At 40.2% G+C, this 144,179-nt stretch overlaps 2 long non-coding RNA genes across 3 annotated transcripts; both read right to left on the bottom strand.

Moving 5' to 3' along the window:
* Window positions 1–9,952: 9,952 nt before the first annotated feature.
* On the bottom strand, window positions 9,953–14,876 carry LOC143661152 (uncharacterized). The gene is made up of 4 exons (XR_013164417.1): window positions 14,808–14,876; window positions 11,947–12,056; window positions 11,658–11,746; window positions 9,953–10,462 (listed from the first exon to the last, which is right to left on the bottom strand). It is a non-coding gene; the product is annotated as an uncharacterized LOC143661152 (long non-coding RNA).
* Window positions 14,877–88,082: 73,206 nt separating this feature from the next.
* On the bottom strand, window positions 88,083–135,136 carry LOC143661141 (uncharacterized). Of its 2 annotated transcripts, XR_013164415.1 has the most exons (4): window positions 135,080–135,136; window positions 107,804–107,924; window positions 88,372–88,483; window positions 88,083–88,154 (listed from the first exon to the last, which is right to left on the bottom strand). It is a non-coding gene; the product is annotated as an uncharacterized LOC143661141 (long non-coding RNA). The 2 variants fall into 2 exon arrangements; XR_013164416.1 differs by lacking the exons at window positions 88,083–88,154; window positions 88,372–88,483 and adding an exon at window positions 104,337–104,424.
* Window positions 135,137–144,179: the final 9,043 nt, after the last annotated feature.

Below are 144,179 nucleotides of genomic sequence, written 5' to 3'. Positions count from 1 at the left end.
GAGTCATTTTTTTAGACTGTTTTCATTGTTAATCCCATAAATTTTGGCTCCTTATCATCTTTGAGGGACTTCAGAATTTTTAAATCCTTCTCAATATACTTTTACTTCCATGTTGTCTTAAACATTAGGTGAAACTCATCATTTCCACCTCCTGTTTACTCTGTATCACTGTTGTGATGTCCTGACAATGAAGCTATACATATATACAGAGGTAGATGTTGGATTTTAATGACAAACTCTTACATGGCACTTATTATATGTCATTGACTGTGTTAATCCACATATGTACATTAACTCATTTAATCCTCATTACCACGGATCAGATACAGGTGCTACAATTATCCTTATTTTTTTTTCAGACAAGGTCACTGAAGCATAAGAAGGTGCTCATGGTTAGGAAGGGTAGAAGCTGGGCTTTTAACTGAGGTCAAAATATTGCTAAAGCCCATGCACTTAACCACTATTCCAGGAATCGAACACCATCCGGTCCTAGAGTCTACTTTCTTGACAAGTTCTTCGAGGTTAGCTGATTTTTAGATTTTTGATGCCTTTATTATGAAGGTCACATAAAGCATGTACAGTTTCTGGACCACGTCAGGGAGGAGGATTTCTGCAGAAGACATGAGTGACTCAGAAGTTGGGATACCTTTTTCCCAAGTGGAGTTCACAGCCTAGGGAATGTCCTTGTTTTCTGAATTTGCATGGAGCCATTGACCTTTCGGGACAATTCCAATCATCATCTATAATTGCAGCATCCATAATATATGGAATCAAAGTGAAAGATGGGCTGCAGAGTGTACAGCCCAGATCTTGATTTCTAAGACCATTTTCAAATAAAAGGAACTAGGACTCCTTGTAGAAATGGCTGATTCTAGGAATAGGGCAGGAAATATATAAGATGTGCTACATGGGAACTCTCTGTACTACCTTGTGATAATTCTGTAGATCTAAAACTTTTTAAAGTAAGGAGGTAATTTTTTAAAATCCACAATTATGGGACAATGTCATGAGAAAAAAAGAGGCAACTGAAAGAGCTCCCAGTGGCCAAAGCTAGAACAGTTTAAGGCCCAAAATAAAGTGGTACTGGATTATAACCCAAAGTATAAAATAAATATTAATATTGTCCTCAATATTAATTCTATAATTAAATACTTAGTCTACATTAATATAAATAAATAAGTGATTGATTAAATAGAAGGGGGAGAAGAGACAAATCCTCCTAGCAGAAGAATTACAAATAATTTGTGTAGATGAAGAATGTTGAGTGCCACTCCCCACTCCAAGTGTGGACTGTGCATAGTGACTTTCTCCTATAGAAAGGGAGAAAGAAAAGAGTAACTTTACACCCACCTCATCAAGGTGATCACGGTCAATGTCCACAATAAAGTCATATTAACAATGTGTAACCTTGATAAGATGTGATGAGCATGGCATTCTACTTCTGTGTTCTTCCTCTCCAAAATGTATCGCCCTAATCTAATCATGGGAAACTCAGCAGGGAAATGTCACTTGAGGAGTATTCTACAAAATATTAACCAGCAATTCTCAAAACTGTATAAGGCACCAAAAGCAAGGAAAGTATGAAAGACCATCACAGCAAAAAACAGTCTAAGGAGACATGACAGCTAAATGTAATGTGGCAACCTGGATGGGATCCTGGAAAAGAAAAAAGACAATAGATAAAGACCAAGGAAATCCGAGTCAAGTAGGGACTTTAGGTAATCATAATGTGTCAATATTGGTTTATTAATTATGATAAATACACCATACTAATGTAACATATTAGTGATAGGAGAAACTTTTAAAGTCAAAAATTTATTTTAAAAAATACCACAGTGTAGGAGATGTACCACCCAGGCAAAGTTGTCAAAAGATGCAGGCTGTGATCACCTCTACTCCAGCTAGTAGCTCCTTGGATTCTGATGTAGCCAGCCTTTTTACACTCCTCTATTCTCCTCCCAGTGTGCCAGGGCCAGCCTATACCTTGCCCTCAAAGCTCCTGGGACCCTTGGCTAATACTCTATGTTGTAAAAATTACTTTGCTCTCAGTATTAATGATGTAATTAAATACTTCAATGCAGTAAAATTCATATTTACCATGAATGCCTCCCACATCATTCTGTATTTGTGACTCCGATATCATAACTGCTTCACTTCCACCCAGGTAAATTCTTGTACACTTTCACTTGTCCATAAATATTATGTGTACCACATATTTCACTGGTTTGTATACATGAGTATCTCTCATCATTTCCAAGCATTTGAGCTAGAAGGTTATCTATTCCAAAGGACACATGAGTTTCCTTATCTACATTAGTCCCAGTCCTCCAAGAAGTAGATGACAAGATGAAAATAAACATGAAAGGATTTTATTAGAAAAATACTAATGAAAGAAAATGGTCAGAAACCAAAAAATTCTGGGGGGGGGGGGGGGGCTATCAGACCATGATTCTGACCTTGAGTAAAGGAGAGTGGGAAAGAAGGTTGGATGAAGGCATTCTATATCTTTCTTAGATATACAGTCTAAGAAAGGCTAGCAAGGTCAATGGGGAGTCCTTACACCAAGGTCAGTCATCAGAAGACTCTCGTATCTCCCAGGAATGGGTCTGCCTTAGTGTCCCTTTGGTTGGGAGCAGCCTGTAGGAAGCACTCCCTCTGCACGATCATGGCCAAGGATTTCAGAGGACAGCAGCTGGGCTCTGCAGTCAATCAGGCATTCTAGAGTTAGAGATTTGGAAGGCTAATTCTCCCGACTGCCACATCATCTAAGAAAATGGGAAACACTGTGCAACATGGCATCATCTATAGTTTCCTCCTTGATGTTTGTATTAGGAGAGAATTTGAGATGCAAACAGTGTGGAATATATGTCGGTTTCTGGTGAAATTTAAAGTAACTGCGTGCTATATTTCCAGCAAAAACATTCAAATTCTGAAGAGTGCCTTGATCCTCAGGTGGAATCAATAAAGTGATAATGGTGGGGAGCTATGGGATGACGAAGTTACTTGTAGCTTTGTCATCCTTGGATAAGTCTCTAACTTTGTAGAAACGAACATAGGCAGAGCCAGTTTATTCTTTTGGTAGTCCACTGGTTTGCACCATGAAACCTATGTGTAGTCTAAATAAAACCATGTAGAATGATGAAATATTCCAGGCACCATGGATTTTCATTTATATAAGATTATAATATTTGCACATGTGAGAACAGTCAGCATGTCATTACTCTGCTTAAAATCAGGGTGATTTCATTCACTAGCACCTGCAAGACTTTACTCACTAGCATGGGCAAACATCACCAAATTAAGCTAAGGGAATCAACACAAAACTAATCAGAAACCCAAACCATGCTCAGAAATGCATTTCATAAACCAGTCATGGTTAAGTGTTTACTAATATCTATCAAGCTTTCTACTGTCACTTTGGTTTGAAGTGCCAGAACCACATATATCAAATAACATATTTGACCCTTTTGGAATGAGTGTCCACATAGCTATTATTTTCCTTTATGAGAACCACTCCTATAATGGCAGTGTTCTAATTCAGGCATGTTCACTAAATGGTGCTACCCCACACCCAAGACACAGAATCCACAGAAAACAGTTTGACAGTTTCCATTCATTATCCTTTCTCAGTCCTATTACCATTCAGGGAAAATTGCTTTATCTAGATCCTGCCCAACTCAGTGGCATGATGCACAAAGGGTCTCCACATGTTACAAAGCAGGTTGCAAAAACCTGTAAACATATGCCTATGTTTACAATTTATTCTTTCAAATATAGAAGTAGTATAGATTCAAGAGCATCCCTAGGTAATTGTCTTATGCATCATAATGGAAGGGAGGGGTAGCAAAGTGAATTATCAACAATCTTAATGCTATATGTGGAGGAATAGATAAAACAGCACAACATTGGTCACGTCTTGTCTTTCATGGAGAGTCCACAATGTAATGGGGTTTGTCCCCACCCCTGACCCAACAAGCAAAGATCCTGCACTTTGGGGTCACATGACTCTTGATCACTTGTTCACTAGAAAAAGCCCTCCTCCTTGGATAGCTCTTTTTTCTCGTCTCACCAAATCATAATAGGGCAGCCCTGTTTTGTCTTCCTCTTCTCAGCCCTCCAAGCAACATGGATCATCAGTCATGTCACAGCAATCATTTCCATTCTAGGTATGTGTGCGTGTAAAGGAGGTGGGTGGATGATAGGTAGGATTCCTTGGGAAGCACATTTCATATGCCCACGCTGGGCCTACTCCTGTGGATTCTGCTCAAAGAATCTGAGTCTTGCTCAGCCTTGAGTTGCCTTGCTAAATGCTGCCTCCTTTGTTTCTAAATATGGTTAGTTTCCATCCGCCCAGGAAGGGCAAGGTAGGGAGGAGGGGATTCTTCCTGCCACTTGTAAATTAACATATTCTTCTTTTTTGAGAAGTTAATAGGGAAGTGACATGGCCACGAGTATCTTGCTTAATCCCCGGCATTCTCTTCAGAGCGGGCCTTACCTATGAATGGGAGCCATCAAAAATGTCATGGAGAGAAAAGTTTAAGAGCTCAGGCTCCAGGCTCCCACATTGAAATGAAAATAATTTTGCATTACATACAGAGTAGAACTGATCTCTACTTTGAAAGTCCCCATTATTGATATGGCGATAGCTCATTCTTCTCTCTGCACCCCAAATTCTTGTATCTACTCTTCATCATTGGCTCTTTCTTCTCCCTCCACAGAGAGCCCATGTACTATTCAAACTGTCCTTGTTACTGAATCTAATTTCTGCAATGCGTCCACCATCGCTGTAGCCAATGACCTTGCTGTTGATCTTTCTTGCATCAGTTCTCTCTGTTTTGCTTTGTCCCATCACACTTTCTGCATTTCCTGGACTTCACAGATACCATCCACCAATCAGAGTGCCCTTGATTTCTGCATGGCTAACTGATCCCCCACAGTGCAATTCAATCTCTTGTCTCTTTGGTTTTGTTTCTGCTGGGTCTGGGTGTTGTGGTATTGATTTTATTTGCCCCCCCAAAACATTTTCCTTCAAGCTGTTTCTAAGTCTGGAACAATTCTAAAGGCTTTAGGGTTACATTATTATCTCACCTTTCAGATCTGCCATCCTCTGTGAAAATTCAAATATCCTAACTTTTTGAGTTCACATATTTAAGGTACCTCTTATAATGCTACATGAGGCAGGAGCCATTAAGGATTTGTTGACCATTGTCATAATAACAAAGATAAGCAAATTATAGTAGCCCAGGCAAAGAGCAGGGCACAGAAGAAATAAAATATAGGATGAGTAAGACTTTTTAGGGGGGGGTGGGTAGTTTGTCAGCACTCAAAAATATATATTATTAGTTAAATAAACAAACAAATATAGGGTGTGGGAAGTACTTTTGGCCAAGAATTGTAATGTCTTTATCAGAAGAGTCTGCAGGGTACCAAACTGTCATGAAGCTCCTTTTCTATATTGCTTTCACATATACAACTCCAGAGATACATAATTACAAGTACTCTTGGACAAAGAACAAATCAAGTTTCAGTCCCATGGGCTAATTATCCACATCTTGAAGGCTAGCAAGATTGTCAAAATAGGCTGAGATGAGATTTTAGACTTATCCCGTGTTTATTTAGCCATCCATCTTTGTGTCTTCCAGCTTCCATTTCTCTTACCATCATGAACTTGAGTAATGATCCTTGAGGGTGTGATTTTAAGATGGTGTGATTCTATGAAACATTTTACCCGGGATGCTCACATGTTGCAAAGATCACAAGTTGCCCACAAAGTAGGAGAATGATCTGACCTGTGTTTGACCGCTACACTCTGCCCGCTAACTGGCCCTAAATAGAAGTGCTGTAGAATAGTAAATGGACCAAAAAAAAAATTAGAAAAAAAGGGAGAAGAAACAATCCAGACATCTATCAATAGCTAAATTAGGCCCACCTATAACATTTGTAGGCCTTGGGGAAAGAGTAGGAATAAAATTCCCACAGCCTGACCCTCTTTTTTCTTTCTATCCCCCACCCGTTCTGCCCTGCACCATGAATGCCTGTTGCACGTGCAGGTGGACACCCCAAGCTGCACTGTCCACCAAGCTCTGTCCACCTTCCACCGCCTCCCCCTCCAGCCCAGTTCTCTCCTTCACCATCCGTCACGCATGGGGCTGTGTATACCAGCAGGACGGTCTACCCTAAGGAAGAGGGACCTGGCAGAGAAGACCTAGCCGAGGCCTTCAAATGCTGGAGCCATTGGGCAGGAAACTTCAGAGTCCCAGGTACCAGGTGTGTGGTCTCAAAAGAGGGGCTAGGGCAATAGTAGACATTTCCTCTTGGTCCTGGGATGAGCAGTGCAGCTAGAGAAGACTGGGGAGAAGGGCCACCAAAAGACAGGACCCAGGGCAAGGACTTTACTTGGGCTGAGTTGGCTGTCCTCCTACTTCTAACAGAAGAGCGGAAATGTAATTGTTCAAGCCTTATCCTGGCCATGCCTTGTATTAAGAAATACAATGAAGATAGCAAATATATCATTAATCCTAAAAACCCCAAAGGTAAATTATGTAGGAATTTTTTTACCCTGAAGATGAAAAGCGGTGGGATTGAGTAATCAGAGTAACTGATTGTTTTAGAATATCTTTTAATGGCTACATATATTGTTACATTTATTGTAGCTCTATCTGAGTGTAGAATCATCTTATCTATTTAAAATTAAAATTAAATCACAAAGCCAAACTATAAAAATCTCACTATGGAGTAACAGGGGAACAGCCCATGCCTCTGTATTGAGTCCGCAAACTTAAGTTTCTTGTGGCTTTAGTTCTAATTCGGGTGGGGGAGAAGCAAGATTATCTCTAAATCCCGTTTTAATGCTATGATTCTTAGAGTTGAATTCAACTAACGTTCGAGAAGCATTTGCTATTCCTTCCATGCCAGGCCGTTCTACATACCTTATGTCAGTTTACCTTGTCTGTGAAATATTTGCTAACGCCACTTCAAGAGATGGACATGAAGTGTGGGAAAAGTAAAATGCCTTGGTGTAGATCTCATAGCTCTGACTAGTCAGAGGTGATTTTTGAATGCAAATCTATTTAAGTCCAGAGGCCTTCCCACTGCAGCATAGGAGCCTCCTGAGGTCACCCTTGAAATCACAGTCTAAAGCACAGCAAATTCTTGGGGGAAAAGGGTTTTGCTCAACAATGTATTACCAATGTCTAGGACAGGGCCTGGAACACTGACAGCATTCAAAAAATATTATTAGTTGAATGAACAAGCAAATGTAGGATTTCAGGTACCTACTCCAGCACCAAAAAAGAGAAATAATAAATTATTTTTACTTAAATGTTTTTTGTCAAAGTTTACTATTTTTTTTTTTTTTACAACATTCTGGGCTACCGTCAGCACCAATCCTGTCTTTCTGGAATGACTTCCCCTCCCACCCTGAGGCTCCATCTCCTAAGTTAATATTTTTAAAGAACATTTTCCCCAACATGCCTCCATCAATATCCATTTGATAGGGTTTTTGGCAATCCTTTTCTGATGTACAGTGTCAGGCGTTAATGCATCTATCTGATAGAGAGAACACTGTTAGTCTAAAAAATTTATCGCCTCTCTGCTATGCCATAGATCCAAATTTTATCAAAACCATTGCTACTCTTCCATTTTCTTTTAAACCCAGTTCAATTTCTTCAGAGGCTTATAGCCTTGGAAGACCCCTTTCAGGATAATCTTGGCCAGTATTTTTTCAAATTGTCATGTGCTAATCCTGGTACATGAGGTGACTTTTTGGTAGCATATAGGTAAAGAGGTGTTGTTTTTTTCCTAATATTTATTAATGTTAAGTCACCTTTCCCAAAATGACATTCAGTCTGAGAACTGGTCCATCAGCAAGCACACTCAACTCAGCCCAACAGATGCTTTGGGGACCATCGAGTCCCAAGGAGGCGGCCATTCCAACAAAGCCATAGTAACTGGAAAACCATGAAGTGAAGGACTGTGGTCCACCATCCTCCTCTTCCATGGTGGGGGCCCTGGGTGTGGGCAGGAGGAGGGTCAGGGGGTCGGGGGTGCATTCTGCAGCCTTTCAGAACAGGGCAAGGTAGCAGCTGCCCTGCCTTGGTCCACCAGTGCAAGGTTAGTGGGTGATTTGCAGGGAATTCCAACCTGGACGACAAGCTGGTGTGGATGTGCAATCTCTTAGCTTGGGTGGCCAGTTGTGAAAGGGGAGATTGATTTCCCTGCCCCCACCAGGACCCCACATTATCATTTCACTCTGGACTCCACAAATCATGTAGTAGACTTTGTTTAACCTGATTACCAACAGACAGCTCTGGGGCTCAGTAGAGTCATGTGAGGCCTAAGGAAGGCTGTCAAAGCTGAAGGTCCATATGTCTCCAAGAGTGGAAGCTCTTTCTGCCTCTAAGAGCCTTTCTTTCCACTGCCAAATATTATAATATATGTATATATCATATATTTGCTGTATTGTGTGGGGTAAGTTACTTAACTTTTCTGGGCCTCAGTATGTGGTTCTGTTGTATAGGAAAAATAATATTACTGTCAAAACATTCAGTGAAATAATTTAAAGTATTTGGCACAGTGCCTACAGTACCATAAATTTTAGCGGCTATTATTATTAGGATTATCATTATTTGCTACGGTCTCTGAAAGCAATTTCAAGAGTATTTTGATTAATACTTTGAAGGACACACATTTTAAAAACTCATTTGGAGTTTCAGTCTTCTGGATTCTTACGGGGGGGAGAATTCACTGGAATTTTTCAGGAGGGAAAAATAGGTAAAGAGTTGTTTTTTCCCTAATATTTATGTTTTTTCTTTAATGAATAATAATAAAAAGTATTAAAAAGGTTGTTTGATTTAAACAAATAAATGGAAGAAAATTTTAAGGAAACTTTAACGAGTTTATAATATAGATGGTTCTTGGATATGGCAAAATCATGAAGGTGATGACTGAAGTTTGGAAAACACTTAACTAATCCAATAGCATCATTTTATGGCTATGGGGTAGGGAGGTGAAATGACTCTCCTAAGGCCCTAGGGTTAATTAGCAAAAGAATGAGGACTAGATTCTCAGTTTTCAGGTTCCAGGTAATTTGTTCATGTCAATAATGCCCCATTTTTAGATTCAGAGCATCATTAACCTACTCTTATGTGATTCATATTCTGAATAAATTTTTATCCATCTCTGACAAATACATCAGATTCTAACTTCCCTAATTGAAGTTTCAAAAACAGAAAAGCCCTCTGGCTCCCTCAGAGTAGAAAGTGCTCTCAGGTATAATTACAATTTGTGTTTATAATGCGCCTTTCATTAGGAGACCTGAATGAACTCTGGAAAGTTGATCTGATGACTAGTATTATTCCTGTGTTGTACATTGGGAAACAATGACCCAGACAGGTTAAGTGAGTTGTCCAGGGTCAGCCAGAATGTCAATCACTGAGAAACAGACTCTAATCCCAACCTCGCTCTGTGGGCTTCGCATTTTATATTCTACCCCTAATCACTTTGCAGAGTTTGAATTTCAGGGCTCTCCTTTAAATGGGATTCTAAATCTAAGAGCTCTGCTCTGAATCTTTTCAAAGTGTATATGGTAGGTAACCAATCTCGAGGCTTCGTATTTAACAGCCTTGATTGGTTTTATTAATTGAACTTATAACTGGGTTTAAAACCTGTCCTCTTTGTTTTTTTCAAATTATTTTTGTAATACTAGAGTTCTTTGTCCTGTCTATTCCCATGGCAGATGGGAAAATAGCTACCACTACTGCCAAGTAGGACAGGACACACGCTGGGATGTTTACATTCTACTTGCTCAGAATTCCTAACCCAACATTTGCCTTGCTACTGGCCAAAAGAAACCAATAAATAAATTCACTGTTCGAGTAATTTATTTCCTACTTTCGCACAGTGGGACATATCGAATGTGTGGCCTTCAGTTGACCACAGGAGGTTGGTTCCTATTGATCTGATGTCCTTCAGACGCCCTCTAGCGGTGGAAGGCCCGCATGGGCTCCTCTTTCCCTCATTTGAAACACCAAAGGCTCTGAATAAATGGAAGAGCTCCCCTTCGAAAACTTCCTTCTACAGGATCCCACGTGAGAACTGAAGAACTTAGCAATCTCCTTTGTTCCTCTGGCCCCTTGATCCATCTCCTCGATAGCAAATATAGGGCACAATGTTCATCACTCTGTAGCCTTCGGAATAACTCCCTGTTTTGAGCACTCACTGTATGCCACACACTGTGTATAATTTACATAATCTCCAAACAATCCTTTGAGGTAGGTATTTTTGGTTGCTCCATTTCAGATGAAGAAGTTGAGGAATGGAAAAGCCATCCCAGTAACCCAGAGTTAAACAGCTGCCAAATGGTTGCCCAGTACTGTTGAAACCAAAGGCCGGGCCTACTCCGTTGCGCTTCCAGGGAACTGAACATACAGTCATAAGAGCTTGGTAACTTGGAGAGGAGCCTCTAAAGGAAATTGTGGGGAGTAAAAAGACACTCATTTCATACAGAATTACATGGCAAAAATACTAAGAGCTAACGTGTATTGAGTTCTCGCCAAGCACCAGGCACTGCTCTAAATACTTGTATGTGCTAAGCCCTTTAGTTTTCACAATGACGCTGAGGAGCTCCTATTATACCCATTTTACAAATGATGAAACCAAGGCAGATCAGTCCTATAGACTGACCAAGAGTCACACTTCTGGGAGGAAGCAGAGCCAGGACATAAATCTACACAGTCTGATACCAGAATCTGACTAAAATGCCTGGATTGTGTTTCTTGACCTCTTTTTCCAAGCATCTGATATGATTATTCCATGGGGATTACTTTTGTCTCCTCTTCTAAAATATAAGCTTAAAATATAAACTTGTTGAGGATGGACATGATGTCTTATTGTCCTTTATACCTTTCACAACTTCAGGCACAGTGCTGGTCATACCTATAGCTTCTGGAAGATACTTAGCTTGGGAGGTGGAACCTGGGTTGCTTTTAAAATAAATTAGTGTGTGCTGGGACCTCAGCCAAATGTACTGGCAAAGGAGCCCTGCTCACTCCACAATACACCAGTGAAACTTTCATTAGGCTTGAAAGATAAGTGCAAACCGAAAAGTGCAAGAAAGTCCAAAAACACTGCCTTTAAGTGTGGTTAAATTAGACACATGAAAAATTCTGTAACTGGGGAAGGGTTTTCTCCCCCAGTGAAATGCTTGAAAAAGAAGTTTCACTTCTCTGCTCCAAGGTTTGCATCTTGAGGGCAGGGATCAGCTCCCTTATTTAATACCATCTCTTACACATAGCTGGGAATCCTAGATCTAGCACTCTCACTAACTCTTGCAGGGGGCCTGAAACTCATTTGAATCGAGTGCCAAAAGAGGTGAGATGCGGCAGATATATCCCTTGCATCTTTGCTGTGAAAATTCTAAATAATCTAGGGAGAAACTCTGCCAGTCCCATTTTGGAGCGTCTTAGAAATCACACCATCCGAGTCTTCCATTGGGCCGCCTCGGGTCTTGGAAAACAGCCAGCTTCTCTCTGGGCTAGAGTATGTACGCAGCTTCAACCCTGGGTGCCCGTGGAAGAAGAAAATGCCCTGCTCAGAGCTATATGTGGATGTGTAAATTACAGCAGATGATGCACTTAGCAATTATGTTCTTTGCATACATAAGCAGGAACAACAGCTCCCAAACTGCCAATATCCTTCTCCATTCTCACAGAATGACTATGTGTCACACGGTCACGCAGCAGGGGGCCTGGAAATGAGATGAAGGAATGGCACAGTATGAAGTTTCAATTTTGGAGAAGCACCCCTCCTGTGGTAGTGAACAAACAAACAAGAAAAGCCTCAGAAGGCACAATAGCCTGCCTGTGCCCCCCACCCTCCTAAGAGCAGAGAACGTATGAAGAGGAAACTGGAGGAAGAGTTGGGGCAGTAGCACAGCAGCTACCATACCTGGTGCATCCATATGAGCATCTGCAGGAGCCAGGAAATGCTGCTGTCTAGTTTACAACTGGGTGGGAGGCTTTAATGAAACAGCTGAAGCTACATTGTGAATTCATAAGCTAGAGTAGGGAAGACAGGTATTGTAAATGAGGAAAGTGGGTCTGAGAAGGACTCTGGAGAACTCCAGAGCACATATGCCCCATCCTAAGGGTAGCTCTCATCCATTTCAGGCAATTGTTGCTGAGCAGGAAGAGCAAATACTTTTAACCCCTCTAGAAAAGCTGAAAATCCTTGTGTGGATAGAGGTGTGTATGTATGTTTATAAGTGGGTGTGACCTCTCCCAATTTGTAAATGTCGGCAACAGATTCAGATTATTTTAAAACATTGTCCAGATTTGTTTCAGTCATCTGTGCTGTGTAACAAACAACCCCCAAACTAGTAGCTTAAAACAAGCCATTTTGTTCTGCTCATGACTTTGCGGGTTGGGAATTTAGAAGGGTTCAGCTGTGTGATTCACCCCGATTCTCATGGCATCAACTGGGGCTGTGAATCCACCTCCAAACTGGATACTCCCCATGTACCTGACATCTCTAGTTCTATGCTCCTTGCCCTACCTCTCTTTCTCCCTCACCCTCCCTCTCCTTCCCTTTCCCTCTCTCTCCCTCTCCCTCCCACTCTCCGTCTCTCTATCCTTCTTTCTCTCCCTCCCTGTTTCTCTCTCTCCCTCCTCCCTCCTCTGCTATTTCATCCTCCAGGCCATCTCCATACGGTTTGACCTTCCCACAGCATGGTGGTCCCAAGAAGTCATACATTTTACATGGCAGCTGGCTTCCAAGAAGCAAAAAGTAAACACATAGAGACAGTTAAGGACCATGTTTAGAACGGATACAGCATCACTTTCACCCTATTTTATTGGTCAAAGCAGTCACAGTGCCACCAAGATTTATGGAGGCAAAGAAACCAAGTCTATCTCTTGATGGGCATAAGGGTGTGGGGGATGGGAAATTTGATCACATGCATCTTTGGAAAATACAGTCTGTTTCAATGTCCAACAAAGCACATCTGTGAAGTACTGAATATGGCCTGAAACCTGCCAGTTTGACCTTTTAGAGATAAAGGGTATTTGCCATGCTGGTATGATACAGTGGTAAAGACTATGGATTCTGGAGCCATACTGCCTGGGTTTGAAATCTTGGTTCTACCACTTAACTATACTAGATCTCAGTTTCTTCTTCTGAGGTAATTATAGCATTGTACTTATCTTAAGGAGATTCTGTTAGTCTAGATGAGTTAATACTTCCAGGGTGCGTAGAACAGTGCATCACACAAAGTACTCAATAAGTAATAATATTTCTGTGATTCATTCATGCAGTCAATATTTCTGGCATGGCTATCAGATATAAATAGCACAATCCTATGCACTGAAGAGTTGCTAAGATACATGTCTTTTCTGTTTTTAAAGAGCTTAGCTTTGAAAACTATTGCTTTTTTATCTCTTTGCTTTGTATATATGTTATACTGTATGATAAAAAAAAGTTAAAGAAGAAAAAAGAGCTTAGAGAGTCAACACATAGAAAACACTGACTAGCACCAGGAAGGTATAAATGATCAAATACCATGTGGATGATACCAACATTATGTAGATTGGTGAAATTTGGAAGGGAGAGACAGATCCTGTATGTGATGGCCCTGGGGGAGACCTATCACTTGGGCACAGTAAGGCTGTTGGGATTGAATTGTCCCCCACAAAGGACATGTTCAGGACCCAACGCTTCTTCCTGTGAAGATGACCCCATTTGTAAATAGAACGTTAGAAGATGTTATTATTAGTTAAGGTAAGCCCAAACTGAATGACAGTGGACATTAATCCAATGTGGTGAAAGTCCTTATAAACAAAGGAAGTTGAACACAGAAGAGAAAGCACAGGGAGGAGCCAAAGGCCAGAAGTCTTCAGTATCTGAAAGAGAAAGAAGGCAACACCACGTGACGGGAAAGCCAAAGAACCCAAGGATTGTCAGCAAGAATGCAACCACCCCAGGTGGAAGCAAGCCTTGCAGGCTCTGAAACCACCAGCCAATAGATTCCTGTTATTGAGCTAACCCATTATGTGTCATTTGTCATAGCAGCTTAAAACTAAGACATGGGTCTTCAGCAGAAGACTTCTGATGCCTCCCCCCACCGTTTGGTTGACCACACCTGGTTGTGTGACCCTCTGCCTCTAAAATGGGCATCACTTGATAACACCAGACAGACTTGATGTCATCAGGCTCAGTTCTGGGATAACTCTGAGAGCCTTCTCACACTGAGAAGCTACTGAGTCCATAGTCTGCATAGACACTGCTCTCTGGTCCACAGGTACATCTCTAGGCCTAATCACACACACTGCCTATTCTGACAAGTCTCATCCACTTATGAACACTGTTAGAAACAAGTGCTTGGGCAAGACATGTGGACCTTAAGTAGGTCCTAAACACTGTGGAAGATTTCCTCTGAAAGAGAGAATGAGAACACAGTTCCAGGTTTGAGGGGGGCACGTAAGTGGGTGCATGTAAACAAGGTAGGACACATTCAGAGACCAGAGGGAGGTGTGTTTGTGTTTGGCTGACTGACAGGAAGACTTTGAAACAGAGGAAGAGGTAAGGTTAGAATGGTCTACCAGACACCTGGAGGGGGAAAAATCTAATCTTCCTTCTTTTATAATATATCTTACAATAATTCTCTGCCTCCACCCGTCACTCAAATATACCTCAACAACAACTATTACAGAGAGATATTTTACATATAAACAAGGCTTGATAACAAGAACCAGTGCTAAAGATTGAGCAACTCAAGGCAAGTGATCCCATTCCAGAATAATGACTCTATGCACCATTCACCCGTGCCCTGGGTGACAGGGAAGGGGCTTCCAGCTAGATAGGAAGGGTGTCTTCTGTCCTCCTATGGAATGTTGTCATGTCTGTGTGGCAACAGAATGTTAAGATAAGACTGCCCTTGCCTCGGTTGTCACTAAGACATGGTATGATATAGAGCAGACAGGCAGTGAGAGTGGGCTGAACACCCCTATGCTGCCTTTTCTCTGGTTCCCCATCTTCTCATTCATAGAAGCATCCAGCAAGTGTCAGTCTCTCTAGGGACGTCTTGCCCCTTAATATGTCTAAATGCGAAATGAGAACAGCATGGCAGCGTTCCTATGGGATGGACTTGGAACCACCTTGCCTGAGTTCAAACTCTGGGTCCACCTCTTACCAGGTATTGGACCCCAAGCAGTTACTTACCCTCTCCATGCCTCCATTTCCACATCTGTAAAATGGAGAGCATGATTAAATCGATATATGGAAATCACTAAGTACAGCCTGTAAACATATGAGAAGCACTATATAAGTATTAGTATGCACCATTACTGGCTGCGAGAATGTGTAAATTGCATATGGGATAGTGTAAATGTTGAAAGCCCCCAAATCTAAGAACTTTGTAGAGAGAGGAGCATTTTACCATGCAGAAAACCACGGCTAAGAACACATGGTAATCAGCTTCTTGACTTCCACAAAGAAATCTACTTTGGGGTGCCTCAGAGACGGGTGGTAATTGCCTTGCTCTCCATGGAAGAAATGAATCTAGAATTTGGCAGGAAACTGCCAAGATAAGAACCCTAACTTCAAGAGCTTTATGCTTGCAGGTGTAAATCAGTGAACAGCAAGTTGCAGGAGTAAACAAGTCCTGTTTTTACCTCCCTCTGCCTCTGAGCCCACTCCCGCCCCTGTCAGGAAAAAAAGTAACATCATCAGGGCTCATAGCAAATAAGCTCATGGAATGCAGCTGTGAAAGCTTTCAACACCTGAGAGTTGTCTTCCTATTGTTGCCTCTTCATCCTGGATTAGATATAGCACATATCTAGAAACATAAAATGCTTGTGTATCTCTGTATAAACTATACATGCATACAGAAGTACATTACCACATATGCACACACATAAACTATGGTAGGTGTGTTTCTTAACACCTTCTGTATTTATCCATACTGCATCTCTTGCCCTATCAAATGGTGCTTTTTTGAAAAACCATAATTAATTCTGCAGGGAACTTGACGTATTTTAGAATTCCTAATAACCCAGATTTTAAATCAAGCCCCTGGGAAGAAGATATTGAGATAACATACATCATGTTCCAAACAAAACAAAGAAATAGAAATTCACAAATGAAACGTTAGTTGTCCCATCCCTGGAAAGGTGGGGTATTTTAGAAACTGATAGTGAAGGAGCAAAGGAAAGCCGAGCTAGACTGAGGAGCACAGTGGTGGTGGCACTACAGGGCTTCGAGAAAGGGGCATGGTTTTACCCTCATATCAGTTGTTTGGCCCTTAGCATCCCATTTCTTTTCAACACCACTGCAGACCCGAGAAAAAGATCTTGGCTTAAGTCACATGTGAAAATGAATTTGTAGGTCTCAACCCGACTCTTGTGGCTGAGTGTAGCACTGCATAATTTGACACGATTCAGCATGATTGACAGTGGAAAACAGACTGCAAGATCTCACAGGTCAGAGCAGAAAGGGGGCCCGGCAGAAGGGCCTTGGAGCAACGCTGGGTAGCAGTGTGCATTCATCAGGGCCCTCCCCAAGGAAGAAATAGAGCAAAAGTCCACTAGGCTCATCTGGGGGGCCTTGGACTGTCCACAGAAGCAATGGAAGGAAAAGCACACTCCAGCAGGTCAAAGTGCGGTCTTTAATGCCTGACCAAATTTGAGCAGGATTGAATCCTGCAGGAAAGGAAGAGCCCACAGAGAAATGAATCTTTGCCTGAGTCTGCTAGCAGGCAAGAAATCATCAGGATACTGTCAGCCCCAAAGACCTTGTTTCCCAGGCTCCATTCACCACCAGCTCGTCTTCATCCTGATTCCAGCCAGCTGCTTTGCCCCAGCCATATTTTGTCCATACCTGTCCTTCACCTCCAAAGCTTAATGATTTTTAAGGTAGATTGAATTTATTGGCAGGTATCTCTTGACTTGGAGCTTTCCAAAGTCATTATTATTTGAGAGATACCACCTGCCCAATCAGCGGACACCATTGGGTACCTAGTCTCTGAATTTGGTCATGGGTCTGCCATTCTCTCCCTGACTATGTGCTCTGGGAAGTGAACTTACTCCCTCCTCAGGAATAAAAGTGGACTAGTCTGAGCCACATTGCTATTACCATCCCCCTGACCAGTTACTTGTTTAGGAGAGCCCCTGTGACCCAAGTGTGAGCAGTGGAAAATGAAGAAAGGTCTAGGGATGACTGGAGAGGGGTTTCTGGACACATAGGAAGAGTGTATCCTGTTCTGTTGGATGTTGTCAAGTCTATGTGGCAGGATATGAAGATCAGGCTGTCCCTGCCTCAGTTGTGAGTACATACAAAGCAGATACAAAAGGAAAAAAACAATCAATAGAAAGCAGATACACTGTGTAAATGAACTGAACACCCCTTGTGCGCATTTCCAGAGGACATTGAGTAAAACAGCCCCACAACTCTTGGACCCTCTCAGCCTTTTCAGATATATTAAAAGGGGTAAGTGTGTAGAGGGAAGAGAAGGATCTGGAGGCAATATGTCATTAGAGACAGCTGTCCCCGTCCAGTGCCCACCATCCCCCACCCTCACTTAGCTGTTAACTAAGAGTGAGTAGATCTGTGCACCTAATGGAACTTTCCTCTAGAAACAGGGAAAGATTGTACACACATTATAAAATTCAAAGGGGCCGTGGGGAACGAAAATCAGTCACATTTTGACCGCTTATGTGTTGGGCTAGTTCAACATAGTGACCTCTGAAAGCACAGCAACCAACCTGCAAAAGGGACAATCGACCTAAGGACAAGCCAACATGCCCATCATCCCCCACCCTCACCCCCAGGGAAACATGGAGGGGTATTTTGCCTCAAGTCAGGAAAGACTGGGCTTCCTCCATGCTACCTGTACTTGGAGAACTTGGAGAGCCCAGTTTGCCTCTTTCCTAGAGGACATGAGCAGGACTAATAGCTCCGGTGGAGGAGCCAGGAGAGAGCCAGCCCGTTCAGATGCAGTTGTACTCCCAGGGTTGGTTAGAGTGAAAGATACTTGATTCCTAAGTACTAGGCTTGCCATGCAAAGGAGCTCACAATGCGTGGTCATCTGAGGGTCACCTTGAGCGACAGAGGGACCCCTATAACCTAGCGGCAAACCTTAGTTTCTTGAGGGACGAGGAAGGAGTCATAAGCGACCATGCAGAAAAGACATGCACCCACCCACATTAAGGAACCTGCAGGAGAATGGCCTCCATGGATGGGAATGTCCTGTGAGCCCATGAAAGTGCCCCAGGTGAGTCAGTTTTAAAACACAATAATAAATAGTTAGGAACAATGGATAGATGCATAAACAAACAGAAAAATGCATAAATAGTTGAAAGACCTTTCCTATTCTTCTGTGATTCCTCTGTAATCTATTCCCCTGGCTGGCAAGTAAGAAGCATGCTAAGACGCCCTTTCCCAGCAGTGTATTAAGAGGTCACAGTGGGAGCAACCCAGCCCAAAAGCAGGCAATGAGGGGATGCATTGTCTTAAGAGAATTTTAGAACAATATTAATACTGACTAAAAGTTAGTCTGCTTTTCATTATCTCCAGGCACCCAATAATTCTAACAAATGTCAGTTATAAAAAACTCCTCCCCAGGGGCTACTGCCACCATGCCCCACCTCCCTTGGCACTGCACTGCCTTTTCTCAACTACAGGCTCCCACACTGTAGCAGGCACGAGGTGGGGGAGAGTAGAAAATCTGATGTCATATCAAGTCTCAAGTTTTAAATAATGTCATCCCTCAACATCCTTATTATCAAATTGAAATTGTGTTTTCAGTTTAATGAGATTGTAGACTTAGCTGTTAACTAAGAGTGAGTAGATCTGTGCACCTAATGGAGCTTTCCTCTAGAAACAGGGAAAGATTGTACACACATTATAAAATTCAAAGGGGCCGTGGGGAACGAAAATCAGTCACATTTTGACCGCTTATGTGTTGGGCTAGTTCAACATAGTGACCTCTGAAAGCACAGCAACCAACCTGCAAAAGGGACAATCGACCTAAGGACAAGCCAACATGCTAAAAATGGCAAAGGAGAAAGAAGGAAGAGTGTGAATGCTTGATAGCATTGCTGGGCTACTGATATGCCAAATCTGAAGTCTCCATATTATGGGACTCATGTTAAGTGAGACGATAAATTTCCCCCCTTGTTTAGGCCATTTGGAATTGTTTTTTCTAATACTGGAAGAAGTAGGACATAGGACAGAGACATAGGACAGAATAAGTTGCCATCAAGAAGTTTAGAATTCCATTAAGGGTGGACTGACGTGTTCTCTGGGGTACGTTTCACATTTAGCTCAAATACTAATATCACTCAATCATTTATTGTGCAGACAAGAAAAACATTTTTGGATCTGTTAACCCTACAAAACAGAAGCTCTTTGGAGAAAGACCAGAAATGCCTCTTTTCTTTTATAAGCATATTATTATTTTACCCAGCTGTCTCAGTTTGGGGGATAAAAACAAAACTTACAGCTCAGTTTGGACTTCAGGGCCCCTTCATGTCAATTCGCAGGCAAGGCAGATGCAGAAAATATCTTGTCCTTTACTTTCTTCTCCTTGTCCCTCTCCCAATGTCTGAGATTAGCTCTTTTTACTGTCAATTAAGTTGTCAATCATCCAACACAAACTTTTATGGAGAATCTAGTATCTTATGGAGAATCCTGGTACTGTACTAATATGGGGTTGGATAGTGACATGAAATGGTTTATCAGGTCCTCCTATGAGGAAAAAAGTGAGCTTCAAAATGTCAAAGTGAGATTCAGAACAAATTCAGGCCAACTTGAAAGTTCATGTTCAAATTACAAGACTTGGTCTCTTTTTCAGTGAACTCAAAGCCAAAAAACCTATTCAATGTGGAAAAAAATGGAGAAAAGAAAGAAGAATTTTTAAATGATAAATGATGCTTAGATATGCTAGAAGATAAAGAAAAAGATTACTTAATAAGGAACATGTAAGCTTTTTTCTCACATTTTCTTAGAGAAAAACTTGAATTCTACTCCTGGGTAAGTGCCCTGAATTTCAGCTCCTGTGATTTAATTCATTATTAGAGTTTAATTTTAGTAAAATAATAATGTGAGTGTCTTTGACACCCTTATAGGGCCCATTTTAAGGGTCATTTACAGTAAATCCTACAAATAGATTGTTTCCTCAGACTTCTGATATTTGTCCTCCCAGGAATATTTTCATTTCAATTGGAGTACGTAATCCTTCTCATGGAAGAATTTGCAGGCAGTGGATAAGATGAGCTATATTCAACAGGGGCTTTTCCTGGTGTCTCCCAATACGACTATGGGCTTATCAACTTAGTCCCAAGACTCTTCAGCCCAGGAAAGCAGATGTGTCAAAGAATATAGTGAACCATTTGGTGTTTTCCCAGAGAGAGTGCGTAAATGTTATGGGAATGAGGTATCTGTTCATACTTATTTTACACCTGCTTTTAGGCAGATTGTCAAAATATGGATTGTCAGGGATTTTTAGCTGTCTTATTCTTCTTGCCTTAGAGTATTTGCCCTAAGAAAAATATGTCCTAAACTTGAGGTTCTTATCATTTCATTGGGTAGCAGATGTATATAAATGAAGATATGGTAGGAAGATAGAAGAAGCCATTTGCTGTGATCTAATCCAGCCTCTTGTTATTCTATTTCTGTGTTCCCATCATACATATATATATATATATATATATATATATAATATGCATATGGATATATATATTCAACAGTGGTCTGTGCTTAGAACAATTATGATCCATTCTGTTCAAAAGACAAATCTGTATCGACCTGCATGGCCCTTCAAAGAAAGATTCGCGGAGTTTAGAAAAATCATCGATTTTTCCAAACTCCAAATAAGTTCCAGATATTTTCCACAAATACCCCAAATCTGTGGTTGAACTCTTTCAGTGACTAAAATTGCCTTTTAAAAAAATTGCTCTAATAATGAGAACGAATAAAATGTTTTGCTTTTTTTCCCTACTTTGGCAACTGAGCCCACTATGCCCTTACCGTGATAGGCCTTCAGATATTTAAAGATAAATGTCACATCTTCTTCTAAGTTTTTTCTTCCCTGAGAGAAACATATTTTATTGAGAAAACTGCTTTCTCCTTCTGCCGTGTTTCTGTCCTGCCCCACAGGAAAAGAATTTCCACCCTCCACAAGCAGTGGGACACAATGTTTCACCCGTCCCCTGCTTTTCTTCCCAACACCTCAGGAGTGCCTTTGCTAATTGGTAAGATTGTTGAAAGTTCTGAACTTATGATCCTGAGACTCTGGTTGACTATCCTGGTTAACCTGTGGAGAGGTGGCTGCATTCACCTCTGCTCCTCCTTCCATGTGTTGGGAAGACCTGGGGCAAAGTCCAGTGTTGTCTTCTAGAGGCCTGCTTGGAAGACCATCTCTCATCCTTGCTCTGTGTTCAACAGGTACAAGGCAGTCCTCAGATGCTCCTTGAAGTGAGTTAGGTCAATGTCTCTTTTGGAAGTTCAGTCTTTTCAAGCAGCAGCTCCCCAAATCTAGACGCAGTAGATCCAAGCCATGTCCATGAAACCAGTTTTGCCAAGTATCAAGATGATAGTTTGAGCTCTTCTGTTTGAATTTCTCATTTGCCTCCAAACTTAAATGGAAAAAAAGGTATAATTACAACCCTCAGATAAAAAGCCCCAGCGTATTACTTTATACTCATGTGCCATAGTGTCTAGTCTTTGGATCACTCTCCAGTTTGTCAAAATGTGGTTCCTGGAACCAAACAATATAATCAATTGTGTACTAATGGCATAGAAAGCTCCCTGTGTTCTAGACATTAAAGCTTGGATACAAAATACCGGCGCTCTAGACACTTTAAGCGCACAAAGGCTGTCTTCTTTATAAGGATGTCATATTTTATTTGACTAGAGTCTCACACAGAAAACTGGAAAAATTGCTCCTCTGAAAACCCAGTGAGTTACCACCATCTTCCTCCCTACTCTGTCACTTTCTCTCAACTTACTTTTTGTTGTTGCTGTTGTTAATGTTGGATTAAATCTCTTTTGGTACACTTAGTTTTATTCATTCATTTTTCCTGTTGGTTGGTATTATTTGATGAATATTATGATATTATTTATACATTCTCTTTTTTAATTATTTATTTTTTATTGATATATATTATATATTCACATACCATGTAATCGTCCAAAGTGTACAAGCAGTGGTTTACAATATCATCATGTAGCTGTGCACTTATTGTCAATTGTGATGACAATCGACTTTTTTTCCTTTTATGTGAAAAATAACATATATACAAAAAAGCAGTAAATTTCAAAGCACATCACAACAATTAGTTGTAGAATAGATTTCAGAGTTTGGTATGGGTTATAGTTCTACAATTTTAGGTTTTTACTTCCAGCTGCTCTAAGATATTGGAGACTAAAAGAAATATCAGTATATTGATTCAGTAATCATACTCATTTGTTAAACCCTACATTCTCTGTATAACTCCACCAACACCTTTGATCTTTCTCCCACTCTTTAAGGGTATTTGGGCTATGGCCATTCTAACATTTCATGTTTGAAGAGGCTGTCAATAATATAGGGGGATGGAAATAGCTGATGTTCTGGAAAGGCTGGCCCCTCTGTATTTCAGGTCTTAACTGGTCCAGGGACCCATCTGAAGGTTGTAGGTTTCAGGAAAGATACCCTAGTGCATGGAACCTTAACAGAATCTTTTTTTAAAAAAACTTTTTTTATTGTGGAATATAACATATATACAATAGATTTCCAAGTACATTATAACAAGTAGTTATAGAACAGATTTTATAGTTTGCTGTGGGTTACAGTTCCATGATTTTTTGTTTTTTTCTTCTAGCTTCTCCAAGACACTGGAGAAATATCAGTACAATGATTCAGCAGTCGTACTCGTTTGTTAAATCCTATCTTCTCTGTTATACTCCTCCTTCTTTTTAAATAACATATATACATAAAAGCAATACATTTCAAAGTAAATCACAACAATTAGTTGTAGAACAGATTTCATACTTTGGTGTAGGTTACAATTCCGCAATTTTAGGTTTTTATTTCTAGCTGCTCTAAGGTACTGGAGACTAAAAGAAATAAAAGTATAATTATTTAGCACTCAAACTATTTGTTAATCCCAACCTTCTCTGTATAAATCCACCATCACCTTTGATCTTTCTCCCACTCTTTAGGGGTATTTGGGCTATGACTGTTCTAACTTTTTCATGTTGGAAGGGGCTGTCGATAATATGGAATAGGGGGATGGAACTAGTTGATGTTCTGGAAATGAAGTCTCCTCTTCATTTCAGGACTTATCTGGTCCAGGAACCCATCTGGAGGTTGTAGGTTTTGGAGACTTACCCTAGTGCTTGGAAACTTTGTAGAATCTTATATAATACCTTTGGTATTTGTGCTGGTTTGAAAGGATGTGTGTCCCCTAGAAAAGCCATGTTTTAATCCTAGTCCCATTTTGTAAAGGCAGCCATTTCTTCTAATCCCTATTCAGCATTGTATATTTGAAACTGTAATTAGATCATCTCCCTGGAGATGTGATGTAATCCAGAGTGGTTGTTAAACTGGATTAGATGATGACATGTCTCCACCCATTTGGGTGGGTCTTGATTAGTTTCTGAAGTCCTATAAAGGAGGAAACATTTTGGAGATAGGCGCTTCAGAGAGAGCAGAGAATGCTGCAGCACCATGAAGCAGAGAGTCCATGAGCCAGCAAACTTTTGAGATGAAGAAGGAAAATGCCTCCCGGGGTGCTTCATGAAACTGGAAGCCAGAAGAAGAAGCTAGCAGATGATGCCATGTCCGCCATGTGCCTTTCCAGATGAGAGAGGAACCCTGACGATGTTCACCATGTGCCTTTCCAGATGAAAGAGGAACTGTGACTGTGTCCACCATGTGCCTTCTTACTTGAGAGAGAGACTCTGAACTTCATTGGCCTTGTTGAATCAAGGTATCTTTCCCTGGATGCCTTTGGTTGGACACTTCTATAGACTTGTTTTAATTGGGACATTTTGTCAGCCTTGGAACTGTAAACTAGCAACTTATTAAATTCTCCTTTTTAAAAGTCATTCTATTTCTGGTATATTGCATTCTGGCAGCTAGCAAACTAGAACAGTATTCTTTAGAATTGGCAGGAATAGTTTTGGTTGGGGTTTGGCAAGTTGTGACAGGATGTCTAACTGAGGAATACAAAAGAGTGACCTCCAGTGTAGCCTCTCACCTCTATTTGAACTCTCTCAGCTAGTGATACCTTAATTTTCACTCTTTTGGTCAGAATGACATTGTTGATTCCACAGTATTAGGGCCAGACTCATCCCTAGGGGTCATGTCCCATGTCGCTAGGGAGATTTTCATCCCTTGATGTTAGGTCCCACGTAGGGGGTAGACAATGGTTTCACTTGCAGTGTTGGGCTTAGAGAAAGTCCACATCTGAGCAACAAAAGAGTTCCCCCAGAATTAACTCTTATACATAACTATATATAGGTTAAGCTTCTCCACTACTTACATAAGCTTCAAAGAGTAAACCTCAAGATCAAGGGCTTGGCCTATTGATTTGGGTGTCCGTAATATTGACACAGTATCAGGGATATCCCTGGTGGTAAAGTTTAATAGTTCCATATTTTTTCTCCCATCTCTCAAAATACTTTGCCAATATTTTCTGATTATCTGCTTAATGTATTCTAGGATATAACTGGGCATTACATTAAGCTATACAGGATTAAAGGCCCTCATTCTTATTCTGGGATCCCTGTGTTTGGATTGTTTAAATGACCTATCCAGACAGGTTGAGCTGGAATATGTGCTACAGAAAATTTAGGTTCTAGACAAAATAAACCTTTCTTCCTTTGGTCTCAAAGAGTAAATGAGGTTCTAAAATATAGACAATGTCTTCCTTACCCCTGTATTCTGAATTACCTTAATCCCCACCTGATTGGCTTCATTCTTATCCCTAAATACCAGGTTATGCATATATAAAACAACTTCTCAAAATCCAGAAATCCCAATTACCACTCCAGACTAAATGTGACTGCTATAACAGCTTACAATCTGGGCCCCCGTTTTCTTGTACGTATTTTGTAAATGGATCTATACAATATTTGCCCTTTTGTTTCAGGCTTATTTTGATTCACCAGATGTCTCACAGGTTCATTCACAATGTTGGATGCCTCACAACTTCGTTCCTTTTTGTAGCAGCACAATATTTGATTATATGTATACACCATGTTCGCCAATCTACTTCTCAGTCAGTGCATCCTTCAGCTACCTCCATTCATTGGGATTCATGTATGATGTCCAAAGACAATAGTCCATCATCACTGTCAATTTTAGATACTTTCATTGCTCCAAAAGAAAGATAACCAGTAAACACACCTTCACCAAATAGAAAAATCTGAACTCCCCTTAGCTCTCGTCCTTCCCCCCATTATTTACCCCTGGTGTTGCTGTGGCACCATTGATGTTATCCTATTAAACATAGCCCATAGCATGCAACAGCTGTTTTCCTCTATGCCCTGAACTTATACATTCTTTGTACAAGAGTCATATTTTGCAGTAGTTCCTGCAAGAACTAATTTATATTTGTAGTGCTAATCAGTGGGACACATGGGTCTATACAACACCTTTCAGTCATGTTCACCTTCAATATGGTAATATTACTCACAGACCCCCTAGTGAGCCACCTTCACTTCTATCTATTAACTTACATTTAAGTTCAACCTCATTAACTAACTGTTCACCCATCTCTAGCTTCCGTGTATCTCAAGGTCCCCTATATTCTGTATTATAAGCCTCTTATTTTACCTTTACCATGGTCATAAAAGTGGAATCATATAGTATCTATCCTTTTGTGTCTGTCTTATTTCACTCAACATTGTGTCCTCAGGGCTTATCCATCTTGTCATGTGCTTCAGGACATCATGTCATCTTACTGCTTCATAATATCCATCGAATGTATATACCACAATTTGTTAATCCACTCATCTGTTGATGGGCACTTGGATTGTTTCCATCTTTTGGCAATTGTGAATAATGCTGCTGTGAACATTGGTGTGCAAATATCTGTTCATGTCACTGCTTTCAGTTCTTCTGAATATATACCAAATAGTGATATTGTTGGGTCATAGGGAAACTTGATGTTTAGTTTCCTAAGGAACCACCAAACCATCTTCCAAAGTGACTGTACCATTACACATTCCCACCAGCAGTGCACAAGTCCCAATTTATCTACATCCTCTCCAGTAGTTGTAGTTTTCTGTTTGTTTAATAGCAGCTGTGCTGGTTTGAAAGGAAGTATGCCCCCTAGAAAAGCCATGTTTTAGTCAAAATCCCATTTCATGAAGGTAGAATAATCCCTATTCAATATTGTATGTTTGAAACTGTAATCAGATTATCTCCCTGGATGATGTGATTTAGTCAAGAGTGGTTGTTAAACTGGATTAGGTGACGACATGTTTCTCATTGTAGTCTTAATCTACATTGCCCTTATAGATAGAATGAGCATCTCTTCATGGACTTTTGCGACATCTGTATTTGCTTTTCAGAAAAATGCTTAGTCATATCTTTAAGCCTGTTTTATAACTGAATTGTTTGTACTTTTGGTGTTGAGTTGTATGATTTGTTTATACAGGATATCAATCCTTCATCCGATGTGTGACTTCCAAATATTTCCCCCCATTGCCTACTCTGTCCCTTCCAATAGGCCCCTCTTTTGCTCCTGAAACCCCAGCATCCAGGGGCTTTAGGCTCCATGCTGTAGACACGTGTGCAGGAGGGCAATGAATGAGATCGTCCACTGATAAACACCACACAAGGGAAGGAGCAGGTAATGACCCTCTTGTCTGTTTCTTGAGACAAGCCCTAGAGTTCCTTTTCGATTCCAGGTGGCTGGATTAAGGAGTCTCATTTTGTCTTCAAACTACAGGGAACAGAAGCTTTGAGGACGTGTTCCACCCTGTGGGTTATCAATCTCAGTTCTGGTTGCTGGGCTCACTGTGCCATGAGGCAAGGATAGACTTTGTATTCTCAGGAAGCTGGTCTCTTCAGTTACTCACCTGATGAAAATATATTTTGTGGAATCTTCCAGCTTCAGAATGGTTTCCTTTAATGAAACACCAAAAAGTGGGGTGAGGGTCAAAGGAAAGTAAAGGCTCCTTTTGATAAGGAAAAATATCATGATTTCTAAATCTGACAAGCTCTAGGTGGAGAATCCTCAGGTAGAGAGGGTGACTTGTATGATTTAGAGTCTCCTCCACCCATCCTCCCTTCTCCTGGAGAGTCTTTCATATTGAGCCTTCCTGGTACTATAACAGCCAGCTCCAGGACTGCATGTACCCCCTTTTCAAAATTGGGGTTTGACTTCCCCCAAAAAGCAGAGCATGAGACAAGAACTTGTGGCAGGGAGTTTAGTGGGGAGATGGTACCAAAAAGTGTATGAAAGGGATTAGGAAGGAGAGATATGGTAGGGAAAGTTGATGAATGGGTGTGTTGATAAGTAATTTACTGCTATAGGCTTGATCCTACTGGAAACCTCTAGCAAACAGAAACACAGCTCAGAATCCACCCTAAAGGAGGAAGAGGTTGGGACATCTACCCGCTGGCTTCCACACCTCATTGGTCCAGGGTTACCCCTGGAGAAATATAATCCCTTCCTTACCCAGGTTGAGTCTAGTGGGTGGAGCAAACTCCCTTGATGTCAGAGAAAGGTCTCAGCAGAGCAGAAGTGAGAAGCAGGTAACGGGAAGCTCTCAGCATGTCAGAAACTGTCTCCCACAGTAGCCTAGCAGATATAGGGTGGGGCATCCACATTGTCTGCTGTAAAACTCCAGGACCCAAGTGTAGGAGAGAAGATAAAAAAATCCTTGCCCTCTGCTTTCCTTTAGCCCAAGTAAAAGAGGCCACCACTGAAAAACCTAATCTTCCAATAATTCAAAATATTAATTCTGAATTATAAGGGAACAAAATAAACACAAGGAAACATAGTCGGCCAGATTCCCACATTCAAGCTTCTGATCCCCAATAACTGCACTGGCTAAAAGGGTCAGTACATTTTTACAGGCACCTTGCCAAACTGCCTACTTCCTTTTCAGTACCAGTGTCTCTCTCCCCGTGGTGAACACAGCCTACCGCCTGCCAGATATGGGTCTACCAGACACTCCTCTTCTTTTGTCGTCAAGGTCAAAAGGACCATATCAACTCTTCAGCCCACCTGAGGCTCCTTCTTGGCTTATTTTCCAGTCTAAAAATAACTTGTACATATTTTGCCTGCAACGGTTGCTAACAGTGTAGTTGCTAACACCCTGGTCTCCAGAGCCAGACTAGCTAAGTTTGAATCGTGGCTCTTTACATGTAGGGTGACCTCAGGCAAGTTGCTTAATTAGCTTGTACCTCAGTCTTTTTATCTGTGAAACCAAGATAATAAAAGAATCCAATTCATAGGATTATGAGGATTTAATGAGGCAAGATAAAGTGCTTAAGAAAGAGACTGACACACAGTGAGCACTATATATATAAATATCTAATATTATTATTAGACTACAGTTTACATACAGGGAACTCTCCTCTTTCAGCTATGTATAATGAAGTGGGCTTCCTTTTCTGAGCCATTCTACCTTTGCCTTAATTACTCAGTGGCCACAACCTGCAATAAGAGTCAGTATATAACACAGTAATTGGAAGGTCTTTCTAAAGACAATATCAATTCCTAGGCTGGAGTGAGTTGCTAAGGTCCCATCTCCTTTAAAGTGTGTGCATTCTGCCAAGCCCTGCAGAAACTTTTAATATAAATATTAAGGATATTTCCTAATGCCCTTAAATCATGAGATAGATGATTGGCAAATTAGCACTATAGTTAGTCTCAACTAACTATAGTTATGAGACAGAAATTCTCATCTTTGAACATAGATGTCTCCTCTTTAATTCCAGGTAGGCCAAACTAAGCCTTTCCTTGAACCAACGTAGATACTTTCCTTGAAGCTTCTCAAAGAGAATGCTAAGAGAGAACATTTTGATGAGTCCACATCCTTATTTTCCATTTTGTCCACTTTTTTGGGCAGGTTTGTAAGCATCTGTGTTTAAAGGATAAGTGCAGCCAATTCTGTCAGTTTAGCTACTTGCTCTAGGAGAATCTGGGGGGAATAGTTTCTGGGTGGCTGGGGAACTTACCTAAAACTGTGTCCCTTGGTATGGATAACTGAATATTTAATTTATCCATAGCCAAGAAGCCTGGTTGTCTTCCTTCCTCTCTAGGCTTCTATTTCTGGAAGGTGACCACATAGGCAGGAGATTGCAAGTTGTTGCTTCAGGTTCACAGTGACAACTCAAAGCTTGGGTCATTCTATATAAATGCCACCAATACCAAGGGGACTGTAAGTAAGATAGGATACCGTAAATTTGCATTGGCCTAAGTCTTGCCTCCTCTCTCCTACCTCCCCTTAATTACAAAACACAAATCACTCCACCTTCTCTGGTACAGAACAAATTGACCTCTACTCCCCCCTGGTGGAGCATTAGGGTAAGCTGCGTGAGCCAGTCCTGAAATCACGTGGGCCCTAAAGACTTCTTAAATGAAGGGTCATGGCTCACAAGTCTTGCATGCTCTTATTCAATATATTGATAATTTAGAGCTGAAAGATAATATGCCCCCAAATGATGCTAGGTTTTTTTTTTTTTTTTTTGTCCTGTGTTCCCAGTTGTTCTCCTGTTACTCAAACGTAGCATTCTTTATTGTAATTGCCTGGCTACGTGTCTAACTCCCCAAATAGACTGTAAACAGATGAAACACAATATTGTTGAGTGATTTTCTTGAGGCCACATCATCAGGAGAGAATCCAATCATAGAAATCAGGTTTCTCTATTCATGGTTCATTGTTTCGTGTCCCCAAATCGTTCTTTCTCAGAAGGAGCATTTAGATAGCAGCACAGATTCTGCTCTCTGCCTGGCCACTCACCTTACCAAGACCTGAGTGTGCCTTTTCCAGACAATGATGGCAATTTCTTCAGACGATTGCTAAGGTCCTGTCTATCTCTGTGCCTAGGATTCTACTTGAAAGGATTGTCATGGATTTAGTATTTGGAGAAAGAGACATTGTTCATCCACTCATTCAACAAATGCTTATTCATTCAACAACTATTTCTTCAGTAACTATGGTGTGTCAGACCAGCTACTAAGTACACTGGTGAACAAAAAAACATGCTGACCCTCCCCACCAAGAACTTCTATCTTGATCGTGGTGGGATCACTGGTCAACCTCTCTCATGGATGATCCTGGATAAACAGTCACAGACCTATCATCAGTACACATTTTTTTTTTTTTTGCAGAATTCTCTCATGGATTTGTGTGTGTGTGTGTGTGTGTGTGTGTGTGTGTGTTGGGGTGGAGAAAATACTGGTGGAAATTGCAATGCTCAAAATTAGCATATCTCAAATTTCTGAAACAAACAACAGCCACAAAACAGATTGGGTACGTCCAGCACAGGTGTCCCCTTCCTGTTAATGTGCAGTTTCCCCAGATCAAGCAATTGTTGCTTTTTCCTGCCAAGATGCCAACAGGAGTGCCCAATTAGTGCCAATTTGTTTTTTTGTAACACGGACACCTGTCACCAAAGAGCTTGATAAAAATAACCAACTCAGTCACTGCAGATTCAAACTGGGCTCAGACTAATCACGGAGAAGTAAATAGGAAGCCTTCAAATCCCACTGCAAATCCTCCAAGGGACCCAGGCCCTCTGCCCACGGACAAATTCATGGTATATTTCTGACTGATGGCAGGACACCAACTGGCAATTGATTTTTTTCCCCCTTTAAATGCAAGTTATCAGCCTTTCCTTCCAGTCAGCTGTAGGCTTCCCTCTGGCAGTTCAAGACTCATAGTGATAATGGATTATCTTTTCTTTTAATAGCAAGCCACCTTCCACTGAGATGGAACAAAAGTTGTAGGAGAATGAGAATAATTTTACCAAGAAGTCTTTTAACTCTCTTTAGGAAGCATCTCTAGTTCAAGCATTTATAAAAAAAAATAACCTTAAAAAACTAACCAGGTCTCTGCTGTGTGGTTGAGCCAGCCACTAGGTTTGTGCTGGTTATATCTGAATTAACCCTGCTTGACACTCACATTCAAACTCTGTTCTACTTTGTGCCAGCAGTTCTGCTCCCTGGGTGTGCAATCGTATGGGGCAGAAGCTTTCGAAGAAGCTATTGGACCCAGATTAAGAAACCACAATGTACAATAAGCAAATGAGCAGGCAAGACATTTTTACAAAATCACCCAAGCAGGAAAATCAACACGTCCTGCTCTTCAATAGTGGGCCCATCTAGCCCACTGCTTTACCAGGAGCAGAAATGCCTTGAATCTAAATCTGCCACAGGAGGGGATTTTTTCCCTCCTCCTGATGTTGTGAGCTGAATCGTAGATTTCATCACCTCCATTGTAAGGCAACTCTCATTATGGGAAACCAAACACAGAGTCTGGCTCCTAACTGGAGTATTAATAATGAAAATGGATTAGGAGCATCCTGTTTGCTAAGCAATTATCCCAAGGCAGGGATTGAGTCCAGATTTTTTGCCTCACTGCCTGAATGGCAGAACATGAATAGATAGACAGGTATTTGCATGCAGTGTCTCTGACCTGGAGAAAATGTCAGGAGCTTGAAAGACTACAGGGAGAGCTGCAGATGCATATTGTTTTTGAACATGGCTGGGGTTTGCTATCTATTTTGGGGGGGAGGGGGAAGAAAAGAAAGGGGGAAAGAGTTTGGATTTGCTGTCACTGTTTAAAGGTTTCCTCTTGAGTCAAGGCGAGACCGTTTTACTTTACACACCTTGATTTTTCATTCATGGGAAGCAACTCAGGCTCCTACCTTCCCAAGGAGATGAGAGAGCACTATATAGTTGACAGCGAATGGTGCTTTCCCTGGGTGTTTCACAAACCTAGATCTGATCTGGTTAACCTAGGCACTTTTTTTTTAATGAGGGTAGGCATTCCTCTGATGCCTCAGATCTGAATTTTCTTCATTTGCCATGCTGCTGCAAGCTTTCACCTGCCTCCCTTTCTCCCTGGCCCTGTGCTATTTCAGAACTATACTTCCAGGCTGAAACACTGAGATCCTTCGGAATCAATACATGCCAATGGCTGTGTTACCTCCTGTCTCCCTCCCCTCACCTACCTGGTTTACTTGCACCTTAAGTTGTCGGACTAGAAGATGGTTGTGAAAGTTTGTATGGATAAGGCTCATTCTTTTCCTAAAACAGTTGCCCTAGAGACAGAGGGAGATAATAGGGGCAGCTCAGGCCTAACTTAACACTCTTTGTGATGAATTAAAATTGCCTGGGAAATGGATAAATAACCATGGTGCATCCATACAGTGGAGGACTACTCAGCACGAGCTGTTGACACATGCAGTACCATGCATGAATCTCAGAGTCATGATTCTAAATAAAGGAAATTAGACTGAGAAGACTCCCTAATGCATGATTCCAGACTGAAAAAGGTGAAATGATAAGGACCAAAAAGATAGTAGCAGTTTCTAGGTCTGGGGTAGGGGAAGAGTTTGACTTAGTCAATTGCCCACCCCAGTTTGCTTGGGACTGTCCCAGTTTTAGCATTGAATGTCTCACATCCCTGGAAACCCCTCAATACCAGGAAAACTAGGATAGTTGGTCTCCTGAAGACTTGACTATAAAAGGATACGAGGGAATTTTTGGAGTGGTGGAACTGCATTTTTCAAAACTCAGAACTATATACTTAACAGGGTAAATTTTACTGTATGTAAATGACTACTTAATGAAAGACTGGAAAGAATTGTCATATGTCCCTAGACCAGACAATGTGCTGTCTGCTTATGCCTCGATACTATTTTTCCCTGGCACCTAGCACCAAGTCTGATGGCATAATTGCCTTAAAAAAAGGAAGAAAGAAAATCCTCTTCCTCTTTTTACTCAGATGCTTCTCATTATTTCACCAATAGATTCTCTAAACAATCCAAATAGTCTTTATACATGGCATTTTCTCCCTAGAAATGCTCAGGAGTGAGATTCGTTTCTTTTGGGTTGTGAGCTAACAGCCATGTTCTCAGATGAGACAGATATATTCATGAGTATTTTTCTAACTATACTGAGTATAATAAATAACTGGAGTGCTTGTTAAAGAAAATACCAAGCCCAGATCTACTAAACCTGAATTTCTAAGGGAATGGCCTTGGAATCTGTGTATTTAACAAGTGTCTCGGATGATTCTTATGATCAAATATGGGAAGCAGAAAGAAAAAACAACCTGGTACTAGAAAGACCTCAGTATCAGCTTTCAGGCCTGGGTTTGCCATGCTTCCCAAGTTTTCAATGTGATCCCTACACCAGAAGTTTTCTCTTGATGAATGATTCATTCATTGATTCCATCTGAGAAATATTTATTGGACTCCTACTCTGTGCTTGCAGTACAGCGGTGAAAACAGTACACACAGATAGGCAAGATCATTTTGAACATGATAACAGGGTGCGGAGATAGGACCTGGGGCAGGCACTACTGCAGACTGAATGCTTGGGAGGGATGTAGTCTTTGCTGGTTTCCGACTCTGACCTCATTCAAAAAAAGCCACAAACTTAGAAAGTTCCAGTCCCAGCGTTGCCATGAGCAACTGCCACAGACTGGCCTCAGTGTCCTCATCTGTGAAGTAAGGTGGTAGAATTAGATGCTTCTCTAAGGTCCCTTCTAGTCCTGGCATTCTTGGTTTCTGGAGTTCATTATTGTAATGAAATAAAACTAATCTGATATATATTTAATGATACACATAATTGTTATAGTGCTGCATGACAATTAGCTATCAGTGGTAAGCAATTCACATAAATAGCTGTAATTAATATTTCTTATACACAGCCAACCCAAGTTCTAGATTTTTCTCTTTTCTCACTTTGTTATTCTGTAATTAACATCAGGATCCATACTACACATCATTCCATTGTGACCCTATGTCCTCCTCTCCCTCACAGGCCCATAGGGATATTAGCGTTTTAAAAGATCTGGGTCTGGTATATTATCTCCCAAGGCTAACCAATCCTGAAAGTGCTGTGGCACTCCATCCCCTAAACCACCAAGGGGGCCTTTCAGATACTGAAAGAACTGCAAACAAGTTTAGACCATTGAATTTTCTGGAAGGGACGAGAAAACCAACATGAGAGACATGAGGATGGACTCTGTATCTTCAGCTTCTGAGACTTGGGCAGCAGAAGGGAAAGAAAACTCTGAGGAAGAGCTACCTCTACAAATATTCAAAAATAAAAGCACAGTCTTTCCTCCAGGTCTAGCAATTCCCAGGGCTTCCTTCCCAAACCTCCTCAACCACTAAGGTCAGACCTCCAAATAATGACCACTGCTTAATACACCCTGTTCTAGTTTGCTAGCTACTGGAATGCAATATACCAGAAACGAGTGGCTTTTTAAAAGGGCAATTTAATAAGTTGCTAGTTTACAGTCTAAGGTTGAGAAAATGTACCAATTAAAACAAGTCTATAGAAATGTCCAATCTAAGACATCCAGGGAAAGATACCTTGGCTCAAGAAAGCCGATGAAGTTCAGGGCTTCTCTCTCAAGTGAGAAGGCACATGGCGAACACAGTCAGGGCTTCTCTCTCGGCTGGAAGGGCACATGGCGAACACGATGTCATCTGCTAGCTTTCTCTCCTGGCTTCTGGTTTCATGAAGCTCCCCGGGAGGCGTTTTCCTTCTTCATTTCCAAAGGTCACTGGCTGGTGGACTCTCTGCTTCATGGTGCTGCAGCATTCTCTGCTCTCTCTGAATCTCTTCCATTCTCCAGAATGTTTCCTCTTTTATAGGATTCCAGAAACTTATCAAGATCCACCCAAATGGGTGGAGACATGTCATCACTTAATGCAGCTTAACAACCACTCTTGACTAAATCACATCATCCAGGGAGATGATCTGATTACAGTTTCAAACATACAGTATTGAATAGGAAATGGGATTTTGATTAAAACATGGCTTTTCTACAGGGCATACATCCTTTCAAACCAGTACACACCCTGACGAAAATCTCCCTTTCCACCACCAAGAATGAAAGTCTTAAAAAATGTAAATGTCCAAGAAAGTGAGGATTTGGACTGAGAAAGGATTCTTCGTGATGTATCAAAGCCCCTCACCATTGTGATAGGAGAGGACAGGAAATTGAGAATGAACCTTGTGAATGTTGCCAGTTGCTGGGTCTCCCATTGCTTTTGTGGCTGACCAGCTAACGTCTTGGGGGGTGGACAAAGCTTGCAGTCAGCTGAGTGGGCCAGCACAGGAAGGGCCTCGCTAGGTACATGTGCCCACATGCCCGTGTACACTTGCTCTGTGACTTCCCTGCCTCCCAAGAGATGAACTATGATTCTAATGGTGAGATCTGAAAACACTAACTATGGAATGAAAGAAGCTTATAGGCAAAGCATTTATAAGCATTGATGGATGCCTACTTCCATCTCCCTACCCCATACTACCGACAGCCCCTTCCAACAGGAAAAAGTCAGAATGACCATAGCCCCAATACCCTTAAAGAGCGGGAGAAAGATCAAAGATGATGGTGGAGTTATACAGAGAAGATAGGAATTGACAAACGAATATGATATCTCTTTCAGTCTCCAGTATCTTAGAGCAGCTAGAAGTAAAAACCTAAATCTGAGGAATTGTAACCCCTGCCAAATTCTGAAATCTTTTCTACAATTAATTGTGATGCTGTGCTTTGAAATTCATTGCTTTTTTTGTATATATGTTATTTTTCACAAAAAAATTTTAAAAAGTCGATTGTGATGATAAAAAAATATATACATTTATTCCTTCTAGCCACCTATATTCCAGAGCAGCTATGAAGGAAAAATCTGAGAGGATCATATGGTAGCCCATGACAAACTCTGGGGTCTGTCCTATAACTATTTGTTGAATGCTTTGAAAACTTTTGCTTTTTCTTTCTTTGCTTTGTCTCTATATTACACAGTTAAAAAAAAGGCAGCTATGGAGAAAAGCCTTCAGACCTTGCAAGACCATTTCCAAAGGGCCAAGAGCAGCAACCTAAAGTCTTCACAGGCCAGATGGATTTCCCTCATTCTGTCAGACCTTAGCACAGCGTAAGTAGGTATGAAAGCACTTTGTCATGAATAAAAATAGAAATAGAATCAAAGAAAAGCAGACCCAGGGAGAGAATTGAAAAAGTATGAAATCCTGTAAACGGATTTCACCTTAATTTGGTGTTTTATTATTATAAGCTTTCTTCCTCTTGTTTTTATTCAATCCCCTATCTAAAAACAGGAGATCTGGGCTTCAGTTTTCCTACTCTGTTGTTTTGCCAATGAAGTAATCAAGTAATCTCTGTGGGCACGGTTTTTGCATCCTTAGCTTCAAGTGATTATAAAAGCCGGTCTCTGAGATCCTGCTCAGATGTTTTCTTCGGCACATGCATTTTGATACATTGAGAATGATGCAAACAATTAGTAGGACAAAACTTAGTCACTGTTGTACTTTCTTGGTTAGCCATCTCAGCTAACTTCTATAAAGTCTCATATTCTGCTTCTGATGAACCCATGATTATTCATCTATAAAATGGGGATAATGTCTATCTCACTGGCTGTTCTGAGGGTTACATTAAATAAAGGACATAAATGAGGCAAGAACTGCTGTATAATAAGGGCTCTGTAAGTGTTAGCATACTCCGATAAGTCCCCTCGTGCCTGGCTTCGCTGATGTGAAGTAAATATTTGACAACTTGTGAAAGCAGGATAGAGGCAACCCTTCGGTAAGGACTTATTGCAAACCAAAGGGACTAAAGAGCGTCCAATGAGATGGTAATGGAGCCATGTGCCCTCTTCCTCTCTTTGGCACAATGTACCTAAGTACACATATCCAAGAGTTCCACAAACTTAAATTTCAAGTTATCATGTTTCAACTTTTTTGTTTACATGACGAGGTGAACCATAGTGGGACAAGATGGCCTGGGCAGAGCCTGATCTATACTAGAGGGTCCCATCTAGTACAGAGTTCCCATCTACACCCCTCCAAGCTTTCCCTATTATTAATATTTTGCATTAGTAAAGCTTTGTTATAATTGATGAAACAATATTATTATAATTTTACTATTAGCTGTATTCCATAGTTTACATTAGGGTTCATTAGGGGAAGTTAATGGCTAGCTGGTACAGTCTCTGTTCTGTATTTGCATTAGAGATGTTAGTCAGGTGGTATTGGGTGACAAAGGCACTAATCTAGGGTTCAAGACATAATGTTGAGTGAAATAAGCCAGAATCAAAAGACAAATATTGTATGACTTCTCTTCTGTGAAATAATTAGAATATGTTAATTCATAGAGTTAGAAATCTGAGTGCAGATAACCACCGGCCAGATGTGGGTGGGGAATGGAAGTCAATGGCTAGTTGGTACAGTTTCTATTTGGAGTGATGGAATAGTTTTGGTAATGGATAGTGGTGATGGTGGCACAGCATTGTTAATGTAATTAACACCATCAAATTGCATATTTTAAAGTGGATAAAATGGGAAATTTTAGGTAGTATGTATGTTATCCATTTTTTTTTAATGCATAGAACAGTACAATATGCTGAGTGAACCCTAATGTAAACTATGGAATATAGTTAATAGTAAAATTATAATAATATTGTTTCATCAATTATAGCAAAGTTTTACTAATGCAAAATATTAATAATAAGGAAAGCTATGGAGGGGTGTAGATGGGAACTCTGTACTTTCTGCATGATTTTTCTGTAAACCTGCAATTGCTCTAACAGAAAAGGAAAAAAATCCAGAATTGGGTGAGGGCCAGGAAGGTCCCCTGACAGATCACTAAGGCGGATTTCAAGTACAGAGAGCAAGATAGAGCTCCAGAGTTCAGAACTAGGGTATCCAGAGAATCCTGGGAAAAGCAGAAACTTTATTGTAAGAACTTACTTAAAGGACCTAGGGCAGACAAGCAGCCAGAATGGCCAAATGCATCAGCATTTTAGGCAGAAACTCCTCATATCCTGGCAACCTAAGACTGTGATTCTTCCTAGAATTTAGCATGGGGCTGAACATACAAAGGGATGGCGAAAGTAGGATGAAGTGAAAGGGTCCCTACTGGGAAGAGAAGTGTTCCAGAAGAATTCAGGTCTGCTCTGCTTGAAGTGTTGGTAATAGGACCAAGCATGTCTCTCAGATGATTTGAGAAATCCAGCTTTGGTGGCCTCCATTATCAATAATTTTATCCACAAGACCATGAATTTTTTTTGCATGTGACAGACAATCCCAAAGAATAAGGGCTGTGTCTCATTGCATGTATTAAGAAGGGTTTTCTGACAGCCTCATAGAAACCTGCTTCCTGGTCTAACACATAATTAAAACTGAGCCATCTTAATGCTCACCTCAGCATAATATCCTACAAAAAATTAAAAACTAATATTCAAAAAGCATTGTAATTTAAATATTTACTGAAAACTCTCAAAGGCATCAAAGAAGAATATTACATTTTATGACACAAAAAGATCCTAATGACCTTCTACATCCATCTTTAAGCCCCAAAGACCCACTCATTACTGTGGATGCTTCTCTCCTACCAATTTTTTTTTTCTCCCTTCCTCCCTGACTATCTAAAAATTTTTCAACTCATGGCAGGAGGCAATATGTGGAGAAAGAAAGTTCTGAGTAATATGCACCATTTAATATTTTTGTCTCCTTCACAGATTTCCCAGGTGAATTGCAAATGGAGAGCAAACCAGCATTAGAATCATCATTGGCTATTGTTTATTGCTTGACTTTACTCCTTCTTCATTCCTACTTTCAAGTAACTCCTTCCCATTGCCACTAATGAGATACATGCGTTCATTCTATCAACTGAACATCTTGTAAAGTCTTGATTTTGCACTGTGCACAGGGAAGTGGGAAATGTATAAGACACAAGCCCTGCCCTCTTTATTTTTACAACCTAAAAATAAAATAGAGGCAACAGATTACACACCCAAATTACTACAATATAATGTATTAAGTGAGTATTCCATGAGATGTGAATCAAGACCCAAGATATTCTGGGCGATCAACCAAAGCAAATCGCACAGTGTGAGTACTGCTTATTCCTACCTCCATCCTCAAGACACACATGCAACCACTTACTCTCTTTCTACTCATAAGCGCCAAACATATTTTTAAAGTGTTAACAACTTAAATGGAAAGGAAATCAGATAAAAATGGGCATAAGTTCAGAGTTGAGGAAAAATAACGTACCAAAAAAAGAAAGCTTTCAGCATTTGTAGAAAGAACAATCTGATTAATAGCATTGTGTGAATAACCAAGAACCCTAAGGAATTTTGTTATAAGTTGGTCCTGCTGATCTATTCTCTATCACCCAGATCATTTCTAAAACACAATATCTTACATTTCATGTAAAACAATTTTGAGAGTCCCCTTGTTCTCTGATTATGCCCAAGCATCTTCACATGACTCACAATTTCACTCTTGATTATACTGTTGCCTAACTCTATAGCTGAATGTCCTATCACTCCCCATTGTCCGTACATTCTCTACTTCAGTATTACAGTAAAGAACAATCCCTGCATCCCAAGCTTACCTCATCAATGTCCTGTCCCATGGCACTGTAATTTCCTTTTCCCAAGTTATCCACCAACGAGATTTTTAACAGCATGCAGAAATGGGCCAGATCTACCATCAACACTGGTATATCCCCAGAGCCTATCTCAGTGCTAATAAGCAGTAGATGTTTAATGAACATTGCTTGAAAGTATAACTAAAAGCTTAAGGGAATTGATGATTGTCTTGGACCGGGTTCTCTGGAAACACACCTTGAGATGGAGATTTGCATGCAGGAGTTTTTGGGGGGAGTGAGGGAAGAAGGGCTAAGCAGAGGAAAAAATTGAATGGGAATGAGATCCCACAAGCAGCTGTGAAGCTAGGATGACCCTTCAAAATGGTCCTTAATTGAGGCAAAAGGGCCAGGCCCTTGCAACCCTGGATAGACTAGTTATCAAATGCTAGCTACCCCCAAGAAGAAAGCATCACTTTGAGTGATACAACTACCTGTAGGGCAATTCCTGGGAAAGGACTAGGCTGTGAAATCCTCAGCATCCAACCTTCCTGGCAGCTGGAGGAATGAGTATCTTGGTCTTGAAGGGAAATCTGAACAATGCTCTAAAATGTCTATTGCATAGCCCATTAGGCTACAGCATGGGTCTTGCTTGCCTCAATTTGCTACACACTGGAAGTGTTCCCTGCCCTGAGATCCATGTAGTAAAAACCTCCGACCCTCAAGTGTTTGTGGAGTTAGCACCAATACTACCTTCAACGCATTCACTTATTCATTCAGTGTTTGTCAACTACCTCTATACACTAGGCATTATTCTGAGTATAAGGTATTCAGCAGTACCTAAAACAGACCAAAGTTCTTGTCATCATGGAACTTTTCTTCGAGAAGGGAGATAGACCATTTAAAAAAAATCAAAATGTGGGGCAGAGGATGGTAAGTGCTTTGAAACAAGTAAAGCAGAGATGGGGAATAGGGAATGCCAGGATGTGGGGTGGGGGGGGGAATTATAAGAATAAATAGAATGGCCAGGGAAGACCTTATTTAGAAGGACACATTTGACCAAAACCTTTGGGATATCTGGGGAGAGGGGTTCCAGGCAGAGAGAAGAATATTACTAAGATTCTGTGTGGGAGCAAGCCTGTATGTTAGAAAACAGACAGATGGCTGGCGTGGCTAGACAGGAGTGAGAGAGGGACTGCTTAGTAGGAAATGAGGTTGGAGAGAAATGAAGGTAGGGGGTAATAATAAGCCATTATAATAATGTTGGCCTTTACTCTCCATTAGCTATAAAGCCATGGAATGCTTGAACAGAAGAATAACAAGATCTGACTTACATTTTAAAGGATCACTCTGATGGCTGTGTTGGAAATAGTTATGTAGGGAAAGGGCTGAAGCAGAAAGTCCAGATGGGAATCTATTAATATCATGCAGCCACCAAATGATGGGAACTTGGACCAAGGCCACAGTGGTAGAGATGGTGAGACATGGTTAGGTTTTGGAAATATTATTAAGGTGGAGCTGAAAGTATTTACTGGTGGATCAGATATAAGGTATAAGAAGAAGAAAGGATTTTTCTTCAAGGATTTCTGTCTGGGCATCTAAAAGGATGCCCTTTTTGCAATGAGGAAAAGTATTTCAAGCAGGGGAGTATCTGGGGGGAGGCAACTAGGAGTTCAGTTTGGCCATGTTAAACTGAAAATGCATATTGGGCATCCAAGTAGAGATGCTGAGTATATGTGAAGTTCAAGGGAGCAGTCCAGACAGGAGATATAAATGATGAGATTCATCAGCACACAGATGATATTTAAATCCATAGGAATAGACAATATTATGGAGAGAATGAGTATAGAGAGAAGAGGAAAGAAGATGAGAAGAGTTTTATAAAGGCTGAGCCTTGGACTGCAATGCATGGCACTTCAGTGCTCCATGTGGCCTCCTACATCATTCCCATTCGGTATCCTGAGAACTCGCATTGGGCAGGAAGGTCTCTTTCACCACACTCAGCATGGCCAAAAGAACTTGAGCTTGGGAATAAGCACACCCATGCTGGAATGCTACCTCTGATATTCACTGTGGTAGTTGATATCAGATATCAGTAATTCTTCACTTCCCTGTATTAATATCATATTTTCACATCTTTGTCATGACCATGTGCTGAGTAGAGTGTTCTTCCCTACTTCTTTTGGCTTGACCATGAGACTTGCTTTTTGCAATGAGGTTTTAGTGGTTGTGATACAAGCAGAAGCTTGAAATGTGCTGTGTGACTGGGTTATTATTAAACTTCTGCCATTACCAGGATAAGAAATACTTTGGGTAACATGCACCTCCAGCCTGCGATTCAGAATGAGACACATGGAACAAAACCACCTTAAAGACAAGGAAGAGGGAAATGAATGCTTATTGTTGTATGCCATTGAGATTTTGTAGCTGCTGGTTATGCAGAAATAGCTAACTGATACAATACTGACTTAATAGCTGTGAGGCTTTGCAGCCTTAGTTTCTTCATCTATCCAAAGACAATTAAATATGTCTTCTTTCTCTGAGTTGTAATGAAGATTAAGTAATATAATGTATGCAAAATCCCTGACATCATGCCCGGTACAGTACAGATACGTGTTAAAACTTAACACCCTCAGTTCCCTCCCCTCCAGAGTTGATGGTCAACAATGACTTACCTTACTAGCATAGGCTCCAGGAGTAATAAGACTTTGTCAAAAGGGGTCATGCCTGACAAAGAGAAGGAGTAGGTATCCATTTTGGTTTGGCAATTGCTTTCATCATTTAGAATTTTAACACAAGCTACAGCAATGTAATTTCTTAGGTTTCCTGAAAACAACTACAGCCAGAAAAGCCAGCAAATCCGGTTCTGTTGTTTCTTCATGGGACCCACTATCTTTAGAATTATAAGCCTATTTTAGCAGCACACTTAGGATACCCTATGGCCCCTGGGAAATAACTGGCTTTTGTTTATGACAAGCCAGAATGCATGCACACGTGCAAACACTACACCATACACACAGCCCTTCACCATCCCTGGCTTTTGTTCATCAAAATAATAGCAAATGGTGGCATAAAGCCATTTTCTGAGAAATGACTCATTACAAACAAAATCATCCAAATGCCAGTTATTCTGCCCAGAATGACCTTCAACATGATAGCCCCCAAAGACTCACCTGCAGCCATCAGTGGCAGTAACACAACATTAACTCCAACAATGCTTATTGCCTCACTGGGCTGTCACCAGCCTTGGCTAATCCTTTTTTATACCTTTACTTTCTGAAGCTGACCTTTAATCCTTATGATCAGAATGCAAACAGTTCAACAGCTCAAGTGGCTTTCTTTGAGATTGTAGAGATGAGCTGGATAACACCTTCCTAAATACCTTCACCTCTTCACGTAAAGCTAGAAGGGAAAGTTTGAACAAAGCAGTGGAAGTGACTTTGTATAGATCTGGGGTAGCTAGTCCATGGAAAAAATTAAATCAACTCTAGATAAAAGGTTTGTTACAGGTGCAAATCCCAATCTATAATAACAAAGTGTGTGATGAATGCCCATTTATTTATTTTCTTAAATCCACATACTGTGGCAAGAAATTTAGTCATTATTGGAATTCACTCCAAGAGAGTGCTGAAGCCTTAGGGTCTGACATAAGACCAAGTTACTAGGAAGGCCTCTCCTGGCATGGATCCACACGAGGTACCAATGATGCCCATTGTCCCATCCTGCATTCTCTTGAGTCCTACAGTTAGGCACACTGGGGAGTACAGCAGGGAAAGAAAGAGGGTCAATATGGACCAATATTGAACAGGCTATCTCTCAGGGTGGTTCAGTCTCACTGGTCCATCTTCCAAGAGGTTAAATAAAGTCTATCTCAGGACAGTTCATGTTGGGGGTGAGGAGGAAAGTGGAAATTTTCCTCATCTTTTCCTGATCAAAATCTCTCCCCAGAGGGTGTAATTTCTCCACAATTCCAGTTGCACATGCCTGGGTGCCAAGCAGAGTACTGCAAGGTCCCACATTGCAACGTCAAAAGAAAATTCCTGGGATGGAGACAATAGGTTCTTCAAATTACACATGTGAAGTTCAATAGAAACAAAGAGATGGTTGCCTCAGAGACATCTGGGACCTGAAGTAGATAGTTCCAAGAGCATCTGAAGAAGCTCTTAAGAGGTATGTGATAGAGCAATGTGTGAAGATTAACTACAAGGAGCTGTAAGTGGATGTTTTATAAGCATGCTTGTATATATCTATGTTTATCTATAACAAGTTATATATATTTACATAACTTTCTATATAACAAATTATAGAAACAAACTAAAATTGTCTCTATCAAAGCTGTCATTTGTTCATTTATTCATTTGAAGTATTTACTAGGTGGCCTATTCTACAAAGCAAGTGAAGTCCCTGTTCCATGATAATACAATCTCTCAAAATACTTGTGAAACTTTTGAAATGGTCATAAAGTCTGTTATGAATTCTTTTAATATATTTAATCAGCTCAAATAGTTCTCTTTTGGGGGGGGGGGCTAGATTTGACTTTTTGGAAATAGCCAGAAGCAAAAACATTCAGATCTAGAAATGGTGGCTAGTTGACCTGGTTAATAAAGCTATTAGTCAAAACATAGATAACAATAGATTAAAATGAGACTTGATTTCTTATAGAATTTGGGTTGTGTCTCCTAGGAAATGCAAAAACTTTTGAATGGAGTATGTGCCTTTAAAAACAGAGTTTACTTACATTATCTTAAACTCACCTCCTTTTAATGTGAGAAGCATTACTTAGAAGAGACAGCAAGATAAGTGCTAAGTTGCTTTCCTTGTAATTTTCCCTCTTTTATGACATATGAGGAACCTATGAAAACCCTAAAAATGCTGACATTTTTATCACTTAAGGATGATGATAGAACTAGGAGAGATTTCTTCTCCTTGTTCAGAAAACATACAAGCAACTTTATAGTCTCCTTCTAAAATGGAGAAGCACATTAATTGGAGACTGTTTATGAGAGTTTAATATCTTTTAGAAAATAAAATTATTTTTAAAACAAAGATAATCCATCCTTATCAAAACAAAAAGGAAGTCCAACATTTGATATAGAATCTCAACTTTAAAAATTACATCCTCTGGATTTTATGCACATCAATCACGTCACTGGTCTTTTCCACAAAAATCAACATACACTTCAAATGATATATGTGAGAATCTTTAAAATTGTATGCCCCCATTCTATAAATGAGGAAACTGAGACCTAGAGAGAAGACAACTCTTAGCTAAAGTCATGCAGTTAATTAATGACTGTCACAGTCTATATTGCAAGGGTTCAACTCCGGGTCCAGGATGTTTTTCCTCCTTAGAGTTCTACACAGGAAGGACATTTAAAATAACATAAACATGATTTACTTATTTCTTCTTTGTCTCACAATGCCAGCTCTAATTTGTAGAGCAATTCAGCTCTGCCTCAAAGTTTGCATATGCCCTTTTTCTCATTGCTCAGCCAAATGAAAACACCACTAGTTAATCACACTCTTCAGAAAATCATGAAGTGACCATAAATTTTTGCTAATGAATACCATTTAGACCCACAACTCCAGTTTTATACCCCATGCTTAACAGCTTCTAAAAACAACAGAGTATTTTACATGAGAAATATCATGACAAATATAGTTTTCTCCATCTCCTTGCATACATAGATAGTCATATTTTATATTAAAATATGACTATATTAGATTATACTGTTCTAAGCCTTCATTAATCTATTTATTCAACAAACATTTATGAATACCCTGCTTAATGTATAAAGCTCTGTTCTATTCAAAATATCATAAACATCTTTCTAAGTCACAAAATATAGTTCTAAAACAGTATTTTATGTGGCTGCATATTATTACATCGTGCAATTTCACCAGAGTGTATTTAACAAGGCCCCCTGTTATTGAGGAGTAGTAATCTTGATAATCTACCCCTCTATGAATCCATCCTTCAGCTTCCATGCAGATGGAAGCATCTCTAAGAATTTTCGTCTGCTAGGTCAAAACACTCTGGTCCCTCCTGTCTTATATTCTCTAACATAGTGTGCTTAAATCTTGAAGGATATGAGACAAGAATGAATTCTCAACTTTTTAAAGTCAGGAAATGGAATTCATTATTTCTTTAGTCAGTCATTCAAAGAGAATTCATCAAGTCAGGTGCTGTGATACTAGCAGCAGAGATGAGTGAAGCACAAATACTTTCTACTATCTGGTTATTGGCAGGAGACCTCAATTCCTCACCACATGGGCCTCTCCATAGGGCTGCCTGAATGTTCTCACCACATAGCAGCTGGCTTCCCACAGAGCAAATGCTTCAAGAAAGCAAGGTGAAGACCACAATGTCTTCTGTAACCTAGAATAAACACTGTAAAACAAGACAGAGACTTTTATAGCCTCCTAATTTGACCTGTATTTGGGGGTACTTGATCAGGTGAACAATTTTTTTTTTTTTTTTTACATTTTTCTCAAGAAAATATGCCAGACATTTCTTTTTGTAGGGTTAGAGACAGGATATCACTTTAAGGAAGATTTTCTTTATTACAGAAAAAGTTTTGCTGAGTGGCCTCCTGTGCTTTGTAAATGCAAGGTAACTGGGCACTCAGAGCCCTGGAGAAAATGTGTGATACAATCTTGCATTTTTCCATGTGTCCCCAAAGACTGGCTGTCCCAATATCTGTGCAGCGCTCTGGGGAGAGTGATAATGCATATGGATTCCAGGGCCTTATGGAATAAAAATACTACATCCCAAACCCTTGCTCCCCATTGTGAAAGAAACTTCTCTGGATGTCTGGTTAGCATAAGTAAATCTGACAAAGGCCCAACGTCAAGAAGAGCAGTGAGTCTCTAGAAGCACGATGACCACAAGGACTAGCTCTGCACTAGGTTGGCAAGAAACAGTGTGGCCCTGGGTTTCTGTGACCGTGAGCTGGCAGCACTGGGCCTAATCTCTCCTCTGCCCTTCATGGGACAGTCTCCTACTTTGCGGAAATGACTGAGGAGTGAATCAACAGAGTGTTGAGCATCCTGAGTCGTCCTTTGAGTGAGTCTAAACTTGGGGTGTAAGCTTGCCTCTTACAAAAGACCACTGCTGGAGGCCAACTTCAGGTGCCAGGAAGTTAAACCAATAAGGACAAAGGGACTGACTCCAAGTAGCAGTTTGAAGTTCTAGATCTGGTCACACATGAAGCCCAGGACTTTCATGAATGAGTGTGTAATAAGTTTGAACTGGCTTTCATTCTTTTTTTTTAACTTTATGGAACTCAGGTTCACAGTATTAGATTAATTCTAGTCCTTGGTTAATGATGTCTGTTAGTCCAAGTTCAATTCTCTTTTAATTATTTTAACAACATAATGAATGCCCATAACCCTTCACCCCAAACCAAGAACTATAGCCTAATATCAGTAACTTCTATTTACCAACATGCTCCTCCTCATTCCATCTGTCTTGGTTTGCCAGGATGCTATGACAGATACTGCACAATGGGTTGGTTTAAACAATAGTCTCATGGTTTTTGAAGGCTAGAAGTCTAAAATCAAGTTGTTGGCACGATCATGCTTTCTCTCTGAGGTCTGTAGTATTCTGGTGCTGGTTTGTCCCAATCCCTGGGGGTCCTTGGCTTGTGACTCTGGTTTTGTCACATGTTGATATCCTTGGTTTTCTTCTGATGGCTTTTTTTTTTGACTGACCATGCCCAAATTTCCTCTGCTTATCAATGACTCCAGGAATAGAGATTAAGGTACGCCCTGATTCAGTTGCGCTACACTAAATAGGATCTTGGAAGATCTTATTCACATATGAATCCACACCTTCATTGATAACACATCTTCAAAAAGTTCTAAAAATAGTTTAATACCCACAGGAACACAGATTAAAGATTAAAGACATATCTGTTGTTGGAGTTCATAATTCAACCTACCACACCGTCTTCCTGCCTTCACTTTAGAATCAACGTGTCCTGACTTTACATGTATTATTATTTCTTATTGTCTTCCTTTATTATTGTTTTATTATACAGGTACATATATATGCACAAAATGTTATTTAATTTTACTTGTTTTGAATTTTGCAAATAGTACATCACATATATGTTGTGTTCTGGGACTTATTTTTGATACAGTATTATTTATAAACATTCATCCACATTGTTGCATGAGGAGGTAGTTTATTCATCTTCACTGCTGCATAATGTTCCATGGTGTGATGAAAACTAATCTGTTCATTGGGCAGCCTCAAAGAGTAGCACTGAGTTCAAAACCCCTCCAAACGCACCTCTGCAAAGCTATCCGATGGCCTAACACCGTGGAATCCCATCCCAAAGCAATCTATTTGCGGTGGTAGTTGTGGCCTCTTCAGCCTTCAGAGGGCTGGTTCTGACTTCTGATTTAAGCCCAAGAACATAAAATAAACAACAGTGGCCACGAGTGCGCATAAAGGAATTTCTGAAAAGGGAGGAAAGATGAAATGTGAAGCTTAATGGGTAATTGTGGCAGATACTATGAATAAAATAACCAAATATCCATGCCCTTCTTCCTTAGATTGCCTCCATAGGAAAGCTAAACTCTAATGTGGAGTAAATGCTTGAGGTACTATAAGGCACCCCACAAAACACAAAGTCACAACTAGGGTTGGTTCCCATGTTCTACTCAGCTCCTGTCTGTGGAGTGAAATTCTTTTCTTCTTCAGAAGGAGTGGCAGGGCTAGGAGGTGACATTGAGACTTTCTCAGTTCAGTGGAAGCTCAGCTGAGTTTAACATTTCATTATTACAAAATGGTACATATTGACTGAAAATATTATTTTTGTTAAACTTCAAACAATGTAACTACATATTTTATCAGTTGCACTTTGACCTCATTGATTGCATTATGGCAAAATTTTACTGCACTTACTTTTCCAATATCCCTTGAGCCCAGGATTGGCCATGGGGCTCAGTTCTGACCAATGAGACCAAAGCATGAGTCCCTTAGGGAGACTGATGGAAAATTTTGTTTTGCTAAAAAAGGAGGGAAAGGATAAGACAGCTGTTGCCATGTACTCTCTTCTCCCCCACTTTTATTGCAGCATTGAAAGCAGATTTGCTACCTGAAACTATGATCTGTCAATTTACCACCTGTGCTAGTTTGGAACTGTTAAAATATATATACTTCTTTTAATCCTAATCTATGGGCATAACCTATTGTTTAGGGTGGAACCTTTGATTAGGTTGTTTCCATGGAGACATGACACACCCAATTGAGACTTTTGAAGATGCTTGGAGAACCAACATAGAAAGTCTCTGGAATCAGAAGCTGGAAGCAAAGCAGCCTGAGAGCAAAGGACCAGGAGAAGCCACCCACGTGCCTTCCCTTGTGACAGACATCGGCCTTTCTTCAGAGTCAAAGTATCTTTCTCTGGATGCCTTAATTTGGACATATTTGTGGCTTTAGAGCTATAAACTTGTAACTTAATAAATCCCCTGTATAAAAGCCAATCCATTTCTGGCATATTGTATTCCAGCAACAGTAGCAAACTGAAACATCATCAAAGTAGAAAAGATAAGAAAACTGCAGAAGTGGCAGCCCTGACATAATTGAGCCACTGAACTGAAGTCAGCAGTTGCCTATCCTCAGAATTAATGTTATGTGAAAAAAAAATAATCATTTATATGTTTAAGTCACTGTCAGTCAGATTTGCTATTACTTGCAGTCAAAAGCAGTTCTAATTAATACAAAGATGGACTGGATTCCCTGCTACGTGGGTATAAGAAGGAATTACATTTTGGAACTCTACATATGGAAGAAAGATTCAAATATTCAGATTACTAAATATAAAGTCAAACATCTTAACTATTGATAGGTTAACTGAGAGTCAAGGAAGGAAAGTGATTTTTCAGCAGTTCTATAAGTGCGGTTGGAACAAAAATGGGTAAAAGACTAATATGTGCACACATTTTTAAAATGACAACTGAGGCTGAGAATGGTGCCTACAACCTTCTCCCAATTCCCAACACCATAACTTCAACTTTCTTATTCCCAGCTTAGCTTTTAATGCATTAGACCTAGTTTTATCTCAATTTGCCTCTGACTTAGCCAAAAGCATCCCATACAACCAAAAGTTATATATCACTCTCATTAATCTTTCCTCTCATGAAGTAATACTGACATTCCTGAATGAGACCCCTGTGAAACAGCTGTTTCAATTAAATGCTTCCTAGGTATTTGGAGGAAATTCTGTTAGTGATGGTTAGATACTGGGTATGAGGTCTGACTTCTATTCTTACCTTTTCTTTTTTTTTTCCCAAGTAACCTTCACCCCACAAGCATGCTCACACTATTTTGGAGAGTATATTTTCAGATAATATACTGAGAAAGATGACCAGAAATGTCACTTGTTGAGAAATAAGCTAATCACTAAATGGACAAACTCAGAACACTTCGTCAGTGGAAGGAAAGAAGCATCATACCCCTCTCTCTGCGTAGACCGTGAATGAATGCTTTTCTAATTCAGTTCCCATTGACCTGCCTCAGAAAAGCTGTGGTCTCTTAAGTCAGTCGTCAAAGTACTAGACAAAACTTTATGTGACTAAATTACCACAGCAAAAATTATGGAAATCAGTGACATCGTTAAGATGGTGGGGTCAACCATCCCCAAAAATGTTCCCCTTAGAGACAGTTAAATAAAAGGGCAGATTCAAATCACTTGAAACTCTGGATGACAACAGAAACTGGAGAAAGATGCCACAAATGCTAAATCCAAGGGGGAGAAAACACCAATAAAAAGTAGGAGGGTGGGGTGGGCCACGGTAGCTCAGCAGACAAGAATGCTTGCCTGCCATGCCAGAGGACCCGGGTTCGATTCCCAGTGCCTGCTCATGTTAAAAAAAAAAAAAAAAAAAAAGTAGGAGGGTGGTGTGGACTTGCCTTTTTGGGCTCTCCCCCCCCCCCCCATACACACTATGTTCAATCGCATGGTTTAAGAGACACATGGTACAGCGCTTCAGCCCAGGAACCTCTTACCCTGGTCACTGACCACAGATCCACCCACAGTAGTGACTTAAAGTCACACTCACATTCAGACACAGGAACCCCAGGCCACATTGACCAAGACAGCCCTTGTAGTCAGCATGTGCATATAAAGTGGTCTCCCAGAAACCACAGCAACCTGTAAAGGAACTACTGGCAAGCAATACACACTCCAAAACCTGATCCCTAATTGCCAGTGCATCTAAATGAAAAATGTGAGTGTTTTTGAGCACTGATCCCAGCTGGCTCTATGGTTCAGGATCCCTAATCCAGCAGTTACCAAAGGAATAAAAGTCACAGGCAAAGGGGAAACTGAACCACTGTAAGGCAAGGTGAACCCAGGGCTGAAAGCTGGAATAAAAGGGTATCCCAGAGTACAGGAGAGGAGTTGAGCAAATCATAGTCACTAGAAAGGAAAACTTGCATAAGAACAAAGAGCCCAATACGCTGAAAAGAAAGGAAGGAAATCCTTTTCCTGGAGGGACAACAGTTGCACATAAAAGGATACTCATAAAAGTTAGTGCACATGCCCAGGGCAAGAGGCATATGCAGAAAGACCTGAGAAAATCCAGACTGTTAATCACGCACTGTTCTAAAGGTTCGGTATCACTAAGCCAAGTATAGAAGAGCCTTAATGCACAGCCAATCTATACTAAGATCCTAGGCAAGAGGGAGAAACCGACTTCCAGAGTTAGCACAAAACGAAACAACCAAATGCCTAGACATCAACAGAATATCAAAAGCCACACAAAGAAACAGGAAGAAATGGCCCTTTCAAAGGAACAAATTAAAAACTTCAGAGGAAATACAAACATTGGAACAACCAATCAAAGATGTTCAGTCAAATCTCCTGAATCAATTCAAGAAGCTAAAGGAAAATGTGAGTAGGAATAAAACAAATATGCGTACAGAACTAGAGGTTATAAAGAAGATGATGGAATTTGGCTCCTGGCCCATGCACCAAAAAAATAAAAGGATTTTCCCATGCACTTCAAAAAACAAAAATAAGTGGAGGAGGTGGGGGAGAGGTGCAAGGGTAGTTCAGTGGTGGAATCCTTGCCTGTCATATGGGATACCCAGGTTCAATTCCTGGTCCATGCACTTCCCCAAAAAAAACAAACAAAAATTCATTAAATGGTGCTAGATAACACAATACTCACATGGAAAAATAATGAAATGTGACCCTGCCATACAGCATACCCCCCCAAAAAAAATAATAATAAAATAAAAACATTCAAGGGTGCATGGGTAGTTCAGTGGCAGAATTCTTGCCTGCCATGTGGGAGATTCCAAGCCTATGCACTCCAAAAAACAAAAATAAAAAACACTCAACAAATGGAGCTGTGATAACAGGCTATTCACATGGAAAAGAATGAAATGTGACCCCCCTGCACAACATAAAAAAATAATTAAAAATAATTTAAGAAGTAGATGGTGCATGAACAAAAAGAAGAATTAGAAAATTTTAAAAAGGAATATAGAACTTATAGGGAGACACAATAATGAAGATTAGAAATACACTAGAAGTGTGCAACAGCAGATTTGAATAAACAAAAGAAACAATTGGCAAACTAGAGAACAGGATAATTGATATCATACAGTGGGAAGAGCAGATAGAGAAAAGAACAAAAAAAGTGAGCAGAGCCTAAGGGACCTAAGGGACAACATGAAGTATACACCATATGCATAAGAGAGGCCCAGAAAGAGAGAAAGGAAAAGGGAAAGAAACAATATTTGAGGAATAATGTCTCAAAATTTCCCAAATCTATGAAAGATATAAATGTACATGTCCAAGAAGAGCAACAAACCCCAAACAGAATAAATTTTATGGACCTAATCCAAAATACAGACTAATCAAAGTGTTGAATATCAAAGATAGAGAGAGAATTCTGAAAGCAACAAGAGAAAAGCAATTTATCATATTGAAGGGCTCCTCATTAAGACTAAATGCTGATTTCTCATCAGAGACCATGAAGACAAAAAGGCAGTGGTATAACATATTTACGTACTGAGAAAGATGAACTGCCAGCCAAAAATTCTTTATCTGGCAAAACCATCTTTCAAAAATGAGGAACATTTTAAGACAGTCACAGATAAACAAAAATTGAGAAAATTAAACACCAACAGATCTACCCTATAAGAAATGCTAAAGGGATTTCTTCAGGTTAAAGGGAAGGGCAGAGGCCAGAGATAATAGCTTGGAGTGGTAGGAAGAAGTAAAGATTACCAGTACTTTTATATAAGTACAGGAGTACTCCAGTACTTCTAATAAAGTATTACATGGGTAAATGCAACACCCAGTGTTGTGATAACCTCGATATGTAATTCTACTCTTTATTTCCTATGAGATCTAAAAATACAATTGAATGAGAAATAATCTTATTTCCATATTATAGGCATGCAAAATATGAAAAAGTAATATGTGTCAAAAACAACATAAAAAGGGGAAACAGAGGAGTTATAGGAGCAAATACTTATAGGAGCAAAAGGTAAGTTGGTATCTTCTCGAACTAGCACATTATAGACATAGGTTGTTTAATACAAATCCCAAGGTAACCACAAAAAAAAAGAGTTTAAAGTATATACACAAAGGGCCCAAACACGTATCACAAAAGAAGCAATACATGCAAAAGAAGGATGCAATAAAGAAAAGAGGATGAAAGAAGATATAAGATACATAAGAAACAAAGGATGAAATAGTTGAAGTAAGTCTTGTCTTATCAGTTATTACACTCAATGTAAATGGATTAAACTCCCCAATCAAAAGACACAGATTGCAGAATGGATAAAAAGCATGCTCCAACTTCATGTTGTTTACAACAGACAACAGACATACTTTAGATAGACATACTTTAGATGGATACAAATAGGTTGAAAGAAAAAAGGTAGATAAAAACTATTCAATACAAATAGTACCAAAAGAGAGCTGAAGTAGCTATACTAATAGCAAACAAAATAGGCTTTAAGTCAAAACTGTTTCCAGAGACAAAAGAGGACACTAAATATTAATTAAAAGTGTCAGCTAAAAGAATCAAATATCTAGAAATAAATTTAGTCAAGGATGTAAAAAACTTAAATATAAACAACTACAAAACATTGCTGAAATAAATTTAAGACTAAAAAAATGGAAGGATAGTCTGTGCTCATAGATTAGGAGATTAAATATAGTTAAGATGTCAGTTCTATTCTAAACAATTTATAGATTCAACACAATCACAATAAAAATTCCAACAGCCTTCTTTACAGAAATGGAAAAGCTAATCATTAAATTCATATGGAAAGGTACGGGGCCCAAATAAAAAGAACAAAGTTGGAGGACTCACACTTATGAATTATAAAACTCATTACAGAGCAAAAATAATCAAAATAGCATGGTACTTGCAAAAGATGGACAATGGAGTTGAACTGAGAGTTCAGAAATAAACTCCCAAACCTTTGGCCAACTGATCTTTTCAAAGTCCTCTCAGTAAAGAAAGAATAGTCTCTTTAACAAATGGTTCCCAGAGAACTGGATTATCATATGCAAAAGAATGAAGGGATACCCATACCTCACACCATATACAAAAATTAACTCAAAATGGATCAAAGTCCAAAATATAAGAACCAAAACTATAAAGCTCCTAGAAGAAAACACAGAGAAATATCTTCAAGGCCTTCTGTTAGGCAGTGGTTTCTTATACTTTACATTAAGAGCACAAGCACAAGAGGAAAAAATAAATAAACGGGACTTAAATAATATTAAAAAAAACTTTTGTACATCAAAGGACTTTATCAAGAAAGTAAAAAGACAACTTACAGGGCAGTGCAATGGTGACTCAGTGGCAGAATTCTCACCTGCCATGCCAGAGACCCGGATTCAATTCCCAGAGCCTGCCCATGTAGTAAAAAAAAAAAGGAAGACAACTTACAGAATAGGAGAAAATATTTTGAGAGCCTATATCTGATAAGGATTTAATATTCAGAATACATAAATAAATCCTACAACTCAATAATAAAAAGGCAAACAACCCAATTTTTAAAATGAGAAAAATATTTGAGTAGGCATTTTTCTAAAGAAGATATGCAAATGGTCAATTAATATATGAAAAGATGCTCAAAGTCATTAGCCATCAAGGAAATGCAAATCAAGCTCACAATAATGTGATAACATCTCACTTTATGAGATGTTATGTGAGATGACATCTCACATCCCACTAAAATGGCAACTACTAATAAAACAGAAAATTTTAAAGAGAATGGAAAAAAACAGGAACACTTATACTTAGTTGGAGGAAATGTGAAATGGTGCCAACCATTCACATGTGTAAAACAGTTCGGTGATGCCTCAGAAAATTAAGTATAGAACTGTCATATGGCCATCATCCCACTTCTAGGTATAGACCCCCAAAAAATTGAAATCAGACACTCAAACAGATATTTTCACACTGATATTCATAGTGGTATTATTCACAATTGCCAAAAGGTAGAAGCAATCCAAGTATCCATCAGCAGATGCATAGATAAACCAAATATGGTATTAGATACAAGGGAACATTATTCAGCTGTAAAAAGGAATAAAGTTCTTTTGCATAGGTACCACATGGACATCATGTTGAGTGAAATAAGGCAGATCAAAAAGGACAAATACTGCACTTAAATGAAATAAGGAAAATACGCAAATTCATAAAGTTAGAAGCTAGAATACAGGTTTCCTGGGCCAGTGTAGATAGGGAAGAGGGTATTAATGTTTAATTGGTACAGAGTTTCTGTTTGGGGTGATGGAAAAATTTTGGCAGTGGATGATGAAAATGGAGGCAGAATTTTGTGAATGTATTTAACACTACTGAATTTTATATTTGAAAAGAGTTTTAAAGAAAGGAAATTTTAGATTGCATATGTTACCACATACAAAAAAAAACACATAGAACTGTACAATGCAAAGTTTGAACCCTAATGTAAACAGTGGGCTAAAGTTAATAGCATAATTATGAATATATATTTTTCATCAAATGTAACAAAGGTACCACACTAATTCGACATATTAATAAGGAAAACTTCCTGCAGGAGGTGGGGATATGGGAACTCTGTACTTTCTGCAAGCTAGCTCTCTAAACTTACAACTGCTTTAATTAAAAGAGAAGTGCATGTGAAGACACAGACACACACATGAAAAAAAGTCATGTGAAGATGGAGGCATAGATTAGAGTGATACAGCCACAAGCCAAGGAGTGCCAAACATCACTAGTAGCCACCAGAAGCTAGGAGAGAGGCATGGAACAGATCCTCTCTCAGAGCCTCCAGAAGAAACAAACCCTGCCAGCACTTTGATTATGGACTTCTGGGCTCCAGAACTGTGAGAGAATGAATTTCTGTTGTTTTAAGCCAAAAATAAAAAATAAAAATAGAAATTATTAATAGAACTGATAATGCAGGCATTAAGGTTTGGATTGCTGCTTTGGGATATTGTTTCTAATGAAACAATGTTTTGTTAAACTGAAACCATTCACCACATCACAAAGAATTAATTACTGCATGTGGACACCATTGTTGGTATCTGTTGGGGGTAGAGCTGGCAATAATGAGTCATGGCTCAAGAATTTGAAAGTAGTGAAATTATATCAGAGATGGAATATAAAGTCTATACTAATGGATCAGAGCCAATATATATATAAAAGTACCTTAAAGAAAGAATGGTCCCGATTCTGTAAGAATTAACTGCTGGGAAAATAAGGGTATTAACAAATCCTAAGAAATGATCTCTAATCAGGAGAGGAGCTAGTCAAGAATGGAAGCATAGAGAGAAAGAATTGCAATGACAAATGTTTAATTGTCCAACCAGATTTAACCAGGAGAGACGAGTCTTACTCAGTGGACCCTCAATACTAGGATTTCACTGGCATGGAAGACATGGAGCTAATTTTGCCTGATGCCACTTAATGTTAAAATCACTTACTTTCTCCTTATCTGATCTGATGCCCAACAGTCAACCTTTTGATATATGGCTTCCCGTGGATATCTACCAATAGGGGGAGAATATGTCAACCTAAATATTATAGTCCACAAGACAGGGACATTCCTAAATACAAGTTAATAAATAGGATTCTAATTTTCAGGTTTTATATATAAACATTTCCTAGACTGAGTAGGCTGTCTTCCCCTGACAAGTGTATCCACTTTCAGTGGGTAAAAAGTCAGTTTTTAAAAGTGAAGAGGCCTGTGAGACTGAGGACTGGTCCTGAATATGGCAAAGTCAACACGGCGACATCACTGTGAGAGGCATCCTTACATGGCCATGCCCAGTCCTCGCTGGCCATCTTTTACTTCTGTCTGTGACGGATATAGACTAGGGTGAGCCAAGTTCATAGGGATGGATGCTGGCTCTCATATTTTCTACTTATGTCCTACAAGATGCTATTATTTCTGGGACTTGACTAAAGGCATAGTCTCATGCCTTAGTGCCATATTTGCAAACCTCTGATTAGACTAGAGATTAAATGAACATCTATTCCATCCTCTTACCTTCAGTTAAACAATCTATCTGTTTTCCTCTAACTTCCCCCAGAAAAGAAGACTGTCCATCAAGAACCCCCTGAAGACAAATGCCATTTTTGCACTTCAGTTTGAAGTGGCAAAATCAGTATACTTAACAAGGGTTGAAACTTGAGATTCTTTTGCTGAAGCCACCTATTTCACTGATACTTGCCAAAAATAGAAAATGGGTTATGTATTGCACTTCACATCAATGGATGGGAAAGCACAACAGAAAAGTCAGGGTAGCATAGAGATAGGACTGCAACCTACAAGATACAATACATGGGCTTGAGTTTTTGCCTCAGCACCCATGGAGGGGCATGACTTCTGTGAACTCTCTTTATTTTACACCCCTCCTTTGTCAAAGGAAAGCACTGAACTCTGTGCAATTTAAAGGGCCTTCCAGTACTAACATTCTGTGATGCCAGGAGAAAAGAGAGGGAAATGCTGCCTGGAGAGAACACTTGGCTTTGGCCCTTTCTGCATCATAATTTCTCAAACCCCCAGGAAGTTTGCAAATGAGTACTAAGGTGGTTGAACATCTGATTGAACCAGGCCTACCTAATTACTACTTCAGCCATTCCTCCATGCCAAAGCAATGTTTTCACTTGCATTGCAAAATCTGTGGGTAGGGAAGGTGATGACTAATTTGTATCATTTGGAAACTGCAAATCTTGTCACTTAATACTTGCCTTAGGCTGAGGGAGTCTTACCTCCAACTGAAGATGTGTGCAGGGTTATCATTCTCAGATGTTTTTATTTATGCTGGTCACCCACTGAGGATGCAGAGACTTCAACTGACCGCATGATCACTAAGCAGCAAGAATCTGTTGATGCTGATGCCAGCTAGGTAAGGACCTGAAGCATTAGCAGAGCTTCTGTGGAAGGGGAAGAAAATTGAGATGTGTGGTGGATGTGAGAGGTTAGGATGGACCAACCAGCCTCAACACGGATCTCTAGCAGAGACGCCTCTCCTACAGAACCTATGGAACTAAGTACCTACTCCCCAAGCTGCCCTTGCCTGGTTCACCAGTGAAGCTAACAGCAATATTTTTGGTGGCATTCTTGTTATAAGCAATACACCAACATGAACAGAGATATGATATCTAAGCAAGCTTTTCCAGCAGAGAAATACCTACTGTTAAACTCATCTTATTCTGTATCCAAAGAAAAATTAAACCAAATACAAGAATTCGCTAGTCTCTCAACAAAACCCTACATTAGGAATTAATTTTCTTCCCAGCACTTAGGTAGTAAAAGAAAGTATTGAAAAGGAGGCTGTGCCTAAGATACACGTGACCCTGAAGTACAATGAACATGACTGAAACATGTGCTGCCCTGAATTCTCATAGCAACGTCGCATATACACAAACAATTGTGCATGTAGGTATAGATCAATGGATTAGATATAGATATAGATCTATAGAGAGACTATGTAACAAGTGTTTAAAGAAAAGGCAATTGTCCTATCATGGAATGAAATAATTTCTCAGTAAGAAAAGAAAACAAGACTATAACTAGAGTTCCTTGCAGAAACAAAGCTTCTATACTTATTCTTATAAGGATCAGATAATAGACGCAGCCACTTGCCATATCTTATAGCAAAAAATGATTATGGTAATTGGAAATTGAGTTTTCTGGGATCGTGTAAGCAAACATTCAATGGGCAATCTAGTCAGTGGATACCTTCTGGTCCAAGCTGACTGCTCCTAAGTTTGGGAAATCCTTTTGTAGATTTTACTGCTGCTCCATGTCATATCATAGAGGGACCCAGGATGAAAAAGCATAATATTATGGGATGGGACATGATGACCTATAGATTGAAGGAAAATGGCTTTCATTTTGGAAGGTATAGTCACTACCTATTATAGTCAAAGTAGATGTGACAGACAGAAGAAGAGTGTTCAATGAGTGGACTCTAGACAGTATTCAATGACTAGATAACTTGGCAAGCCACTACCAGAATAATCTCTAAGAGTACATGAAAAAATAATAGTGTGAAGATTTTAATGAGAGTGTGATTTTAGATATAACAAACTTGAAAAATGATAAAAAGTGATTTTAGATGTAACAACCAAAAGTGATTGGGTTGTAGACATCAGCCCTTTTTAACACTTTATGCATGTACGCTTTTAAACAAAATACCCAATTAAACTGCTTCCTACACAGGAATTGGAGGGTGGGGTAGGGAGGAAGGAAAGGGATCCTTCTCTTGTCCTGAACTTCAGGAAAGAAAGCCTCCACTCAAAATACTTTGTCTGGTTTACTACAGCCATCTCAGTATATGGACTTGATATTTTTAAGTATGTACTTGGATTTTGCCAATCTCCAGTTACCTGGTATGAATCTTTATGATGTTTATTGTGATTCTTAAAATATTTAACAAATGGACAACTCTGGAGCCTAGTATTTACAGAGGTCTATCATGAATAGCTGCTGTATTAGCTATAATCTTCTTGCCTGCCCATGATTAAAACTCAGCATTTGAATGGCTATCTCTAAGTATGATCCCCAAGGATTAAAAGGATGCAGGAATGTAAAGGTGTTTTCAAAAGTCTCCTTCTAAGAGGGGAGCATTACATTCTTCAAGATGCGCAGAGTGCTTTATAGCTAGAGGCCCCCAGAATTATTTAATCCAACTCCTTCATTCTACAGATGAGGGCCAAGCCCAGTTATGAGAAATATAAGGCTGCCTACTTCTCCAATGCAATGTATTCTTTTCAAAATGCATTTTACCAAAGTAATACTTAGAAATAATATAGAAGGGGTATTAATGAAAAAAATGGCCCTTCAGTCCACTCCTGCACAACCACAATTCTGCTACTCAGAATATTATTTCCCTAAATATTAACTCTAAATAATATGCTAATAATTATATTCCTTGATTTTAGAAATTATTCATTGATTCCTCAATAAGAAATATAAGGCTTTAGTTCACTTAAACTACCTTTTCCACTTGAAAATTTGATGATATTGTTACCATTATAATTTCTAGTAGTACTTTATAACTTTAAACATAATAGGATATCTTATGCTTCACTTCATCAGTGCTTTACACTTTTTCTTGATGCTCCATATTTAAGATGAAAATGTTCCTGCCTGAATATTCTCTGTCCTTCCAATCCTTAATTCTTGTCCATTGATCTTTACGTTTGAAACGTAGGCCTTTCATGTTATATAATAGATTAATTCTTAAAGTTGAAAATGAACAAACAATATTGCTTATGGTTTGACCACATAGAGACAAGTATCTTTTAGAATCACATTTTCTATCTTTATGAATCAAATGAACTGCCCCTTATACCATTCAAAATAGAAAGATCCTAAAATCTAGATCAAATAGAATCTCTTATGTTGCAAAAGAGTCTGAAAACCATGCCCTGCTTTAGTTTGCTTCATATTTTAGCAATTACTTACTGGTCTAGATTTCTGTTTTTCCTGGAGTTAGTAACCTTTTTTTTTTTTTTTTTTTTCATTTTAAGAGAGGTAATGTACATTTTCTTTGCCATATGCATTAGACTTTCCATTTCTAATGCTTAAAAATCACACCATTCTCCTTGTTGAAGATATTATTCATAGAGCTTGTTGACTTCCTAAACAAAATGGATCCATCGCTTTCAAGGCCTATTAAAATGCCTTTCGGTGTGTGATTTCAGTCATTGGACTCCATATCATTCAGTGCCCGCTCAAAAAATCAGAAACCACTCTAGGTAATTAGAGCAGGAAGGGATGCATTACAAAAATGTTAGAAGGACTAGAGTAGCAAAAAGAGGAAGGTGGTATTATTAAGCAATAGAGAGCCACCACCACCCTTGCAGGAACTCCTGAGCCCATAGTCTCCTTGGTCACCAAGGAGAATTCCACTGATGCTGCAGAAACATCTACTCTTAAAGATTCCTAGGGATGCAGTTGGAAGCTCTGCCAGTGTGTCTCATGTGCACTGCCAGAATCAGGTCTGCTACATTGGAAAAATGTCTGTACATTGTCCTCACATTTGATTGATAGTTTGGCTGTGTACAGAATTCAAGGTTCAGAATCATTTTCACTCAGAATTTGAAGGTTTTGCTCTATTATCTTCTAGAATCCAGTATGCCTCTTGAGAAGTATGTTATCTGTCTGATTCTCATTCCATTATTATTAACTGTTTCTCTCTCTGAAAATTAAATCCCTCAAAATCAATTCTTCCTTAAAATATGTCCTAGGTTTAGGCAGTTCTCTCATAGTAGAGAAAAATGTCATCATCCTGGAACAGATCTACTCCACCTCTCAACTGGATTATTGCAGAAGCCTCCTAGCTGCTCTGTTTCCACTCTTGGCCCCAACCCTCAAGAATATCCACAGAAGAGCCACAGAGTAATCTTTGAAGAATATAGACAAGTTAATATCATCCTCTTAATTAGAACAATTCAGTGGGTCCCTGTATCAACTTTTGCTGCATGACAAGTCATGCCAAAGTTTAATGGCCTAAAACAATCACAATTTGGATTTTTCCAACATTTTTTGGTTTATGCAGATCTAAGAAATGCTGTGAAAGTCAAATGAAGTAAACATCACTCTATCAATGGATAGATCCTTTATTAGAGAACTATCTATTAATGGATAATTCCTTTATTAGAGATTTTTGGAGACAACTCTACTCTCCACTTACTTCAATGATCTGTCATTGCATCATTGAGGCTGAAAACTACCTTCAGACCCCCAAATTCATACCAGCTTAAGGTGTGTCTTGAAGTATGTCTACTATGTGCCAAGTGCTGAAGATAGAAATATGACTAAAACATAATCTGTGAATTTAGGAAGGCCACTGTGTTGAGGCAGCCACATACACATAGTCGAAGATTAAGATAATTGAAGGAACCTACCTAAATTGAAAAGATATAAATGTGCCATTGAAAGAGCATCTCACATTTTATGAGAATTAGAAAATTCACACTTAGAGAAACTCTGGCAAAATTTTTGAACTTCAAATATAAAGGGGAAAATACCCTCTTAAGTAGAAGGAAACTCTGAAGCAGGAATCATCAAAGGAGAAAAATAGACTGGCCTTAAATTTCTCTCAAATGGTATATGCAAGAATTCATAGGCAAGGTATCCATGATTTTGAAAATGTTGTGACCGTGGAATTTTTCCCCAAATTGCCTCTTATGTCCTTAAACAAAAAAAAGTCCTGGGATAGACAAGGGCTTTCCTTTAAAAGAAAAAGAAATTTACTTGAGTATGTTCTCTTGTCAATGAGCAAATGATTCCATTTTAAGAATCCTAGAATGGAGAGATCAAGATATGAAAAGGTCATAGCTTATGATTGACCTATAAACTCAAGAATCCAGGAGAATTATACTCATATGTTTTCAAGTGAATAGTACATCCTGGGATAAGGGTTTAGCCAAGCAATGCCTTACTCAGCTGCTCTTTATTTCTGTTTCTGCTCTTTTCCAAGGAAGAAGGAATATTTTCATAGGTCATATCCTTCCTTCCTCCTTTTAGACAGCATTTCTTAGTACATTTGATGCATCCTTAAAATGAGCTGCAGCCCTTCCAAGACAGCTAAACTATTTACATGGTTTGGACATTATGTTGGGAGAATTAATTAACAATGCTTTCGCATTACATTAAAGCAGAATTTCATTCCTTCATTTATTCATCAATTCGTTCATGTATCAATTCATACAACAGAGAGTTAAGTGTCTCTGTTCACCAGATACTGTGTTAGAAGTTAAAGGCAAAAGACTGAAAATAACAGAGAACTCCTTGCTTCATAAAACTTGATATCTACAGTCCATTTTTATTGCTAATTATTTTAATCTGTGTAGGTATTTTACATCTTTTAAAACAATTGCTGAGTGACCTGAACAATTAATAGATTTTGATTGGGAAAAGTTTATGTTACCAAACCTCTCTTTATAACATCTTCCATCTAAGATCTACAAATGCTCTTATGTAAAAATAAAGCATAAAGTAACAGTGAGAAAACACATTGAAAATATTAGAAATTGTTACCTTAGGGGAATGGAAGGTTGGGTTTACTTCTTCCTTTTACTTTCCAAATTTCCCAAATTATCTATCATCAGCATATATTGCCTTTGTAATCCTATTTCAGTGAAGATAACTGTTGCTTCTGTAATGGGGGGGGGGGGAAATAACAGTGGCTTGTCACAACAGAAGTTATTTCTTGCTCATATCAGAATCCACAGAGGGTGTTCCTTTCAGGCATAATTCAGACACTCAGACTCTCCATTTTGTGGCTCTCAAATCAACAAGCAATTTCAATATTTTTCTTGGGAGTTGTGCTCGTTCAAGTATTTGAGAAGGAGAAAAGATTTCCCCCTGGAAGGATTATATATACCATGCCTGGAGTCAGTCACATACATCTCTTCTGCCCACATCCCCGTTGGCCAGATCTCAGTCACTTGGCCACAGCTAGCTGCAAGGGATGCTAGAAAATGTAGTCTAGTCATGTGCCCAGTGTGAAAAAAACCAAGTGTTGGTGAAGACATTGCACTCCTGGCCACAACCTGCTCGACTGGTCACCAAATAGCCATTTTACTTCCACTTCCATGCATAGAACACGTTTGCCCTGCAGGTCTCAAGCAGCACTGCACCCTTCTCAAAGCTTCAAATCACCAGCCCATGCATAGTCCATGCTGTCATTCCACATGTGGTTGGGTTCCCTGTGCTCCAGCAGCCTTGGCATTAAAAAGACTGATCATCTTCTCCTACATCTCATCCCAACACATGCACTCAGTGGTGGGACAGGGAGAGTGTAGCAGCAGGAAACAGCCTCATCTATGAAGTGGATGAATGGGGAACATACACCACAGACTCTGATATTTGCCAATCATGTGATCCCGCTGGGCCAGCATTGTGAGGCTCCCAAGCCTCGACATGAAGGTCAGTCCCTGGTTAGGACCAGAACCCTGATTCTGCTCTCTGGGGGAGCTCCCTCACCCATTGCCCCTGGCCCCCAGTTCTGTCTTCTAATAAATTCCTCATTGTCCAGTATCCTGCCAGGCCATTTTCAAAGTCACTAATAGGTTCAGTACAGTTTCCACAGCACACTTCAAACTGGTACAAATTGGGGGGGTCTAAAAGTAGTTTTAAGCTTTCAGAAGAGTTGTGTTTTGTTTTTAAATTTTCAGTCCAAGCTTGTGTGTGTTGGTGATCACCATGTCCTAAAAGACATAGATGGCTTCCAATAAATTTGCTTCCATACAGTTCCATGCCCAACAAACCACACTCAAAGTTCTTTCCCAAACATGATTTGGAGACCTGATATGTTTCCTTGCTTTGTCCCGCCCTCCATGCCTCTTTTAACTCAATGGTGACTTTCTTAAAGTTATCTAGAATTATTGAGTGGGTGGGAAGGTCACACCCCTCAGCTGCTGTTTGCCACAGCACTTAGTTGGTTTGGGCCTTTGTGCACAAATCTTTTTCTCTTCTTAACTCTTACTATTTGAGACCTAGGAACAAATAGCTGCTCCAACTTTTTGGAGCCCCAAATTTCTGAAATTTCTAATCCAAACCAGTCAGTTCTATCGTGAGGTTGTCTCTTTTTAGAAATAATTTGCTAAAAGTAGAAAATAAAAGCCAACATACTCTATTACACTGACTTTCACCAGCCACTTCCCCATAAACACATGGTCTGTCTTCCAAGTCACCACTGGCAACACTTTTACCATGTGTTTTGTCACTGCAGAAATTTTTTTTCAGTCCCCAATGCTTGTTTCCTCATTGCCCACTCCCTGACCTCTAGGTCAGTGCACCATGTTTTTTATTTTATTGTGACTCAGCATCCCACCTAATGATCCCACATACTATATTTGTTAAGATAACTCCGGGAGTTGTGATAGATAAACTCTGAAATATCAATAGCTGTCTTAACCTTGGGTTCTTCCAAAAGCAGAGCCTGGCAAGAACGAGAGTGCTTCTAGTGCATTTGGGAAGTGATCCCAGGTGGCAGGAATGAGGGAATCAGGAGAGTGAAGCAAGATACACAATATGAGGAAGTGTTACTGAGGTATCCACTGTAGGCTCAATCTTGAGATGTATGCAGAAATGACTCCCAAAATCCTGCTTATTGATGCTGTATGTACAGGCAGAGCAGGTGCCTGCAGCATCAGAGGAGAACCTGGAGCAGAAGGTAGGAAGATACTCAGTGTATGTTTCAAGTGGGATTTGGGTCAGTACAAAATCTGGCTGAGTTATTATAGAACTCTTCAGCTCAGCTGCAGCTGAAATCAGAGGTGGGTCAAGAAGATGTCAGAATGGGACATGTGGCACCAGAGGTGTCCGCTACAGTGGCTTCATAATGTGTACCTATAGTTCTCGCTAATATCACAGCAAATGCATGTCGCCAGTGGCCTTCTCTGAACCATGGTGGAGGGATCCAGGCATCTGTCATCTTGTGGCTCTGCCACCTTCAGCACATGGTTACCAAGATACCCACATAGTTTTCTTTATTCAACCTGCCCAGGAAGAAACAAGAGCATGGGAGTTTACCCGTGGGGAGTTTTATGAGTTTTTTCCTAACGTTAGTTATTGTGAAATATAACATGTACACACACAAAAAAAGTAACAATTTTCAAAGTACATTGTAACAAGTAGTTTTAGAACAGATTTCAGAGTTTGATATAGGTTACAGTTTCACAATTTCAGGTTTTTCCTTCTAGCTACTCCAAGATAGTGGAGACTAAAAGAAGTGTCAATATAATGATTCAACAGTCATACTCATTTGTTAAATCCTATCGTCTCTGTTATAAATTCTCCTTCTTCTTTGATCCTTCTCCCAATCTTTTGGGGTATTTGGGCTATGCCCATTGTAAATCTTTCATGTTGGAAAGCTGTTTCAACAATACGGGGTAGGAGAAAAAAAAATTACAAGAAACAAACAATATGGGATAGGAGAATGGAACTAGTCGATGTTCTTGGAGAGACTGGCCCCTCTGTGTTTCAGGACTAGGAATCATCTGGAGGTTGTAGGCTTCTGGAAAGTAATCCTAGTGCATGCAACTTTTGTAGAATCTCAGATAAAGAGCCCTGTGTGTTCTTTAGGATTAACAGGAATGGTTTTGGTTAGGGTGGTAATTAGCAATGTCTAGCTGAAGCTTATGTCAGAGTAGCCTCCAGAATAGCTTCTTGATTCTATTTGAACTCTCTTAGACACTGATACTTTGTTACAAATTCTTTCCCCTCTTTTGGTCAGGCCAGGCTTTTTCTGTCTCTTATGCCAATTATCTTATCTATGTCCAGGAAAATTCTGATCAAATCTCTTGGCCTTTCTGCCCTTCCTCCCCTATCTTCAAATATTCTTGATCAGGATAAATTACTGGGTTGTGAAGGGAGTTGCATCTAAAGGTGTAAAGGAAATAATGATTTACATTTCAAAAGGGCAAAGTGTGCCTGGAAGAATGTTCTGTCAAGGAGGAGAATATGGGGGTGAAAAACGGGGGTAAGGAGAGGTGAGGAGATAAATGGGTAAAAAAGAACTTTTACATACGTGCTTCCTTTTGTAAGCTCACTCTTTCAAGGAAACTGACAATAAATGCTTTCATCATTTACAATATTTATTAAGACCTCTGAGATGAGACACCTTTTTCTTTGACACGTTCTGTGCCTCACTGTGTACTGGTGTGTATGGTGAGCTGCCTGCTTTATTTCAATCATGCTCCTGGAGTCATCTTCATATTCAAGATAAGGAAACTGAAACACAGAAAGGTTAGCTGAATTTCTTAGGTGCCACTGTATTTAGATTATACATCCCTATGGTAAAATATATTATAGAAATTTTTTTTAAGAATTAAAAAATATCTGGAAATTGTATCTATTTTTATTTTGTGTATATACATACAAAATGTGTGTGTGATGGGCCACGGTGGCTCAGTAAGCACAGTTCTTGTCTGCCATGCCGGAGACCTGGGTTCAATTCCCAGTGCCTGCCTATGCAAAAAAAAAAAAAAAAAAATGTGTGTGTGTGTGTGTGTTTGGAGAGAGAGAGAGATGAGAGAGAGAAGAAGGAAAGGAAATAAAATGAATAGTCCTAGCATTTGTTCAACAAACTGGAGATGCAGTGAACAAAAGAAAACCTACATTTATACAACCAACATTCTAGTGGAAGACAGACAAAATGTAATAGGAAATGACATTACATAGTGCTATGGTGAGGTGAGTGGGTGGAGAGGGACTATTCAGATGAGATTTCAGGAAAGGTGTCTCTAAGGAGCAGCATTTGAGCAGAGACCCAAAGAGGCAGGATTTGAGAGACGAATGCAGTGAGGGAGGAGGCCATGAGACCATCTGGGGAAAGAGCAATTCAGCAAAGAAAACAGCAAGTGCTTGACCCTGAGGCAAGAAAATGTGGGACATACTTGATTAGCAGCAAGAGGCCACGGCTGCTGGAGCTCATCAAGTAAGGGGACTAGCAAATGAAATGCAGTCAGAGGTGCAGCAGGGCAGGTCAGATGAGACTTGGAGGACACAATAGGAATTTAGGAGGTTTTTTTGTTTGCTTTTGCGGAGAGAAGTGCAGGATCCGGGAAACCGAGGAACTTCGTTTTTTTGTTTTGTTTTGTTTTGTTTTGTTTTTAAATAAAACTAGTCTATTTATCTAATAGAAAAAATATATAATAATGGATAGATGAGAAATATAGATAGAAACCCAACATGTGTTAGTAATAACATTAAATGCAAATATACTAAAAAATTCAATTATAAAAACAAAGATTAAAAAAGATTGTTGACGTGGATTAAAAAACATATGAGGCCTAAAATAATATGTTGTTGATAAGAAACAATACTTAAATAAATGCAAATGTATACATTGAAAACAAATTTTTAAAACAGCTTTTAAAACAAACACAAAACAAAAGTTGGTATGGCTGTGCAGCAGAGTCCTTGTCAAATAGTGTTGACCTAAATGCAAAAAGTAGGCCTCAATATTATCAGTTATTTTGATTCATGAAAAGAAGTTGGTTAAATAGGAAGATACAACAATGCTAAATTTATATGTACCCAATAGAATAGCTTCAAAATATATAATGCATAAAATGACATAACCCAAAGGCTTTTAAAAAAATAATAGGTATGTAAATGCAGTTCAGCCAGCAAAATAAATGAAAACAAAAGTCAGTAAAGGTATTAAAAAATAGTACAATTGACTAACTTCTGGTAATGAGAATGCACATTTTTTCAAATGTACGTTGCTCAGTTTGAAATAATAAAGTGTGTTTTTTAAGCAGAGTAGAATTAAACTAGAAATCAATGACAGAAAGGTGTAGTAGCACTTCTAAGATGCCCACTGAAGTTTTTATTTTTACTTCTATTTTTTGCATTTACCAGCACAATCAACTTTTTTTCTTTTTTGTGTGTGAAAAATAACATATATACAAAAAAGCAATAAATTTCAAAGCACATCACAATAACTAGTTGTAGAACAGATTTCAGAATTTTGTATGGGTTACAATTCCATGATTTTAGTAAAAACCTAAAAAAACCTACATCTAGCTGCTCTAAGATACTGGAGACTAAAAGAAATAGCAATATGATGATTCAGCAATCATACTCATTTGTTAAACTATACCTTCTCTGTATAACTCCACTGTCAACTTTGATCTTTCTCCCACTCTTTAGGTGTATTTGGGTTGTGCTCATTCTAACTTTTTCACATTGGAAGGGGCTGTCAATAATGTGGGATAAGAGGATGGAACTAGTTGATGGAACGTAGGGTTTAATTTTGCACATGATGGGATGTCATTGGATGGTTTTGAGTAGAGGACTGACATGATATGAATCACATTTTACATAGCTCACTCTGGGCTATTATGAAATATTGGTAATTTTATGATTATGAATATTATGAAATATGGGTAATCTATTGATTACAAGTTTGGGGGTGTTCGTTTTCTATGCTTTTCTGTTTTAATAAAACCATCTTTTAGTTTTACAAGCATACAGTATAAAACGTAATTTAAAAGACAAAAAAGCAAGTGTATTAGTTATTTATTGCTGCACAACAAATTACCCCAAACCTCAGAGGCTGAAAACCAGAAACATTTTTTATCTCACAATTCCTGTGGGTTAGGAGCCTGGGTGCAGGTTAGCTGGGTGCAATCAAGGTAACAGCTGGGGCTGCAGTCAACCCAAGTCTCTACTGGGGGAAGATATTCCTCCAAGTTCCCTCGCATGGCAGTTGGTGGCTGTTGGCCAACCACAGATCCTCTCGGGCTATTGGTCAGAGACATCAGTTCCTCACCACAAGGGCAGCTTTTCTTTCACCAGAGTGAGAGTATCAAAGAGGGAGAGAGAACAAGAGAGCATCCCTGAAGACAGAAGCTACAGTCTTTTTATAACTTAATTTCAGAAGTAACATCCCATCACTTCTGCCATATTCTATTTGTTAGAAGTAAGTCACTATATTGAGTCCAATTCAAGGGCAAGAGTTATGCAAGAAGATGAGGAGGCAGGGCCCACTGGGATCGTCTGGGAGGATAGTACCACAGCAATCATTTCTGCCAAGCTCCTTGTAGTATGGAAATAGAAACCCATCTGTGCCAGCTTGAATCTGTGGTGAACCCCAGGAAAGCCATGTCCTTTAATCCTCATTCAATATTGCTGGCTGGGAGGTTTTTGATTGTTCCCAAAGAGATGTCTCACCTGATTGCGGGTCCTAACTTTTGATTAGAGGGAGATGTAACTCCACCCATTCCAGGTGGGCCTTGACTAGAATCTTTTAAAAGAGGAAACATTTTGTAGAGAGTCTCTTTTTAGAGCCCGGACAGAGCCACGAGAACTGCAGAGCCTGTGCAGCCAGATACCTTTGGAGATAGAGAAGAAAAATGCCCCCAGGGGAGCTTCATGAAACAGGAAGCTAGGAGAGAAAGCTAGCAAATGCCACCATGTTTGCCAGGTGCCTTTCCAGTTGCGAGAGAAACCCTGAAAGTCATTGGCCTCCTTGAACCAAGGTATTGTTCCCTGGATGCCTTAGATTGGGCATTTCTATAGCCTTGCTTTAGGTGAGACATTTTCATGGCCTTAGAACTGTGGACTTGCAACTTAATACATTCCCCTTTTAAAAGCTGTTCTGTTTCTGGTATACTACATTCCAGCAGCTAGGAAACTAGAATAGATTTTGGTACCAGGAGTGGGATGCTGCTGTGGTTTGCAAATACCAAACACATTGGTACAGTTTTTTAAACGGATAAGGGGAAGATTTTGGAGAAGTTGTGAGGCACTTTATAGAGAAGGCCTAGAATGCTTTGAAGAGACTGTTGGTAGAAATGTGGACTCTAAAGATACCTCTGATGAGGCTTTAGACAGAAATGAGGTGTGTGTTATTGCAAACTGGAAGGAAGGTGATCTTTGTTTTAAAATGGCAGATAATCTGGCAAATTTGACTGGTGGCTTTGGCTGGAAGGCAGATTTTAAAAGCCATGAACTTGGATATTTAGCAGAAGAGATCTCCAAATTAAATGTGGAAATGCAGCCTGGTTCCTCCTCGCAGCTTGTAGTGAAATGCAACGGGAAAGAGATAAGCTAAGAACTGAACTCAAGGGTACAAAGAAATCAGAAATTGATGTTCTGGAAAATTCTGGGCTTCCAGGAAGGAAGACCCCAGAGAATAGTGCCCCACATGAAGATTTAGCCAAATGTGGAACCAGTCCATCTCATGGAGGCAGCTGTTTCTTTTAAACCTTATTCAGTACTGTATGTTGGAGGCTTGATTAGATTATCTCCACAGAGCTGTGGCTCACCCAATCGTGGGTATTAACCTTTGATGAGAGGGAGATGCAACTCCACCCATTCCAGGTGGGTCTCGATTAGTTTACTGGGATCCTTTAAAAGAGGAAACATTTTGGGAAAAGCTTCAGAGCCATGAGAAACATGAGAACCCATGCAGCCAGAGACGTTTGAAAATGAAGAAGGAATATGCCCCCAGTGGATCTTCATGAAACAATAAATCTGGAGGGAAAGCTAGCAGATGTCGCTATGTTCGCCATGTGCCTTTCCAGTTGAGAGAGAAACCATGAACTTCACTGTCCTTTCTTGAGTGAAGGTAATCTCTTGTTGGTGCCTTATTTGGACATTTTTATAGACTTGCTTTAATTGGGACATTTTCAAGGCCTTAGAACGGTAAACTAGCAACTTATTAAACTCTCTTTTTATAAAAGAGCCATTCTGTTTCTGTGTATTGCATTTTGGCAGCTAGCAAACTAGAACACCATCTGAACATAAATCTGAGCTCCACCACTTACCTTGAGGACTTCACAGGATGATTTTGATGATTTTTCTGAAAAGGCTTTGAAAATTGCCCAACACAGGTAAATGCTTCTCTCATTGACTAAATCCCTTTCCATCCTTTCCAGATCTGGCCTATATTCTTCTTTATTCCCTGTACTAATGATTTGTCTTTCATACATAGGTTATGTATGCTTTTACTGGAATGAAAGCCTCCCAGTTTGAACAGAGAAACAACAATAAGGAAGAAGAAAGCAGACAGCCAACTCTTCCAGGTTGAGGAAAGACTTTGTATTTAATTAGTAACAGGAGCTCTGGCAAACCAATACCAAAAAACCTGCCTTTCCATCAAAAGTGAGGGGAACAGAGTGTGCATGCTAAGGAAGAGCTGATGGAGATAAGGATGTCATATATATATATGTGTGTATGTATATCTGTATTTGATATTTATCTTATTCCCTAGTTATCCAAATTTGATTATAAATGCTTTGAAAGTAGGGAAATAATCAGTGTCCAAAACTCTGTACTCAATATTCTCTATTAAATAATTCCCTGGGGAAGATATACCTTTATTGACAGTTTTGTGGAAAAAAAGAAACAAAAACAATCACAAAATCAAAGTTGCTTAAATTCTATCATGCCATTCCATGAATAAAATTCCTCAGAATACAGATTCTGTTTCAAGATACAAGGAGGAGGTAACTCCAGGCAATTATCTAAAGTCTTCACATTTGCCATGCTCCTCTCCTCACCCCCTTCCCTTTCTGGGTCCTCCTTCCACCCCAGATGACTACTCCTTCTCCTTCAGCATTCTCTTCAAGTGCTATTACTTTACCTTTATACCTATTTTTTGACTAATTTCTCTGAGACAGAAATGCATTTACATTCAAAGTTTCTTTTAGCTAAGACTTGGCGCAGATACCATTTTCCCCTGTTCCAATTAAAGTATGGAAGGCTTTTTCACCAGTTAGAGGGATGCTGAGATAGTGGCAGGGGGACCTAGCTAGCTAGGAAGCAAGGGAGCCCCCGAAATCACAGTGGATCAACTCTTTGGGACCAAAATTTAAGCAAGATTCATTCTCTTTGGAGTGAATGAATTAGGAGGGAGGTGTCAGAATGGACTGCCCATTATCCTTGTCTCTTATGAATGCATTAGCATTAATTAATACATAAATGAATATGTTTTACATTAATTTGTGTTGAAATATATCTGGGCTGACCATCTGCCTAAGGGCATGCAGGAAGCGTTCCCAGAATTTTCTCAGTGGCCATGAACCGAATGGTTCACCTCTATGTTCTCCATCCATGTTTGGACAAAAGATGTTTCAGCTGCTCAAACAGTTAGGTAGAGACTTGTTTATAGGCAAGAAAGCTAAGACAGGAAAATAATGGTGTCGGCAGCTGTTCTCTTTGAAGCAAATGATATATGCTAAATGTTAGGTGTCTACCATATGCATGGGCTTGTACAACTATGACCTTATTTGGTGAAGCTGGAAAGAAGAAAAACCCACAGTTTATTGATTGCATATTTGGTCTTAGGCATTTGACACACATTTAGTCTTCCATAGTGGTCTGAAGGTGAGTGAATTGGACCAATCCTACAAAGAAGGAAAGAAACATTCATACTTAGTGTGCCTTCCAGATCCATAGAACCAGGGTTTGTTTCAGGTGCTTCTTACTCTAGACCCTCTGCTCTTAGAAAATGTGTATGCCTTTACATGAAGGAAGCCTGAGATTGAAAGGGCCAAGTTCTCACAATTCCTTTCCCAGAGTGAATGACGGAGGTAAAAGAGGCAGAGACTGGGGGGGGGGGGGGGGGGGGAGAAAGAAGACAAAAGGGACAAGACTAATGGAAAAGGATGAGAACATAGAAAATAAGGAACAGAAAGAAAAGGGAAATATTCTTCAGGAGAGGAATAGGGAAAAGAAACAACCACTATTTAGAGGAGAAATTGACTGCTTTTTGGACAGAAATAATAAATAGCAACAGTACTCCTTAAGAATTCAGTGGCTGACAGCAGGGCACGGTGGTTCAGCAGGCAGAGTTCTCACCTGTCATGCCAGAGACCCAGGTTGGATTCCCAGTGCCTACCCATGCACCCCTCCTTAAAAAAAAAAAAATGTATATATATATATATATGTATATATATAGTGGATAGATAAATATATATCTGCAAAATCTTGGGTGGACCACGGTGGCTCAGTGGCAGAGTTCTTGCCTTCCATGCCAGAGACCCGGGTTCGATTCCCAGTGCCTACTCATGCAAAAAAAAAAAAAAAAAAAAATTCAATGGCTGAACAACAGGAAATTTTATTGTTCTTATCTCTTTACTATTTAAAATAAATAGTGACCATAGAAGGGAAAAGGGAGGAACTAATATCAGGGCCAGAGGTTTAGGGAAAATTAGAAAGAGGCATCCTCTCTTGCTGCAGGCAGCTCCATAGGCATAATCAAAGCTTGGTGAATTGACTGTTCCTTCAATACCCTCTTATTCCCTCATCTGGGGAAAAACTTGCAGAAATGTGCAAGTCGGCCCTTCTTGCTGTGTGCTAGAGCCTTGACATATATTATCACATTATTGTAATACAACAACGATTATTCCTATAGTATGGATTAGGAGTCTGAAGTGCAAAGGTTAAACACATACACAAAAATCCGAGAGTCGCTCAGAGAATGAATAAGAATGAAAATGCTTTCAGTTGCAATTAATTTTAAAAGCAATAAATAATAAAGATAATTTATTAGCTCACAACTAGAACAACCAGCAGTAGAGTGGGTGTCAGGTAAGGACTGATCAGGGAGTGAATTTCTTTCCCTACAGTTCTTTCACATATGCCTTCCTTTGTGTGCCAGATTCATCCTCACACTTCAGTGGTTGCGAAGGGCATAGCTATGTACCACATGCTTAAAGCATCTCTTCTAGTAATTCTCATAGCATGAGAAAAAAGTTTATTTTTCCCAAGTTTCAAGCAAATGTCTCCTCTATTCTGATTGCCTCAAATTGGAGCGAATGTTTATGCCTAAACCATAATTTTGCTGGGAAAAGGATTGTGATGGTAACATAAGCCTGATCTACATACCTAGTCTCTAGAAACTGTTGGAGCATCAGTTGCCCCAAAAAACATTACTGCTAAGAACTTATGGTTACCAGACTAAAAACTGAAGCAGCTACCAAGAGAAGGAATGGGTACTTAAAGGCATTGCACCCATTTTGTTTGTCACAGCAAGAGTGATAGATTTTGTTATTATTTATTTCCTCCCACCCCCACCCTCCCTATCCACACACATATCCATAGCCTACCTCCATGAAAGGAATATACTTTCCCATCCCCACTGAGCCTGGACTTAAGCATGTGACTTGCTACGGCCTCATAGTGAATGGAGTGTTTTCTCCCTCCATGCCTTTGACTTTGGACTTGGTGATATGACTTGCTTTGGCCAATGAAACATTAGCAGATATGACACAAGCACAGTAGGATTTGCTCTCTTGCACTTCATCACCATAAAGCAGGTAGCCCACTGGTTGGTGAGGATGGCAGACACATAGAGCAGAACTGGATGTAATCTGGAGCTTGGAGGCCAGCCCAGCAATGCCCTGCGTAGGTCAGCCAACCGCCAGCTGACCTGCAAAGCCATGATCGAGAATGAATAATTGTTGCTGGAAGCTGCTGAATCTTGGAGTGTTTTGTTATATGGCATTATTATATCAATGGTTGACAAGACAGCAAGCAAATCAGATCTAGGTGTGTGCGTGTGTGTGTGCGTGTGCGTGCGCACATGTGTGGTTATTTTCTTACATGGCAGCACAGGCTATTGCTCCGTCCATGCTTTTTCTTCTTGGTTGCTATCTAGTCTCGTTCTTAGCTGAAAATAAATGTTGTGGCTTTCCTCTCCATTTCCAATCTCTCCGAAATATCTGATATAGCTGGCAGCCACTTTGGAAGGCCCTTCAAGAGGGGTAGCTAACCATCATCCCACATTAGCTGGTCAGCTTCGAAAGGCAGAAGCACACAGCCATTGCTTCCAAACCCCGCCGAGCGAAACCATGCAGTATTGAAATGGCTGCACCTCAAACTGTCATGTGATTCCTGTAAGATAGAAATTTTAGAAACAGATGGTGAGCACAGACGACAGTGGCAGTTGTACTATGTGTATGGGGCAAAGGGGAATGAGTGAGCAAGGGGGCGAGAATCAAGCAAATCGAAACACTGGAAAGAAAAGAGAATTGTCGTTTGTCTTCTGCCTAAAAATGCAACCACAGGTTGCAAGAAGTTGGGAAAAAGAAACACCTGACAGGAAACGAGGAGGAGCAAATAGAGGCTTTTTGCTTCTAAAGCAAGGAGGATTATGTGTTTAAACAGTTTTTGTGTGTGTGCGTGTTTTTTTAATGACACCAGGAAAATAGGCAGCAAAATTAATCAGTTCACCCGAGACTGACCTTCAGGTGAGTGGATTTGTTGCTGGAGGAAATATGCAGTGACAGAAGACTTGAAGGCTGAGAACAGGCATGGAAGTCAGATTCAGACAAGCAAACCGGTACACCCCAACTTCTCCATACCACCCATGCCCGGCTCCCCAGAAACCACTTTACATTTTAAAGGGGGGTTTACGGTGGACGTCTCAGATGGCTGCTCTCCTAATTCTATCATAAAATGTATTTCCCTGGAGCTGGCATTTATCGCTGAATTCTGGCACAGCTCCTGAAATGTTGCATCTGCACCACTAAACTGAGGTTACTTGTAGTTCATTAATATGCAAGCGGGGCCGTGAAATCATTCCTGTTTCTGACAGGAGTTCTTACATGTCTTTCTGGAATGCTTCATTTCTGAAGTGGTCTGGCACCGAGACTTTCCTTGTCTTCTTTTAATCAGCTCCATCTTGTCACTACATAAAGAGTTAAAAAAAAAAAAAAAAAAAAGATGCTGTCTGAAAATCTCAGGGAAGATGCACGATATCTTTCTTCCTCTTTTCTTTCCTTTCTCCTTTACAAAAATTTTTTTATCGCCCCCCTCCCCCATGAACACATCAAAGTGGGAAGTGACATTCAGTGCCCTGGAGCTCTTAGCAACATGCTTTTAGGTTTGGAAATTTTCATTTTCTACCTTATAATGATTACATGAGGAAAGATGAAATTCTCGCTTTGAGGTTTATTTGAGAAAGAGATGTAATAAATGTTGTGGCTTCCCACAGAAAGGAACAAATCCATTCTGGTCATGTGAGACTGTTAAAAAATGCGTACGTGTGTGCACGTACGTAGCCTGTGCAACTGAGGTGGCATTTGCGGCCCCAGATGCTGAGAAAGGAGACCTTGGGTGACTTCTTGCAGAAAATGCTGAATCAAGTTTTTCATCTTATCCAGCTCTGAATGCATTTGATTCCAAGAAAAAAATGAGCTTCCCACCCTGTCTGAGCTACAGTAATCCCCTTTAAACCATTCCTCCACCCCTACCAATACATGCATGAGTGCGTATGTGCATGCACACACACACACACACACACACACACACACGGCAATATAACTAACTCATAGACTGACACAGCTTTCAGTGTTTCCTTACCCGAACCCCACATGTGTGCCAGCCTGTTGGAAACTAATCCAATGTCACTTTTCAGGAATGTTCATTTTTCCAGACACTGGAGCAGGACAGAGAACATTTGTGTTTTGTTCTGGCTATTGGGATTTTTCCATTTGTGTGTTTTTGTTTTTGCCTGGGGAACTTTTCTGTTAGCTGTGAGCTGAATGGAGAATGATGAGCTTACCGTGCCCAAGAAACAGCTGGCAAGATGGGGGAATCGCCTCCTAGTTAATAGGAAAGGATGCTAGAAAAGAAATCAGATATTCCCTGAGTAAACCGTTTCCCAGTATACAGAAAAATGCGATCTCGGGCTCTATTCAAAGCTCCTCACATCACCTATGTCACTCTTTGTTCAGCCCACAGCTGGACCACAAAGGTTATAAGATTCAAGCTTTGCACACGCTTGGCCCATCAGCCCTGCGGGCCACCCTTGGCATGTCAGTCATCAACCACCCATCAGGATCAGTTATTCATCCTTTCCTGGTCCACTCAACCATTTGGGTTTGGAGAACTAGTAAACTTTTGCTTTGAACTGCACAAAGAGGAGAGGTCCTGATCCTTTTTTCCTGGTTAACCTAGATCCCAGCTATCCAACAGTTAATAATCTATTTACTCTCCCTCTTAAGGAAATCAGAAAGAGCTTTGATTGAATGTTTACTATGTGCCAAGCAGTGTGTGCCTGGTTGCTCTAAGATGGGTTTCCTGCCCTCATATTGCTTTGCTTTGTATTTAAAGGGAGATGACAACTGATAAATACTTAAAATATTTAATTTTTCAAGTTTTCTCATTTATGCCCAGGGCTGGTTAGAATTTGTAGTGTACCTCAGAAAGGCCAAGTTCTTTAATCCTCATTCAATATTGCTGGATGGAAGCTTTTTGATTGTTTCCATGGAGATATGACCCACCCAGTTGTGGGTGGTAACTTTTGATTAGATGGTTTCCGTGGAGATGCGTCTCCACCCATTCAAGGCAGTGTTGCTTACTGGAGCCCTTTAAAGAGGGAACCATTTTGGAAAAAGCTTGAGAGCCCACACAGCCAGAGACCTATGAAGATAAAGAAGAAAGATGCCCCTGGGGGAGCTTCATGAACAAAAAGTTAGGAGAAAAAGCTAGCAGACTTCTCTATGTGCCCTTCCAACTGAGAGAGAAAACCTGAACTTCATCGGCCTTCCTTGAGTGAAGGTAACCTTTTTTTGGTGCCTTAATTTGGACATTTTTATAGACTTGCTTTAATTTGGACATTTTCACGGCCTTAGAACTGTAAACTTGAAACTTAATAAATTCCCCTTTTTAAAAACCATTCCATTTCTGGTATATTGCATTCCAGCACTTTGTAAACTAGAACACCCACACTCCCTCTGAGGCAGATACTGTTATTATTCCTACTTTACAAAGGAGGAACCCTGGATTCCTGAATACAATTTGCCCAAGAGCACACTAGAATGGTAGAGCTGAGAGTTAAATGCAAGGGATCCCAAGAACCCGTGCTCCCTCAAATACTGTGTACCTGCTCAGTGGAATGTTCCCCAGCTAAGGAAATGGAAATGGGCAGAGCTAAAGACATCCTCCCAAGGGCCCTTAGTTTTCTGCTTCCCTCTTGACTATGAGGCACTGCAATTTCTGTTTGCAAGTACATTTCCTCCAGAGATTGTGAGCCCCTTGGGTCATCTTAGACATTTGTTCTCCAGTGCCTGGTACTTCAGGACAGCTCAGTAAATGTTTGCTGAATGAATTAGAAAACAAAATAATTAACAGAGAATATTTATCAGAGTGCTTAAAGGACAGTGAATGGAGAAAAAGATTCAATGGAAGAAAAAGTAAGGCTCTGATAGGTAAAAAGAGATGGAAAGAGGCAGGGAATTAGATTGAAGTTAAGTGAGGGAAAGGAAAAACATAGGTGCTGACATGACCATCTTTGAGAGAGTACACACTCGAAATGCTTATTGATCTTTCTGTTGGAGTAGAAAGGGCGATGGCATGGGAATCAAGAGGTTGGGTTATACTTCCATATTTGCTATCACTAGCTGTCCAATTTGCAGCAAGTTATTTGACTTCTTTGGGCTTCAAGTTTCTGTCTTTATTGTGAGAAAACTGGATTAAAGGGGTAGGCCTACTAGCAAATTGTAGAAAAGCGGGGTATGTAATTATACTATAAGCTGGTTGCAAGGATTTCACAAGTAAGGCCATACAAATAACCGTTAATAGTATCAATAACAAAACCAATGCAACATTTAAAGCTTTTTATGTATCACACATTAAATAGATAATCGATATAGACAGATGATAGATTAGATAGATAGATAGATAGATAGATAGATAGACAGACATAAATTACTGCTCAAGAAAAGATAGTCCCATTTTTATGAATGTAAGGATTGTAGCCCCAAGAGATTGCATGCCTTGCTCAAGCTCACAAAGCTAGCAAGGGGCTGTGCTGAGATCTGCATTCAGGTCAGTCTCTGGAGACCACACTAAAACACATTAAGGACCCTGTGTCACTTCATTCCTCCTTAGCAAGAAGCCCACAGAGGAACTGCCATCATTTCTTCTCAAAAAACCCTGATGACTACCCAATTCCCATGTGCAATCCTGGCCTGTTCAGTGATGCCAGTCTCCGAAGAGGAGCTCCCATGGGTCCCTTTCAGGCATAAGAAAACACTTAGAAATGTCACCGCAGCACTGTTGCCCCAGCAGTAGCCTTGCCTGATAGTTGTTACAAGACCAGTACCAGACTGAACAGAGAACGGGATGAACAAACTGTTCCTGAGAAACCAACCTTCTTGCTTCTCTCCCTTGTAGAACTTGAAGTAAAATCCTCTTGTGAATTTAGGGGAAGCACCATGTGACTCCACTGTCTCTAAGGCTGTCACTTGCCCATTCACTCAATACTTACTTGCAAAAAAAAAAAAAAATTATTCTGTCTGAATGCAATCAAATCTTCCTTTTGTGTCTCTACTCCCTTCCAAATTTAAAATGTGCTTCCATTATCGTATCAAAGACATCAATAGAAAGATGATACAAAACAGGGGAGCTTTTAAATGTATCATTCTTTGGCTTTGATCATTACATTTTGAATGTCTTTAAATAAACTCTTTAAAGATTACTAATATAACCACAGCCTTTTAAAATATATTTGAGCCATCTGCACATATAGGTATCTCTCCCATATATGTGATTTTATAAATTTCGTATGTGTGCAGGTACATACACCTGTATGCAAGGTAAGTAACAATATCTACCTATAGATATTTATTTTAATCACACTCACTAAAAAAGTTCCCCTTGATTTTGAGAGATGAAATCTGAGCCAGTCACTTGTCTCTTTACTGGCAGATGAATTTCCTGTCCTTCTCCTGCTCTGCTCTGTTTTCAAAGGGGTAACAACTTGTAAGTATTTTTTAATATTTTAAAATATTTATTTGCTTCCAATTTTTCTATCGGTTGGGCCTAGAACAAAATACTTGGAGCCTAGTCTTGAGATATGAGGTTTAAAGGGACTTAAGCACACTTTCTAAAGTATCCTCAGATAAACCTGATTAATTGACTGTGAAGGAAAGATTACTTAAACTTTCATCTAACACGATTAGTTTGAGAAGGGCCACGAATTTGTAATGGCCTGTGTTATAGGGTCAAGCAGGCAAATAGAACCCACACCAGGCCATTCAATAGAGGGGATTTAATATGGGGAACTGTTATGAAGGAGTTCCAAAGGTTGAAGGAGCAAACAGTGAGGCAACTAGAGATGGCAACTAGCGATTAGAAACTGTAAGAAGACCCTGACATCCCTAGGGCTGGATGGACAGTGAGATGAGCCCACAAGTAGAGGATGCTCATTGGCAGCTAGGTAAAGAGGAAGAGATAGCCTTGTACTTGCTGGAAGGGGTTGCAACAACTGCCAGGGATACTACCAGAAGCAGGCGATGTGGTTGGAGAAATATCCTGACTTTTCCTTCCTTGCTTCCTCCAATCTCCTGCCAGAGCCTATCATGAAACAAACCTAAGTGAAATCAGGGAAGCCCAGGTAGCATTTTGCAAGGGTCAGCATTCGGAAATACAGAGCAGGCTGGCAAGTTGAGAGAAAATAGCCAACAGCAAATGGAAAATGACTGACCCTGATTTCATCCTTCAAAAAAACTAATTAGGACCTCTCTTAATCATTGAGATATGTATCTAGATACAGATACTGATGTATGTCTTACATAAGTATACAGGCTATTTACATACATATATATGTACGTATGGATAGAGATGGATGGATGGAAGGATGGGTGGGTGGGTGGAGGGAGGGAGGGTGGGAGGGATAGATGGATAGATAGTGGATGGATGATAGATATTAGGTTGCTTGTCCATGTGGTTTTGAGAGCCTTCCCCTCAGGAGGGTTATAAGCCCTGCCATACAGAATGCAGGAGTTGCTATGTGACTTGCTTTGGCCAATGAAATGTGAGCAGAAGTGATGTGTATGGCATCTACGCAGAAGCTAAAAGAGCCATCACGTAACTCCACCGTGCTCCCTAATAAAATATCCCATATTTTATTCCATATTGTGATTACATAATTTATTAGCCAAACTGGGTCATTGTATTTATGAATTAAATATACTTTTTTTTTTTTTACAAATTAACAATTTAAGCCATTGTTTTAAATGTAAAATGTTTCACTTGAAAATGTATCTGGAGTTCAAAGGACAACACTGTGCATACTATTTGAAAATACAACCAACATGCTGTTTAAAAGTTTATTCTATATTTTCCAGCTGTTCAGATGCCAAGGAGTCAAAGATGAGTAGAGAGAGAGTGTTAAATGCAAAGGGGTTCAGGTCTCAAAAACAGAATCCCCAAGTTGAAATAATTAGTCATAGGTTTGAGATGAGTAATTTTCAATGGCATTTATGGGTTTCCCAGAATTGATCTTTAAAAACAACAACAAAAAAACTTCTGGTCATGTTACCTCCCTTCTGCATCCAGGTTTCTCAGAAGATAAAAATCAGATCTTTTGCTTGACATAAAATCTAACCCCAATTTATCTGTCCAGCTCTATCTCTGCCCAGTGCACCGTATATTCCAGAACCCTGACTTGTCACTATCAGTGTTACCTTTGCACAATCTCCTGCCTTCCAAATGTTACTCTCTGTATGTCTAGAATCTCCTCTCCCATTTAGCAAACTCTTATTCATCTTTCAAGTCCTGCCTCCAGTGTCCACTCCTCCTTGAGGTCTCATAAATGTGTGTCCCCATATTGCCCACTGCAGCCCTTACTGCATTTCATTTCAGTTACCCTGATCAGCTGTCCCCTCCACATGACCAGAACGGCCCTAGGACTACATCATCTTCATCTTTACATGCCACGCATTTATTGTGGAATCCAGTATATTCTAGGTTCTCTGTATGTATTTGTGAAATAAATGAATAAATGAATGAGTGAAGACTTTCCTGTTTACCTTCACATGCTGCTCAGAAACCACAGGCCTTCCCAAAGTCTATTTAACACAACCAAATACCCAGTGTTAAATTCCAGATACTTGCCTAGGCTAGTTACAGATACAATATTTTATAGTACTATACATAGTTGGATTTAGTTTGTATCACATACAGTACTTAGAGTCATTTAATTTTAGACCAAGAAAGAAGCAGTGATCAGCCAGCTCCAGGGAGCAAAAGGCCATCCAACCAAACTAGTATTCTTTTTATTCCACTAAACTTTACTATGTTTTGGAAAAAGGCTGACTATATGAACATGCACAAAAAAAGAAATATAAAGAGAAAATAAAACACGTATTCTAGTTTGTATATTGCATTTTTTTTTTTAACATGGGCAGGCACCAGGAATCGAACCTGGGTCCTTGGGCTTGGCAGGCAAGCATTCTTACCTGCTGAGCCACCGTGGCCCACCCTATATGTTGCATTTTTGGCTGCCAGAATGCAATATACCAGAAACAGAATGGCTTTTAAAAAGGGGAATTTAATAAGTTGCTAGTTTACAGTCCTAAGACTGAGAAAATGTCCCAATTAAAGCAAGTCTGTAGAAATGTCCAATCTAAGGCATCCAGGGAAAGATACCTTGGTTCAAGAAAGCTGATAAAGTTCAGGGTTTCTCTCTCAAGTGAGAAGGCACATGGTGAACACAGTCACAGTTTCTCTCTCATCTGGAAGGGCACATGGCAAACACAGCGTTGTCTTTGAGCTTTGTCTCCTGGCCTCCTGTTTGATGAAGCTCCCTGGGAGGCGTTTTCCTTCTTCATCTCCAAGGTCGCTGGCTGGTTCTCTCTGCTTCTCATGGCTATGTTGTTCTTCTCTGCTCTTTCTGAATCTCTCATTCTCCAAAATGTTCCCTTTTTTGTAGTACTCCAGTAACTAATCAAGACCCACCCAAATGGGTGGAGACACATCTCCCCTAATCCAGCTTAACAACCACTCTTGATTGGGTTACATCTCCAGGGAGATGATCTAATTACAGATTCAAAATAGAGTATTGAATAGGGATTATTCTGCCTTTACGAAATGGGATTTTGATTAAAACATTGTTTTCTAGGGTCCATACATCCTTTCAAACCAGCACAACATTGAAAATAATTATACTTGACAATAATCAAAGAAATGCAAATTAAAGTTCACTTATCATTTGAAATCTAAATTTTTAAAAAACTGTATGATCCAAGGCTGCTGTGAAATTAGGTTCCTATACACTTCTAAAGGCATTGTAAATTGGTACAACCTTTTTGGAAAGTAATAAGGAAATACAGAACAGGGGTTATAATGTTCTTACTATTTTGACTCTGCATTTGAGCTACTAGGAATTTATTCTATGAAACATTTTAGCAATACTAAAAACAAACTGCTTGTAAAAAAATATTAATTGCAGCACTTCCTCATGAAAATAACCTCGATATCCAACAAGATGGGATAGCATATTATGGCAATGGAATATTTTGCAGGCATTAAACATTATAATTATGCAGCCTACATGGAAACATGGAAAAGACATAATGTATATATTGGATATGGTAAAAATCAAAATAGTATATGCATTATGATGGCAACTCTATAAAAGCACATTCTTACAGAACAGCATGGGATGGCAACTTTTAAAACAGTTGTGATAGGGTTGTATTATGCTTTTACTATTTTTATCAACATTTTAAAATGTTTCTATGACATGTTTCCACTAATAAAAAGCAAGTGGAAGGTAAATTCATTCACCAGTGGGAATTCAGATGGAACAAAGAGACACAATAAGGCACCTGAATCATATGTGCTTTGCCCCAAACATCCCTGCCTTGCAGTGGTAGGAATGGAGAGTAAAGTCAAGACATGTATCCTCTGCAAAAAATCGAATTTTCTCAAAACCGAGGATGAGGAGGGCTCATTGAAGAAATCTCACTCAATTTTGCTAAGAAGAAAGAATATGGTTTGATCTATGCTGCCTTAATAATATCTAAACAAGAGCTTTTCTTTGGATCTCTACTGTCTAGTCATCAAGGTAACCATTTTTTGAGAGACAACAGTGCCAGGCCCCGGTTTTCTGAAACTGTTCATGTTTCTTTCGTGAAATCCTCATAACAGAAAGTACTACCATCATATTTTCCATATTTCCCAGGGGCATATTCTAGGATACTTGGCCTGCCTTCAAATTCCTTCTGTTCAGTTATATCACAGGCCAAAGTGATACATTGACAAGTGAGCATTCTCATTACCTGAAGACAGGTGGAAAAAACTCAAAATACTTGTCTGCCAACTGCATAAGTGGCTTTACATGTTATCACTTTAAATCATATCTTGAGGTGGGTATATAAACATGACCCCATTTTCACTCCTGATCTCAAATAGCAAGGTCACTCTCCAGGTAGCTAAGGTATCCTGCACTAAACCTGGAGCCTTAGGAGGCCCCAGGACTTCCCTGGCATTTGAATTTCCTGGCAGTTTTTCTCAAAGAAGGAACAATTTGCTCTGGGGGCAGGACACTTCTTTATGCAGGACTGTCCAACAGATTGCCATCTGCATCCCTGGCCCTGGCTGCTAAAGGCTATTATTAGCAGCACTCCCCAGTATTGCCACAACAAAAATGCTCCCACACATTCCCAAATGCTCTGCAGGGTAGAAGGTTGCCACCTTCATTTGAGAAACATTAAGTGGTTCACATTCATTCCATCAATAAATGGTTATCAAGTGCCTTCTCCATGCCAAGAACTCCACTGGCACTAGAGGAATTTAGTGGGGAAGACTGACATTTAAAGTAGGGCCATAAAATGTAACAAATGTTACAACAGACCACCATGCTGTGAGCACAGAGAGCAAAATGCACCCAAATGCCTAGAGCCACCAGGCTAGGCTCAGTGACCTGTCATGACAGAGTGATTCCAAGGACGCTCCTAGTTTTGCTTTCAAAGACCTCCATTCATGGTCTTTGAATCTGAATCTTAATTATTGTCTCACTTTGGCCTCATTGTGCATCCCCACTGAGAATTAATTTCTTTGTATAAAAAAATGGAAACCATGATAATATCTATCCTACCTACCTGTATTAGTGTCCTAGGGCTAGTGTAACAAATTGCCACAAACTGGTGGCTTAAAACAATAGAAATTCGTTCTCTCACAGTTCTGGAAACTACAACTCCAAAAATCAAAATGTTGGCAGGACCATTAACTCCCCTCAAAGGCTCTAGGGAAGAACCTTCCTTGTCTCTTCCAGCTTCTGGCGGTCCTAGGCATTCCTTGCCTTGTGGAAGCCCCACTGCAATCTCTGCCTCCATCCTCACATCTCCACAAGGTTGTTTTCTGCCATGTATCTCCATGCCTGTGTCCAAATTCCCCTCTTCTTATGTGAACACCAATCATATTGGCCTACCCTAAGCCAGTATGGTCTCACCTTAATTTGATTATATCTAAAAAGACCCTTATTTCTAAATAAGGTCACATTCACAGGCACCGAGAATTAGGACTTGTGAATATCTTCTTGAATGACACAATTTAACCAACAACACTGCCTCACAGAGCTGATTCAGGGGAAAGCATTGTGATGTACTGTGTGCGTCTAGTAATGTAGCAGGGAGTCACATTTGAACCTAATTTGTGTTCTCAGTTGGGAATCCGACACGTCTGGAAATGGCCAATGACTTGGTAGGGTAGGCAGCCTATTGGCACCATTTTAAGAAGTTGGCCTCCCTGGATTCCCATCTGAGTCCTGTGGAGAGAGAGGGTGTTTGCAGAGACCGGGGAAAGTGCTGTCAGAAGGGGCTCTGTGAGACCCAGGGTTCCAGCAACGCCACTCTGGTATCCAGAAAGCAAAGTAAGATGGCACAGAGGTGGGGCAGGAAGCCTCCTCTCCACCTCTGCCTGGGACACAGGATGCCTTTAGCAACCTGGAGCCTGCAGAGTCCCCAGGGATGCTCTGGCCCCTAGTGCAGATACAAAATGACAGTGAGGAACAGTGATCATGACAAACAGTGACCACGAGTAACAGCAGCAGTGACTGGGTAACAGTGAGGAATGGGTGAGGCCACCCTTCCAAGACCTCACAGGCAGAAAACCTCAACCAGGAGGGCCTGGAGCAAAAGACAGGAAGGCACATGACTGATCGACAGGTGAGATAACCTGAGGTTATCCCCAAAATACTCACTGGGAAGATTTTGCAGAACATGCTATTACACAGGTGAGGGTATTAACCAATGAAATGTGATTTATTGCTGGTACTGCGACCTCAATTTATATCCACAGGCTAGAAAAACTCGGGTTACTGTTATTTACCATAGTGAGATGTGTCACCATGGCAGTAGAGAGATGTTGGCTGCCCAAAGGCCGGCTCCCCGCGTGCATTGCCTGACCTCCCCACACCACCACCCCACCCGAAATTAGCCATGACAGAAGCCGTGGAGATGGGCGCCCACTGCCATGGAGACCCAGGTGTGGGACTGCCCTGCCTCTCAGTGGACAGAGGACAGGAAGAAGCAGATTCCCCCAAAACACCTCATTCTTAGTACAAACAAAATGACCGCATGGTGTTTATTGAAAGCAGCGGCGCCTGGAAATTAGTACTTAGGTCTTTTGAATTCTTAAAGTTTCAGGAACCCGGTGACTTCTGGATACCACATGATGTTAATAGAGGCTGCAGGTGGAATTTAACCTCCCAAAGCATCTCCAGGTGTTAGAAGAGCTAATACATGGTAGATTACGTGCCAGGCTAATTAGGTGACTGAAAAATTTCCCTCTTTCCCTCTTACTTTTCCTTCTGTGGGAGTCCATGTTTTCTAAAGCTGGCTGCAACAATATTTCCCATCCCACCTGCCCTTCTTACATTATGACCTTGGAATGGTGGGGCCCATGCCCCTTCTCCTTGAGCCCAGGTAAACCTTTGTGACAGCACTGAATATAGATTATGTTAGATGTGCTGCTCTGCAACTTCTAAGGCTAGAGAACTAAAATGTCCTGCACTTCTACCTAGCTCTCTTGAAATGCAAACTTCTGGAACCCAGCCCCTATTGTCTGAGGAAGCCCAAGCAACCGGGGGAAAGGCCCCCATGGAGAGAAACTGAGGCTCCCAGCTGACTTTCCAGCAAAGATTTGCCAGCCATGTGAATGAGGAATCTGGAAAGTGGATCCCTGAGATTTTGTGGCAAACATTTCTTCATGCCTCTAACATATTGCTGCACTCTTTATCCTTTCATTTCTTGCTAAGGTTCATCTTCAGTCTTAGTTTATTATGAAATAGCATTATTTACTTTTTAGGTCCTTCTGGTTTGTACTCTGGAATTTGTCTTATCACAAATGCTGGAATTTTGTTCATTAATTCTAGTCCTTCTTGAGGGAAAATTGCAGAACCTGAGAAACGCAGGACAATGCTTTTATGCCCATATTCTGAATGCATTTCTAAAATTACCAGAGCCCTGAAGAGCTGGGCTTTTCACAAAACCTTCCACATCCTAGGATTGGAAACTGATCCCTTATGTTGGCCTGATGTGCTGTGTTGGGGGAAGACAGACAGAGGGGGTGGGATTTTTGATTTATCATCCAAGTCTCTTCTCTTTCCACCTCATTTAATGTGATCCTTAGAGAGATATGTCCCTGTCTTGCACTCATTTAAAACAAAGACTCCTCTCTCAGTGATTCCCCAATTTTAAGTTTGTGAAGTAAGAGGGAAAAAATGGCCGTCTGCTGTTACACTAATTTCACTTATTCTCACCTCTTTTCAAAACCACGTTATTCTTTCGGCTGCATTTTCACCAGCCATTTTCTTCTGCAACCTGTAGGCTTCCTGCAGAGAGAGGACAATGGGCAAGTTAAGTGAGAGTGAAGATTTACAAGGCTTTTTTTCTTCGTGCTCTAATTTACAGGAAAATCATCCTTTCATGGGAAGACAAACTAAAGCTCCGTAACACTGAAGGATTCAATCATGATGGGGAAAAATGAATAAACAATATATTTTACATTAGTAAAGTAAAATATATTCAATAGTAGTAGTTCACTGGTACCTTGATATTAGTAGAGATTCCTTTTTTTCGTGGAAGAATATTGCCTTTATTTCAGACAGCCCTCTATCCTTTGGCAAGGTTAATTTGTGTCTGTTGCAGGTAGGATTATGTTCTACTGTGTAAAATAGAAAATCCAAATTTTTTAAAAATAGGCTTAAAATCATAAACTTCTGTTCTTTTACATAAAAGACATGAAGACATCCAGAAATGAGCTATCCAGGGCTGGGAGGACAGTGCTGTAAAGGCATCAGGTAACAAGACGTTTTCCATCCTTCTGCTTTGCCATTCTGAGCACATAACTTCCATCCACAAGCTGGCTGCTGATGCTCCAGCCTCTTGTCTGGGATCCTTGCAAACAGATGGAGGAGAATGGGAAGGAAAATAAGTCAGCTCCCTTTTGAGGAGCTTTTCTGGAATTCCATACAACAGTTTTGCTTACATCTCAATGGCTGGAACTTATTTACAGATCACCCTGAGCTGCAAAACAAGCTGGGAAAAGTAGTTTTTTGTTTGGGGACCTGGTCATATTGCACATACCCCCAAATTGCAGAGACTCTGTTTCTCATGAAAAGATAGAGAACGGATATCGGATAGGTAACTAACAATCTGACACAATATCATTAATGCATGATGACACTCATCATTTATATTACATTTAAATTTAATATAATTAAATACATATTTTGGAAGTGCTTCCTCTCTTCCGGCTCCTTATCAGCGAACGTGAAGGATGTGGATAAAGTGTGGGGTGTGGTAATTTCCCTCAAGAAGTTTAAAATGTTAGTAAAAAAACTCTGCTTGCTCACAGAACATAGAGCAGTAGAAGAGAGTTATACTTAGGTCTTAGATCAAAGGGAGGAGAAAATAAGAATTAGAGGAAATTGGAAAAGGAAGAGAACTATCAAATCTGTGTGTTAATGTTTTCCTGAAGGAGAAGGGACCTGCAATGGGGATTGAAAACTACGATGACATGCAGACAAGCAATGAAACATTGAACACCCTCTAAGCCTGAGACTCAGTGACAGGCACAGCAATAAAGAGGTGGAAGATGCATCCCCATTCCTGAAGAAACTCATGGGCTACTGGGAAGGAGAGGGAAGGCAAGAGAGACCATGATGACATCGTGTGAAAGTGCCACGATGGAAGGATGCCCAGAAAGTGGAGGAAACACAAAGGAGGGACCCTTAACTCACTGTGGGTTGAGTCTCAAGGCAGACAGAATATGACTCAGAAGACTTCCCAAAGGTGGAGTAGAAGCCATTGGGGGAGGGTGCAATAAAAATAGACTGGAAGTACGGTGGGTTTGATTTTGATTTTGATTTTTGGCTTTTATTGGAGAGACTGGTATGTGCTTAAATTTTGAGAAGAAAGTACCAATAGAGAGGGAGAAATGGAAAGAACTGGAGGAAGAGGAAATGACCGGTGAAAAAAGGCAGGAGGAAAAGGGATTCAGAGCACAGGGGAAGAGCTCGTGCAAAATGAAAAGTGTTGACCAGGTGCTTGGGCATAGAGCTCAGAGCTAAAGATGACCTTCCAGATTCCTCTACATTACCAAGCCTAGTTCTCCAGAGTGGAAGGAGGCATGCAATCTGGCCAGGAAGTAAAGAATTACATCTAGAGAATAAAAACTGTGGATGTGTCATCAGAGGCTTCTGTGTCACATTTCACAGGAGACCTCGAAAAACTCTCTTGGCAGAAGCAGTATCCTAGCTGAGTCCCTGCAGTGACCTACCTTTTCCTCTCCCACTCTTTCCTGGAATGTCTCTCTGACCACTGTGGGTTTGGTGTGATGACTGTCCCCTCTCCCCTCTCTCACACACAATTCACTCACTTGGAGGTTGTGCAAACCCAGGCGGTTTCCTTTCATCATCCAATGTGCAGGTCAGTTTTGTGGAACATGTACTACAATAGTCCTGAGCTTTACAACCCCGTGTGGGCCCCTGAATGATGAGCACAGCTTTCCTGGGATCTCCAGCAACCTGAGGGCAAGTCCTCAGTTGCTTGGCTGGTGCCTTTGGAGATCAAAAGCGGACATGGCGTGTCCTGCTCACTCTTGAGCTGTTCTCCGCCACATCACTGCCTCCAGGCCTGCAGCTCCAGAGGCAAAGTGGGAAGGCCAAAAGGATCAATCACAAAGGGACTCAAAATATTCAAATGATACATGGTTTCAGGTCGAGAAGGTTTGATTTGTATGATTTGTAATAAATGCAATAAGAGCATCATTTATTTCCAACTTGCCAGTAGAATGAAAGATTATTAACTTTTTCTTCCAAAGATAAACTTGATTACATTACGTATTTATACTATGTACATTGCATTAGAGGTAAAAAATGCATCAGGGTAAAAAAAACATATGTTTTTTTTTATATTAGCGTTTTCTAATCCACTGCTAATAACAGCTTAGATTATTAAAAAGAAGAACCTTAAATATGCAACTCACCTTCAGGACTTGGTACTGCTTGTTTACCTTTGCACATTTTGTTAAACTTGACAGACAATCTAGAAATATCATCTCCACTTACTTTCAATTCCTCATTTTTATACTAGCATTGTGCTTTTGTGTTGGGGGCTATGACATATGAGGAGAGGCAGCATGATAAAGGTGAAGACTGAGCTTTGGATCTGCACAGGTTTGGTATAAAAGCAGAGTATGCCCTTTACTAGCTGGAGATTTGGTGCACAGTAGCAATTCTAATCTCAGATTTTTTTTTAATTTGTAAATATAAATGAGAAATAAATAGGTAACATTTGCTGGATGCTTATTATGAGCCAGGCACTCTGCTAAGCACCTTACTATGGTATCACATTTAATCTTGATAACAATCCTATGAAATAGATAAATTATTATTCTCTCCATTTTACAGATGAACAAAGTGAGACACAGAAAGATTAGCTCAACTGCCCAAAGTTATTCAGTAAATAAGCTAGGGTTCAAGCCTAGGTATCTGATCTAAAGACCACCCCCTAACTATTATTCTATAATACCTCTTATGTTGATCATCTCCATTCCTAATAATAGGTATTAGGTAAAACTCTACTTTAAGATGAAGAAATTGTCATTGAGAGAAAATAATACATTCCCAGAAAGTCAGGACCATTAAGTTGTATGGATCTTCAACTCTTCCCTGTTCTAGGCCCATTTCCTTTCTGGATGGAGGTGGTAAGCACTGGCCCCTCCAGTAGTCTGAAGGACACAACCCTTGATGGTGGGTCAGCAGGAGGACAGGGGCCATGACGCTCATCAATTTCATTTCATGCCTTCCTTGTTCCAAAAAAAACTGAAAGTGGAGTTATCAATTAACACACATTTTTCCATCTTCCTTTACCTTTCACTAAATTCTGTACATACATTATCTCATTTAAACCTCTGGAAAACGCTGATGAAAACAAGATTCAGAGACCTTAAGCAACAGTCCCAAGGCAACAGGTTAAGTGTGGCTAGTGCAGGGGAATTTGACTGCAAAGTCTCCACAGTGTTTACCTGATTTAGTGTGCTGGTTTGAAAGTACTGTGTACCCCAGAAAAGCCATGTCTTTTAATCCTGGTTCAATATTGTAGGGTGCAAACCCTTTCAATTATATTAGCACCACGGAGAGTTGGCACTCCCAGCTGTGGGCATGACCTTGTGATTGAATTATTTCTATGAAGATGTGGCATGCCCAATTGTGGGTGTGCCCTTTTGGTGAGATGGAGACATGACTCCACCCATTCCAGGTGGGGCTTGATTAGTTTACTGGAGTCCTTTAAAACAGGAAACATTTTGGAGAAAGCCAAGAGCAGATGCAAACACTTGGAGAAACTTGCTTCAGAGCTGACAGAGCCAACACAAGACCCACACCTTTGGAAATACAGGGCCCAGCAGATGTGCCTTGTGACGTCCCATGGGATGCTAAGCAAACCAGAACCCAGAGTTGTGCCCCAAGGGAGCTAAGTGAAGGCCTACATATGCCAAGTGAGGAACCCACATAGGAAACAGAAACTGAAAGCATTAGAGCCCAGGAGCAAAGAACCAGCAGATGCCAGCCACATGCCGTGCCAGCTGACAAGGTGTTTCAGATGGCATCAACCTTTCTTGAGTGAGAGTAACTTCTTGCGGGTGCCTTAATTTGGACCATTTTCCATGGCCTTAGAATTGTAACTTGCAACTTATTAAATTCCCTTTTTAAAAGCTGTTCCATTTCTGGTATATTGCATTCCAGCAGCTTAACAAACTAATACAGTTAGTTATAATGGTTCTCCTTTAAGTGCTTGAAGGCAATATGAATGCAGTAAGAACTGTGTCCAGTAATGTGATCCTGACACCCCCACACGCCCCAGCTTGGAAGCTTCTTATGACATTGCATCACTTATAGGATAAAGAATAAACTCTCTTCATGACATATGCGGGTTTCACCATCTGTCACCAGCCTAACCTGTCCAGCCCCGAACTTCACTGCTGTCCTAGCCAAACCTCCTACACTCATGTCATGTCTTTCTCCCTTCATCCCTCCAGGCTTAGCTTATGCCATGCCTTCTGTATGGAATGACTCTTGCCTTCTGCCCTGTTATATGCCTGGAAAATGCCTACTACCCTTTCAAAGCCCAGTACAGTTATGATTCTCTGGAAAGTTCCCCCAAGAGCCTATCCCATCAAAAGTGATTGCTCTACATTTTGTAAATACAGAACACATTCCACCATAATTGTTTGCTTACAAATCTTTGTTCCTACTAGAATGCATGTTCCTTGAGGCTAGCAACTGTTCCATTCATTTGAATGCCCACCACCACCTAGCTATATTCAGCTAGTCCATGAGAAGAGCCTGCAAATGGAGTTTTGTTATTGTTTTTCAGTTACAAATATTGTCTACTATGTGCCAGAGCTTTTATCAAAATACTTTGCCTATAAAAACACAACTTGTGCTATCATTTTCCTTACACGAGGAATGAAAAACTGGGCACAGGTAAAACAACTTTCCCCAGATCAACCAGCTAGTAAGTGGCAGATGCAGTGCCTAGAGCAGAGAGGGGAGCTCTAGAGCCTGAGCTCTTGGCAACTCCGCTGCAGTGACCTTTGTTTATATCTTAAAGGTGGATTAAATGGACAAACTAGCTACCCGAAGCTCTCGTAGTCTTAGAAGTTTGCTTGGTTTGATTCTATAACTAAAGAGGACAATTGGGGTACCTCAGCAGTAAGAGAGCCTGGTCTCCCATTTTGCCAAAACAGAAAGAAAACTGCATTCAATTCTCTTCCTCCTTAGAAAGAGTATTGCTGCACCCTCACGTCTCCATGGTCTTGTTATGTCCCCGTGATCTCCTTATGTCTCTGTAAGTATTTGAAAGAATGAAATTTTACTGCGCCATGGCATCACTGAGGTTTGTGACAGCTATTGCTTTTCTTTACACCACTTTAAAGGTCGTGTATGAGTCTTAGAAAAAGTATAATCAGATGTAGAACCCCAGGTTAGCTGGAAGGTGATAAGTAGGGTGAGAAGGAAGGAATTGTAAAGCACACTCCCTCTGGTCACCTTAGGGAGGTAAGTAAATAGGCAAGCCCAGTTAATTTCCTCCAGGTGGCTCCTAATGCAAATAGAAAGACCAGGAACCTTCTCTCTTTTATAAAGTTGCACAGCAAAGAATGCATCTTTGGATTGATTCTCCATGTCAACTATGTACCACTGAAGAGCAGAACTGGAATGTGAGCGAGGATGATTTTTTTTCTCTTTGAAGTCCATGGAAGCACTTCATTGCATTCTCAGTCCAAGTCAATGTTTTTGAACCCAAAACGTGGTGCTTTTGTCAGTGAGAGAAAGAAAGTTGGCCCTCCCTCAAGGAGATTCAAATCTAATAGCATCATGTAATCTACAGGCTGTAACACAATATGTAAGTAAATTATGGCTAAAATAAGTCTAAAAGTAAAGTGCCACAGTGGATCATGAGGAGGAGAAATTCTCATGGAAGAATGGAGAATGCTTCATGGATGAGGTGCCCTTTTAGCCTTCCATGATTGAAAGGCAAATGAACAGCTTGATCTCATTAATTCTCATAAGCTTATTAAATAGTTTGGAACCTGGTAAAATCATACCATTGCACAGAGGAGGAGAATATTGAAGGAAATAGAAATCTAGGAGGGGTGCAGAGGGTATAAATGATGACAGACAGCATTTAATAAATGCCTACAAGATACCAGATGTGTTACATATATAACCTAATTCATATTGAAGCCCTACAAAGCTGGTGTATTGGCCCATTTTACACTTGAATAAACTAGGGCTCAACAATGCTAATTAATTTTCCCAAGTTCACAAAGTTCCTAATTGCCAGAGCCAGGATTTGGAGCTGGATCTAACTTTATAGCCTTGGCTTATTCTTTTTCATTATGCTGTCTATAAAAAAAAAAACATATGAATTGATGTCATTCTTCAAGGACATGAAAGGAATGTATAAACAGCACAGTCATTTTCTTCAACAAAATCTTTTAATTATGACCCAAATCACAGCACTCCAGTGATAAGCTGATTGTGAGTTCACCTGAAGTCAGAGCACTTCACAGCAAGCTCAGCGGCAACATTTTGACTCTTTTTCTATTAGCAAATAGAGAACCCTAGGAACCTATGTTTTATCCAACTTAGACCAAAGCGTTATGGAGTGACATATTTATAAGGATGGCAGTAGGAATTGAAAGAAAAGAGAAAGGTAGAAATCATGACTTAATATCTCCAAAACTTCATCTGGGGACCAACTGTTATTGCCTTTCTAGAAATAAAGTACATCCCTTTTGAGAACTGTTTTAGGGGCATTTAAAGGGAGTTTAAAAGCTCTGAAGGAACAGGTTAGTGGGATTGTGTGTCTGGGATTACGGTGTAACTTGATGGGTTCAGAACTAATTCTGCAGCCCAAAATGAAGATTCCATGTTTCCAGTGACACTCGAGATTCATTAATGGGTTGTTTTTCATAAGTAATGTGATAACTCATCCTATTTGTTTCCCAAGATGGATGATGTTTCTAGCACTACTTTTAAAAATGTGGGCCACAGTGACTCAGCAGGCAAATTTCTCGCCTGCTATGCCTGAGACCTGGCTTAGATTCCCAGTGTTTGCTCATGCAAAAATAAAAAACAACTTTGTAATAGTCTATAAAGTACTTTGGAATTACCTGGCACAAAATATTCTGTTTTTCCTTTTTCAAGAGACTCTGAATCAAGCAACAGCTTCATAGAACTTCAATTCTTTATCTGTTTTTATTATATCATACATGTATGATAGGAAATCTCTGAAATATAGCATTAAATTGAGCAAAGGCTTCCCCAGTTCTACATACATCCCTATTCCCCACCGTAACAGAAGAAAATATGTTAGAAGATTCCAAGTAAAAGAACCTACTAGAAATTAGAAGAGGAAGACATAAGGATAAGAAAAAGGAGGGATGTCTTGGAAGAAAGCATATTTCCAGGAGGTCCTATGAAACACTGTTTTAATTAAGTTCAATATTCCTACTTAAAAAGTCACTCTTGACAACAATATATCCCAGCTTGAGTTAAATTCTAACAGCATAGCAGCCAACTTTATCGCATGTAGAAGCAACAAAAACTCACCTGGAATATGGACTTCATTCATTCATTCATTTTCCAACTGAGAACTTACTAATTTTATCCCTTGTTTTTCAGTCTTTGCCCAGTTCCGAGCAACTAAAATAGAGGGTTGAGCAAAGGGTAAAAATAATTTATTCCTCAAGATTTATAGTTAATCTATTGGTTAGGCTGTTTTGAAATTTGTCACCGATATGGGTATAACTTCTGACTCTCTCTGGAATGGATCATTTATTTGCTTAAAAAGTGTAGCCATTGTGCTCTCTAGCACAGAGCAGTAAGTATATCCCATCAGTCTAATGGAGAAATAGAGGCATTTTAAGTCATTTTCATCAGAACCTTAATATCCAGCTGAAGGAAGTTTGGCTTCCTGTGTTGCCTCATTAAAGAAAATGGAAGAGATGGTGACTTACCATGACAAGGTAAATATCGGAAGACAGATACAAAATTTTTAATGAAAATCATTCAGGCTTGCCTTGTGGGACATTTAGTGGATATATTCTAAGTATTTGGTTCATGCATCAGATGCGTCCTGATGGCTAACTAATATTGTGGATTTAAAATTGGGGAAGAGCGAAGAGTAGAATGCTAGTGATCAATAGGGCATTTGCAAGTCCAAAAGACACTTGAAAAAGGCAAGGCTTTCAGTTTTCCCAAAGTATTGCCACATTGCTAAAGTTTCATCTCAGCAAAGGGCACTCTCAGTGCCAAAGGAGGGCCTTCGATAACCCCCTCAGTAAAAGTGAGAACAAGACCTTGGAGTCTGCTGAGAAGGACACAGGAGCAGAAGCTCTGACCATGCTAGAGGCCGGTTGTGCCCGTGAAATCTGAAACTCCAGGAATTTAGGAGGAGGTAGCTAATAGGAATGTTTGAGATATTCTTTGAATCAAAATGGTTCTGTCCATTTGTCTCTTCCTCCCACGTTTTTAATCTGCAGCTCCATGTCCCTCCTGGTCAGAGCTTTTTGCCAGTAGGAGAAGGCAAAAGCCAGGCAGATCCTGTGCCACTTTTTGCTATGTAGAGAGACGACCAGGGTCAGTCATATGGCTTCTTGAGTTGAGAGGTCAGGTGGGCCCAGAATTTTGGAAAAGTAACTCTTGATGTGAAATAATAGCCACTCCATTTTCTTGGGAGCAGCTGGCCTTACCTGGACCCCTGCACAACCACGACCTCAACGAATAATGTGGACCCTGATACGAAGCTGGGTGCCAACACTCGTCAGTTTCATAACTACTATATTTCTCATGTCCCCCATTTCCATGGGCCCAGCGAAAAGTGTGCAAGAAAGCAACCGCCTGTATGTGCTTCTATTTACTCAGTTTTACAGCGCTCGTACAGCCCTGATTAATCCTCCCTTCTCCGTGACACTGAGGCAGTAGCATTCTAATGCCATCTTTATTATTGTTCAGCAGATACCATACTACTGCATACAGAAATAGTGTAAATCATGGAACTAGTGTTTGAGGTCCATAAAATGCAAGGTTATGAATATTTCATTACTATACATTTTATTTCCCTGTCTATTCTGCATCTCCCCAAATGTTGTTTGTTTATTTATTGGTGCAGTGTTCACGAGGAATACTTAATTCTTAATGTGAGGTGTGGACCAGATCACCAACCCCAGTCTTGTGGCAAGAGCTGCATTTGAAAGCAGTGATAGGTTGGTTTTGCTTTGTTTTGTCTTTCCTGGGTTTTTACAACACACAAACATGCGCCTTCCAGGTTGCCTCTCTAGCAAGAGTTTCGTCCTTTTGGTCACGATTGTGTTCATTGAGAAGCCCCACCATTGGTCCCCAAACATTACTCCTGTGAACTATGGCTACTACATATTTAAATTTTTCTCAACGCCACATTGTATCCATCTTTGGCTAAAGTGAGCAGTTGGACTTCGCTGGCAGATCTTGGCAGTGAAAGTCACATTGTGCAAGTGCAATTAGCTTCCTTCTCTGAGCTGGTGCAAATGATTTGTATGAATCAGCTGGTCCTGCAAAGGATGCAGCCATTATCACCTGCTTCTGAATTTCCCTTTAACCACAAAATTCATATTAGTCAATAGCCAGGGGGATTCAGTCTTAGCAAAATCAGAGTCTGAATCTTCTGTACTAAGGTGCTGACTTCTCTCCTGCTATAGGGCATAGCAGATATTAATACAACTCTTTGGTACAGGCTGCAAAATATATAAAATGTCATAATTATATCTGCAATTCAGCAATGAAACAATTTTCCCCCTTTCTTCACTGTCATCAGCATAATAGCAGCCTATGGGATTTGTATTTTCTGGCTGTGAGCCCTTTTATGGGCTGCAGAAAAAAAATACAAGCAGGTTACTTTCATAGCTCTGAGAAGGCCTCATGACAGAAATATTGCTTTTAATGTTATTGTCTCTTTCTAGCTTGTAACCGACTCTCTTTGGCTGGAGAGGCTTCGGTGCTGATGCAGCAACACCTATGTTTTTCTGATAAACCTCTGTGTTTCCTTCCTTGCTTCCACCGCCCATCCAGATGGGGAAATAATTAACCAGCTTTCAGGATAATGCTATATTATCTATAGATAAAGGGAAGACATGTTGGGGAGGGGGCTTGTCAGGGGGGAAGGAAGTCAGAAGAAAAACCTTGGAGACATAAAAGAACAGAAGAAAGATGCATTCCGAGTGAATCTTCACATCTCGTTTATTTTGCTAGCCAAGACAAATATCACAGCTCATATCTAACATTTGAAAAGCAAGGCCAAATAAGATGATGGATTAATAAGTCCAAGGACAATAATAGAGGGAAAATATATCACAGAGAACGGTGCCTGTGTCAATCTGAAAGGGGCGGGGAAAAAAACTGAAGTAGAAGTGAGGGAAAACAGTGCACATAGCGACCTTAAATTTGAAAACCCTCCTGGAGTTATGCTAAATATTAATTAACGTTACCCAAGCACCCAGTGGTACTATTACTTGATAAACAGGTATCTTTAGAGCATTTGAGATTCTTCTGGCTATAACCTCCTCTACGGGCGTCGCGGGTTGAACACCAGGCGAAATGTTCCCTCTGTAATTATTGGTAATAATATTCCATGCACATTGCTCTCTCCGTCATCATCTGTGATGAAGCTAATCCAGCACTTTCTGCATGAACTGTTCTAATACCCAAAGCAGCAGGATGCAATATTATCAAGCATGGGTTTACCAGTGGAAAACCTAATGTAACAGAGTTCATTTCTAGAAAATAGGCGAGGGACGGAATCTGTTAGACTCAGCCATCGAGACGGACACCTGTAACACACTCAGGGGGGATTCGCTCAAGTGCCCGTTTCTCGGAAGGGTTTCATGTCAGTCCGGGAACCATCCTGAATATGGTTCTAGAAAACTAAGAAAATGTTCTTCAATCAAGAGGCGGATCTTTTAACGAGAGGTGAGATGATCTGAATTCTGTTGTGAGCCCAGTTACAAACTACTTAAGTGGTAATGCCCTGCCATACCTCTGTGACTACATTTCATAAGTCGTAAGCTATGGCATATAAAAAGGAAACCCTCTAGGAATAAATGTGATTTTTAAATTGGTAAGCAGTCCAGAAATCCCCCAGAGAGAAATACTTCCTCTATTGTATTTTAAAACTAAACGAACAAACCAACAGTTTTGCAAGCAACAAATCATTATTTAAATAGAATTGCTCAAGATGTCCCAGAAAAGAAATTAACAGAAGGAAAAGCTTGGAAGTTACTAAAAAGGACTCAGTTTAAAATAGCGTATTTTTGATAGGGAGAAGAAAAACTTTATGTTGTAGAATCTTCTTGAACTCTAAGATGAGATCATGAGAAGACCGCAGTTGGGCCCACACTCAAGAAAATATAATGCAGCATATGAAAACTCAAATGTACAAACCAGATCAATTAATGGGTGATTATTCACACTATAAAAGGATTTATCACTTTACAAATGGATTCCCTGCAGGGTTCCATTTTAATAACTGAGCTCTCTCAGTGTTAGGAGTCACTGCCAATTAAAAGTCAATCAGAAGTGAAGATAAAGTGCCTCTGAAATTAAAATGCATGTCAATGGGAATTCATCAGTAGAGTTACAAAAATTCACATCACATACAACCATGTAGGCGACGCAGGACTTATTTCTCAAGCCTTTGTTGAGCACCTACTATAAACTCAGCTGAAGAGTCACTGCCGGGGGACCTCAAATGAGGAATAAATGGTCCCTGTCTTGGAGAAATCTACAGTGTGGTTGCAGTGTGGAGTGGGATTGGGGCATCATCAGCATTTTAGGTGGGGCAATGCTTTCTTGTGGAAGTTGGTCCTGTCCATGGCAGGATTATAGCATCATCAGTTCCCACTCACTAAATGCCAAGAGACCTCCCCTCTCATTGTAGAAGCCACAGATTACCTTACACATTTCCCACCATCTGTTTTCACCATCACCACCCCACATTCATCAGTATTAAGAACCTGTGTGATACTCAGAGAGTCTGGTGTCGGATTTTCTGAATCTTAGGGCTTCAGTCCTGGGTGGTCATCTTAGATTCTTTTCATTTGATGAGGGGGAAACTAAGGCCAGAAGAAATGAAGTCACCTGTCTCTTAGTGTCCACTCCATGGATATTTCTATGGAACAAATCTCTTTGGCGAAAATGAAGACATTTGATGTCTAATCACTAAACTCAACTTCTTTCTACCTCACATTCTCTCTAAATTTTCCATGTTTTCCTTTTTAATTTCTTCTTCTTTTCCTCATCAGGTTCAGCTTCCACCTGTTCTCTGGAGCCTCTCTTCCCAGAGCTTTGCTTCTTCCAATGGTAGGACTTGAGAACAAGAATGGAAATGAGTGATGGCCAGTGACTTCCAATGGTGGAATGGGACAGGTCCTCTAACAAAGTAAGGAAAGTCCTCTGCAAGGGGTTTAAGAAGGGGAGAAGGTTTGAAACAGTGAATGGGGTTTTGAAAGGATTTAAACAAGAGTAATAATAGAACTTCCTTTTTATTGCCTTTGGTTCTATCAAGGTTCAGCTGATGAGATTGCCTATAAAACTTTAATTGACTTAATCAGCATACTATCATTATTTTATTCAGCAGTTTTCAGTGGTTTAAGAATATGAAAAGAGAAAGCATTCTTGGAAGTCATTCATAACTGATGAATGGGTAAATATAAAGATAATGATATTAAAGATGATGATATGAAAACAAACACATTGTTGAAATGGCTGACCATGAGGTCCATACTAGAAAGACAAAGTGACACAAAGGGATTCTGGATCCCCTAAACTGAAAAGCTTCAAGGACCCAAAAGGTTTTGGACACGCTGTGGTGAGAGAGTGCAAGAAAATGGGGCAGAAGTTTCAAGGGGAAGGTCAGAGTTTCACAGCTCAAATGTGCAACAGTTTTGTGTAATTGTGTTGTCTCTGGTACGGCCAGCTGGTGTGGTTGAGGCCAAGTGAGAATGAAGTTATTAAGATGAATGTTAAAGTCCCCAAAAATGGTATGTAAAGACAGAATGAGACAGGTGTTGAAGTCGTTTTTGTAAAGTAAATGGAAGTGAAATTTGAAAAGAATGACTCAAATTTCCATTAAAATACCACTGGGACAAACGATTACAAGAAGATATGCAACAATTCTCAACTGCCTTCATAATAGTGTAGTGCATTTGGGAAACCTAAAATAAAATTTCATTTACTCATGGAATTTATATCGATGCTGTTATTTTTCAATCAATAGGTAGGTATTTTGGATGCACTGTGTGCATAGCATAAACAGTGAATAACAACCCTGTATCAGGTGCTGTATTAAGCACTATAATACAATGGGGTATAGACAGGAACTTGCCTGTCTATAGACAGGTTCATAGCTCAGTCAAGCTGGCAGAAAGAGATTCGGTTTCAATAGTCTACATTTCATACTAATGTAGTTTTATGCTCAAAGAACGGATTCTAATCCAAACTATAGAGTCATGGAAGGCTTCCTGGAAGAGACAGCATCTGAGTTGGGACTTGAGAGATACATATGAGCCAAAGAAGTCCAAAGTGATGTTATATTGCCTGCAAAGGAACAACAGGAGGAGAGGCTAAGAAGGAAGAAAGAAACAACACACATAGAAAGAAGTGAAAATATGGAGGTATTTCAGGAAGTTAGACTGTGAGGGAGGGAGTGGCAGGCACTGAATGGGCAAGGACTTCTTGAGTCACTCTAAGGAGTTATCACTTACTCCTGAGAGCATAGGAAGCAATTAAGAGGTTTTACACTGGAGGACTGACGTAATCAAATCTGCATTTTAGATAGCTATTCAGTGAGTGCATTAGCCGAAGAGGACATGCCTGGGTATGGAAAGTCCAATTATTAAGTTGTGCCAGTGAGAGAGGGAGAAGACTAGAAACTAACACCCAAGATTTCAGGCTCATGCAAATGAAAAAACTGAGCCACAAATCATATATTTGAGAAGCTGGGTTGGTGAGGGAATAGGAAGATGGTTTTGTTGTAGGCATATAGAGTTTGAGGTGCCAATGGGATGTGCAAGTGAGTATGGTCAGTTGGTAGGTGTGAAGTGGAGCTGGAAAAGGGCTATAGAAGTACTCTTCCATATAAATGAATCCTTGGGAATGATAGTGATCCACTAGAGCCAAGGAGAAAGTTGCAGCAGGAATCCTGAGGAGCTATATGTAAGGACTAGTTGCTGATCTAATGATCTAAAAGATAACAGCAGTAGGGGCTAAAAGGATATGAGTGGCTTTCATAGATGTTGTAGAAGTTACTTCAAGCTCTCTATTTGTGAAGCCCCGGGATGTCTTTAATTACAATAAATGCTTGGTTGACCCAAGTGCTTTAGAAAGTAATCTTATTGTTGAGTTTTCTATTTAGGGGATAAGGAAGCCAGTTCAGGTGTCCCAAAAGAGAAGACACTTCTAGTTACCAGCAGAATACACTGCAAGTGAATCTAGCTTGCTACTGTTCAAGGAAATTTTCTGCAGCATGCAATCATTTAGAGCCTGAGGCTAAAATGCTGTAGTGTAAGGAAGACTTGATGGTGCAAGCTGTAAATGGATAATTTTATATCAAAGAAAACTCTTCATTGACCCCAAGGTATCTCAGCCTAGTTCAATAATTGACTCTTCCTCATTGTCCTCTATTGGACCTGCAATCTGGTTTGTGCAACCTTGTCCATTGCCTTAGGGGACAGCCTATGCTCTCTGGAAAACTAAGATATGCTCTGTCCAGTTTTGAGCAAAAGCACCATCCACTTAACTTCCTAAACCCAGATTTCTAAATCTCTGACTCCACTCTCACTAACTCACCCAGTGTTCTCTTCACCACCTGAAATGTAAAAACTAGCCATTTTGAAACTTTACTTCTTCATTCGATAAGAACTTGGATTTGGGGAGTCCTCAGTTTTCTCAACCATAAAATGAGGATAATTGTAACATCCACCTCATAGAGTTCTTATAGGGAATAAGGGAATTAATACACATAACATGGTTGTCACAGAATCTGGCACATGATTAAAGTTCACTACATTTTAGCTACCATTCTTATTATTACTGGAATTTAAACCCCAGCTTCCTCATTCACCTAGCTAGGGGATAAAAGGTAGGCCACTTACTTTTCTTGAGCCTCAGTTTTCCTTATTTGATAAAGGAGGATTTTGATGCCTGGCTCCTTCCCAGAGCTAAGGGGCACCAATGGGAAACAATAAGTAAAGTATCTTGCCATTTATGGAAATGTAACTCTTTTGAAGTTTCCTTTAAAGATAGTGACTTGCCTAGATATTATCACCAGAAAAACCAACAATGATTTCAGGGACCGCTAACTGGGTTGTAGAAGAAGTGGAAAATCAAAAGTAGGACTTATAATTTTGTCACACAGCTGCCTTAGATAACTGATATTTAAAGGGTACTTATAGATTCTCTAACTTTTATTTCAGGTTAAGTTCTCAAAAAGCTGTGCTCCTGGATCATGAATACTTAGTTCCCAGTTAAATGTCTTTTCTGAATTATTTAATAATATGAAGCTATTACAGTTAAGGAATAACCTAAGAGATGGCCATGTAAAGCATGTTCTACTTCATCTATGAAATTCTCTTTGGAAATATCCTCCATTCCTGTGTTCAGCATTTATAGGGAACTACACAACAAATATCACTAAAAACCTAGTGTTAGAACTAAATTCAGTGCCTTTTAATATATAATTATGATTCTACCTATGATACAATGAGCACTATGTCACATATTATTTCTCTTTCTTTATTTTTACCTTGGGTTATTAAAAGGATTACACATGGCCAGGAGCTGGCCAGCTGGCAGAGATTCAGGTCAGCTGGGTACCAGCTACTCATTTTTCCATCTTATGGCATGTCTGCTTCTTTGTTCTGCCTGTCACTCCTGTTGTCTTCTGCTTCCTCGTGGTTTCTACTCATAATTCACCTGGCCCGGGTGCTTCCTCGTGACCTTGCTTCAACTTCAGCTCCCGTCACTAACTGGACAACCTCTTTCTTTCCTGCAGTTCACATTTCTGAGGGAAAGGATGTGATTAGCTCAGGTGAGCCCTTACCTACATCTGCAGGTGCAGACTCCACGCCTGACCCATCCCAGCCACTGGTAAACTGGAGACAGAGACCCTGGGAACAGGGGTCCATGCCCAGGCCAGCTGGGGCAGGGTGGAGTTGCTTACCCAGAACATGCTGTCTAGGCAATTTCCCTTTACAGAGACTCGCTTTTTCCCCTTTTATTTGTATGATGTTTTTGTTTTGTTTGTCTTTTTATGGCATATAGGAAGTGATCGAGTCAATCTCTAAAAGCCTTTTTTGGAATAAGGATGATATTTTTTAAAATGAAGGATTATATTGACTTAAAAATCTTTTGGGGTAAACACAAATTCAACCTTGTAATTGATTTCTCTTTTGAAAAGCGAGAATGAAAATTCCAGTTGACTGAGAGTTTTTAAAGATTCTAATGGATTGAGATTTCATGCTAACAAAAGGCACTCCAACATAATCCACAAATAATGGAGTACCACTGTCAGTGGCACAAGATGCATGAGCCATTCATTGTCTATGCCTTTCCAGGTCCTGCCAGTTTAAGTCACTTCCCAAAGTGGAGCCTTATGTGTTCCCAGTGATCAGGCAAAAGCAGTGGTGTGCCAGAGTACCCACACAGGAGCTAACTGTTAAACTTTCAGGAATCTTCTGAGCTGTTTATTAAACATAGCCATTATGAAAATTAAATTATAAAAACTCACAAACAATTTGCCTGAGAAGCAGAGGTAATAAATATTCAAATTCTATTATTTATGGATGACTCAATGGATGGATTAATATTTCTGCTGTTGAAGTTACTTATACCTGTTGTATTTGTAAAGTTTAAATACCACGTGATGGTGGCCACTGTGCACTGCTGCCCAGCCCTATTCAGTGACATCATGCTGGTAGTTTGAAGTCCCAAGTGATGGGAGTATTTGCACCTTGTAAATAGACAAATGCTATAAATCAGGCTTTTATCCCCTCAGAGAGCCGGCTGTTAAACATTTACCAACATAACACTGGGCATTTGTTTTACAGATTGAAAGTAAGTCTTAATAATTTGCTCGAATTTGCAACATTTTTAGGGTTGAATGAAGGATAGTTTTAGAAGTTTGGGAATCATTGCTCTAACACTGAGTTACCCATTAAATTTGTTCACCCATAACACAAGGATTGAAACATGAGCACCTCTCCCCCTCCGTATAACAACAGTCTGACTCCTAATTTTCTAGAATCTCCCAGGATGAAGTTTGGAGGGACTGGATGAGAAAGCAAGGCCTCAACAGCTTAAACACATGATCCCACACATGTACACCAGTACAATATGCTCACCCTAGAGCAGCAGACATTCACCTAAATGCTGGAGTTTTTCTTGACTTACATTTAGATTCAGATGTGTTATTGTCTTACCCTCAACACTTATTCTTGCATACAAGTGAAGAGGTGGGCTAACTTTTTACTCCGTATTTTTGATGTGTGATGCCCTCATTAACAACTAAGCAAATTAATCCTAATTATAACCTTTGAACATTAGTGCATGCATAGAGCATGGTAGAGAGTACTGACTGAATTTCTCCTTGATATATTTTGTCACTTAAGACATTGCCAAAGTGGTTGAATGTTTCAAGTTCTCTTATAAAATAACTGGACAGAGTGACAGCCTGTAGATTAAAAAGTTATGACATAAGCACACTTAAAAAAGATATGGACAAGTATGGGGGAGGAGGGAGCTTTGTAAATCTGGCAAACTGATAAAGTGGGTCTGGCCTAAGTCAGTTTGATCGGCACACTAAGGAGCTCCACAGGCAGATCTTGTCGTAGTGGAAGAGAGAAGCAGGCACAAGCTTGGTCAAGAACAGGGCCAGGGAGGGGCGATTATTAAAACATCAGAGCATCTGTCACTTGGAATAACTTCTGGCCCTATCCCCCGCCCCATGTCTGAGTCCTGAGAGGTGCTATCAGAAAAAATGGATAAAGATGCTCAGGAAATCCATTCAAAGATTTTAGGGCAGATGCAGTATTGCTCGAGGAAGCCTCGAGTGCAACAGAAGAATAAAGAGAAGAAAAGCATGCCCCTCATTTCCACAACAGGATCCTGAGCAGCTGCAGCATCTCATGGGTTCTTGGGCATTAATGGTGGAAGAGCAGTGGGGGTGGTAGCCTGCCAAAGCAGCAGCTGAGCCCATCAGGGGCTGCAGTCCCACTGGTCAGAATGGTAGGGATGGGCAGATGTATCAACACCCAGTGGCAGACAGAGGTAGAGCGAGTCAGCAGACATGATTCCATCCACCAAGCACTGGGCACTGGGAGCTGCATCAAAAGAACAATACCAAAGATGATGCCCGGTAACTAACCTGACCCTCTTCTGAGTTCATCAGATGTGCTACCTCTGCATTCTGAGAAATTATGTAGAAGAGAAAGAACTTTCAGAGACCTAGAGTTGTGCATTAATAGGGGGCGATAAGAGTTTTCAAAGTAAGTTGCATTTTTTCCCTGTCCTGTTGGGAGATTCCTGGTGCAGTAACAACTAAAACAAAGCCAAGAGCATATTTTCCCCCCAGCCATCAAAATGTTAGTCATTTGGTGCCCTGGAGGTACAGATTGGTCCTCACGGGCTGTGCCGGACTTTGGGCTACTTTCCCAAAGAAGAGAGGAGCGGTTTTGCTAACTTCAGTGGAGTCTGTAGAGGCCTTTGAGAAACTGAGCCTTCTGGTTGTGATGCCATGAGAGCGCCCACTTTCTAGGTGAAGGTATGAAGATCTCCATCATTGGAGAATTTGGGTAACCCCATGGACACTTGACACATGAGCCACCCTGGCTCCTAGAATGACAGACTCTGTTAAGAGATAAGCGGATGGCTGTTTTCTCCCAGAGTACTGATGAGACTGTTGGAAGGGCAGAGACTATGGGAAACCTGGAATGGCTCCAAGAGGGCATAATTAGGATGGAGAAATGAGCCAGTCCTGCCAGTACCAGTCAGGGCGACTGGCAGCACAAACAGTGTCTGTGCAAATTACAAAGTCACCCCCTTCGGGTAGCCATAATGCAAAGACACAGCTTTCTCAGTCTTCCTAGGGGCACGGCTTTGCAAGCAGGGAACAGAACCCCAATCCCTCTGTGCATTTGTGCATTGCACAAAATTGTGCAACCCTGTAGGGCAGCCCACCCTCTTGTAATGTGCTACAAAAGTAGGAATTCAGTGAATGAGCCTGTCTTAGTTTCTCCAGGCAGCAGTAAAAAAGTATCACAAACTGGATAGTTGAAAACAACAGAAACTTATTGTCTCACAATTTTTGAGGCAAAAAGTTCAAAATCAAAGTGTCAGCGGGGGCTTGCTCCACCTGAAACCTGTAGAGAAGAATCCTTCCTTACCTTTCACAGCTTCTAGTGTTTGCTGGCAATTCTTGGTAATCCTTGGCTTGTATACAGATGTATCACTTTGCCTCCTCCATCTTCACGTGGACTTCGCAGTGTCTTTGTCTCTTGTCCCCTCCTTTTAAGGACAGTGGTTATATTGGGTTAGAGTTCACCTTAATTCAGTTTGGCCACATTTTAACTTACCATATCTTCCAAAGCCCTATTTCCAAATTAATTCAGTTCACAGGACTGGGAGTTAGGACTCGAACATCTTTTGGGGGACTCGAATGAAGCCGTGAGTGAGTCCCATTTAAGAACTAGGGGTAAGCCTGGGAGAATATGTTCTTGGAGATGTGAGCCAGAGCCTTGGCCTGAACTGAACATAAAGAGAATGGCTGAGGCTGTCACCTGGGGAATAGCCTTCCATCTGGCCAGACCGTCTATGCATAACATTACTTTTCAGCTCTGAACAGCTGTCGGTCGTAAAAGGCACAAAAGGCCTGGAAAAGAACTTTTTAGAACAAGAAGGTGTCATATCCATGCCTGAAAAAAAGCAGGCCTGGAAGAGACTCTGAAATGGATGGAGGTCATCTCTTCATGGGAAAGCTCAGAGACTCCACTGGTCTCGTAGCTGCCATACATAGTTTCTGGGACATAAGCAAGGGCAGCCCCACCCACTGCAGGGCTCAGCCCTTCTGCAGCAGTGAACCCCTCAGGGGGAACCCAGGGAAGACGGAAACTTCGGTAGGAATGATGTGAATACACAGTGGAAAGCGAATTGAGAGAAAGCTGGATCCACTACTGGGGATCCGCCATGTCTGTTCATATGGGGACACTGGAAAGAATGGGCCTATCAAACTTATATTTGCCTGACTCCAAACACAGAAATCTATTTATGGAGAAAGGGAGCTGGTCACCAAGCACCCTGCTTGTTCGAAGAGAAGGATTCTGAAAGCAGGATGGTGATCACCACTGCAGTTTGCCTCCTGGCCCAGATCCCAACCACTCAGGGTTAGTTCTTGCTGGGGAAGGGGGCACTGTGAATAGGACCCTCACCCCCTTTCATTTAACTGTGAGATAGGGGATACAAGCAGCCAAGTTTTGAGTACCTCTATAAGACAGAGACTCAACAGGTGGCATTCTCCCCTCCTTTACAGAAATCCCATGCAGTGTAGGGCCCTCAGGGGCTCTAATTCATCATGGAGATGCAGGTCGCTGGTACCCTTTGAAGATGGTAATACTGTCCAGAGGCAATGAAAGGACCCACACCCAGCAGAGGGGCCCAACCTGGGGGTCCAGTGGGACCAGCAGATGCAGCGGTCACCCTGGTACAGCCTGGGACTGAACGTACAGGATGATCATATTCAGAGCTCCAAGGTAAGGGGCAGATTTTTCTGTAAGCGTCTGGCAGCCACACTTTGGGAACTCCAGAAATGACTGACCTGAGGGGGGGGGGGGGCTTTGTAGGGCACTAGGGTCCGGCATACACCAGCCACTGTGAAAGAGCAAAACACTAGTGAGACCCGGTAGTCTTACTGCAGAGGGAAACAAACGATTTCTCTGACAACTGAGGGATAGGTAAAAACTAAAATTATATCCATAGTCAGAAATGGTTTTCAATAACCTAGAAGTGTTTCAATTTTTGGGCTTTGGCTCTAAAACTGAAAAATAGACTACTTGAATAAAAGGGCCTAGTTCCTTGTCCCTCTGGCCTGTCTCCGTCCCCTGAACATGCCAAGCTTGCTCTTGGCCCAGGGTTTCCGCATTGGCTGTGCCCCCTCTCTGGAATATTCTCCTTCTAAACCTCTGCATGGTTGGCCCCTTCTGTCATTCAGAGATCAACTCTAAGGCCCCTTCCACACGAGAGCTTCCCTCCGGCTGCTTAATCCATTAGCCCTATTCACCCTCTTCATGTTATCTAGTCTTATGTTTTTTTATGACACGTATTATTAGGTAAAATTATCTTGGTTTTTGTTTTTTAAAGTTACTTGTCATTTTTTTTTTCAACTACAGACTTTATTTGGCCTTCACCAATTTTTACACGTGCTCATTTTTTTTAGGGGGGTCATGGTTCTATGAAATGGTGCCACATGTATAGATTTGGGTAGCCCCCACCGCAATTAGGATGCAGAAGTATTTCATCACTCCCAAAGAAATGCCCTCGGCCTCTCTATGATCATGCACTCTCACCCACCCCCACTGACCTCACCCTTTGCCACCCGTCTGATCTGTGTTCCATCATTTTAAATCTGCTCTGTGCATGGATTATATACTTGTTCTTCATCTGTCTATCCCCATCAAAATACAAGCACCATAAAAGCCAGGGCATTTTTCTATGTGTTCCTAGCCATATTCCCCAGCATATTACTGCCTGGCACCCAGCAAATGCTCCATAAGAATTTGTTGAATTAATTAATTTTAAACATTCATTACCAATGTCGCTTCATCTGGGGGGAATTACTCAATGTTAAAAAGATAGATCAATGTTAAAAAGATATTTCTACCTCCTTGATCCTATTCATTGTCTAGGTAAATGGGAACTAGGAGAACTTCTGCCTCAAACTTAGCATGTAATCTTGATTTATTTATATGTGTTGACAGATCATTTTCAAATTCATGCCTCTAACATCTTTGTACACTGACAACACTCATCATGTATTAATACTTTAACACTTATTTTTCTAGAACATCAGATCTTTCTACCATTCTGAATTCACCTTTTCTAACCAAGTGCTGTTAAAACAATATAACAGGAATGATAATCTATGGTCAACAATGTTTATGATAAACTTTTACTACATTAGCAACACTAAAACCATCTATATACTTTATGGAAACTCTGTTCCTCAAAATCATGCCTGCTCAAAAAATTAATTGTAGCAAGAGACTCCGTTTCCAACAGAATTCAAGTCATGCTCTTATATTTTAGCCACTTTGCAAATCCATTGGGACTATGTCTAATGTTTTTCAAGTCCTTTTAGGTGGCTAGTTTGACATCAAAGAGCCTTTAAGAAACATTGCTGAATCGTCTTCATTGGAAAGTTTTAAGAATGGAATAGCCTGGGCTAAAAAAAATAAAATAAATAAAGAATAGAGTGGCCTGGACTAGATGAGGTGTCATAGCTCTTAAAAGCTGAGACGTAAACCAATTCACCCTTTTAAGATTTGCTCTAGCTCAGTGATTTTTCTATCTTTGGGTAATAATTAGTCCTCCAACCGTCAAGTTTTGCTCTTAAAAACAAATTTACCTTGTGGGGAGAAAAAAAAAACTGTATTAATCAATTTATAGGTTCTTTTTCTTTTTTTCCATTAAGAATTCAGCAGAGTGACTAATTTCAAAGAGAAGTTTAAGACCAAATAAGGCCAGGGACGTTAGGGGATATTTCCTCATATGCTTTTGCTGTTTTTCCTTTTCATGTAAATATTCCCCTAGTAACTAGCATGGGTTATCTCTGAAATTCATTTACTGCCATTTTGCTGTATTGTCCAACAGATTGTTTCTAGTACCTTCTGATGTGTGGCAGCTGTGTTTTAACAATTCCAAGTGTACCATATGAAAGTAATCAAAGACATTAACACACTAGTGTCTGCAGCTCTGGAGGTATTTCCTGCACATGGTACTGCTATGGCACGTGAAGTTGTGTGTAAATGACTGTTTGCTTTTTGTGGCTGGCTGAAGTGTTCTCTAGATATATGTAGTATCACCATGGTCACAGCTATGTTCAAGGGGCAGACATCCTAAAATCTGCATCCAAGTGCCTTTTTGACAGAGCATAGAATATAAAACGCATTAATCTGTGCAAAGTGATCTATTAGATTCCCAAAGGAGGAAATAAAGTTTAGTGTTTTCTCTGATATAGTGTACCCTGGGTAGAGTACTAATAGCTAACTACATAACATCCTAATGTAAGCAGTTATTGGAAAATGTTTCACATACAGTATTTTATTATAGTAAGATCATGCTGTAGTTAAAGTAAATATCCCTGGATCCCCTCCAAAGCTAAAAGAATGTAGTTAGGTTACAGAGTCTGCTCATTCAGCAATTGTGCCTCACAATAAATTAGGGTTTTGAGAACAGGGTTGCTTTGTTTACCACAAAAAATAAAAATAAAAAAATAAAGAATAACCTGAAGAAATGATACTTTCAGAGTACTGTTTGTCAATAGAGGAATATGCCATGCAATTTTGAAACAAGAAATAAGAATATGAATATTTTATTACCTCACTGATTGCAAATTCACTTACGTTGTTTAAGCAAGATGTCCAAGGATAAAGCTTAAAGAGGAAGCTCCAAATGTGGCAGATGCTGTCATAAGTCATATTTTTAGATTTAAGTCTAGTATATCATATATCCAATTTTACAGCATGTTGGCAATGTTTGTCAAAAAAATGTAAACTCTTTCACTGTTTTACAGTGTATTTCAGTGAACACTAATATATATATATAATAGAAAACCTAGCATCCTATTTTAGCAGTCCACCTTGCTTTCCCTGTTGGATGAGGTATTCTTGGGAAACATGCCTTGGATAAAGGGCTCTGGCACCCTGGGATAAGGGGCATGCGGAGGTTGCATGTATGTGACATTCCATTTCTCCGCAGTGACCACTACTAACTGAGCTCAGCACACCTAGCCCATGTAGAACTTTCACTCTTAATTAAACTAGTGACACCAAAAGCTTTTAATGATTCCCCGAATTCTATTACAAAGTGCAGGCTAAATGTGAGAGCTGGGGCCCATTTTCAGGGAATAGGGAAGAAACATTTTCCCTGCCGCTTTGTCCTTCGCCTTCTTTTGGCCTCCGACAGGATTGCTGTAGGCACTGGGCCATGTATAACCTTAAACTCCTTGCTGAAGGAATCCCTTTGGCATATCAAACTCCAGAATAGAAACTTTTTCCAATCTAGAAAAAACAAAGGTTTAAACTTTCATCTCTACCTCTCCAAGTCCTGACTCTCTTCTGGGTCCCCACTTGCTCAACTTCTTTGTCTAGATAAATAGAGAGAAACCATGAAATAACTTTTCCCCTCTCCCTGTAGCACCCTGAAAAACTGAGGCTTTGTCAACCCTTAAAAGAGTCTGCACTGATTGAGCACTTATCATTAGCAAGTGGCAATACAGAAGATTTCGTTTTAATCTAGACTGAATCCACTTTCTTATAACTGGGTATGAACGTCCCTAACAGGGAGATCAAAATTCATAGATGGATAGATAAATTTTTTTCCCTTTGAAAGGGAAGCGTTAGGGATTAGGACAATAGTGAATCATTGCAGTTCTACCTCTCTTCTTTCTGAGCCTTGGCTTTATCTGTTTTTCTGAAGCGAAGAAAATTAGAAACAGTTCCTGAAATGATGCCATTTGGATCGACTACTTTAATTTACTCCACAAATTCTTTTGGGGGTACTTGGTTTGTGCAAGGTGCTATGCTATGCAGGCAAGTTACACAAAAAGAGGAAACCAAGAGCCCTTGCCTCCAGGAGCTCAGCGTCCAGTGATGAGGAAAGAAGGGGAAGACTTCCAGCCTGAGGGAAAAGCTAGGCAAAGCCACGAGGGGGAATTTGTATAGCATACATGGAAATAAAGAAGTTGATTGATTTGGCTGGAAATTAAACTGCATGGAGAAATAATGAGAGGGACAAGAAAGGGGCTAGGTTTAAGAGTGATGCTGAAAGCGAATCATCGGTCCAGATAATGGGGCTGTGACCGCCAGGCTAAGGGCCATTGCTTCCTAAGGAGTGGAGGGCCTGGGTGCCTTGGAGAGACACTGACGCAATGAGATCAACATTTCTCTTTCCTATTTACTACTAAGGAGGTATTTAATTTTAAAATGCAAAAATTACTCAGGAGCCCTTTAACAGCTTCACCAACATCACCCACATATCGTCAGAACCCAGTGTTTTTAAAACTAACATAATCACTATAAAAAAGGCAAAAAATCATTGAAAACCTGAATTTTTCACTTAGAGAAACTATGTGTCTAGGTGTGGTTAGTCTTAGGCACAATCATGGAGTACAAAATGTTTGTGTATTAACAACCCTCCCACCTCCACTGCTTCCAGCTACTGTGCCTTTATGTATTCATCCTCTGTCCCAATCCCTCCAAGAAGAGAGGGATTAGCTCTCCACATTCACCAGCGAATAGTCAGTGTAAATAAAACCTCAGTGTAGGTAAGGGGCAGGGTAGTATATAGAATTAGTGTTATAATAAGAGGGCTCACTTTGGGTGTGATTTCTGAGAAATAGACCTTAATTTCCCTTTCCTCCCCCATCAACACAAACTCCCCCTGATTGTTTATTCGTGAAATTCCTGGGGACCAGAGCTCCTTGTTTTGTCATGGTGGGAGCAAGGTTAAAATCACAAATAGCTCTGAAGAGAAAAACCCTGACCTGAATTTATACTATGTTGTAAATGACTAATAGTGTAGAATAATGGCTCAGTCAGGTTCCCCCAGAAAATAGATGGCATGTTCAGATTAGAATCATTTGAGGAGAATTTAATAAAGGGACTATGTACAGAGTCATGAGGAAACCATGAAGGTTAGTGCAGCACAGCTGCGACCAGTCCTAGGCCCAAGAGAAGAGAAAGGGGAGCAGTTAGTGGAACCCTAAATGGAAGGGTCATCCAGAGAGGGCTGCCTTCAGTGGAGCTAGGACTTTTAGGTAAGGGGCACTGATCCACAGAGAAAGCCAGGGGAATAAATAATCTTATTTCACTTTTCTTCTTCCCTTAAATGTCTCTCAAGAGCTTCCCATTGGTTGAAGGAGACCAGAGCTAGAGGACAAGGTGGTCAATTGATGAAGTTCTTATTTGTCATCTTCCCTGTGCAGAGCTGGGGTACTCATGTTTGGAGAATAGATCTGGATGAGCAAATTACATACCTAGCACAAAGAGGGATGGAGAAAGAGAAAGTAAAAGCAACAAGGGAAACTTACAATCCTACCTGTTTCCCAGGGACTTAACCCTGTTCTTGTATACAAACACCATACACAAACACACATCTTTCAAAACTCAAGCAATATAATGATGGAACTTTCTAAATCCTTTTAAATCGCAGGGACACATTTTTAGAAACCCCTCTTTTCATAAAACAACTACTCTCCTTCCAGTGAGAAAAACTAGCTCATAGTTTTTCTATGCGCTCAAACATTAATGGGACCCTAAAGCTCAGACTCAACTCTCTATAGAATGCATATACAGTCTTATCTTATTAGCCAGTTGGGAATACTTCTGAAGCACAGCAGCTAGGGCAAAATGCTCCCTCTGTCTTCTAGGAGAGCAGCCTTTCAGACCATACAACATCATCTTCTGATGGAAACCCAAGAGTTTCTAGAGTCTCCCAAAATCCCTCTTCTCTTTTTTATCCCTTTGCCCTTCAGCCAACTGTGGTCCACATCTTGAGGTGAAATCTTTGCAGGTCCTCATTCCTGGTTCTATCCTGGGAAGGTGTTTTGAAATTTACATTCTGTAAGTCTTCAGTTTCCCCTGGGAGTAAGATAAAATTCTTATGCCTGAAGCATTTTTATGCCTGAAACATCTATAAGAGGTAACTTTCTCCCACTAATAATGATAATAACTTTGAGGCATTATCATGCTAAAAGAAGCTCTTCCTACTTCCCCCTCATTCCCCAAGGAATAAAAGAGGCAAAAGGTTCCTGAAACTTTGTTGTGTTATGATAACTTTAGGAAATATATTTTTCCTGGTTGTAACTGGATGAAGCATTCTTTGATTCGTTGGACTGGTTTCATAAAATATTTTTGTTTTATATATAAATTATCTTTTTATTTGTAAACTTTTATTTGGTTATCTATGGCTGCTTTAACAAACTTTTTTTAACATTTAGTCACTTGAAACAATATTGTATTAACTTTCATATTTTATGGTTATCTGAATTCTTCCTAGTTGGGATTTCTCATGCGGGCATCTGAAGGCTCCACTGGGCTGGCCAAGCAAGATGGCGCTATTCACAATGCTGGGAGTTGATGTTGTCTGAGAGATTGACTGAGACCTCAACCAGAGCACCTGCATGTGGCCTCTCAATGTGGATTTTGCTTCTCACTGCATGGCAACTGGGATACAAGAGGGAATGTCTCATAGAACTTCCAAGAGCCCAGGTGGGAGTTGCCAACTTCTTATAACCTAACTTAGGAAGTCCCAGAAGGACACTTGCACCTCAAGCCTATCCTTAACACCAGCCATACTCAAAATTGAAGTGATTAGATTCACACACACACACACACACACACACCTGATATAAAGAGCAGCATCCACCCACAAGGAAGGGAAAGAAATCAAGGAAGATGATCACAGGTGGATATTATCTCATGCAAAATTTCCCCTCTCTTATCGAGTTTTCTTTATGATTTAATCATTCGTTTGTGCTATCATTATTCAACAGTCTGCTTAATGTAGTGAAAAGACTGAATTTAGAGTTAGAAGGCCAAGCCTACAATCCCAACCAGTAGCAATGTTGTTTTGATTCCTGTGGCTTTACAGTAAGTTTTAAGATTTGGAAGAGTGGTTCCCCAGCTTTGTTCTTTGTCAAGAAGTTTTTAGCTATTTGGAACCCCTTTCCCTTCCATATAAATTTGATGATAGACTTTTCCATTTCATCAGAGAAGGCTGTTGGAATTATGATTGGGATTGTGTTGAATCTGTGAATTGCTTTGGGTAGACTCAACATCTGAGCAATATGTAGTCTTCTATTCCATGTACACAGAATGCCCTTCCATTTATTTAGGTCTTGTTTCTAACCTTAGAAAGAAAGCTTTCAGTATTTTGCCATTGAGTATGACATTAGTGGTTGGTTGTTCATATATGCCCTTGATAAAGATTCCTTCCATTAGTTTTTTTTTTTTTATTTTTTTTTATTTTTATTTTTTTATTAACGGAAAGAAAAAAAAAGAAATTAACACAACATTTAGAAATCATACCATTCTACATATGCACTCAGTAATTCTTAACATCATCACATAGATGCATGATCATTGTTTCTTAGTACATTTGCATCGGTTTAGAGGAACTAGCAACACAACAGAAAAAGATATAAGATGTTAATATAAAGAAAAGAAATAAAAGTAGTAGTAATAGTAAAAAACAACAACAACAAACAAACCAACAAGCAATCAAAAACAAAAAAAACCCTATAGCTCAGATGCAGCTTCATTCAGTATTTTAACATGATTACTTTACAATTAGATATTATTGTGCTGTCCATTTTTGAGTTTTTGTATCTAGTCCTGTTGCACAGTCTGTATCCCTTCAGCTTCAATTACCCATTGTCTTACCCTGTTTCTAACTCCTGCTGAACTCTGTTACCAATGACATATTTCAAGTTTATTCTCGAATGTCCGTTCACATCAGTGAGACCATACAGTATTTGTCCTTTAGTTTTTGGCTGGATTCACTCAGCATAATATTCTCTAGGTCCATCCATGTTATTACATGGTTCATAAGTTTATCTTGTCTTAAAGCTGCATAATATTCCATCGTATGTATATACCACAGTTTGTTTAGCCACTCTTCTGTTGATGGAGATTTTGGCTGTTTCCATCTCTTTGCAATTGTAAATAACGCTGCTATAAACATTGGTGTGCAAATGTCCGTTTGTGTCTTTGCCCTTAAGTCCTTTGAGTAGATACCTAGCAATGGTATTGCTGGGTCGTATGGCAATTCTATATTCAGCTTTTTGAGGAACCGCCAAACTGCCTTCCACAGTGGTTGCACCCTTTGACATTCCCACCAACAGTGGATAAGTGTGCCTCTTTCTCCGCATCCTCTCCAGCACTTGTCATTTTCTGTTTTGTTGATAATGGCCATTCTGGTGGGTGTGAGATGATATCTCATTGTGGTTTTGATTTGCATTTCTCTAATGGCCAGGGACATTGAGCATCTCTTCATGTGCCTCTTGGCCATCCGTATTTCTTCTTCTGGTAGGTGTCTGTTTAAGTCTTTTTCCCATTTTGTAATTGGGTTGGCTGTCTTTTTGTTGTTGAGTTGAATAATCTCTTTATAAATTCTGGATACTAGACCTTTATCTGATATGTCGTTTCCAAATATTGTCTCCCATTGTGTAGGCTGTCTTTCTACTTTCTTGATGAAGTTCTCTGATGCACAAAAGTGTTTAATTTTGAGGAGCTCCCATTTATTTATTTCCTTCTTCAGTGTTCTTGCTTTAGGTTTAAGGTCCATAAAACCGCCTCCAGTTGTAAGATCCATAAGATATCTCCCAACATTTTCCTCTAACTGTTTTATGGTCTTAGACCTAATGTTTAGATCTTTGATCCATTTTGAGTTAACTTTTGTATAGGGTGTGAGATATGGGTCTTCTTTCATTCTTTTGCATATGGATATCCAGTTCTCTAGGCACCATTTATTGAAGAGACTGTTCTGTCCCAGGTGAGTTGGCTTGACTGCCTTATCAAAGATCAAATGTCCATAGATGAGAGGGTCTATATCTGAGCACTCTATTCGATTCCATTGGTCGATATATCTATCTTTATGCCAATACCATGCTGTTTTGACCACTGTGGCTTCATAATATGCCTTAAAGTCAGGCAGCGCGAGACCTCCAGCTTCGTTTTTTTTCCTCAAGACGTTTTTAGCAATTCGGGGTACCCTGCCCTTCCAGATAAATTTGCTTATTGGTTTTTCTATTTCTGAAAAATAAGTTGTTGGGATTTTGATTGGTATTGCATTGAATCTGTAAATCAATTTAGGTAGGATTGACATCTTAACTATATTTAGTCTTCCAATCCATGAACACGGTATGCCCTTCCATCTATTTAGGTCTTCTGTGATTTCTTTTAGCAGTTTTTTGTAGTTTTCTTTATATAGGTTTTTTGTCTCTTTGCTTAAATTTATTCCTAGGTATTTTATTCTTTTAGTTGCGATTGTAAATGGGATTTGTTTCTTGATTTCCGCCTCAGCTTGTTCATTACTAATGTATAGAAAAGCTACAGATTTTTGAATGTTGATCTTGTAGCCTGCTACTTTGCTGTACTCATTTATTAGCTCTAGTAATTTTGTTGTGGATTTTTCTGGGTTTTCTACATATAGTATCATATTGTCTGCAAACAGTGATAGTTTTACTTCTTCCTTTCCTATTTTGATGCCTTGTATTTCTTTTTCTTGCCTAATTGCTCTGGCTAGAACTTCCAACACAATGTTGAATAATAGAGGTGATAGTGGACATCCTTGTCTTGTTCCTGATCTTAGGGGGAAAGTTTTCAATTTTTCCCCATTGAGGATGATATTAGCTGTGGGTTTTTCATATATTCCCTCTATCATTTTAAGGAAGTTCCCTTGTATTCCTATCTTTTGAAGTGTTTTCAACAGGAAAGGATGTTGAATCTTGTCAAATGCCTTCTCTGCATCAATTGAGATGATCATGTGATTTTTCTGCTTTGATTTGTTGATATGGTGTATTACATTAATTGATTTTCTTATGTTGAACCATCCTTGCATACCTGGGATGAATCCTACTTGGTCATGATGTATAATTCTTTTAATGTGTTGTCGGATACGATTTGCTAGAATTTTATTGAGGATTTTTGCATCTGTACTCATTAGAGAGATTGGTCTGTAGTTTTCTTTTTTTGAAATATCTTTGCCTGGTTTTGGTATGAGGGTGATGTTGGCTTCATAGAATGAATTAGGTAGTTTTCCCTCCACTTCGATTATGTTGAAGAGTTTGAGGAGAGTAGGTACTAATTCTTTCTGGAATGTTTGATAGAATTCACATGTGAAGCCGTCTGGTCCTGGACTTTTCTTTTTAGGGAGCTTTTGAATAACTAATTCAATCTCTTTACTTGTGATTGGTTTGTTGAGGTCGTCTATTTCTTCTTGAGTCAAAGTTGGTTGTTCATGCTTTTCTAGGAACCTGTCCATTTCTTCTAAATTGTTGTATTTATTAGCGTAAAGTTGTTCATAGTATCCTGTTATTACCTCCTTTATTTCTGTGAGGTCAGTAGTTATGTCTCCTCTTTCATTTCTGATCTTATTTATTTGCATCCTCTCTCTTCTTCTTTTTGTCAATCTTGCTAAGGTCCCATCAATCTTGTTGATTTTCTCATAGAACCAACTTCTGGTCTTATTGATTTTCTCTATTGTTTTCATGTTTTCAATTTCATTTATTTCTGCTCTAATCTTTGTTATTTCTTTCCTTTTGCTTGCTTTGGGATTAGTTTGCTGTTCTTTCTCCAGTTCTTCCAAGTGGACAGTTAATTCCTGCATTTTTGCCTTTTCTTCTTTTCTGATAAAGGCATTTAGGGCAATAAATTTCCCTCTTAGCACTGCCTTTGCTGCGTCCCATAAGTTTTGATATGTTGTGTCTTCATTTTCATTTGCCTCTAGGTATTTACTAATTTCTCTTGCAATTTCTTCTTTGACCCACTTGTTGTTTAAGAGTGTGTTGTTGAGCCTCCATGTATTTATGAATTTTCTGGCCCTCCGCCTATTATTGATTTCCAACTTCATTCCTTTATGATCCGAGAAAGTGTTGTGTATGATTTCAATATTTTTAAATTTGTTAAGACTTGCTTTGTGACCCAGCATATGGTCTATCTTTGAGAATGATCCATGAGCACTTGAAAAAAAGGTGTATCCTGCTGTTGTGGGATGTAATGTCCTATAAATGTCTGTTAAGTCAAGTTCATTTATAGTAATATTCAGGTTCTCTATTTCTTTATTGATCCTCTGTCTAGATGTTCTGTCCATTGATGAGAGTGGTGAATTGAAGTCTCCAACTATTATGGTATATGTGTCTATTTCCCTCTTCAGTGTTTGCAGTGTATTCCTCACGTATTTTGGGGCATTCTGGTTCGGTGCGTAAATATTTATGATTGTTATGTCTTCTTGCTTAATTGTTCCTTTTAATAGTATATAGTGTCCTTCTTTGTCTCTTTTAACTGTTTTACATTTGAAGTCTAATTTGTTGGATATTAGTATAGCCACTCCTGCTCTTTTCTGGTTGTTGTTTGCATGAAATATCTTTTCCCAACCTTTCACTTTCAACCTATATTTATCTTTGGGTCTAAGATGTGTTTCCTGTAGACAGCATATAGAAGGATCCTGTTTTTTAATCCATTCTGCCAGTCTATGTCTTTTAATTGGGGAATTCAGTCCATTGACATTTAGAGTTATTACTGTTTGGATAATATTTTCCTCTACCATTTTGCCTTTTGTATTATATATATCATATCTGACTTTCCTTCTTTCTACACTTTTCTCCATGTCTCTCTCTTCTGTCTTTTTGTATCTTACTCTAGTGCTTCCTTTAGTATTTCTTGCAGAGCTGGTCTCTTGGTCACAAATTCTTTTAGTGACTTTTTGTCTGAGAATGTTTTAATTTCTCCCTCATTTTTGAAGGACAATTTTGCTGGATATAGGAGTCTTGGCTGGCAGTTTTTCTCTTTTAGTAATTTAAATATATCATCCCACTGTCTTCTAGCTTCCATGGTTTCTGCTGAGAAATCTACACATAGTCTTATTGGGTTTCCCTTGTATGTGATGGATTGTTTTTCTCTCGCTGCCTTCAAGATCCTCTCTTTCTCTTTGACCTCTGACATTCTAACTAGTAAGTGTCTTGGGGAACGCCTATTTGTGTCTAATCTCTTTGGGGTGTGCTGCACTTCTTGGATCTGTAATTTTAGGTCTTTCATAAGAGTTGGGAAATTTTCAGTGATAATTTCTTCCATTAGTTTTTCTCCTCCTTTTCCCTTCTCTTCTCCTTCTGGGATACCCACTACACGTATATTTGTACGGTTCACATTGTCCTTGAGTTCCCTGATACCTTGTTCAAATTTTTCCATTCTTTTCCGGATAGTTTCTGTTTCTTTTTGGAATTCAGATGTTTCATCCTCCAAATCACTAATTCTATCTTCTGTTTCTTTAAATCTGTCATTGTAGGTATCCATTGTTTTTTCCATCTTTTCTACTTTATCTTTCACTTCCATAAGTTCTGTGATTTGTTTTTTCAGTTTTTCTATTTCTTCTTTATGTTCAGCCCATGTCTTCTTCATGTCCTCCCTCAATTTATCGATTTCGTTTTTGAAGAGGTTTTCCATTTCTGTTCGTATATTCAGCATTAGTTGTTTCAGCTCCTGTATCTCATTTGAACTATTGGTTTCTTCGTTTGACTGGGCCATATGTTCAATTTTCTGAGCGTGATCCGTTATCTTCTGCTGGCGTCTGGGCATTTAGTCAGATTTCCCTCGGTGTTGGACCCAACAGGTTGAAAGATTTTTCTGTGCAATCTCTGGGTTCTGTTCTTCCTATCCTGCCCAGTAGGTGGCGCTCGTGGCACATGCCTGTCTGTGGGTTCCACCAGCAAAAGTTGCTGTGGGTCCCTCAACTCTGGAAAACTCTCGCCGTAGGGGAGGTTCGGCAACCGAAGCGTCTTGGAAGAATGCCAGCGGGCCCGGGGTTCCAAACGCGGGGAGGGTCGCCGGCCGTCGCAGCACAGGAGAGCGTCCGGCCAAATTAGCCAGTCGGCCCGGGGCACCAAGCGTGGCGGGAGGGCGCCAGCTGTCGCAGCCCGGGAGAGTGCACTGTTCCCAGCTGACGGGGGAGTCACGTGTTTGGAAGGGATCCCCCGGTCACTGTTCTCCGCAGTCTGGGGATTTCCAACCCAACTATCTCAGTTGTTCCGGGGGGGCCTCGTGTGGTGGGGGCACCAGCCGCCACGGCCTAAGGGGACCGCCTGTCCAATTCTACCAGCTGGCCCAGGAAGGTGGAAGGGAGGGACTCCGGTCGCTTGCCGTCCCACCCAGGAAAGCCCGTGCCCCTTGGTGGTCTCACCGGAGCTGGTTCTCTCAGATAGTCAGCCGTTCCAGGATGGGGTACGCTGTCCCTTTGATCTCCCTCGTAGCTCCGGGAGCTGCTCTGTATTATCTCCACTCCCCCAGTAGCTGTTCTGGAGGAGGAAAGGTGAGGGCGGCAAGGCTGTCGAGGCTGGTGGCGGAGGAGCACGGTGAAGGCGGGGGAAGAGGGCACCATGGTGGTTGGAGAGCAGCCGGAGCAGGAGGGGGAGGAGAGGGGAGAAGGAGGGCGGGCGGCTCGGCTGCTGCGGGGCGTGGGTGCCACGCAGCGGGCCGGTGGAGAAAGAGAGGGGAGAAGGAGGGCGGGCGGCTCGGCTGCTGCGGGGCGTGGGCGCCACGCGGCGGGCCGGCGGAGAAAGAGAGGGGAGAAGGAGGGCGGGCGGCTCGGCTGCTGCGGGGCGTGGGCGCCGCGCGGCGGGCCGGCGGAGAAAGAGAGGGGAGAAGGAGGGCGGGCGGCTCGGCTGCTGCGGGGCGTGGGCGCCGCGCGGCGGGCCGGCGGAGAAAGAGTCCTTCCATTAGTTTTTAAGTGTTTTTATCAAGAAGGGGTACTCAGGAGAGAGAGATTCTCAAAAGTGGACTTTTCAAGTTCCTCCCTTCTTCCTTCCTTTCCCACCTCATCTGTTCCTTCCTTCCATCCACCCTTCTCTCCTCCCTTTCTCCTTCTTTCCCTCCCTCCTTCCTTTTCTTTCTTTAACCTTATAATCTTTTCAGGAATTCTGTCTGAAGTGGTTTGCATACTTCTACACCTTATCAAACAGTGGATATTGAGCACAGTTTTTTAAAAAAAAAAAAAAAAAAAAGAAGGGTTACTGATTTTGTCAAATATCTTTGCTGTATAAATTGAGATGATCATGTGACTTTCTTCCTTCATTCTGTTAATGTGGTATATTACATTAATTGATTTTCTTATGTTGAACCACCCTTGTATACCTGGGTTAAAGCCAACTTTTTCATGAGGTATAATTCTTTTAATGTGCTACTGGATTTGATTTGCAAGTGTTTTATTGAAGAAGTTTGCATCTATATTCATGAAGGGTATTGATCTGTAATTTCCTTTTCTTTTGCTGTCTTTATCTGGCTTTGGTATGAGGATGACAGTTGGCCTTGTAGAATGAGTTAGAAAGTATTCCCTCCTCTTCAATTTTTTGGAAAAGTTTAAGCAGGATTGGTGTTAATTATTCTTGGAATGTTTAGTAAAACCAGTGAAGCCATTTGGTCCTGGATGTTTGGGGGGATGTTTTTGATTACTGACTCAATGTCCTTACTAGTCATTGATTTGTTGAGATCTTCTATATCTTCTTGAGTCAATGTAGGTCATTGGTGTGTTCGTAGGAATTTGTTCATTTCATGTAGGCAATCTAATCTGTTGGACTACAGTTGTTCATAGTATCAGTCGGTAGTGATGTTCCATTTCATTTCTCAATTGAGTTATTGGTGTCCTCTTTCTTTTTGTCTTTGACCATCTAGCTAAAGGTTTGTTGAGTTTGTTGATCTTTTCAAAGAACCAATCTTTGATTATATTGATTTTCTCTATTGTTTTTATATGCTCTATTTCACTTATTTCTGCTCTAATTTTTGTTGTTTCTTTCCTTCTGCTCTCTTTGTGATTAGTTTTCTCTTTTTTATTCTAGATCCTCCAATTTTAAGGTTAGGTCTCTCTTTTGAGCTCCTTCTACTTTTTTTTTTAACATAGGCATTTAGAGATATAAATTTCCCTCTCAGCCTTGGCTGCATCCCATAAGTTTGAGTATGTTGTGATCAAATTTTTATTTTCTTGAAAATATTTCCTAATTTCCTTTTTTATTTATTCTTTAACCCAATGTTGTTTAAGAGTGCATTGTTTAATTTCCACATATTTGTAAATTTTCCATTTCTACCCCTGTTATTGATTTCTAACTTCATTCCATTATGGTCAAAGAAGATATATTGCATGATTTCAATTTTTTTTTAATTTGAGACTTGTTTTGTAACCTAACATATGGTCTATTCTGGAGAATGATTCATGTGCCTTAGGGAAGAATGTGTGTTCTGCTGCTTTTGGATGAAGAGTTCTGTAGATGTCTGTTAGGCCTACCTGATTTATAACATCATTCATGTCTTCTATTTCCATATTGATCTTCTGTCTAGATGTTCTATCCATTATTGAAAATTGTTTATTGAAGTGTCCCACTATTAGTGTTGAAATGTCTGTTTCTTTCTTCAAATCTATCAATATTTGGCTTCATCTATTTTGGGGTTCTGCTGATACATATATATATATAGTACCATTTTGAGTTCCTTCTCCTTTCTTTCTGAATATGTTTTTCATGTATTTCCTTTGTGATTATTATGGGCTTAAAATTTAATGTCCTAAATCTGTAACAATTATATTTTAGTTTCTACTAAGTAACATTAATAACATACATAATCACTGTTTCTATACCCCTCTGTTCTCCCACCTTTTTTGGTACTCGTTACAAATTATATTTTTACATTCTATGTTCAAAACCATAAATTTATCATTATTTTATAAATTTGCATTTTAGTACCTATAAGAAGTAAGAAGTAGGATTATATATGAGAAATACAGTACAGTAGTACCGACATTTGTAATCACCAATATGGTTACCTTTACTGGAGTTTTTTCTTTATTTATGTTACTTTGATCCATTGTCTAGTGTCTTTTCCTTTCAGTCTGAAGAACTTCAATGGTGATGAACTCCCTCAACATTTTTTTATCTTGAAATGTCTTTATCTCTCCCTCATTTTGAAAGAAAGATTTGCCAGATAAAAAAATCTTGGTTGGCATTTGTTTTCTTTTAGCATTTTAAATATTTCATACCACTGCCTTCTTGTCTCCATAGTTTCAGATAAGAAATCAGCACTTAAACTTATTGGAATTCCCTTGCAAATAACTCATTGATTTTCTCTTGCAGTTTTCAGAACTGTCTCTTTGTCTTTGGAACTGGACAATTAGATTACTGTGTGTATGGGCATGTTTCTTTTTGTGTTTATTCCATTTCAGGCTCATTGGGTTCTTGAATGTGCATATTCAGGTCTTTCATTAAATCTGAGTAGTTTTCTGCCATTACTTTTTTGAATATTCCCTCTGCCTCTTTCTTTCTTTCCTCTCCCTCTTGGGCTCCCATAATGCAGATATTGGTATGCTTGAAAAATATCCCACAGGTATCTTGGGTTTTGTTCATTTTTTTTTTAATTCTATCTTATTCCTGCTCCTTAGCCTGAAATCATTTTAATTATCTTGTCTTCGGGCCCATTAGCTCTTTTTTCTGCCACCTCCAAACTGTTGTTTGAAACCAGCTAAGGAGTTTTTCATTTATGGTGCCCTTTAACTCCAATATTTTTCTGGAGACATTCCCATATTGTTCATTCATTGTTTTCCTTATTTTCTTTAGTTATTTCTCTGTGTTTTTCTTTATCTCCATGAGTATATTGAAGATCTTTATTTTTATATTTTAGTCTTTATATGGTTAGCCCAAAGTCTTATCCCCCTCATTGGTGGTTTCTGGATTTTATCTTACGTCTTTGGTTGGGCCATTGTTTTAGTTTACTAGGCTGCTGAAAACAGACACCATGAAATGGATTGGCTTAACAATGGGAATTTGTTACTTACCATTTTGAGGCTGAGAAAAATGTCCCAAATTTTCTCTCTGAAGATGGGCTGCCAGTGCTCCTTGAGTCCTCTGCCACATAACAAGGCACATCATGGCATCAGCTGGTCTCTTCCTTTTATTCCAGCTCTCATTGCTTTCACCTTCTTGCTTCTGTGGCCAGCATCTCTCTCTCTCTCTCTCTCTCTCTCTCTCTCTCTCTCTCTCTCTCTCTCTCTCTCTCTCTCTCTCTCTCTCTCTCTCTCTCTGTATTCATTGCATTTATAACGGAATCCAGTGAGAGGATTAAGACTCATCCTGAATGAGGTGAACACACCTTAACTGAAGTAGCCTAACATCAAAAGGTGCTGCCTACAATGGATCCACAGACATAGGAATGGATTTAAATTTAAGAAAATGATTTTCTGGGGTACATACAGCTTCAAACCACCACAGGTATCATTTCCTTTGTCTTATTTGTCTTGTAATTTTTTGTTGCAATGTTAACTCTGAGATTTAGTCTCTGAGCTCTTTGTTCTTAACTTTGTATCCAGCTAGTGATGTGAGAGGGATTTTCTTGCATGCCAGGAGCTAATCAAAGCAAAAAAAGAAGAAGAAGAAGAAGGAGAAGGAAAAAGCACCTTTCAGTCTTTGCAAATTGTCTTCGCTTTGGCGGGTGGTATCCTTCAGAGCTTAGCCCTCCTATTCAAGATGATAAGCCTGAGACTAATGTGAAGTACAGGTTCCTTTCTGATTTATCTAAGCCTGCATGGAGTCACACACCCTGCTTCTTTTTCCCAGGCTTGTAGTTTTTGGTGGCCTTAGGAATTTGCCCATTTACAGTTTACAGGTAATCCTGTGAACTGCCACCTCTGTTCTCATTGAAATAGACTTTTACCTACTCTGGATGCTGTTTTGTGTGCCTTAATGCACATAGTCCTTTGCCCCAGTCAACTTCAACTCAGTTGTTTCTCACACTCTCCCAGCTATCTACAAGCCACTTCTCTGCCCTCAGGACAAACTCTGGGTGGGTGAGCCTGAGACAAGTTCTCTCAGACTTCCACCTGATAGATTGTCACTGATATAAATGGACCTTGGTATGCACAAAGGGCCATCCAGCTCCTTCTGGAATAGGATCAGAAACCCACAACAGGAGCACAACCTGGCTCTACCCATGTTGTGAAGCGGGGGCTGGGGGGAAGTAAGGATACCAGAAGCTTCTACGACTTTGAAGCTGTGTTTTCTTGATTTAGCAGTTGCCCAGTTAATGCAGCCCTCTCACTGTTTTCTGTAGGTTTGAGGAAGGTTACTCTCTTTAACATCCCTCTGCTGCCATTGCCAGAGGAACATCGGAACAATGGCTGTTCTCGGAGCTGGCCCCCAGTGATCAGAAATAGCTGATCAAACATCCCCACCCCCACCCTCAGTTTGAAGACTAGGTCTTTATGATCTACCCTGGCACCAGCAAGCTGTGCCAGGAACCTGAGCTGCAGTCCCCCCTGCTGCCATTAATAACTTCTTTACTTGAAAATCTTATAGTCTGTTTTCAGTCTTTGACCTATCCAATCTCTCTGCGGCATTTGGCAGAGTCTTTCACTTCTTGTTCCCTTTTATCCTTCCTCTCTGAATAATCCACCTCATCCTCCCCCACTTCACATCCCCAGTTCTATTTGGCCAGCCCGGAGCTGTCTTCTAAACTGCAGATTCCCATTTATTTACAACTTCCCCCTAGGCAGCTTCTGTATTTAATTCTACAGTCAATTAAATGTCCAAAACTGAATTTACTAGTTTTTCCTGAAAATCTACTTCTCCAGCATTCTCATCCCACTTGCTCACACTAAGAAAATGAAAATCATCTTAGCACCTCCATTTCATTCCAACTCCACATCTCTTGCATCCCTTGTCCATTCAACCCCCAAAACATACCATTCATTTGTCCCTTCTTCATTCTTATTGCCCATCTCCAGCTCTTCCTCTCTCTTCTAGGATCTTAAATGGTCTGCCCTCAAATTCCATGCTGGCCACCAGCATAAGTCTGAGTGAAGCTCAGGTCTTGTGATTTTTTTCACTTAGGATGCTTTCTCATTTCCTTCTGAATAATGCTAATGTTCCTTAGGCGAAGCTCAGGCTTCTCCCATTTTGCCTGCCAGCCACATGGCCAGCTATTTTCTCCATGTACCCTGTGGTTTACCTATGTGAAACTGCATGCTTCCACTTCTCTGCTGAGCATCTGTGAGTGCATTGTTTCCATATACCATTCCTTGGCCCGGAAAACACATTGTAGCTCAAGACACAGCTCAGATTGTGCCTTTTCCCTTTAACTTTCCCACCACCAGGCAGGCTATTGCTGTCCATCTTTTTCTATAAATATACTTCCATCTAAAGGTAGCAGCTGGCTGATAATGCAATGTTTCACCACCTCTAGTTCCTTAGAAGTTCCTTAAGCCTGAGGACTCTACCTCAGTTTAGCCAATGTGTCTTTTCCCTGACATCTTTTGATTTGGAATCAGAGAGATGACCTTGAATCTCTGCCATTCAGTCAAGGTGGAAAATGATTATCTGATAAAGAAAATATATCAGACCAGCCCCAGCCTGTTCAAAGGACAGATGTCAATTGAGCAATGTTTAATGATTTTTATAAGAAAAAGTTGTTACCCAATAACTTTATATCTAAAAAAGTTTTTTTCCTAATGTATAAGAATCTAAGAAATGTGAGGAATAATATAAAAACCCCACCCATATATTTGCTTTGAAAAATTTAAGAGAGAAAGCAAAATTAAAAGAACTTACAACTTGAAAAGTTGAGTCATGATAATCCAGCATTATTGTTTGGTATCAAAATCAATTACAAATATCAAATTGTAATAGTGAAGATACAGTTTAAAATAATCATTTTATAACATTGATCTAGATATAAAACTGGTTCTTATCAACAAAAACAGGAGGCAAAAATATTCACATAAAACCTTGAGATTAAACTTTTTATTGAAGTTCTGGCCAATGTAGTAAAGTAAGAAAAATAAATGAGGTACAAATGAGAAGACATGATTACCATTATCTTGGGATGCTATGATTATTTGTGTGAAAAACTCTAAAGAATCCGTTGGAATTTTGAAGCTAAGAAAATTTGGTGAGCTTACTGCATGTGAAATGAATATGTATGTTAATATACAAACTATAAGAGTTTCTTCTCTGTATCTGCAATAGTTGATTAGGAAATACATTGGGGAAATAACACTTTCAAAGTACAACTTAAAAGAGAAATAGTTTGTAAGTAAATGATCTGTCCAAAAAGCAAAGGTGGTTTTTCCTCAAAGTAAAGGCATATACAATTATCATATAGCAGCCATTAATGAATCCAAAAATATATAAAATAGCTAAGGAAAAAAAACTCACTCAAAGAATAAAACTCAATGAAATGTGGTAGCTTACTACTCTAATATGTCAAGATTCATTATTGATTCATTCCTCGGGATATCCAATGATCTCTCCTCTGAACTCTCATGACAAGACTTTTCTGTAATCCCATTAGTATATATGCATATATGTATGTATTTATCCTTTGGCATATGTATTGTACATATGCATAAATAAGAGATCAAGTTAGGCAAAACTGGGATTAAAGCCTCTCTCTTATCATGCAGGGAACTAAGTGATATAGGTCTCAGTTTCTTTATCAATAAAATAATACTTATCTTACAAGGTAGTCATAATTAAAATAAAGCATATACTTTGAAAACATCTTATCATAGTGTCTGTCAATAAAAAGCACTCGACAATGTTGTTTTCTTTCCTTAGAGCCCCTTGGAATCAGGGCTGCCTTACATTCTTATGTACTTCACTAGATCAAACAACTTATTTATTCACTGATGAGTTGATAAAGGTTAATGTTGGATGCCAGATCAGACTTTCATCTGAAGGATTCTAGGAGCAAATGTTCCTGTTCCTTCAGGACCAATGTAGTCCCTCTTCTAAAAAAAGAAAAAGAAAGATGTGGGGAATGTGTATGTGCAAGAAAGAGAGACAGACAGATAATGCACATTAGAGTCCCATCTTGGAGCTCCTTTGATAACATATTTTGCTATGGGAATGTAGTTTTGTTGTTGAAACTCCTGAGAAATGGAACATGTTATGAAGAAACTGCACTGTGTGACCTTGTACAAGTTGCTCAATTTCTCTGTGCCTGACTCCCCATCTTAACAATTAGATTAGACCAGATGACACCTCATGTCCCCTCCAATGCTCTTAGGATCTAGTTGCTTTTCTGTGGAATACCAACATTGCATTATCTCCTTTAACTTTCACCTGTGTAGCAGCATGTATTAGCCAGGGTTCTCAAGGGAAATAAAACCTACAGGAGATATCTATAAATATGAAAGTTTGTAAGTCTTTCACACACCTGTGGGAATGCATGAGTTCAAATTCTGTAGGGAAGGCACAGGCTGGCAACAATGATGAAGGTGTTTGAGGAATCCTCAGGACAGGCTAGCTGGCTGAAATAGTGATGAAATTTCTCTCTTCTGACTGAAATCATCACCTCTTTCTTAAAAGTCTTCAATAGATCAGATTAATCCATCTGATTGGATTATGCCACTGTGGATGACACTCTCCTTAGTTGATTGTAGATGTAATCAGCCATAGATGCAACCAACTGACTAATGATTTAATAAACTGGTCTTCTGGTTTATTAACCAGCCATGAAATATTCTCTCAGTAACAGGTCAGTGCTTGACCAGACAACTGGTGTCTTCACTTGGCCAAGTTGACACATGAACCTAACCATCACAGTCCACCCCTTGTAAACTTAGCAGCTATACTGATCACCTTAAACCACACTTAATCTCTAAATAGAATACAATAGACATATGTTTCACCTAACAATATTCAACTGTCCTGCATACAACCAAAAATGCACTAAATCTTTCCAGAATAGGATGCAAGTCCTTGGATAACATGGACTCTTAAACTTGATATTTATAGCTTAAATACTATGAAATGATCAGTACAGCTTTTGTCATATGCTAAGGGGATAAGATTGAAAAGAAAACAAGATATATGCTTCATGTACAAATGTAAACATATTCATAACAAAGCAGGGAAAAGTACAGTCCTAGTTTCTGTAACTGGTCACATGGTCACAGTTCATAGTTATCACTTCTACTACCGATTCCATGTTCCCTTCACCCTCAGTAAGCACCTCAGCAGCTGTGGTTCATTGCCTTGTAAAGTGAGACAAACCTTCATTTCTGAGGGTTCTGGGCCATTGATAGTCCTGCTTGGATTGCGTTGCAGCTTTTCATTGACTTTAATCACAGGGCATGGTAGTACAAGAGACGCCCTAGGGGAACTCCTGTATATTCTAGGGAAACTCTTCTTTACCTCCACTGTGGAGTTGCAGTTTTATTTCTTCTTTATAGTCAGGATCAATCATCCCAGGCAGTACAGTAATCCTCTTCATTGCCTGTTGATTAAGAGGCATGAGAAGCCCAAAGTGGCCAGGTGGCAGCCTTGACTTCCAGTTCAACGGAATCATTGTTGTGTCTCCTGGTGGGAGCACTCCTCCTTTTGGAACTAAGACCTGTAAACTATCAAAACTTAAGGCTGCAGGGGCAGGAAGCCAAAAATTTTCTCTTGGATCATTGGGGGTGATAGTGAGTGGTGCCATTTCCACCCCTTGATTCATGGACTTGTGAATCCTGGCTATGGGAGAAATAGCACCATAGAGTAGATGCTGATTCAGAGCATACACAGCCTCCTGGAGAACATTGCCCCAGCCCTGCAAAGTATTGTCACCTAGTTGACACCATAATTGGATCTTTAAAAGGCCATTCCTCCATTCTGTCTTCCCAGCTGCCTCTGGATGATGGGGAACATGGTAAGACCAGAGAATTCCATGAGCATGTGCCCATTCCCACACTTGATTTGCTGCAAAGTGGGTTCCTTGATCAGAAGTGACACTGTGATGGTGGATAAGGCATTCTATAAGTCCACAGATGGTAGTTTTGGCAGAAGCATTGTGTGTAGAAAAGGCAAACCCATATCTGTAGCATGCATCTATTCTACTTAGAATAAATCACAGCCCCTTCCATGATGGAAGTGGTCCAATATAATCAACCTGCCACCAGGTAGCAGGCTGATCACCTTGGGAATGGCGCCATATCAGGGACTGAGTGTGAGTCTCTGCTGCTGCCAGATTAGGACTCAACTCTGTCCATAGCCAAGGTAGCCTTGGTGAATGGAAGTCAATGTTGCTGAGCCTATGCATAACCTCCATCTGTACCACCATGATCACTTTTTTCGTGATCTATTGGGCAATGGCAGGAGGCTGGGAAACAAGGCTGATGGGTTGCTACAAAACAGACCATCTTATTCACTTGATTATTAAAGCCTTCCTCTGCTGAAGTCACCCTCTGGTGAACATTCATATGGGACACAAATATCTTCATGGGTTTTTTTGCTCCTCAGAAAGACCTATCCACATATCTCTTTCCCACACCTTTTTTTGTCACCAATCTTCCAATCATGTTCCTTCCAGGTCCCTGACCAACTAGCAAGACTATTTAAAACAACCCATGAATCGGTATACAGACTGATTGGCCACCTCTGGCCAGTTCTGCTTCCAAGCAAAATGAGCAACCAGTGCACTGCTCAAAGTTCTGCCCACTGGGAGGATTTCCTCTTACCACTGTCCTTGAGGGACATACCAGAAAGGGACTGCAGTTCTCCACTTTCAATTGGTACCTACATATTGTGCAGAACCATCTGTAAACCAGGCCTAAGTTTTCTCTTCCTCAGTCAACTGATTTTAAGAAATACCCTAAGAGACCATAACACTGGGCTGGGAGAGAGAAGGTAATATGGCAGGAGTGGGAGCCACCAACATTTGGGCCACTTCCTCACATAACTTACTTATGCCTTCAGGACCCACTCAAGCCCTGTCTCTCATATACTATTGCTAATTTATGATGGAGTGCTGCTGTGCACACCCAACTTTATGGCTTGGTAAGTCAGACAACACCTAGCTCATGATAGATAACTCAGGTTTCATGGACACTTGGTGGCCCATGGTTAAGCATTCAGTGTCCACTAAGGCTCAGTAGCAGACCAAGAGCTGTTTCTCAAAAGGAGAGTAGTTATCTGCAGAGGATCGTAAGGCTTTTCTCCAAATTCCTAAGAGCCTGCATTGTGATTCTCCTATAACAGCCTGTGAAAGGACCCAGACAACATCTCTATTTGCCACTAACACTTCCAGCACCATTGGATCTGCTGGATCATATGGCCCAAGTGGCAGAGCAGCTTGCACAACATCCCAGACCTTTCACAGAGCCTCTTCTTGTTCTGGTCCCCACTCAAAACTAGCAGCTTTTCTGGTCACTCAGTAAATGGGCTGGAGTAGCACACCCAAATGAGCAATATGTTGTCTCCAAAATTCAAAGAGGCCAAGTAGGCATTGAGCCTCTTTTTTGGTCAGAGGAGGAGGCAGATGCAATATTTTATCCTTCACCTTAGAAGGGATATCTCGACATGCCCCACACCTGGAAATGTCACTGAGGTGGAAGACCCCTGTACTTTTGTTGGGTTTATCTCCCATCCTCTGACATGGAAATGCGTTACCAATAAGTCTTGGATAGTTGCTTCTTCTTGCTCTCTAGGTCCAATCAACATGATATTATCAATATAATGGACCAGTGTGATGTCTTGTGGGAGGGAGAAGTGACCAAGTTCCCTGAGGACAAGATTATGACATAGGACTACCCAGAGTTAGGACAGCGAAGTTATACTGCTGGCCTTGCCACCTGAACACAAGCTATTTCTGGTGGTCCTTACTAACAGCTATTGAAAAAAAGGCATTTTTGAGATCAGTAGTTGCATACCTAGTATCAGGGGATGTGTTGATTTGCTCAAGCAATGATACCACATCTGGAACAGCAGCTGCAATTGGAGTCAGCACCTGGTTAAGTTTATGATAACCCACTGTCATCTTCCAAGACCCATCTGTTTTCTGCACAGGCCAATTAGAAGAGTTGATTGGGGATGTGGTGGGAATCACCACACTTGCATCCAAGTCCTTAAAAGTGACATTAATCTCTGCAATACCTTCAGGAATCCAATATTGCGTCAGATTTACTATTTTGCTACATAGGAGCAGCTCTAGTGGCTTCCAGTTGGCCTTTTCTACCATAATGACCCTTACTCAACAATCAAGTCAGGTAACCAATGTGGGGATCCTACCAGTTGCTGAGTATATTTATTGCAATTATACCTTCTGGATCTGGGGACATAACTATAGAATGTCTCTGGGGACCCACTGGACCCCTATGAGATGGACTTGCGCTAAAATTCCATCAATCACCTTATCTCCATAAGCCCTTACTCTGACTGGTGGACCAGAGTGAAGTTTTGTGTCTCCTGGAATTAATGTCACTTCTGAGCCAGTGTCTAGTAATCCCTGAAATAACTGATCATTTCCGTTTCTCAATTTCAGTTACTGTGGTAAAAGGATGTAGGTCTCCATAGGAAAGCCAGGAAGGAAGATTTAACAAATTTAAATCTAATTTTGGCAGTGTGACAGTGTTCTTCCCGAAGGGTAGCCAGCCTTCCTCTCATTCAAGGGGCTCTAGGTCTGTAAACTGTCTCAAGTCTGGGAATTGATTAAGGGGCATGAATCTTTATTTTTATAGTGCAAGTTAGGCTATTGTTCACTTGCCTTAGAACTCTTCTTACATAGTTGAAACAAGAATTTAATAGTGTGCCCATCTATTTTACCCCATAATCTATTAGTCAATGCCTTAAATCTCTATAAATCAGATTATTTTGACTTCAGCTTTGAGTCTGCTCTCCATTATGGTAGCTACACCCATCTTTTCTGTGACGATTAACTTACCACGGGGCTTCTGCCGACTCAGGATCTGATCGTCGCCATCGTGTTTTAAGGATTCCAGTTCAGTGACAGCAGTTCCCATGGTAATATCTGACGTACAGAGAAGGGTGACTACAGAGCTCTTCAGGGACAATGTAGCTAGTCTCACTAACTTATTCCTCCAAGTTCTGGTAAAAGGTGTGTCATCTGGACATTCCTGGAGTGTGTGGGCAGGCTTTCTATGATACATCCACTCTAGCATTCCAATTTCTCTAAGCCTTTGGATCCCCTCATCTACATTATAATATCAGGGCAGCTCTGGCGTTTTTACTTCACATAATATCTGTTACCTTTTGATCCATGTTTCAGCCAACCACCCAAACAAACTATTAATCCCCCCCACCCCAAGCTACAACACTGAACACAGAATCTCTGCTTAGTAGGCCCATAAAAGCAAATTTATCCTGGTCCAATGTGATATTTCTTCCACCATTATCCCAAATCCTTAATATCCATTCCCACACATATTCCCCTGATTGTCTATTTAAATTGGAAAATTCATGTAGCTCTTTTGGAGTATAGCATACCTCCTCACAGGCCGTCTCACCCGATGGACTCTAGTCTAGCTATGGATCTTGAAGAAAAGAATGGTGGGGGTGGGGCATGAAAAGAATTAGAAGTTTCTTTCAAGTCAGTACCTCAGGACATTCCATTGCAGTGTCATCAGGTGAAACAGGATTAATCCCTCCAGACAGAGGAGTGAAGGCAGTTTCCCCAGGGGAAACAGTTGCAGGTTTAGCAGGTTAAATTAACCATTAAAGAATGGTTAATCTCTTTACATGGAGGTTAGATGGTAGACTCCTTAGGGCAGACTGGAGGTTGGAAAGCTGTCTCCTCAGGGAAGGCTGGAGGTGGGGCAGCTTTTCCTCAGGACATACCATTATAAGTTTATCTAGCAAAGACAGAACAGAATCCAGAGTTTCCTTGTCCTTACCACCATCATTATCAACCTGTATGTCCCCATCCCAAGCTTCAGGATCCCATTCTTTTCCACACAAAGCCCTTACTTTAAAAGCACACACCCTGCAAGGTTGAGAATCTAGTTTACATTGTAAATCTGCTACTCACACAGTGAGACTCAAGGTCTGGTTTTCAGAGATCTCAAGTCTGCAACCACAGAAAATAATATTTTCTCTCAGGGCACACCCAGAAACTTTTACATATTTCATATGACATTTAAGTTGCAAATTTGAAGACTTCAACTCATCCCTTTCTTTCAAAACTATATCCAGCATATCTAAGAACAACCAGCCAACATCGTTTACCACTTGATTTGACAAAATTCAGTTAAGGTGTCAAAAACACTATCACCCAGAGCCTTGTCTCACACAAGAGAATGATAAGGAGAATCAAATCACAGTATTTTGCATATCCGTATTGCCAACTCATGCTCTAGAGTATAAGTACTATCTTGATTATTGGAAATAGAGTCATTAGTGCCTTCAAATCTAACCAGAGTAGAAAACCAATTGCGAATAACCATTTTTAAGATTTTGTTTCTCAAGAACCACTCAAGTATCAAACTTTATTAGTCGGGGTTCTCTAGGGAAACAGAACCATAGGAAATATCTGTAAATATGTGATATATAAAAATGTCTCATGAAATTGTGTGTTCTAGTTTGCTAGCTGCCAGAATGCAATATACCAGAAATAGAACGGCTTTTAAAAAGGGGAATATAACAAGTTGCTAGTTTACAGTTCTAATGCTGAGAAAATGTCCCAAATAAAACAAGTCTATAGAAATGTCCAATCAAAGGCATCCAGGAAAAGATACCTTGGTTCAACAAGGCCGATGAAGTTCAGGGTTTCTCTCAAGTGAGAAGGCACTTGGCAGACACCGTCACAGTTTCTCTCTCATCTGGAAAGACACATGGTGACACGGCATCATCTGCTAGCTTCTTCTCCTGGCTTCTGGTTTCATGAAGCTTCCCAGGAGGCATTTTCCTTCTTCATCCCCAAAGTTCGCTGGTTTATGGACTCTCTGCTTCATGGTCCTGCAGCATTCTCTACTCTCTCTGAATCTCCTATCTCCAAAATGTTTCCTCTTTTATAGGACTTCAGAAACTAATCAAGACCCACCTGACATGTCGTTACTTAATACAGCTTAACAACCACTCTCGATTACATCACAGGGAGATGATCTGATTACAGTTTCAAACATATAATACTGAATAGGGATTAGAAGAAATGGCTGCCTTTACAAAATGGGATTAGGATTAAAACATGGCTTTTCTAGGGGACACACATCCTTTCAAACCAGCACACTGTGGGAATGCATGAGTCTAATTCCATAAGGCAGACCATGGACTGGAAAAAATAATGTAAGTGTTTGATGAATTCTGCGAGAGAGGCAGGCTGGCAGAAGTAGAGATGAAAGTTCTCTCTTCTGAACTGTTAAAATCATGCCTGACCTTTAAAAGGCTTGAATTGATTGGATTAAATACAGCTGATTAGATTCTCCCATTGCAGAAGGCACTTCCCTTAGTTAATCAGAGATGTAATCACCCATAGATGCAATCAACTGACTAATGATTTAATAAAACATCCTTCTTGTTTATTAACCAGCCTCAGTAAGTGATAAGAGAGCTGAGTCCTACTTCACACTGGAAAACGGCTGTACTCAAAATTAACTGTTAGATTATTAGCCAAAATAAAGATAACCCATGGGATTCCTAATTTCTACTTCTTGAGTTTACTAACCTCTGTAAATGTCCTTTGAGTCTGAAGTTGAAATATGTTGTGATATGACAAGTGAAAAGTAGGCAATTGTCAAGTTGGCAAAGTTCAAGTAGGGTACTGTGCCAGTTTGAAAGTATTATGTACCCTAGAAAAACCATGTTTAAATCCTGATTCAATCTTGTGGTCTCTTTTAATCCTGATTCAACAACACTGTAGGGTGGAAACTTTTGATTAGATTATCCCTATGGAGATGTGGCACACCCAATTGTGGGTATGATCTTTTGATTTGATAGAGATGTGACTCTACCCATTCCAGGTGGGTCTTGATTAGTTTACTGGAGTCCTTTAAAAGGGGAAACTTTTGGAAAGCGCAGAACTGACATAGATACCAACACTTGAAGAACAGAAACACAGATGTTTGGAGACAGTTGGAGCCCAGCATTTGTCACCATGAAATATTAAGCAAGCCAGAACCTAGAAAGAGCCAAGGAAGCCAAGAGATTAATGCTGGCCCTGGAGAAGCAAAGTGAGGAACTCCCACAGGAACAGATGCTGAAAGAAAAGGAACCCAGGAGCAAGGGACCAGCAGGTACTAGCCACATGCCTTTCCAGCTGACAAAAGTGTTCCAGACCCATCAGTCTTCCTTGAATTAAGGTATCTTTCCTTGGATGCCTTAGTTTGGACATCTTTATAAGCTTAGTATTACAAACTTGTAACTTCTTAAAATCCCTTTTTAAAAGCCATTCCAGGGTGGACCACAATGTCTCAGCAGGCTGAGTTCTCGCCTGCCATACTGGAGACATGGGTTCGATTCCCCATGACTGCCCATGCAAAAAAAAAAAAAAAAAGCCATTCCATTTCTAGTATATTACATTCTGGCAGCTCACAAACCAATACAGGAACCACAGCTTTTTATTCAGTAATACAAAATATATTTTCTATTGTGTCTCGGGCATGCCCTGACGTGACAGGTGATGTTGTATTTAAAACACATATATTTCCAGCAAATCAACATCCATGCTGTAGGTGACACAAGATTTGAGAGCATGTCTCCACTTGCCTTTTGACCTAGATTGGTTGGGGGGTGGGGGCAGGGAGTGTGTGTGTGTGTGTGTGAGTGTGTGTGCAATACAAAGTTGATGTTTACTCTCCATCAACCTTATTTCAGTGTTCTCTTTCAGAGCCTGTGGAAGGCTGCCTTAAGGCCATTCTGTGGCTGTGACTACTCACCCAGCTGCCTGAGTGGTGGCAGCAGCTGATCAAAGCCAGTAGCAGCCCGAGCTCCAGGCTTCAACAGGAGGTGCTGGACAAGGAGCACAGGGGCCAATCTGCTGCCTCAAGTTGATCAGCAGTAAATTCAGAAGCTCGGCAGCCCATTTGCCTTGAAGATCTTCTTGATCACTTACTGTTCATCTTAGAGGCTGCTTCTTCCCTTCCCATCTCACCTGTATCTCTGTAGTGCAAGAGCATTACTCCCCATTGAAGCTAATGGGCCATATGCTCTGCTTACACAGAACTTGCTGGGCCAGTATCCCCCCACAGCAGACAGCCTTGTGAGTCCTTGTGGTTGCACAAGATGGCACATCCATTTAAAACATTCCATGAAGGGGCAACTGTGCATTGAGCTACAGGCCAACATGAGACCTGGTAGTCAGCCCTTGGGTTAGTATCCATCTAAACTTTAGACTCTCAGAAAGCTGCTTGGATTTGGTTAGACAAATGTCCAGGAGCTAATTTTTCAGTGATCGGTAAACCTCCCATGGCAATAGCAGACCTCAGAAAAACAAGCTGGCCAATATTCCTGGAGGACTTGGCAATGTTATCAGCTGGGTTTTCAATGGCAACAAAGGTCCAATCTGCCATCAGAGGCATTGTCCAGCTACCCTGCAGAGGCATGATGAGGTTTCCTTTTGTAGATAAACCATTCTGTCTAAAAGTCAATCCTGGGACCACTCCGGTAGGTTCTATAGCAAGGAGTTGAGGACACCCTCATCCTTCATCCACAGGACACAGGGTTCTGGACATTGGGACAGTTTTCCTTTAAGTTAATTCAGGAGTAAAGGACTGCACCATGTGGACATTCTGTGCAGGGTAGAAAGACTACAATTTTTTTTTGTATTTACTTTACTTGTACAATTCTCCCAGCAGAGGAGTGAAATCTGAGACTCTTACTAAGGTAGGGGACCAGAAAATCTATTTGACTTTTCACTACGTACCTTTAGCATTAATAGCAGAAACTTGTTTGGTGATAGAGGCTAGAAAAATCCCCACAATCATGAGATCCTTTCCTATCTGGATGTATATCTGAAAATCAATCAGAATCACTCTTGAATATGTAAGAACACCTATTCTCTCCCTAGAGATTCCTGCATCAGAATGAGGGAAGAGAGATGGTGTTCTCCTTTGATTTCCCTCTGCAGTTGAGGGTCAGTTCATTGACTGACCTGGGGAAACAAGGACTTATTTTTTCTGCAAACTTCTTTCTCTTCTTCCATCATGTGCTGGGCACAGAGGTAAGTAGTGCAGAAGGAATGGGGCTGATTTTACCCCCATCACAGATGTTGGTCCACCAGCGGCCTGCCTTTTCTCTTCCTCTCCACCCCCTTCCTTCTGCCAAAGGTAGCATGCTGGGTGAGCACAATGCAAAGCTGGGTGTGACCCTTCCTTGGGTTAGACATTGTCCTCTGACCAGATAAACCATCAGGCAAGGAAACCCAGCTGGAGCTCCTTGTACTTTGCCCATATCTGCCTCAACATGTGGTGCACTCACTCAAAGTGACTGCCAGAGTTATTTAACCTTGCAGTTTGTTTGTCTGATGTTCCTACCCAAATATCACGCACACTGTCACAAGCTAATGCAAAAAAAATGCATTGGTGAACAGTCTGAACTTGCTTAAGAGTCATTGAGTTCATAAGAGGAATATTTTTACTTGGGTTTGAACTCACAGTTCCCAGGATGGCAGAGCTGGATGGAAACATGTGAACTGATACCACTCAGCTGTACAGGAAGATATAGAGGCAGAGAGATTAAGTGGTTCCCTCCTGGGCTCCCACAGCCATTATGATTAGGGCTAGAATCCTGGCCCTGACTTCCAGCCCAGTGCTCCTTCCAGTCCAGACTGTCTCCACATGTTTGGTTTCATTTCATCCTCAAAACTGGCCCTTTGGAAGCTTTCCTGGAATTGGTCTTCTGAGTCCCAAGTGGTTTAATACAATACACATTTTTGATAACAGAGAGCCGTTAGCTGTTGAGTTGGTTTTGATCAAGTTTTTTAATATTTACAGATAATCTACATTAATGTTGTGGATAATGTGAATTCCTACAAAGTGAGTTAACCACGGGCTATATGGTCTTTTGAAAAATCTGGGTTGCACAATCGCCCTGGCAAAACCAACAATGCCATAGAGGACCGAGGGTAACCACTGATTGCAGCCACTGCTATTGACCATTTTAAGGGTGACTATTTTTAAAATACTGTATGCCTCATTAAGCTGTGCTCTGAAAATGAGAAATTTGCTTCAACTGCATTGTTTTGAATTGCTGAGAAAAGAATCTATCAACCACAAGGTGCCCTGCTGCTGAACTCAGCCAAAAAGCTGTTAATAACTCCAGCAGATGTTTCAGCTTTTTAGGCCAATAGACTCCCTCTCTCTCCCTGCCCTCCCCTTTCCAGAATCTGATGCCAGTATGACTGAACTCCAGTTTTTGTGGTCGCCGCTGCCACTGCTGCTGGAGCTGGTGGTACGGGTGCCTCTGAGGAATGATTCTTTAAACAACCACTGACAATAGCACCTTGGCCCCTTAAGGTCAGCACATTATTGTTTTTACGGTCAGATATTTTTTTACGGTCAGATATTTAAATCTTCAGGAGGGAAATGAAGGTAAGGGCACAGAATCGGTATTTCTGTTTTGTTGTCTGCCTTCATTGCTAGTCGTTTAGTCATTTTGGGTCGCTCCTAATGCTAAAAGTCCACTTCTCACACTAGTCAGAATGTTGGGCTTGCTAAGGTAGAGGGCCATTCATACACTAGTGTTCCCTACTGGCCCGGGAGAGAGGTGGTTTGGTTAGCAGCTTTACAAAGGAGCCTTTGTGCGGTGCAATTTTATGTGATAGTTTGCCTGATACCAGGTAGCTCAGAATGCCCTGACCTTAGCAGTTCTGCAATATTAGAAATGTGTTTTATAAATACAGCTGCATCCCTGTGCGATAGGTAGAGTATGAGGGCATATAGGGCCACTGTGGTCTCAGATGAGGATTTATAGCATCTCTGCACTGGGATGAACCTGATGTCTTAACCTGGAATTAAATCTATGTTCCAAGGCTTTCCAATCATAATTAGGAGAAAAAAAAAATGGGGGGGGGGGGGAGATCCTGCCCACCCTGTCTGCCTGCTTACTTATTTTAGAAAGAATGCTTTAAAGCACCCTAGTGACAGCAGGGTGACCAAAAAAACACAGGTGCACCACATTTATGGAATATTGCATTGGCTAGAAACACATCTGAACAGCACATCTACATATATCATCACACAGAGAATTGCCATTTCAAAGAGGGAGAATGAGAGGCAGAATTAAGTTCATAAATATTTTGTTTCCTCAATCTGATGCAATGCAAAGCCAGAATCTCCAAGACTCTGTGGACTTCTATTGCCAGCTTTGACACTTGCCAACCATATTAATTCAACCCCAGAATACCCACTCCATGCCATGCTGGCTATAAAAAGTAAGTACCTTTTCCCTGGTGCCACCACCACCAGAATGTTTGCATACTCTTGGCACTGTGCATTTCTCTTTCTCAGGAAAAGCTCTGGAATTTGAGGCAAGTCTTACTTGTTTATGCATTTTACCTGGACAAAGCAATAGAATCCATTGTCACTTGGTCCTCATTCTCTTTATTATATGTGCAGAGCACTCATTAATGCAATGGAATTTGTACATATGTATCAAAGGGAAAATATAATTGCCTATAGCTGTGTGTTTTCTATTTTCTTATTAAATCAATAGTAGCACTGCACATGGGGTATTCAATGGCGTCTATACCTTCTAATTCCAGAACATAAGTGACTCACACTAAAAATCATCCTGTTCATTTTGAAAGATGGTGTTCCCATTAGCAAATGGGATGGGCATATCTGCTTAGATTACTACCATTCCAAGGAGCCAGTACCACGTGATGACTCCTTAATAAAATATACACAACAACCAATGTTGTTATAATAGGCTTAAAAAAAAAAAAACCTCCCTCCTGAATCATTAGAGACTATCTCTTCATTATTAAAAAAAAAAAAAAAAAAAAAAACCCATACCAAATTACCCACATGCACTCCCAGAGGAGTGAAAACATAGGATGAGGAAAAGAGAGTTGGAAATAACCATGCGTAAGTTGCGATCTCATACCTGTCCACAGTGAATATTGGTACTAGGCATTAATGAACTCTGTGGAGATGTCTGAGGCCAGATCATATACTTCCCTAGGTGTATTGAACTTTATCTGGAATCTTGTACTGAGAGCAATGATTTCCAAACTAGTATGTTCTTGATTATTTCGAGGCAGAGTAAAATGGACAATAAAGAAAAGATGCATCCAAACTATTTCCATGATGGATGTTCATAACCAAAATAACTTCCCCATCTGATGTATTTCACAGTTTTAAGTTAAAACAGACATAGCATAATATGCTTGTACATCTGGCTCAGGTGCTTCATTTGCCATAAGTTTGCGAAATAATCCAAGGAGATGTTACAATTGTAGATTCCTCTTGGGACCTGAATAAAACATGCCCACAAAGAGTTACCTAATTATTCATTCCTTCCAACAACATCCTTGCCTAATAATAAGGTGGTGCTGGAAATGAGACAATAGTGCTTTCAATCTTGAGAGATGTCGGTGCCACTTATTGTTTCAAAAACAGAAAGTCTTTTGCATTAAAAAAAAAAATAGGAAGAAAAAGAACAAGGTCTTTGGCCTTTAAAGCAAATAAAATACCCTGCCGGTGGTATATTTGGTATTCTTATGGGGGCAGGTTACACACTGCTGATCAAGGCAGGTGGCTCCCTGAAGCTCCATGTTTCCACAGTAGAAATTAGTGGCCCAAGTGGTGATGGTCTCTAAGAAATGGCTGCATCTGATAATGCGACACATTTGGAGAACTTCATAATTGGCAAATTTCTTTCATGTTTGTTACTACATTTAATTCTTATAAAAACCCTGTGAAGCAGATAAATATTTAGCACCATTGCTTGTAGTGTTGATTTTTTATAGCACAAATTAACCAGAGCAGTGAGTGCCTTTTTAAGTTTTATTTTATTTTACGTTTTTTTTCTCAGGTCTTGACCAATGAGCTCCAATTGCCATTATGCACGTTCCTTACTTTGAGTGCTAG

Source organism: Tamandua tetradactyla, chromosome 2 (assembly GCF_023851605.1).
Source record: "Tamandua tetradactyla isolate mTamTet1 chromosome 2, mTamTet1.pri, whole genome shotgun sequence".
NCBI classification, from domain to species: domain Eukaryota; kingdom Metazoa; phylum Chordata; class Mammalia; order Pilosa; family Myrmecophagidae; genus Tamandua; species Tamandua tetradactyla.
This window is presented reverse-complemented; position numbering and strand designations above follow the sequence as displayed.